The sequence below is a fragment of the Aotus nancymaae genome, unplaced genomic scaffold (genome assembly GCF_030222135.1).
Source record: "Aotus nancymaae isolate 86718 unplaced genomic scaffold, 86718_ANA_hifiasm-v0.15.2.pri h1tg000028l, whole genome shotgun sequence".
NCBI classification, from domain to species: Eukaryota; Metazoa; Chordata; class Mammalia; order Primates; family Aotidae; genus Aotus; species Aotus nancymaae.
Genome location: NW_026988441.1, coordinates 14,343,475 through 14,467,781, shown reverse-complemented (window position 1 = coordinate 14,467,781; position 124,307 = coordinate 14,343,475). Strand labels below are relative to the sequence as shown.

General features: G+C 51.8%; 1 protein-coding gene across 2 annotated transcripts; it reads left to right on the top strand.

Annotated features, from left to right (window-relative positions):
- Positions 1–16,231: 16,231 nt before the first annotated feature.
- Positions 16,232–123,418, top strand: LOC105723395 (Fc gamma binding protein). Of its 2 annotated transcripts, XM_064381329.1 has the most exons (45): positions 16,232–16,325; positions 16,473–16,754; positions 19,095–19,152; positions 20,253–20,495; positions 21,509–21,726; positions 22,673–22,895; positions 24,215–24,794; positions 24,997–25,081; positions 50,228–50,339; positions 50,696–50,752; positions 57,390–58,637; positions 61,196–61,545; positions 66,376–66,946; positions 69,217–69,824; positions 70,795–71,362; positions 76,628–77,223; positions 78,268–78,862; positions 78,981–79,180; positions 80,666–80,807; positions 81,699–82,036; positions 83,433–84,006; positions 84,399–85,015; positions 86,014–86,557; positions 88,399–88,994; positions 90,705–91,299; positions 91,418–91,617; positions 92,793–92,934; positions 93,826–94,163; positions 95,558–96,131; positions 96,525–97,141; positions 98,137–98,680; positions 100,513–101,108; positions 102,820–103,414; positions 103,533–103,732; positions 104,908–105,049; positions 105,941–106,278; positions 107,676–108,249; positions 108,640–109,256; positions 110,243–110,786; positions 112,610–113,181; positions 114,127–114,700; positions 116,454–116,653; positions 119,530–119,913; positions 122,850–123,121; positions 123,245–123,418. In XM_064381329.1, exons 1-45 carry the CDS (start codon positions 16,257–16,259, stop codon positions 123,252–123,254), a joined length of 18,102 nt encoding a protein of 6,033 aa, XP_064237399.1. In that variant the 5' UTR covers positions 16,232–16,256; the 3' UTR covers positions 123,255–123,418. The 2 variants fall into 2 exon arrangements, with proteins under 2 accessions (XP_064237399.1, XP_012291082.2); XM_012435659.2 differs by lacking the exons at positions 50,228–50,339; positions 50,696–50,752; positions 57,390–58,637; ... (32 more) ...; positions 122,850–123,121; positions 123,245–123,418 and adding an exon at positions 25,418–25,894.
- Positions 123,419–124,307: the final 889 nt, after the last annotated feature.

Sequence of the window (124,307 nt, the reverse complement as noted above, 5' to 3'; positions counted from 1 at the left end):
TGCTGGGATTACAGGCGTGAGCCACCAAGCCTGGCCAGAAGGTTTTGAGAACTGGCTTTTTAGGTCGCTTTCTAAGCCTCAGTTTCCATTTTTGACAATTGGGAGGTGAAGGCCGATGCTCTTACACGTGAGACAAGCGACCTGACTCATGACTTTTTTTTTGGACAAATCAGGCAGCCACTGATTCCCTTCACTATGGCCTCTGCTTTACCATTGAGCAGTGTGATCACTTCCCTTGCTGCATCCTTTGCCTGGGCGGTGGCGCTCCGCACAGCCCAAGTTGGGCGTGGTCCAGATTACTTTGGATCCCAGTTGGCGCCCCCAGGGGCAGCAAGCAGAATAGTTGGGGCAAACGTGCCTGCGGCAATCCGTCCGAAGCCTTTAGTCTCTCTCGGGCTTCCGTCTGCCCGCCCCTCTTCTGCGTTCCCATTGGCTGTAGCCCCGGCCCGGGGCGGGAGTAAAGGGAGCAAGTGGGCGGGGCTGTGTGGCGTCAGCGCAAGATGGCGGCCTCGGCAGCGCTGTTCTCGCGCTTGCGGAGCGGGCTGCGGCTAGGCTCGCGGGGACTGTGCACGAGGTTGGCGACGCCGCCCCCCCGGGCTCCAGATCAGGTGAGCGGAACGAGGGTGGCGCTCTGAATGTGGGGTCCCCTCCCTGGAGTTACGGACATATCGCCGCCGCTTGGAGGTTCTGGGACGCCGCACCTCAGGGTGCTGAATAAAACGTCGCTTGCGTTTTGGGCCCCTTCCCAGCCTCCTGGGTGAACAGCACTTGCTCCCCTGGCCTGGAGGCTGGGGGCCCAGGTATGTCCTCCAGATCCCACCTCTCACCCACGTGGGCGCCGGAGGAGGAGGGGGTTACCTGTTTCCCATCTCAGTGACCACTCAGGCGATTACTTGAGCAGGAGGGGAGGGACGCTGGAGTCCCAGCCTGGCCTTGGGAGTTATTTTTACTGTGGTGGTGGTGGTGGTGGTGAGGTAGACATTTGGATTTCCAGTTCGACCTGCCTCCATGTTGACAGAGACCCAGCCATTCTGACCTCCAAGTCTATCACTTCTGTGCCCTAGTTCCCCAAGCCCCAGACAAGTAATTGTCTCTCGCTGCCTCCACTCCCATCTCTTACCCTGTACTCTGCTACCTTTTAGCCCCAAGCAGCCAGATGTCATAACTCCCGGTTCTGTCTGCCCCTTCCCGCCCTCCCACCCCTCCCCCTTGTGCCCTCCCACCCCTCCCCCATGTGCCCTCCCACCCCTCCCCCTTGTGGCCTCTGTTCCTTCGCATCCCAGTGTTTAGGCCCTCCCATCCCTTATTCTCCCTGATCTGCTTTTCCGGGCTCCAGACCCTCCAGTCATGTTGTCTGCAGGATCCTGTGCACCTGGCCTGTTGGCTCTTAAAAGTCTTGGCATCCTGGCGCCGGACAGTCTGGTTTTGACCCTCTGAGCAGCCCCACTTCCTGACTGCCCCTCCAGGGACACAGAGGTCCAGGGCTCTGTGGGTGTCTGCCTCTTGGCTCCTGAACTTGATTCTTCTTGGACTGGAATGCTGGAACGATCACCTCTTCTCTCTTGGCTGACCTCCCCTTTCTCAACCGCAGGTCGCCGAGATCGGGAGCCGCGGGGGCACTCAGGCACAGGGGCCACAGCAGCAGCCGGGCTCGGAGGGTCCCAGCTATGCCAAAAAAGTTGCTCTCTGGCTTGCTGGGCTGCTTGGAGCTGGTGGGACCGTGAGCGTCGTCTATATCTTTGGTGAGGGACATATCCCTGCCCCCCAGTTTTATTCCTTGGCCTCCATAGTCCACTGTGGAACCTCTCACTCTTACCCGCTCCAAACGTCTCTCATCTTAATTCCCTGGCTCTTTCCTCAATAGGGCAGCCAAATAGGACACCTACCTTCGAAAACCAGGGAAGGCTTTCTTCTCTCTTCTACCTGTTAAGGTTCTAGTCTTTCTAGTTGGTTCCTGTACCAGGATACAGGAAAGAGGGGAAGATGGGGAACGATAGGCGTAGATCAGCTTCCTAAATTTTGTCTTTCCTCAGCACCCAAAAATCCAGCCTTCCCACTAGTTCCTTTATCCCTCAGACTCAAGAGACCCAGCCCCAGCCCCCTTTCTCTCAAAGACCCAGGAATCTTGGCTCCCAGCCCCCTCCTGGCTTGAATCCAGAAGGCTGTGCCTCTAACTCTCTTCCCTCAGATCCAGGAGTCCAGGCTCCCTATCCCATTCCTCCCTCAGGACCTAGGAGACTGGGCCCCAATTCCTCATATTCATCCTGGTCTCCTTTGCAGGAAACAACTCTGTGGACGAAAAAGGTGCCAAGGTGAGGGGGAAAGAGACTGAGGCCTTGCCAGGAGTCCTAGCCTGTGGGTGAGAGGGGTCCCCTTTGGTTTGTTCAGGCTCTTTACTGGTCTGGAGTGAGCCTTTCTTTCCTAAGGACCTTTGCTTATTCCTCTTGGGGTCCTGGAGATTCCTTTTCTGGGTGTGATGAGGTTCTGCCTCTGACATCCTAAACCTTCCATTTTTCTCTCTACTTCCTAGATTCCTGATGAATTCGACAATGGTGAGTAAACAAGCACAGATTCTGGAGTCCCTGACCCTCTCAGCTCTGTCATTTGTAAGGATGTCTCTTTCCCCATCTGGTGTCTCCGGCCCCTCCTCCTTCCACTGGGGAGGTTGGGGAGCCAGCAGCTGGATAGCTTTGTGGGGAGGGACATTACAAAGCCCAAGCCCACTTCCCTGGCCCCTCAGCCCTGAGCAGATGGTCAGGGACAGATGGGGGAGGGGAGCCTTGGGTGGGAGGGCTTGGGGACACAGGGTGGCCTATCTCCAGACACATGGGTTCCTGTGCCTTAGACTGAGCATCTGCAGCTCCCAACTCTAACCAAAGCCCCCAAGCCCCTACTCCATTAGTCTCATTTTCAAAACAATGCCTCCTTCCTCCCTCCCCATCTGGTTAACCAGCTTTTGGTGCTGAAATTTCTGACAAATTGGATAGTAGAGTAGTTGTCAGTCTTGTCACACCTGGCCCTTCCCAGGAGAAAAATGAAATTGGTGGATCCAAAAAGCCACCTGTTTATGTGGGGGACATTTGCAGTCATGTTAATACACTGTTTCAAACTGGGCAGGTGAGTGAGTGCTGTTTTAACTGGGCAGATGTAGAATCATGCTAGCTTCAGCAAATCAATATGCTGATTTAAATTGGGCAGGAAAACCTGCAGGTTTAAAGTGTATATGTTTACTAGTCTTAACTGCTTTCAATATTGTGGGGTTTTTTTGTTTTTGTTTTTTTTGACAGAGTCTTGCTCTGTCACCCAGGCCGGAGTGCAGTGGCGCAGTTTTGGCTCACTGCAACCTCCACCTCCCAGGTTCAAGTGTTTCTCGTGCCTTAGCCTCCTGAGTAGCAGGGACTACAGGTCCATACCACCACATCCAGCTAATTTTTTTTTTTTTGAGACGGAGTCTTGCTCTATCGCCAGGCTGGAGTGCAGTGGCATGATCTCGGCTCACTGCAACCTCTGCCTCCTGGTTTTAAGTGATTCTCCTGCCTCAGCCTCCCGAGTAGCTGGGACTACAGGCACCTGTCACCATGCCCAGCTAATTTTTTGTATTTTTAGTCGAGACAGCGTTCCACCGTGTTAGCCAGGATGGTCTTGATCTGACCTCATGATCTGCCCACCTCAGGCTCCCAAAGTGCTGAGATTACAGGTGTGACCCACCACTCCTGGCCCAATATATTGTGTTTTTTTTAGAGGTGGGCCCATGTATTGCATTAAAAATACTGTATTGAAGTAGGCAGCCATGTATGTTTACTGTTTTATACTGGATTCATTAGCTGGGAGTGGTGGCCTTCAGCCTGTGGTCCCAGCTACTCAGGAGGCTGAGGTGGGATCACTTGAGCCCAGGAGTTACAGGCTGCAGTGAGCTGTCATCTCACCACTGCACTCTAGCCTGGGCGACAGAATGAGTCTCCACCTCTAAAAAAATAAACTAAAGGCTGGGCGCGGTGGCTCACTCCTGTAATCCCAGCACTTTGGGAGGCCGAGGCGGGTGGATCACGAGGTCAAGAGATCGAGACCATCCTGGTCAACATGGTGAAACCTCGTCTCTACTAAAAATACAAAAAATTAGCTGGGCACGGTGGCGTGTGCCTGTAATCCCAGCTACTCAGGAGGCTGAGGCAGGAGAATTGCCTGAACCCAGGAGTTGGAGGTTGCGGTGAGCCGAGATCGCGCCATTGCACTCCAGCCTGGGTAATAAGAGCGAAACTCCGTCTCAAAAAAAAAAAAAAAAAAAAAAAACTAAAATGAGAAAGTAACTGGGCGCAGTGGCTCACGCCTGTAATCCCAGAACTTTGGGAGGCCGAGGTGGGTGGATCACAAGGTCAGGAGTTCAAGACCAGTCTGGTCAATATGGTGAAACCCCATCTTTAATAAAATAGAAAAAACTAGCCGGGCGTGGTGGCATTTGCCTGTAGTCTCACCTACTCGGGAGACTGAGGCAGGAGAATTGTTTGAACCCTGGAGGTGGAGGTTGCAGTGAGCTGAGATCATGCCACTGTACTCTGCTTGGGCAATAGAGGGAGACTTCATTTCAAAAAAAAAAAAAAGAGAGAGAAAGTAAACAAGTCAATATATTCACCTAAACCAGGGTTTTTTGCCCTTGACCCCATTGACACTTTGGACCAGATAATTCTTGTGGAGGACTGCCCTGTACATGGAAGGATTTTTGCAGCATCCTGGGCATCTGCCTACTAGATGCCAGCATTGTGACAATCAAATATATCTCTAGGCATTGCTAAATTTCCCAGGGGTAGGTAGAAAGACAAAATCGTTCGTAGTTCTGAACCACTGGTTTACGGTATACAGATATGTTTACGTATTCATTGTGGTTTAGATTTGGCGTATTGGCTTAACGTGGGCAGATCTGGAAGCCTAGTGATTCAAAGTGGGCAGAATACACTGGCATAAATCAGGTGTGGTGACTTATGCCTGTAATCCTAGCACTTTTGGAGGCTAAGGTGGGAGGATTGCTTGAACCCAGGAGTTCAAGCCCAGCCTGGTCAACAGAGCAAGACTGTGTCTCTATAAAAAATGTATGTAGGCCAGGCGCGGTGGCTCAAGCCTGTAATCCCAGCACTTTGGGAGGCCGAGGCGGGTGGATCACGAGGTCAAGAGATCGAGACCATCCTGGTCAACATGGTGAAACCCCGTCTCTACTAAAAATACAAAAAATCAGCTGGGCATAGTGGTGCATACCTGTAATACCAGCTACTCAGGAGGCTGAGGCAGGAGAATTGCCTGAACCCAGGAGGCGGAGGTTGCAGTGAGCCGAGATTGCGCCATTGCACTCCAGCCTGGGTAACAAGAGTGAAACTCCGTCTAAAAAAAAAAAATATGTCTACACTGGTGTAATGTCAGCAGATTTATATGTATGTGGGTTTTAAGTGGGCCAGTGTATAAGCATTCTGTTTCAGACCTGGGGTAGTGTGTGGATATAATTATCAGCTTAAAATGGGACAGGTAAATAAATCTGTTCCTATCTGGTGGTATGTCACTGCCTTCTACCTTTGGACCTAGAAATGCGTTGGTTCAAACCAGGCGGATGTGCAGAACTGTTTGTATCTGGGAGATAAGAAACTCCTGGTTTGTCTGGGAGGTTGAGCAGCGGTTTATTGTGGATTCTCTTTGTGCCTGGTGTTCTCCTAGATCCAATTCTGGTACAGCAGTTGCGCCGGACATACAAATATTTCAAGGATTACAGACAGGTGAGCAGAAGCCCTGGGCTCAGTCCCCGTGCGTCCAGCCCTAGCCTCCTTGTCTGAGTGCCCCCATCCTGTGTCCCTCTCCCACAGATGATCATCGAGCCCACCAGCCCTTGCCTTCTCCCAGACCCTCTGCAGGAGCCATACTACCAGCCGCCCTATACGCTCGTTTTGGAACTCACTGGCGTCCTCTTGCATCCTGAGTGGTCGGTGTGTCCCGGGGAAGGCAGCGGGTTGGGGATAGGCCCGGGCAGTGGGGTTGTGATGAGGTGGACTTTCGGCCCTGCCATGTTATATGATCTTGGGGAGGAGATGTCACCTCTCGTTGCCTCGCTTTCTTCAGCTGGGAGAAGGCAGTCATGCTAACACCCGCTCTGTAGGGTGGTATAGGTGTGCCCAGGCACACTGGAGTACCACAGAGGAGCCTGCTCTTGTTCTGGGACCCAGACCCTCAGTCACAGCCCATGTACTCCTTAACCTTCAAGAGCCACAGAGACAGAGGGAGAACTCCATTCTGGGAATCCCCCAGGCTGGGTCTTTGTCCTCTTGGGGACTCTGAGGGCCTCTGGGTCTTGGTGTTTCACTGTCCTCACTGTCTCCCCAGCTGGCCACTGGCTGGAGGTTTAAGAAGCGCCCAGGCATCGAGACCCTGTTCCAACAGCTCGCCCCTTTATATGAAATTGTCATCTTTACGTCGGAGACTGGCATGGTGAGGTCCTGGGGCAGGGGAGGGACGGTCGGTGTGGCAGGAGACGTGGAGATCTGGAGGGCCAGGGCTCAGCCTGACCTTTTCTCCTTCCTTCCCACCCCCAGACCGCATTTCCACTCATTGACAGCGTGGACCCCCACGGCTTCATCTCCTACCGCCTATTCCGGGACGCCACGAGATACATGGATGGGCACCACGTTAAGGTTCTGTGGGTTCACGGGTGGGCCTCTGGGATTTGGCGGGGTTGGCACTGCCTGAGGGAAGGAGGGCCCAGCTCTGACCCTAGATTCAATTCCTGCTGGCAGGATGTGTGACTGCCTCTAGCCTTGGCCAGGCATCTGCACCCTTCTTTGTTCCCTGGAATCTGGGTGCGGGAGTGGGGAGAGATGAGGTCTCTCTAAAGAAGATAGTTGGGGGTGAGTGGTAAGGACGTAGCATTTAGAAGCTGGTTTTGTCTCACTGTGTAACTTAGTGTTTCTGTGGTGGTTTGCTTATAATTGCACATGTGAGACTGGTTGCGGTTTGTTTGACCTGGGGTCTGTTACTGTGACCAGTGCTATATTCAGGGCTCTGGATCTATGAATGGGCCTCGTGGATCTGGCTCCAAGTGTCCATGTGTTTGTTGCATTTCTGTCTGTGTCTTGGGGGAGTCTGTGGTGTTCTTGGGAATTCAGAAATACATGGGCTGTGACCGAGGGTCTTGAATGGTCTGTGTCTGGGTGCCTGTCGTTGCGTGGTTCCCTGGGTGTGGCTGCGAGGACCTTCCTAATCACCTCTGTGTGTGCGAGGCCCTGGGTCTAGGAATCTATGTGATTAGCGCCCTAACTTCCTGGGGGTTGTTTTGTTTTTTGTTTTTGCGACAGGGTTTTGCTGTGTCACCCACGCCGGAGTGCAGTGGTGTGAACATGGCTCACTGCAGTCTCAACCTTCTGGGCTCAAGTGATCTTCCCACTTCCTGAGTGGCTGGGCCTATATGCCTGGCTAATTTTTTTTCTATTTTTGAGATGGATTTTCATTCTAGTTGCCCAGGCTGAAGTCCAATGGCACGATCTCAGCTCACTGCAACCTCCTGAGTAGCTGAGATTACAGGTGCCTGCCACCATGCCCAGCTAATTTTTTGTATTTTTAGTAGAGACGGGGTTTCACCGTGTTGGCCAGCTGGTCTTGAACCCCGACCTCAGGTGATTCGCCTGCCTTGGCCTCCCAAAGCATTGGGATTACAGCCGTGAGCCACCACACCTGGCCTGTGCCTGGCTAATTTTTAAATTTTTTGTAGAGACGAGGTCTCATTGTTGTGGCCCAGGCTGGGCTAGGACTGCTGGGTTCAAGTGATTCTCCCGCCTAGGCCTCCCAAAGTGCTGGGATTATAGGCATAAGCCACTGTGCCTGTCCCCTGTAGGGGTTGATGCCATCATCCAAGCCCGGTCTTTGAGAGGCCCTGCTGTGGTTATCCCAGTGTGTGTGATGCTGTGTGTGTATGTTTTGTGTGTTTTGTGTCGTCTCGATTTGGGGAGAGTGGGGCACAGATGTTGACCTGACCTGTCACTCGCTTGCAGGACATTTCATGTCTGAATCGGGACCCAGCTCGAGTAGTAGTTGTGGACTGTAAGAAGGAAGCCTTCCGCCTGCAGCCCTATAACGGCGTCGCCCTGCGGCCCTGGGATGGCAACTCTGATGACCGGGTCTTGTTGGACCTGTCAGCCTTTCTCAAGAGTAAGGCTGACCCCAGACCCCCTGACTCTGAAGAGGAAGGATAAATGCCTGATTCTTGGCTTGGGCGACTGAGGTGCAAGAGGTGCCTGAGCACCTTGGAGTCTTTAGGAGCTTCTTAGGATGCTCATGGAATGTTTAGGGGATACTTGGGAATGTTCAGGGGAGCCCTTTCAGGGCCTATAGAAGCATTCCAGGTAGCACTGACCTCCCCCCTGCCCCAGTGTGGGACCTTCGCCTCATGGGCCCTGCCTCCCTCTGACCTTCAGAAGCCTGGCTGACCACCTCCTGTTGTGCCCACAGCCATTGCACTGAACGGTGTGGAGGACGTGCGGACTGTGCTGGAGCACTACGCCCTGGAGGATGACCCGCTGGCGGCTTTCAAACAGCGGCAAAACCGGCTAGAGCAGGTTGGTGCTCAGATGCCCAGAGTGGAGGATTGGCTCTGAGGCTCCTGAAGGAGGAGCCTGGGGCAGCCCGTCCCCACACCCCTGGCTTGGCTGTGTGACCGTGAGCAGATACCTCCTTTCTGCTTCAGTCTCTGTAACCAAGGAGTATAACAGCCTGTCCTGTAGGGCTGCCGGAATGAGGGGATGCATTGATTCTGCTGGCTGCTCTGAGAACAGGAGACAGGAGAGCATTTGAGATTGGTCTGAGAGAGGGCTTGCCCTTGATTGTCTTGAGTAGGTCTGGGGGCACCTTGTGGAGGTGACTGTGGGTTTTGATCAGTTCTGGAAAGAGGATCCTGGGCACGTGGCCCAAGGCTATGGGGAGAGTTCTGATGGTCTTGGTGGGACCCTGGTAATTTGGAAGTTGGACTAAGAGTAAGAATTGCATATGGGTAAGATTTCCAGGGGTCTAGGCTGAGGTTCACCAGATTCTAGGTTAGGTTCCTAGAGTTGGGAGCCTCTGAGTGCCCAGAGAAGTCCCTAGAGATCTGGGCCTGGGGACACCCCCGCCAATCCAGACAGGGGTCATGGGGCTCAGGGGGTCCAGGGGCAGGACGATGCAGTCTGGTGAGGAGGGCCATGTGGTTTGGACCTGGGATCTCACCAGCATTCACCTTGGGTAACAGGGTCTGGGACAGGATCTCAGGTTCAGGGAGGGGACCCTGGGATCTGGGGAAGGGGATTATGATAGTCTGGGGCCTGAGAAGCTACTGAAGGTCAGGCCTGAATACCTCAAGGGCCTGGTTTTTGAGTCTGGCATCCTCGAAACGTTGAAGCCTGCACTGCTGCTGCAGCTCAGGGCTGAGTCTTCCCAGTGTCTGCTCTGGGGGCTGGGGGCTGGGGGCCCCAGGGTTTGGGGAAAGGGGTCTGGTCTTGGCAGAAGTCAAAAGGGAAGGTGGCCCCTGTGCTGGGGCCTGGGGACCTGGGTGTCTGGGAGGAGGCTCTGTCCACCCTGGGCTCACCCTCTCCTCCATCTCTCCAGGAGGAGCAGCAGCGCCTGGCTGAGCTCTCCAAGTCCAACAAGCAGAACCTCTTCTTCAGCTCCCTCACCAGCCGCTTGTGGCCTCGCTCCAAACAGCCCTGACCTCTGGGCCTCCTCAAACTCAGTGCCTGGGTCCAGGGCCCCAGAGCTTCCAGACCAAGACTTGGGCCACCACTTGTCCAATAAAGTACATCCCAGACGCCACACCTGCTGTGTCTGGAAAGTCTCCAGATGGGGGCATCGGGGTGAGGTCTGGGACTCGGGTCACCGTCCCACCATGGCTGATTGGCTGTCAAGCACAGAGAGGTGCTTTGTTGGATCAGAGCTGATTGTTAACCCTGGTCTGAGAATCTGAAAACCCTCAGCTGTGTCTTCCTGTGTGCTGTGTGATCTGTAAAAAATACATCTCCCTGTCTGACCACAGATTCCCCATGTGTGGAGAAGGGAAGAGAGGATGGCACTTGGCTTTAAAGACAGGTAACTGCCAGGCTGCTGTGGAGATAGATGTGAGTTACAGGCCCAGGGGCTCTGGTGGACCAGAGATCACCCCTCAACAGGGCAACTACTGCTTGGCTTCAGCCAGTGTGGCCCTGGGAAAAAGGGGGCCTGGAGTTGCTTGATGTACCAATTGTTCAAAAGAAGCAAGAAATTGGGATTCTGTCACCAGGCTGGAGTGCAGTGGCGTGATCTTGGCTCACTGCAACCTCTACCTCCCGGGTTCAAGTGATTCTCCTTCCTCAGCCTCCGGAGTAGCTGGGACTACAGGCGTGCGCCACTATGCCCAGCTAATTTTAAAAATATTTTTAGTAGAGACAGTTTCACCATGTTGGCCAGGATGGTCTTGATATCTTGACCTTGTGATCTGTCCGCCTCGGCCTCCCAAAGTGCTGGGATCACAAGTGTGAGCCACTGTGCCGGACCCTTTTTTTTTTTGAGACTAGAGTCTGTCTCACTGTTGCCCAGGCTGGAGTGCAGTGGTGTGATCATAGCTCACTACAGCCTTGACTTCCTGGGTTCAAGTGATCCTCCTGCCTCAGCCTCCTGAATACCTTCGGGGACCATGGGATTTAAACAGGTTTTTTTGTAGAGATGGGATTTTGGTGCCCAGGCTGGTCTCAAACTCCTGGTCTCAAGCAGTCTTCCTGCTTTGGCCTCCCAGAGCGCTAGGATTACAGGTGTGAGCCACTGTGCCCATCCAGAATTGGGGTTTTTATATTAAATCTCCCTATTTTAAAATGTTGGCTCCTAACTAAAACAGGTAGCTGTGTATCAGTGTTCACTGGAACTTTCTTTGATTCTGAGCACTTGAAATGTGGCTAGTGTGAATGAGGAACTGAATTTTTAATTTTGTTTTAGGCTGGGCGCAGTGGTATATGCCTGTAATCCCAACATTTTGGGAGGCTGAAGCAGGAATATTGCTGGAACCCAGGAGTACGAGATCAACTTGGGCAACATGGTGAAACCCTGTCTCTAAAAGTAATACAAAATAATTAGCCCAATGAGGTGGTGTGCACCTGTGTAGTCCGAGCTACTTGAGAGGCTGAGGTGGGAGGAATCCCTTGAGCCCAGGAGGTTGTGGCTGTGGTGAGCTGTGATCATGCCACTACATTCCAGCCTGGGTGCCAGAGCGAGACCCTATCTCCAAAAATATATATATATATTTATTTATTTATTTTTGAGTCAGGGTCTTGCTCTGTCTCCCAGGCTGGAGTGCGGTTGTGTAACTAGATCACTGCAGTGTGGAACTCCTGGGCTCAAGCAATCTTCCTGCCTTGGCCTCCCCAAATGCTGGGATTACAGGAGTGAGCCACTGGGCGCAGCTACTTTTGGTTAATTTAAATAGTCACAAGTGTCTCTTGTATTGGACAGCGTCACTGCGTATTACCTAAGGGTGCGAGTTCCAGATTATTTAAGTTCAAATCCAAGCTCGCCCACTTCCGGACTGGCTGTGATCCTGTGTAAGTTACTTCACCTCCCAGTGCCTCAGTTTCTACATTTATAAAATACAACAGGGCAGGTGTGGTGGCTCATGCCTGTCATCTCAACATTTCGGGAGGCCAAGGTGGGAGAATCGCTTGAGGCCAGGAGTTGGAGAGCAGCCTGGACAACATGGGAAGACCCTCTTTTGGGAAAAAAAAAAAAAAGGTTCCTGTTTCATAGGCTAGCTTTGGGAACCAAATGAGGCACTCCCATGTAGGCACTCAAATGGTAGCTGTGTGAGCCTTGGCAAGGCACCTCTGCCTCAGTTTCCTCATCTCTAAAATGGGGTGATGGTAGTATGTTAGCAGAGTGGTTGTGAGGAGTGAACGGGACAGTCTGTACGTGGGTTTTATGTATATATTCCCAGAGGCTTGCTGTTACCAGGCCATATGGGTTACTCACAGATTGAAATATCTTGACTGGGTGTGGTGGCTCACACCTATAATCCTAGCACTTTGGGAGGCCGAGGCAGGTGGATCACCTGAGGTCAGGAGTTGGAGACCAGCTTGGCCAGCATGGTGAAACCCCGTCTCTACTAAAAATATAAAAAATTAGCTGGGCATGGTGGCGCGTGCCTGTAATCCCAGCTACTCAGGAGGCTGAGGCAGGAGAATTGCCTGAACCCAGGAGGCGGAGGTTGCGGTGAGCCGAAATCGCGCCATTGCACTCCAGCCTGGGTAACGAGCGAAACTCCGTCTCAAACAAAACAAAACAAAACAAAAAACCCATCTCTACTAAAAAAATATGAAAAAATTAGCCGGGCATGGTGGCTCATGCCTGTAATCCCAGCTACTCAGGAGGCTGACGCAGGAGAATCACTTGAACCCGGGAGGCAGAGGTTGCAGTGAGCTGAGACTGCACCATTGCACTCCAGCCCGGGCAACAAGAACCGAACTCAGTCTCAAAAAAAAGAAGTATCTTAACCACTTTGACTTTATTTCCCTTGCTCTGCTCGCATTGCCCCCCACTGTGCCAGTTTCTACTCCAGCCTGCACCCAGCGCTAACACTGGTTAAATATTCTAAGACAACCCGACCTTTCCTGGTGTGTGTGATGATAATTAAAAGGCATTCAGAACTCTGTAAAAGGCATTCAGACTGAACCACTGCACTCCATGTTTTTTTTTTTTTTTTTTTTAAGCCTTTCAGACCTCCACAAAGAATTAAAATTTATACCATGACCCCTTGCCCTGGGGTGCACTGTCTGCAAGCCAGTGGAATGTTTCCTGAAATCCTCGGCCCTCCCCAGCTTGAGGAAGTCTGCAGGAATGATGGAAGGGGTCTGTACCTTTTTATTTTTTTGAGATGGAGTCTCACTCTGTCACCCAGGCTGGAGTACAGCGTGTGCAATCTTGGCTCACTGCAACCTCTGCCTTCCAAGTTTGAGTGATTCTCCTGCCTCAGCCTGCCAAATAGCTAGGACTACAGGCATGTGCCACCACACCTGGCTAATTTTTGTATTTTTAGTAGATACGGGGTTTCACCACGTTGGCCAGGCTGGTCTTGAACTCCTGACCTCTGCCCCAGAGGCGGAGGTTGCAGTGAGCCAAGATCAAGCCACTGCACTGCAGCCTGAGTGATAGAGCAAGACTCCATCTCAAAAAAGGAAAAAAAAAATGAGGTATCTGAGACCTGGAATGTGTTTCCCCCATGATCATCCAGGGCAGGAATTTGCTTCCCACAGCTGGCTGTCCAAATTCTGCTAAAATATCTTCTATGATGGGAAGCTTATTCTCTCACCAGACCCAACTGGAGACCTAATTTGCCTCCAGGTTACTTTGGTTTACAAGGTCTGGCTTTACTCCTTGGGGCCACATAACCTGTCTGAGCAGGGGTGATGGGGAAGGCGGGTCTCAAATGTCAGCCCTAGAAGCTTACATATTTAGAAGGCACTGGGGAGTTACAGAAGAGTCTAATGCAGGTGAAGGACACGGTCTGATTTGTGCTTAGATAAACCTCACAGGGCCAGGCATGGTGGCTCATGCCTATAATCTCAGCACTTTGGGAGGCCAAGGTGGGAGGATCAGTTTTGCCCAGGAGTTCAGCCTAGGCAACATAGGGACACCCCATCTCTACCAAAAACAATAAATTAGCCAGGCATGGTGGCTCATGCCTGTTATCCTAACTAGTTGGGAGGCTGAGGTGGGAGGATCATTTAGCCCAGGAAGTCGAGGTTGCAGTGAGCTAGGATAGTGCTACTGCACCCCAGTTGGGGCAACAGACAGACCCCATCTCAAAAAATTAAAGACCTCAAAGGCCAGAGTGGTCATGGCTGAGGGAGGCACAGGCAGAGAAATCGGGTGGAATAAAAGAATCACAGGGGGATGTGGGAGCTCAGAGGAGGCGCTTGATGCCCCTGGGGACTGTTAGGGAGTGCTGTCTAGAGGAGGTGAAGTCTGAATGGTGGAAAAGGAATTAAAGAAGGGAGTGGAGCTGGGTGCGGTGGCTCACACCTGTAATCCCAGCACTTTGGGAGGCCAAGGCGGGCGGATCATGAGGTCAGGAGTTTGAGACCAGCCTGGCCAACATGGTGAAACCCCATCTCTACTAAAAACAAAAATTAGCCAGGTGTGGTGGTGGGCATCTGTAATCCCAGTACACGGGAGGCTGAGGCAGGAGAATCGCTTGAAACTGGAAGGCGCAGGTTGCAGTGAGTAGAGATGGCGCCACTGCACTCCAGCCTGGGAGAAAGAGTGAAACTGTCAAAAAAAAAAAAAAAAGTGGAAAAGACAAAAACCGTGGAAAGGAGCCTGGGATATTCTGCCCAGTCTGACCCATGGCCCTGCCTTGCTCAAACACCAGTGTTGTCAGAATTAAGAGAAGACTCTTTAGGCTGGTGGTTGTTTTTTTTTTGGTAGAGAAGGGTGTCTTGCTGTGTTGCCCAGGGTGGTCTCAAGCTCCTAGCCTCAAGCAGTCCCCTGCCTCAGCCTCCGAAAGTGCTGGGATTATAGGCGTGAGTGCCCAGCCTGGTCTTTCATTCATTAAAAACTTAACTGGGCTGGGCGTGGTGGCTCACACCTGTAATCCCAGCACTTTGGGAGGCCGAGGTGGGTGGGTCCCCTGAAGGTCAGGAGTTCGAGACCAGCCTGGTCAACATGGTGAAACCCTGTCTCTATTTAAAAATATAAAAAATTAGCAGGGTGTGGTGGCACGTGCCTGTAATCCTACCCAGTTGGGAGGCTGAGGCAGGAGAATCGCTTGAATCCAGGAGGCGGAGGTTGCAGTGAGCCAAGATCTTGCCATTGCACTCCAGCCTGGGCAACAAGAGCAAAACTTCTAAAAAACAAAATAAAACCCCAAAACCCAAAACAAAACAAAACAAAAACTGAGCACCTACTGTATGCCTGGCTCTGCTGGGCTATGCCATACTTCTCTGGAAGAAAAACATAAATTGAAACTGCATTTTTCCCTATAATAGCCTCTAAACACTAAATTCTTTTACTTTGGGGGAAAAAAAAGCCCAGCTCAAGGGCTTTGCCCCATTCCTGGCGGGGAGCAATTATGACCAGAGGGACTGGGACATCTGCTCCTAATTAGCTTTTCCTGCTGAGGTCCTGGAATACTAAAGGATTTCTGAAGGGCCCTGGTGTCCCCCACCCCCATTCTTCTGGGGTAGGGGAGCGGGTTCCTGTATGTGAAGACCCAATTTCCTGCCCATTTGCTCCTCACACCTTCCGGAGACCAAACGGGCAGCCCAGCTGCGGCCCGAAGGGGGAGGGGCGCGGCCGCCCGGCAGATGGCGGCATTTACATACAGCTGGGAGCCCCCTCTGAGGCCGGGCTTCTCGCCCTGGCGTCTGGTGCGTCCGCGATGCGGGGTTTGGGAGGGTGGCTTTGTCTTGAGGAAGGGGAACACACACACGCCCGCACACAGGGGTCCACAAAGAGCCTCAGATTTTCATCATATCCACACACAGCTACACCGGTGGACCTCTCAAAGCCAGTCTCATTCACACAAACGAACGCACACAGGGGTTCACAAAGAACTCTGTATCTTCATCGTACCCACACGTGGCTACATCCGTGGACCTCCCAAACCCAGTCTCATCCACACACAGGCGTCCTCAGCCATTCCCCGCCGTGCACAGCCTCTACCATACCCGCACAGAGCACAAAGTCACAGGTTTGTACGCCTACATAGGACCTCCCGTAAACACGCACGGAGAAGCATCCACACGGCCACAGAATCTCGAAGCGCCACACAGTCACGAAGTCGTGTACGCATCTAGTTTCCCACTCGGGGGTGCGTGCAGAATCAGAAATGTTTACAATCTCATAATTGTGTCAGTCACAGACAACTCCAGGCATATGCTGAGCCGCGCAGTCCCACGTGGACACGCAGTCACAAAGTCGTGTGCACCCTCCAGCAGCGCTGGTCCATACCACACACACCGAGTCTTAAAATCATGTACAACCTCACACACAGGCTTAGCCCCGAAACTCCACCCCACGCCAGCCACACACAAAGTCGCGGGATCACCCACTCACGACCTGGCCCGTGCCCACGACCACAGACGAAATCTCTCTGTTGCTCCTGCACGCTCCCCTTCCCCGGTGACCGACCACCCTCCCTTGGTCCCCTGGGGCCGGGTAGCTGCCTGAGGGGCGGGGCCATTCCCTCAGATATAAGGCTCGGAAGCCAGCAGCTGCGACTCCCGAGACCCCCCCAGAAGGCCATGGTCTTCCCACGGATGTCCCGGCTCCTGTCCCAGACCGTGATCCTAGCGCTCTTTTTTCTCCCCCAGGTCAGAGCCAGGCGGGAGGTGGCGTGGAAAGGGATGAATGCGGGAGTGGGGTGAGGGTGCGACCTGAAGGTCCTGAGGAGGGGGCGCGGGGCAGACGGGACGTCTGGGTCCCCCGGCTGCCTCACCCTGCGCCCACCTCCATCCCAGGCACGGCCCGCTGGCATCTTCGAGCTGCAGATCCATTCTTTCGGGCCGGGTCCAGGCCCGGGTGCCCCGCGTTCCCCCTGCAGCGCCCGGGGCCCCTGCCGCCTCTTCTTCAGAGTCTGCCTGAAGCCTGGGCTCTCGGAGGAGGCCACCGAGTCCCCGTGCGCCCCGGGAACGGCGCTGAGTGCGCGCGGACCCGCCTACACCGAGGAGGCCGGAGCACCCGCGCCTCATCTGCCACTGCCCGACGGCCTCTTGCGGGTGCCCTTCCGGGACGCCTGGCCGGTGAGTGCTGCCCTCGGGGTACTCCCGCTGCTGGAGGCCTAATCCTGCCACTGAAACCCCCACCTCCTCTCCCCTCCAGCTTCCAAGACCCTAATCCTGCCTCCCTGCCTCCCAGGGGGTGGACCAAATTCCCAGACCAGTAACTCTACGATCGTCACATTCCCAGACCCCTAAACCCTGCACACTGGGGAATCTAAATGTTCTGATTCCCCAGCCCTGCATGCTGGGACCCCAAATTCCCAGAATCTCAAACCCAACCTCTAAAATCCTCAACTCAAAGAACTCTATCTCTGCTCCTTGGGGATCCCTAAAAACTGGGGTCCTCATCTTTATCCCCAAACCTCTCACCTTGTCTTGGGGACCACTAATATCTTCTCTCTCTCTTTTTTTTTTTCCTGTCCTCAGTTCTTTCAGTTGGGTCCTGTATTAATTACTCTTTCACCTCCAAAATCCTGTCTCCCATCCCCACAACCCTAAGGCACAAAGATTTTTTTATTGTTGTTTTGAGACAGAGTTTTGCTCTTGTTGCCCAGGCTGGAGTGCAATGGTGTGATCTTGGCTTACTGCAACCTCTGCCTCCTGGGTTCAAGCGATTCTCCTGCCTCAGCCTCCTGAGTAGCTGGGATTCCAGGTGTGCACCACCACGCCTGGCTAATTTTTTTGTATTTTTAGTAGAGACTGGTTTCTTCATGTTGGTCAGGCTGCTGTCAAACTCCCGACCTCAGATGATCCACCCACCTCAGCATCCCAAAGTGCAGGGATTACAGGCGTGAGCCACTGCGCCTGGCCCTAAAGGCACAAAGATGAACAGACCTGTATTAGAATTCTAGATCCTTGTCTTTTTGGACAAGTAACTGTCTGGTTTCCAGTCTCAGTTTTCTAAGCTATAAAATGGGATCATCCTGGTACCTCACAAGGGTCTCTTTTGAGCGATTCAACCACATCTCTTGAATAAAGTGCTTACCACGTAGTATGTGCTCAATAAAGCAAGCCATGTTCAGTGGCTCACCCTGTTAATTCCAGCACTTTGGGAGGCCTAGGCAGGAGGATAGCTTTAGCCCAGCAGTTTGAGACCAGTCTCAGTAATATAGTGAGACCTTGTCTCTCTCTCTCTCTTTTTTTTTTTTTGAGACGGAGTTTCGCTCTTGTTACCCAGGCTGGAGTGCAATGGCACGATCTCGGCTCACCGCAACCTCCGCCTCCTGGGTTCAGGCAATTCTGCCTCAGCCTCCTGAGTAGCTGGGATTACAGGCACGCGCCACCATGCCCAGCTAATTTTTTGTATTTTTAGTAGAGACGGGGTTTCACCATGTTGACCAGGATGGTCTCGATCTCTTGACCTCGTGATCCACCCGCCTCGGCCTCCCAAAGTGCTGAGATTACAGGCGTGAGCCACCGTGCCTGGCGGAGTTTCCCTCTTGTTGCCCAGGTTGGAATGCAATGGCAGAATCTTGGCTCATCGCAACCTCCGCCTCCGAGGTTCAAATGATTCTCCTGCCTCAGCCTCCTGAGTAGCTGGGATTACAGGCATGTGCCACCACGCCCAGCTAATTTTGTATTTTTAGTAGAGACAGGGTTTCTCCATGTTGGTCAGGCTGGTCTTGAACTCCCGACTTCAGGTGATCCACCTGTCTCGGCCTCCCAAAGTGCTGGCCTATGAGACCTTGTCTCGACTAAATAAATAAATAAAAGAAAGAAAATTAGTGGAGCATAGTGACATGTGCGTGTAGTCCCAGCTACTCAGGAGGCTGAGGTGGGAGAATTGCTCGAGCCCCAGAGGTTGTTGCAGTGAGCCAAAATCTCTCCACTGCACTCCAGCCTGGTTGACAGAGTGAGACCCTGTCTCAAAAAAAAAAAAAAAAAAAAAAAAAAAAAAAAAAAAAAAGGCCAGGTGCAGTAGTTCATGCCTGTAATCCCAGCACTTTGGGATGCCGAGGCGAATCACAAGGTCAGGAGTTCGAGACCAGCCTGGCCAACATTGTGAAACTCCATCTCTACTAAAAATATAAAAGTTAGCCAGGTGTGGTGGTGCGCGCCTGTACTCCCAGCTACTCAGGATGCTGAGACAGGAGAATCACTTGAACCTGGGAGGCAGAGGTTGCAGTGAGCTAAGATTGTGCCACTGTACTCCAGCCTGGGCAACAGAGCAAGACTCTGTCCTAAAAAAAAAAAAAAGCCACAGATGTCATTCCCTCCCTGGACTGGGCTGGCCCCTCTGGGGATTGTTCTTGCTTGCTTGGTTCCTAGCACTTGCCATCACCCTTCCCTCCTGAACTCTGGCCTTCACTGAATACTTACCCTAACCACTGTCTTTCATTCCCCCTTCCTTCACCCAACCAGGGTACCTTCTCTCTCATCATTGAAACCTGGAGACAGGAGTTAGGAGATCAGATTGGAGGTAAGTGTCTTCTGCCTTGGGACTGGTGGGGAGCTGGGGCCCACGTGAGACTCGGGGTTGATGGTGTTGTCTGTAGGTCTTATGATGTCATCACAGCTCCTGGGGTGGGGTGCTGGGTGTTGGCTGCTCCAGGGCTCTTGGCATCTCAGGCACAGACATGTCCTGGTACTGGATGTAGCAGTCTGTGGTCCTGGTACCAGATGAAGTTGGGGAAATGCTCTTACTACCGAAGCCACCAGAGCAGGGCATAGCATTTCACAGCCCTACTTCATCACCATCTGATGTTGAGAGCTCAGGGTGCAATATGAGTTACTTCTGGTTCTTCTATGTGAAGCTTTTTTTTCCCCCCGAAATGGAGTCTCACTCTGTCACCCAGGCTAGAGTACAGTGGCGTGATCTTGGCTCACTGAAACCTCTGCCTCCCAGGTTCAAGCAATTCTCCTACCTCAGCCTCCCGAGTAGCTGGGATTACAGGTGCCCACCACCATGCCCAGCTACTTTTGTTTGTATTTTTAGTAGAGACAGGTTTCACTATTTTGGCCAGTTCTCGCTCTCTATAAGAGAACTGTTTTTTTTTTTTTTGAGATGGAGTCTCGCTCTGTCACCCAGGCTGGAGTGCGATGGTGCCATCTCAGCTCGCTGCAACCTCCGCCTCTTAGATGAATGTGATTCTCCTGCCTCAGCCTCCTGAGTAGCTGGGATTACAGGCGTGCCATCATGCCTGGCTAATTTATTTTTTATTTTTAGTAAAAACAGTTTCACCATGTTGTTCAGGCAGGTCTTGAATTCCTGACCTCAGTTAATCCTCCTGTCTCGGCCTCCCAAACTGCTGGGATTACAGGTTTGAGTCACCGCGCCTGGCCGAGAGAACTGTTACCTAGGGTATAGAGGGGACCCCGACATTGCAGGTCCCAGGGTGCACTGGGGAGTTCGCAGCCTTGCTATGTAAGGAGGGTGACTGCCATTCTCGCGAGGTCCAAGGACCCCAGGGTTCCATGGGGGTGTTCTGGCTTCGCTAGGAGGGGCAGGGAGAGTGCGGCCGGGGCGCTCAGTGTGCACCCGCGTCCCACCCCAGCGCCCCTCCTTTGCCCGACCCGCAGGGCCCTCCTGGAGCCTGCTTGCACGCATGGCCGGCAGGCGGCGCCTGGCAGCTGGGGGCCCGTGGGCCCGGGACGTTCAGCGCGCAGGCGCCTGGGAGCTGCGCTTCTCGTACCGTGCGCGCTGCGAACCGCCAGCCGTCGGGGCCGCGTGCACGCGCCTCTGCCGCCCACGCAGCGCCCCCTCGCGGTGCGGCCCGGGACTGCGCCCTTGCGCGCAGCTGGAGGACGAGTGTGAGGCGCCAAGTGAGTCCTGAGTTCGACCCCACCCCCTCCCAGCCGGGGACCCCGGCCCCTCCTGAGCGTCACTCGCGGTCCCTAGTCCCTTCTCACAACCCAGTCACCCTCTTCAAGGTGCTCTAGAGCCCCCACCACGTACCACAGGCACCCCTCTCCAGGGAGCTGGGGAACGCGCTGACTGCTGCGGATGTACCCTAAACCCCGCTAACCATCCAGCTGCCACCTTCGGGGAAACTGAGGACCCTAGACTTCTCTTCAGCTCTGCCTTGCTACTCCAGCCCCCTTCCCTCTCCCAGCCCTCTCGTTATCTCAAATAGGAAGCCCACACCCATTTCCCATGCTGGCACCCTCCAGTTCTTTTCCTAACCCACACTCACACCATGTCCCGATGCTAGGACCCCAAAGCTCTTCTAATTCTGCGGCCCTCCTGACTCCCACCTGGAAGCTTTGGAAACTCCTCCCAGTCCATTCCCGCCAAGGAATCCTCCATCCTCTGTCCCTGAGGTTGCAGGCCAGAACCCATGGCTTCTTAAAGCTTGGGATTCTTCAGATCCCTCCCATAATTTCAGAGCCCTATCAAGACCCCTAGGATTCCCAGGCTAATCCAGATCTTCCCAGAGCCACCCTAATTCAAGACACTCCCATCTTCCCTGAAAGGCCAGGTGTCCCCCCCACCAATCCCAAATTCCCTCCCTTTCTCCTGTCCGCATGTTCTGACCAGGGTGCCCCCGGCCCATCTTCCTTCAAAGAGTACAGTCTCCAGCCCAATGGCCTGGGTTCCCATCCTCACTCCTTCATTTCCTAGGTGGACTGGTCACTTCGCCTCTGTGGGCCTCAGCTTCCCTGTCTGTAAACTGGGGGGAGGGTCACAATACCATCTAGTCCCGATGATTATCTGTCACAAGGATGAAGCAAGGTGGGGCAGGGAACGTGCTCAGAAACCTCCCTGCTTTCCGTCTTGCCCTTGGCCCTCCCCGACATTGGTGATTCCTTTCTCTCTGCCTCTCTGTCCCCCATAGCAGAGTGCCAAGCAGGCTGCAGCCCAGAGCACGGCTTCTGTGAGCAGCCTGGTGAATGCCGATGCCTGGAGGGCTGGACTGGACCCCTCTGCACGGTCCCTGTGTCCACGAGCAGCTGCCTCAGCCCCAGGGGCCCGTCCTCTGCCACCACCAGATGCCTTGTCCCTGGGCCTGGGCCCTGTGATGGGAACCCGTGTGCCAACGGGGGCAGCTGTAGTGTCAGTATCACCCCTTCCCACCTTGTCCTGCTTAGTACTTTACCCTGGAAGCCACGGCCCCCTCCCTGGGGCTCCATGAGACACTAGCCTGGGGAGGAGGTCTGGGAATAACTATCAGGGAGGGCTTCCTGGTGGCATCCAGCCTGTATCTGGGGCCTTGAAGTAGGATTAGGTGATGGGGATGGGACTGGGGAGAGCAGCCTCAGTGGGTGGCCCCGAAAGGTGTGGGAGTGGAAGTGATGAGGAGCCGTGTGGGGCCGCAGCTGCCCCCACTGTGGGACTGAGAATGATTCAGGGCCCAAGGTAGTGGGTGGTAGGAACAAATAGGTTGGAGATTTGGGATCTGGGGGACAGGGGGTGAAAACATCGGAGAAGGCTTCCTGGAGATGGCCCGGGGCGGGGGCTTCTGGGAGGTGATTAGAGAAGGGTGTCCAGGTTAGGGGCCTGCAGGGAGCAAGGGTGCAGAGGTGGCAGTGAGTGAGCCTGGCATGGAGTGCTGGGATAGAGTAGGGCCCAGTGTGGGCCACCTGGGACATGGACACACTCAGGGTTCAAATACTTAGGGGGAGGGCCTGGGAAGGAGAGATCCAGAGAAGGCTTCTTGGAGGAGGTGGGCTGAGATCTAGGACCTCCTAGTGGGACTTGTCAGTGTGGACAGAAGCGGGGAGGGATGACCAGGCAGGCAGGCTTTGGTAGGCAAAGGTGTAGTGGTGGGAATGGGGTCACTCTGGACCCCCAGAGCCTCCTCCCTGTGGGGTCACATGGGCAGACAGACACAGAAACATGGAGTGGATTGAGGGGATGTTGGGAGGACCTCCCAGAGTGGCCCCTGCACAGTGGGACTTGGGACTGGACAAGGAGCAACCCCCAATGGTTAGGACTGAGGAGGGGGATGGAATTTTTCTCCAAGGAAACTCCCTTCTGAAGTCCTCTTGTCCCTGCCCAGGAGACACCCGGGTCCTTTGAATGCACCTGCCCGCGTGGGTTCTATGGGCGGCTGTGTCAGGTGAGCGGGGTGACATGCGCGGATGGACCCTGCTTCAACGGCGGCTTGTGTGTCGGGGGTGCAGACCCTGACTCTGCTTACGTATGCCACTGCCCACCTGGTTTCCAAGGCTCCAACTGTGAGAAGAGGGTGGACCGATGCAGCCTGCAGCCATGCCGCAATGGTGAGGCCTGGAGGCCAGAACGGCCAGGGATGGGGGTGGGGGCCCTGCATGGCTCAGACAATCCAGGGCCGGGATCCTGGCTTTGCGTCTTCTAACCCTAGGGCCTGGGGACCTGACCTTCCACCCCCAACCCTGTTTGTTCTGTAAAATGGGCAAGGAGACATTCCCTATCTCACAACTATTTACTGAGAATTCACTGTGTGCTAGGCCTGATTCTAGGCACGGAGGATACAGTAGGGAATGAAACAGACAAAATCCTGCCCTGGTAGAGCTGAGGTGCTAGGAAGCTGCCCGCTGTGCTAGGGGTGAGCAGGAGAGCCAGTGTGGTCACACTGACGAGATGAGGTAGGGACTGAGACAAGACTGAGGCGAATCTCGTGGGACCCCCTGGGTCACAATAAGGGGGACTTCACTTTTCCTCTGCGTGAGATGGAGCCACAGGAAGGTTCTGAGCAGGGAAGAGACCTGGGATCGGTGCTAAAAGATTAAATGAGGCTGGGCGTGGTGGCGCAATCCTGTAGTCCCAGCTACTCGGGAGGCTGAGGCAGGAGAATCGCTTGAACCCGGGAGGCATAGGTTTCAGTGAGCTGCGATCGCACCACTGCACTCCAGCCTGGGTGACAGAGTGAGAGACTGAATTAAAAAAAAAAAAAAAAGATTAAATAAGATATGAATGTAAAGGGCTGGCTGTGTCTCTTCTTGGGAGTGAATGTAATAATTCTCCCAAACACCGAGTGTTCACTCTGGGGTGTGTGGTACTAGGGACACAGCAGGGACCAGGACATCTCTGGGCCACGCCCTCCTGGGGGTACCATCCCAGAGGGGAAGACAGACGCCCTCAGACAGGGTGGGTGGTCAGGGCTGTGATCTGGGAGCACAGGGAAGCGATCAGGGCGGGGATGGAGGAAGGAGCATCGGAGTGGAGACCAGAGGGGTGGGCTAGCGAAGAGAAAAGATGGGGAAAAATGGGAGAAAAGGAGGCAGGGAAGAGAGGAGGGGCATTCTAGGCAGAAGAAAGCCAGAGGGTTCAAACACATAGTTCTGGGAGATGTTTACTATTGAAGTATGATCGAAGCCGAGGGAGAAAGAGACAAGGGCACAGAGAGCCAAAGAGGTCGCGCTAAATTAATTATTCCAAAACTTCATCAGGTAGAAAGGAAGATAGCTGGCTTTCCTGGCACACTCCAAGGCGCTGGCCCTTGATTTAAGAGACAGAGAGAAAAAGGGGACCCCGTGCGGCGATGATAGAGCTGGAAACAGGGCGGGCAGGCTGGCCGCCGGCTCCCGGGCTGCGCCCTCTGATGTCCCCTTCCCCACAGGCGGACTCTGCCTGGACCTGGGCCACGCCCTGCGCTGCCGCTGCCGCGCCGGCTTCGCGGGTCCGCGCTGCGAGCACGACCTCGACGACTGCGCGGGCCGCGCCTGCGCTAACGGCGGCACGTGCGTGGAAGGCGGCGGCGCGCACCGCTGCTCCTGCGCTCTGGGCTTCGGCGGCCGCGACTGCCGCGAGCGCGCAGACCCGTGCGCTTCGCGCCCCTGCGCTCACGGCGGCCGCTGCTACGCTCACTTCTCCGGCCTCGTCTGCGCCTGCGCGCCGGGCTACATGGGCGCGCGGTGCGAGTTCCCCGTGCACCCCGACGGCGCAGGCGCCTTGCCCGCGGCCCCGCCGGGCCTGAGGCCCGGGGACCCGCAGCGCTTTCTTTTGCCTCCGGCTCTGGGACTGCTGGTGGCCGCGGGCGTGGCCGGCGCCGGGCTCTTGCTGGTCCACGTGCGCCGCCGTGGCCAAGCCCAGGATGCTGGGTCTCGCTTGCTGGCAGGGACCCCGGAGCCGTCAGTCCACGCACTCCCGGATGCACTCAACAACCTAAGGACGCAGGAGGGTCCCGGGGATGGCCCGAGGTGAGGGGCTGCGCCGCAGACGAACGCCTCGCGCTGCCCACTGCTTGCGCCAGTCTCCGTGGTGCAGTTGTCCCAGTTCACTGATGCATCTCCCTGGTCGGTCTCTCTTACCCCTAGCTGGCTTTGGGTTCCCCTTTGTGATGGGTAGGGGAAAACAAGATCTGAGAATTTAAAGGGTCTGGATTTTTCTTTTCTCCCACAGCTCGTCCATAGATTGGAATCGTCCTGAAGATGGAGACTCTCGAGGGATTTATGTCATATCTGCTCCTTCCATCTACGCTCGGGAGGTATCGATGCCCCTTGTTCCCCCGCTACACACACTGGGCGCGCCGGGCAGAGGCAGCGCCTGCTTTTCCCCTACGCTGCCTCGATTCTGTCTGTGAAATGAATTGGGTAGAGTCTCTGGAAGGTTTTAAGCCCGCTTTTCAGTTCTAACTTAGTTTCATTTTATTTTGCATCTCTCTTGTCTTGAGCTGCCTGCCATCTTCTCTCTGGAAAGCTATGGGCTTGAAGAGGTCACGATGGGGACTCTGCCAGAGCTTCTCCACTGATTCTACTCTGCTGGGAGGCAGGGGAGGCAGAGGGGCAGCCTCTCTAATGCTTCCTGCTCATTTTGTTTCTAGGCCTGACCCGTCTCCTCCATCCGCACCTGGAGTCAGAGCGTGGATGTTTTTGTATTTGCTTGGTGGTGCCCAGCGTCTGCCCCAGAGGTTTTGGAGTTCAATCTCGAAGGGGTGTCTGGGAGAACTTTACTGCTGCAAGTTGTAAATAATGGTTATTTATATCCTATTTTTTTCTCACCCCATCTCTCCAGAAACATCTATAAAGGCCGTTATTTTGATCAGTTTTGACTCACGAGGCTGAATGCTTTGTATGTGCTATTGGGGCTGAGGGGAAGAGAGTTTGTCTCCAGAGGAGAATAGTAGACAGGACTCTTTATGCAGGGGTCAGAAACACTCAAACTGCTTTAAATATAAAAGAATTCATGACTGGGTGCAGTGGCTCACGCCTGTAATCCCACTGAGCCACTGAATGAGATCAGTGGCTGAGGTGGGAGGATCAATTGAGGCTGGGAGTTGGAGACCAGCTGGACAACACAGTGAGACCCTATCTATACAAAAAATTAAACAAAAATTAGCCAGGCGTGGTGGTGCACCTGTAGTTCTACTTACTTGGAAGACTGAGGCCAGGAGGATTGCCTGACCAGGAGTTTGAGGCTGCAGTGAGCTATGATCATACCACTGCACTAAAGCCTGGGCTAAGAGCAAGATCTTGTCTCTTAAAAAAAAAAAGTATTCAGCTGGGCACGATGGCTCATGCCTGTAATCGAAGCACTTTGGGAGGCTGAGGTGGGCGGATCATGAGGTCAGGAGATGGAGACCATCCTGGCTAACATGGTGAAACCCCTATCTCTAGACTGGGCCTGGTGGCTCATGCCTGTAATTCCAGCACTTTGGGAGGCTGAGATGGGCAGATCACCTGAGGTCTGCCTTAGCCTTCCAAAATTCTGGGATTACAGGAGTGAGCCACCGGGCTTAGGCTCTTTTAAACAACTAGCTCTGGAGGGAACTTACAGAGCGAGAACTCATTCATTACTGTGGGGAGGGGACCAAACCATTCATGAGGGATTTTCTTCCAAACACCTCCTACGAGGCCCTCCTCCAATACTGGCAGTCATTTTAGCATGAGATTTGGAGGGGACAGAATATCCACACCAAATCAATACCTGTGCAAGAAGCCAGAGGTGGGTGCAGTGACTCATGCTTGTAATCTCAACACTTTGGGAGGCTGAGGTGGGTGGATCACTTGAGGCCAGGAGTTTGAGACCAGCCTGGCCAACATGGAGGAACCAACCCTGTCTCTACAAAAACATATGAAAGTTAGCCACATGTGGTGGCACTCACATGTAATCCCAGCTACTTGGGTGGCGGAGGTACAAAAATTGCTTGAACTCAGGAGGAAGAGGTTGACGTGAGCTGAGATCATGCTAGTATGCTCCAGCATGGGTGACCGAGCGAGACTGTGTCTCAAAATAAAAAATAAAAAAAGAAGAAGGCTGGGGATGGTGGCTCACGCCTATAATTCCAGCATTTTGGGATTCCGAGGAGGGCTGATCACCTGAGGTTAGGAGTTTAAGACCAACCCGGCCAACATGGTGAAACCTTATCTTTACAAAAATACAAAAATTAGCCAGGTATGATGATGGTGCCTGTAATCGCAGCTACTCAGGAGACCGAGGCAGGAAAATCACTTGAACCCAGGAAGCGGAGGTTGCAGTGAGCTGAGATTGTGCCATTGCACTCCAGCCTGGGTGACAGAGCAAGACTGTCTCAAAAATAAAAAAACAAAAAAAACCCAAAGAAGCAGAGAGCTACCTGGCTCCCTTCCTGCCATGTGGGTATGCAAGAAGTTGGCAGTCTGTAACTTCCAAGAGGTCCCTCCCCAGAACCTAACCTGCTGGCACTGTGATCGCAGACTTCCAGCTTCCAGAACTATGAGAAATAAATGTTTAAGCCAGTTTATGGTATTTTAAAAACGGCAGCCTGAGCCAACTAAGACAGTTGGGTTTTGCTGCAATAACAAATGTCCCTCAAATCTTACTGACTTACACAATCACAGATTTCTTTCTTGTTCATGGCACACATCCAGGTCACCAGGCTCTGCTTTTTGTTTTAAGAGACATAGTCTTGCTCTTGTTCTGTCACCCAGTCTAGAGTACAGTGGTGCGATTATAGCTCATGGCAGCCTCAGCCTCCTGGGCTCAAGCGATCCCTCTGCCTCAGCCTCCTGAGTAGCTGGGATTACAGGTACCTGCCACCATGTCCAGATAAATTTTGTATTTTTAGTAGAGACGGGGTTTCACCATGTTGGCCAGGCTGGTCTTGAACTCCTGACCTCAGGTGATCTGCCCACCTTGGCCTCCCAAAGTTCTGGGATTCCAGGCGTGAGCCACCATGCCCGGGCTTATTCTTCTTTTTCAAAGTTATTTTGACTATTCTAGGTACTTAACATCTCCATAAAAATTTTGGAATCAGCTTTACAATGTTTACAAAAAAAAAAAAAAAAAAAACCACTGCAGGATTACATTTAGGGATACATTAGATCTATAGATTAATTTGGGGAAATTGATACCTTAACAGCATTACATATTCTAATCCATCAACCTGAACTGTCTGTCAATTTACTTAGTCATTCCTTAACTTCTACCAGCAATGTTGTTTAGTTTTCAGTGTATAGGTCGTGTACATCTTTTGTCAGATTATCCCTATGTATTTCATATTTTTTTTTTTTTTGAGACAGTTTCACGCTTGTTACCCAGGCTGGAGTGCAATGGCGCGATCTCGGCTCACCGCAACCTCTGCCTCCTAGGTTCAGGCAATTCCCCTGCCTCAGCCTCCTGAGAAGCTGGGATTACAGGCACGGACCACCATGCCCAGCTAATTTTTTGTATTTTCAGTAGAGACGGGGTTTCACCATGTTGACCAGGATGGTCTCGATATCTTGACCTCGTGATCCACCCGCCTCGGCCTCCCAAAGTGCTGGAATTACAGGCTTGAGCCACTGTGCCCGGCTGTATTTTATGTTTTATGATATTATAAACGTTATTAAATTTTTACATTTCTAATTTTTGGTTCCTTATATTTAAAAATATGATTGACTTTTGCACATTATTCTGTGACCTCGTAAAAATCATTTATTAGTTTTAGGAGTTTTTGTAGATTTCTTGGGCTTTTCTTTTTGACGATCATGTCATCAGTGAATAAAGACAGTTTTCTTTTTCTTCCTTTTCAATCAACATGACTTTTGTTTTCTTTGCCTACCTATTAGATTGGCCGGAACTTTCAGAACAATATTGACTAGCAGTGGTGAATGCAAACATTCTTTTTTTGTTCTCAATCTTTGGTGGAAAGCATTTAGACTTCTAACATTAAATATGTTTTAAAATGCCTTTTAGCAGGTTAAAGAAGTTTCCTTCTATTCCTAGTTTGCTGAGTTGGTTTTTTTTTTTTTTTTTTACCCTGAATGGATGTTTATTTATTTATTTTTTTGAAATGTGGTCTTGTTCTGAGGCCTAGGATAGAGTGCAGTGGTGCAATCTCAGCTGACTGCAAACTCCACCTCCCAGGTTCAAGCTATTCTCCTGCCTCAGCCTCCTGAATAGCTGGGATTACAGGCGCCTGCCACCACGCCCAGCTAATTTTGTGTTTTTTAGTAGAGACAGGGTTTCACCATGTTAGTCAGGCTGGTCTTGAACTCCTGACCTCAGGTGATCTGCCTGCCTCAGGCTCCCAAAGTGCTGGGATTACAGGCGTGAGCCACAGCACCTGGCCAAATGTTTACTTTTGTCAAGAAAATTTTGAACAGACTTTGTATTCTCAGGATAAGCCCTACTTGGCCATGATGAATTGTCCTTTTTATATTGCTAGAATCCATTTTCTAACATGAGGGATACTGATTTATAGCGTTCTTTTCCAGTAATGTCTTGGCTTTTGGTATTAAGGTAATGCTGGCATCATAAAACAAATTGAAAAATATTTCTCCTCTTATGATTTCTGAAATAGAATTTTTTAGAATTCATGTTATTTCTTTCAAAAATATTTGATAACATTCTCCAATAAAACCATCTGGGCCTGGAGATTTTTGGGGGAAGATATTTAACTATAAATTTAATTTCTTTAGTAGTTGTAAGACCTCTTTATCTTGTTCATCTTTGGAGAGTTGTGGTAGTTTGGATGTTTCAAGGGACTGGTCCATTACATATAGTTGTAAAGTTTATATAGATTCTGTAGTGATAGCTCTTCTATCATTCCTAATATAGGTAATTTTTGTCTTTTCTCCTTTTTTCTTGGTTAGTCTGGTTAGAGGTTTATCAGTTGTATTGATCCTTCATAAAGACAATTTTTGGTTTCACTGATTTTTTTGTTTTTAATTGCATTGATTTCTGCCCTTTATTTTTTGTTTTCCTTCAGTGCTTTGGATTTCACTTACTTTTCTTTTTCTACAGTGTTAATGTGGAGGGTTAGAGTTCAGATAATCTTTCATGACATATGTGTTTGCTAATATAAATTTACCCCTAAAAATTGCCTTAATTGCTTGCATACATTTTGTTATATTTTACTTTCATTAAGTGAAAAATATTTTCTCTTTCCTCTTAAGACTTCTTCTTTGACTCATGGATTATTTAGAAGGGAGTGATTAATTTCCAAATACTTGGGGATCTCCTAGACATCTTTCTGTTATTGATTTCTTTAATTCTATTATGGTCAGAGAACAGTAGCATTGTTTTGCAGTTTTGCAAATCTCTTTAATGTTCAACTTGATGGAAAACAACTGAATCTTAATGTCTGCTTTTTTTTTCTTTTTCTTTTTTTTGAGATGGAGTCTCCCTCTGTGGCCCAGGCTGGAGTGCCATGGCGCGATCTTGGCTTACTTCAACCTCTGCCTCTTGGGTTCAAGTGATTCTCCTGCCTCAGCCCCAGTAGCTGGGATTACAGGCATGAGCCGCCATGCCTGGCTAGTGTTTTGTATTTTTAGTAGAGAGGGGAGTTTCACCGTCTTGGCCAGGCTGGTCTCAAACTCCTGACTTCAGGCAATCCTCCTGCCTTGGCCTCCCAAAGTGCTGGGATTACAGGTGTGAGCCTCTGTGCCTGGTCTGTATGGCATTCTTGAAAAGACAAGATTAAAGGAACAAAGAAGAGGTTAGTGGTTTCCAGGGGTTGGGGGAGAGGGATACTACAAAGGGATAGCATGGAGAAGTTTTGGGTGATAAAACTGTATCTTGATTGTGGAGGTGGTTACACAAATCTATACATATCAATTTTGTTGTATTTTTTTTTTTTTTTTTGAGACAGGATGTCACTCTGCTGCCCAGGATGGAGTGCAGTGGCACAATCTCAGCTCACTGCAACTGCTACCTCCCAGGCTGAAGTGATTATCCCACCTCAGCCTCCTGAGTAGCTGGAACTACAGGCACACACCATCATGCCTAGCTGATTTTTGTAGAGATGGGGTTTCACTATGTTGCCTAGGCTGGTCTTAAATTCCTGGACAAATAATTCTGCCTTGGCGGCCCAAAATGCTGGGATTACAGGCATGAGCCACCACACCCGGCCTATTTAGCTTTTTTTTTTTTTTTTAAAAGATAAACATGTGAATAGCATCTGCTTTTCTGCTATTCACAAAGGTAAACATGAACATATACATACATAGAAGGGCAATGGTTTTGGATAGAAGACTAATATAGTAAAAATATAAATTATCTCAAAAAGTTAATTTAAAAATGAAATGCAAGCTGGGCATGGAGGCTCAGGCCTGTATTCTCAGCACTTTGGGAGGCTGAGGCAGGTGGATCACCTGAGGTCAGGAGTTCAAGACCAGCCTGACCAACATGGTGAAACCCCCGTCTGTACTAAATACAAAAAATTAGCTGTGTGTGATGGCACCTGCCTGTAATCCCAGCTACTTGAGAGGCTGAGGCAGGAGAATTGCTTGAACCCAGGAGGCAGAGGTTGCAGTGAGCCGAGGTTGCACCATTGCACTCCAGCCTGAGCAACAAGAGCAAAGAAATTCCATCAAATAAATAAATAAATGAGAAAAGTAATGCAATCTCTCAAAAAATACCATCAGGTTTTCATCTAGAATTAGAGAAATTATTATAAAACTTATGTAGAAGAATTTAAAAGAAACAAACAAGAATAGCTAAGAAAATTCTGAAAAAGATCAGAGTAGGGAGGCACCACTGACCTGACTAGATTTTTTTTTGGGGGGAGGTGGAGTTTTGCTCTTGTCGCCCAGACTGGAACAACAAGAGGAAGTCCAGGCTCACCGCAACCTCTGCGTCCCAGGTTCATGCAGTTGTCCTGCCTCAGTCTCCCGAGTAGCTGGGATTACAGGCATGCGCCACCAAGCCTGGCTAATTTTGTATTTTTAGTAGAGACAGGGTTTCACCATGTTGCTCAGGCTGGTCTTAAACTCCCGACCTCAGGTGATCCACCCTCCTCAACCTCCCAAAGTGCTGGGATTACAGGCGTGAGCCACCGTGCCAGGCCTCACTTCTAAGATTTTATCACAAAGATATGCTGGCCAAAATACCAAACAATGTATGCGCGAGGCTATTTACAATAGCACTTTTTGTAACAGAAAAATACTAAAGCCCAGATATCCATCAGTAATAGACTGATTATGCAGCTCTCAAATAGAATGGAGCTCTCTATTGCAATGTTCTGAGTCCATGATAAAATGTCAACTCATGAGCCCAGGACTTCTGGGCTGTAGTGCACTGTGCCAATCGGGTGTCTGTACTAAGTTCGGCATCAATATGGTGACCTCCCGGGAGCGGGGGACCACCAGGTTGCCTAAGGAGGGGTGAACCGGCCCAGGTCTGAAACGGAGCAGGTCAAAACTCCCTTGCTGATCAGTAGTGGGATCCTGCCTGTGAATAGCCACTGCACTCCAGCCTGGGCAACATAGCAAGACCCCGTCTCTAAAAAAATTAAAATAAAAAAATGTCAAGTCGGTCCTGTGCCTGTAATTCCAGCACTTTGGGAGGCTAAGGTGGGCGGATCACCTGAGGTTGGGAGTTCGAGACCAGCCTGACCAACGTGGAGAAATCCTGTCTCTACAAAAAATACAAAATTAGCCGGGCGTGGTGGCAAATGCCTGTTATCCCAGCTACTCAGGAGGCTGAGGGAGGAGAATCGCTTGAACCCGGGAAGTGGAGGTTGTGGTGAGCTGAGATCATGCCATTGCACTCCAGCCTGGTCAACAACAGTGAAACTCAGTCTCAAAAAAAAAAAAAGTCAAGTCAAAATAGTAAAATAAAGGACAGTGGTGTGGGCCAGGAACAGTGGCCCACACCTGTAATCTCAGCACTTTGGGAGGCTGAGGTGGAAGGATCACCTGAGATCAGGAGTTTAAGACCAGCCTGGCCAACATGGTGAAACCTGTCTCTACTAAAAAATACAAAAATTAGCCAGGCATGGTGGCACAAACCTGTAATCTCAGATACTTGAGTGGCTGAGTCGGGAGAATCACTTGAACCTGGGAGGTGGAGGTTACAGTGAGCTGAGATCGTGCCACTGCACTCCAGCCTGGGCGACCGAGTGAGACTCCATCTCAAAACAAACAAACAAACACCCCCGCAGAAAACACAGTGTATAATATGCTATAATATGCCACCTTTTGCAAAAGAAGGAAAGGGAAATGCACATAGATATGCACTTATATATGTATGTTTTTGCATATATTTTCAAAAAGAAATAATGGAAAAATGAATGAAAACCCCGTAAAAATGGTTACTCACAGGAGAAGGAGGAAACTGGAGAGGACAGGGGTGGCAGCTAAAGCTCTGCAAAGATAACTTATTGTAAAGTTTGGGCTCTGGAACTGTGCCAATGTTTTACAAAATTAAAAATATTAAACAAAGGCAGTTCCTTCTCTAATGCTCAAATTATGGTCTCTAAATTCAATTGGGCCAGGCACATGGCTCACACCTATAATTCCAGCACTTTGAGAGGCCAGGGCTGGAGGATCACTTGAGTCCAGGAGTTTGAGAGCAGCCTGGGTAACATAGGGAGACCTTGTCTCTACAAAAAATTTAAAAATTAGCTGTGTGCAGTGAGGCATGTCTGTGGTCCCAGCTACTTGGGTGACTGAGGCAGGGGGATTGCTTGAGCCCAAGAGGTCAGGGCTGCAGTGAGCCATGCTCATGCCACTGCACTCCAGCCTGGACAACAGAGCAAGACTTTGTCTCAAAACAAATAAATAAATACAATTTGTTAATCATAGTGGCTTTTTTAGAAATGGCTGAATCTGGATCTAGGTAGGAAATTGTTAGAGACAAAATGCTTATTCTTAGGTGCTGCAAAAAAATTAGCATTCAGACAGAAAGTTTTCTTAGCAAGATAATTTTACTTTCTGCAGAAAGGGTGCTACGCATCAACAGTGTTGCCATGAGAGCACAGTGAACAAAGGAAAGTCAGAAATGTTTGTTCATTATGCATTGGGTCTTTACTGCTGTGTCTTATCTCTGTTGATTGGAGCTGGACTTCACAGTCTAAGCTAAACTTGATTGGCTAATAGCTTAAAACATTCTTATATAGGTAAAAGCAATGGAGAATAAAGAAAAAGAGGAAGTTGCTTGCTAAAGGACTTAGAAAAGTAGTAACATTCCTAAATAAGGAAGGGGCATAGGCTGCAAGCTGGGACGTGACTGAGCATTTCCAGAACAAATATCTTGGTTAAAGTACAAGGACATAAAATGTACTCATTATTTTATATCTAACAGTTACATAGGATAGGGCTTAACAAAGAGTCTTAGCAAAAAAAAAAAAAAAAAAAAAGGCTTTGAAGGAATTTAGTTTTTAAAAGAAACTATTTTTTCTAGCATTTATTGTTTATTTAACAAGAAGGGAAACTTTGAAGAAGAAGTTTTTACTTCCTACAAAATATACCGTAGATCAAGACGGCTCCCACTGGTCTAAGGTTTGACCACTTCAGATGTTAAAAATCCATGCATTCATAAGGATATTGCACACACACACACACACACACGCACATACACACACGCACACGCACATACACACACGTTTTGGTTACCTTTAGAGAGAACGTACTAAAACTGAAAACTAAAGCATTTAAGTTGCTTTTTCTGTATCAACTACAATTTAGAATAACCAGAGAATTAATGAGGGGATGCTTCTTTATATAATTGCACTGTAGTTAATAAATGAAGAGAAAATGATACATTAAAAATCCACATTTTGCAAGCCCCTAGGGAAATAATGGAACTAGGCAGGTTTCCAGATTTAGCGAATAAATGGCATGGGACATACTTATACTAAAAATTAATTGTTATCTGAAATTCAGATTAAACTGGAGGTCTTATATCTTATTTAGCAACTCTATATCAACATAGTGATCAACAATGGATATTAACATCATTGAGACAGATGCAGAAAAATCATTTGATAAAGCTAAACATCTATTTATGATTAAACAATTAAAAGTAGAAGGAAACTTCTTTAATACATATATGCTTTCAAAAATGCTACTGTAAATCATCATACTTAAAATACTGAAAACAGGCTGGGTGTGGTGGCTGATGCCTGTAATCCCAGCACTTTGGGAGGCCGAGGCAGGTGGATCACTTGGGGCCAGGAGTTTGAGACCAGCCTGGGTAAAATGGTGAAACCCCATCTTTACAACAAATAAAAAAATCAGCTGGGCATGGTGGTATGTGCCTGTAGTCCCTGCTACTCAGGAGGCGAAGGTGAAAGGATCACTTGAGCCCAGGAGACAAAGGCTACAGTGAGCTGAGATTGTGCCACTGAACCCCAGCCTGGGTAACAGAGCGAGACTCTCAATTGAAAGTATTTTCTTTGTGATCAGAAGCAAGACTAGGACGCCCCCATCGTATCTTTTATTCAATGGTCTATTGGAAAGCCTAAAGAAGAGTTATAAAGATGAGAATGGAAGGAATGAAACTCATTCATAAGCAACATGATTGTGTGTGTAGAGAACCCAAAAGAACCTACGAATACATTATTAAAATAATAAATAATCTTATTTATTGGCTCCTGGTTTTGTGACAGGCAAGCTGGCTGACTTCTTGTTTTGATGTGGTCCAGAGAAAAAGAACAAAAGCCCCTTACTCAGGCCGTGGCTTACCTCATCTCCAGCCAATCAGCATCAAAGGCCCAAGAAGCCATTAACCACAAGTTCTTGCATTAGGCGGGTAGGGACTTCCTCCAGGACCCACAGGTACAGCTAGGCTTGTTTCAATTTTTCCTTATTTTAATGCTCAAAATCATGGCCAGAGCTGGAGATTTAAAATGCTAATGTTACACGCAATGTGTGAAAAAGCATGTTGAACCAAAGAAATCCCTCCTAAACATTCGATGACAGGCAGGTCATAGCAGCTAGGCCCCTGTAAGACAAATCAGTCTGCTCCCTTTGGGGTGCATCTCACCCCCTTGTTTTTTTTAGTGCTGACCTCTCTTGGGCACAAGCTAACATAAACTTGTCCTATTTCTTTTTTTTTTAAGACGGAGTCTCATTCTGTCGCCCAGGCTGGAGTGCAATGGCGAGTTCTCAGCTCACTGCAACCTCCGCCTCCTGAGTTCAAGCAGTTCTCCTGCCTCAGCCTCCCAAGTAGCTGGGATTACACGTACCTACCACCACACCTAGCTGTTTGTTTTTTGTTTTGTTTTTTTAGAAAAATTTTTAGTAGAGACGGATTTTCACCACGTTGCCCTAGTTGGTCTTGAACTCCTAAGCAAAAGCAATCCACTTGCCTTGGCTTCTCAAAGTGCTAGGATTATAGGAGTGAGCCACCATGTCCAGCCATCTCACTTGATTTCTATCCTGGGAGATTACAAGAACCAAGAATGATTGTAACATCTTCTGGCACCCCAAATGGAACCCTCATTTTAGGTCCCCACAGGAGTGAGCAAGACTTCCTGGAGGACAGAGGCAACTGACCAGGTGGTAACAAAGGCGGCCACTCTGGACCATTGCTTTGGTGGGTCAAGTCTGGACTCTAGGCAAGTCTGCTCTTCTCTCTCTCTCTTACCAGATGCCTAGTAAATAATATGGCCAGGATTATATCTGGCCATCTCCCCTGCATATTTCTTAGCCTTTCCAAGATTCAAACCTTTTTACCAGGAGTACAACAGTGAGTTAGGACTACTAGAACAGCTTCTCAAGTCAAAGGAAATGTTAGACTAAACTTAATAAATTAATCGCTAAATCCATCTGGATTGTTCAAGAACCAGCCAAACCAATCCTTGCCTTGACTTATGTCTGACATTTATAAGGATCTCTTTCTTTCTTTTGTCTCTCCTCCTCTCATTTTTGGAAATGTGGGTGGGAAGTCTGGGTGATTCTAGTTAGCCCTTCTGGGAAACTTATGTGGGCAGTTGGAGTGATTCTGGCTGGCTCTTCTGATATGGACTAGGGAAGTGCCCCAGACATGTGTGGGCTAGGTACCAGTCAGCAATCTGGAATTCTCTTTTGTTTCAAATACTGAAACCACTCAGTGTTTTCCTTGACTGTGTTCTTCTTTGTGTAGCCTGGACGTTTATAACCTATTTTGTTCATTATCTGAATGGAAATGTGTTCTTGTTTCTGGTCCTTGTTGCATGTATGAAGCCACCCTCCAGGATTCTTGGAAGGAAGCCTTACTCATTAGGCCAGACAAAACTTTTCCTGTTTGTCTAGTACACCGTCTTGTTTCTTGTTACAGGTCATGTTAATAAATGTGGGTGTAGAGTAAGTTCTACTTGGAGCTGATGTAAAATCTGCTACTTGCTGGACTTTGTGGGTTGAAGCTGGAAAATCCAAGAGCTAAAGGCTCTCAAGCCCCCTCATTCTTCTCCCCTCCCTCTGTCCTCCTTGACTTGCTTAGTTCTTGCCAGGGGTCTGAGGGTCTGGGCTGAGTCAGACCAGGATGTGTGCTATAATTGTAAAGATTGTCAGAGCCAGAGGCTGCATCCCTCACCAGGCCTCTTGATTATAGGACACCAGCTCTACCAGGGGAAACACTGCAGATGTCCCTAAAGATTCCTCCCTTGGATGCATCCTCAGTAATTGGCATTAGTTAAAATGAGATCATCTAGGCTGGGCGCGGTGGCTCACGCCTGTAATCCCAGCACTTTGGGAGGCCAAGGCAGGCAGACCACAAGGTCAGGAGTTCAAGACAAGCCTGGCCAACATGGTGAAACCTCATCTCTACTAAAAATACAAAAATTAGCTGGGTACAGTGGCACGTTCCTGTAATCCCAGCTACTTGGGAGGCTGAGGCAGGAGAATTGCTTGAACCAGGACCCGGGAGGCTGAGGTTGCAGTGAGCTGAAATCACGCCACTGCACTCCAGCCTGGGCTACAGAGCGAGACTCTGTCTCAAAAAAAAAAAAAAAAAGAGATAATCTAAAGAAAAAGAAGCTTGTGTTCCTCTGTGATGTTGCTTGGCCTCAGTATCCCCTGGGGTACCAAGAGAAATGGCCTGAAAATTGGGTCTTTCAGTTACAACACCATTTTCCAATTGAATATATACCATAAAAGTCCCCAATGTGGCTCCAACTAGGCTCCAAGTTAGCACCCTCCTTCACTTCCCCATCATACCAGGGCTGCTTTCCCCCGGGAGGTAATGGATGGAACTAGAGAGGCAGCTCAGGTACATGGACACTTACCAGTGTCAGACATAAGGCAAGGATTGGTTTGGCCAGTTCTTGAACAATCCAGATAGGGTTTAGTGATGAATTCATTAAGTTTAGTCTAACCGTTCCTTAACAAGATGTTCTAGTAGTCCTAACTCATTGTTGTACTCCTGGTGAAAAGGCTCAAAGATATAATCCTGGCCATGTCATTTACTGGGCATCTGGTGAGGCAGTCCCAGAGCAGAACCTCCAGTGGCTTTATACGGGTGACAGGGACCGGTTAAGGATCAATCACTTCCTTAATTGCATATCAGAGGAAATAAGGAGGTGTTAGGCAAAACGAGTAAAGTATAATAAAGTGAAAGAATTGCTCAGGAAGTGGATGGAAATCCAGCTGTGTACCTTAATAGGCTCTCCGAGGCTTTCAGAAAGTATAGTAACATAGACCCAAAGACTGATGAAGGTCTAACACTTCTGGCCATGCATTTGGAAATGTACCCACACTGTGCCAGACATTTGGAAAAAGCTTCAAAAGCTGGAAACTGACCCTTAGACCCTCTCAAGCAACATTGGTAGCAGAGGTCTTCAGCATTTTTAACAATTGGGACCAGGCAGAGAAGGCAGAGAAAAATGAGAGAATAAAAAGGAAGGCACACATTTTGGCTGCCATAATCACAGGCCCACCTTGAGGGGACCCCAGGCAACAGAGAACCCTGGATGTGGGATCAATTAAACCTCACTCAGTGTCCGTGGAAATGGGGTGCAACCAGTGTGCTTACTATAAGAAGAATCACTGGAGAAAGGACTGTCCCTTCCTTTCTGGGAAGCCGGGATGGAGTGGACCTCCCCAGCCCACTCCTCTTGTTACTATCCTCTCAAATTAAAAGGCTGCCCCCTCTGACTGAGCGGTTCCCAAATGCCCATCTGCCTCCAGACCTGAAGAGTTCCATCACCATCACCACTGTGGAGCCTTGGGTCACCCTCAATGTGGCAGGTAGGAAAACTGAATTCCTTGTGGATACCAGAGCTCCCTACTCTGTCCTGACCCACCCTGTTGGATGTCTGTTCAGTACCAATTGTACAGTGACAGGAACAGATGGTCAACCCAAGGTAAGACAGTTTACCTTTCCTTTGACTTGTAAAATTGGATCTAAGGCTATCACTCGTTCCTTCTTATATGTCCCTGAATGTCCCCTTCCTTTAATGGTTCATGACTTATTGTCTAAGTTGGGAGCCTCAGGTTCCCTTCAGGGGAATGCCATACAAGTCTCAGTGACCCCTGAGAAAGGAACCCACTTACTGGTCCTTTTGGCTCCCTAAGATCAGAAGCTACCCCTAGTCCTAGAAAAGATATTGACTTGAGTGGAGAAGTCTGTATGGGATCCCAACATTCCAGGACAGGTAATCAATGATGAGACTATTAAAATAAAGCTTAAGCCAGGCATACCCTACCCATGCAAGCCAAAATACCATTTCAGGCCAGAAACCCTACAAGGGATATGGCCCCTCCTGGAAAAATTTGTACAGAACAGACTCATTCAGCCCTGCCAGTCTCCTTGTCATATGCCAGTCCTGCCTGTGAAGAAACCAAATGGAGAATACCACTTTGTTCCACACCTTAGAGTAGAGAATGACTCAGCTGTTTCCAGTCGTCCTTCAGTCCCTAACACACACTCCGTGCTCAAATCCCTGGGTGCACGCAGTTTTACGCTGTGCTGGATCTAAAGGATGTTTTCTTTTATATATGCTGCATCCTGACTCCACCTACATTTTTGCCTTTGATTGGGAGGATCCGGAGACCCAGGAAACTCCCCAATATACTTGGATAGTGCTACCACCCCAGGGGTTTCCAGATAGTCTACACCTCTTTGGGTAAGCCCTTGAAATCCTAATTCAAAGCTAGGGCCCGTCCGAAGGCCAGTGACTAACTTTTTAAAGCAACTGAACCCAGCAGCCCGTGGGTGGCCTGGCTGTCTTAGAGCAGTGGCAGCCACCACCAGCCTGCTTGCCGGTCAGGGAGATCTCCAGACTCACGCTAGTGAACCCCTTGGGGTTAATACATCTTACCAGGTCCAGAATGTGTTGGAAAATAGGGAACTACTGGCTAAGTGGAGTAAGTTTAACTCAAAATCAAGCCCCACTGTTAGACACCCCAGACTTGACCTTAAATATATATGAGTCGTTAAATCCTCCCACCCTGCTTCCCTTGCCCACCTTGGGGACACTGGAACATATCTGTGTGGAAACTTTAGAACAGACCTATTCTAGTTGGATAGAGTTACAGGACACCTCTTGAGAGAATCCGGATGAAGAATGGTTTACAGATGGGAGTTGTTTTGTAGAAAATGGGAACTACAGGCCTGGCATGGTGGCTCATGCCTGTAATCCTAGCAATTTGGGAGGCTGAGGCAGGTGGATTGCCTGAGCTCAGGAGTTTGAGACCAGCCTGGGCAACATGGTAAAACCTGTCTCTGCTAAAATACAAAAAATTAGCTGGGCTTGGTGGCAAGTGCCTGTAATCCCAGCTACTTGGGAGGTTGAGGTAGGAGAATCACTTGAACCCGGGAAGTGGAGGTTGCACTGAGCCGAGATCATGCCACTGCACTCCAGCCTGGGCGACAAGAGTGAGACTCTGTCTCAAAAAAAAAAAAAAACGAAACCAAATCAAAACAAACAAAAAGTAAATGGATGCTTAAAGAAGGAATTTCTAGGTTTGGGCTTCCAGCCTTCCTACAAAGAGACAACAGGCTGTCTTGTATCACCCAGGCCACCCAAGGACTGTCTAGCAGTCTTAGCATCCAGTACAAACTTCACTCTGCCTGGCATCCTCAATCTTCCGGGAAAGTTGAGAGAATGAATCGAACCCTTAAAAAGAACTTTGACTAAACCTCGCCAAGAAGCCCAGAAATCACGGATTAAGTGCCGCCCTGTTGCCTTGCCAAGAATAAGATCCACTCCAAAGGGGAACTTAAAGCTCGGTCCTTTTAAAATGACCTATTGAGCAGTCTTTTCTCAAGACAAACTTTCTAACAGATGAAGACTTAAATCAGACTTTAAAATATATGATCAACTTGGGAAAAGCTTAGCAGGCAATATAATAATAAAATATTACCCTAGCTGGGTAAGATGGTTTTAGATCATTTCCCTATTAACCCAGGTGCACAGATCTTACTCAAGGCATGGTGAGGGCCGGGCATGAATCATGCTCCCGCTGTACCCTCTTCTATCTTACTGTAAGCCCTTTCTTTTAGTCTGGGTGCAGGGCGCCTGGAGTCACAATGGTCATAGGCATGAAGTGGACCAGGTGAGGCAGGCCCTGGAAAAGCTAAAAACCTCCCTCAATTCTCTTGCTAATATGGTGTTGGACTACTGCTTGGCCTTACCCTCTGTAACTTGGTTCCTTCCTTTTTTTTTTTTTTTTTTTTTGAAACAGTCTAACTCTGTCACCCAGGCTGGAGAGCAGTGGCACAGTCTCGGCTCACTGCAACCTCTGCCTCCCAGGTTCAAGTGATTCTCCTGCCTCAGCCAACCGAGTAGCTGAGACTACAGGCATGTGCCATCAGGCCCAGCTAATTTTTGTATTTTTAGTCGAGACGAGGTTTCACCATGTTTGCCAGGCTGGTCTCGAACTCCTGACCTCGTGATCCACCCGCCTTGGCCTCCCAAAGAGCTGGGGTTGCAGGCGTGAGCCACCGTGCCTGGCGGTTCCTTTCTTTCTTAAGCCCTTATTAGCTACCTTTCTTCTTTTAATCTTTAAACCATGCTTGTTTAACCTGCTGGTAAAATTCGTGTCTTCCAGACTACAATAGTTTCATGTCCAGTTAATGGTCATGCCAGGCTTGCAGATGACTTACTGGCTGAACAGGGAGGTGCTTGTACAGGCACCAAACCTCCTGCTGCACTTGGATAAATACTACTGGGCAAGTAGAGGTTAACATCCAGGCAATTTACAGTCGGGAAAGTGGTTACACTCTTTTGGTAAAGGAGAGTCAACTTAGTGTAGAATGCTGTCAGAGCAGCCTTACCCTCTGTAACTTGGTTTCTCCCTTCTTAAGCCCTTAGGACTATCTTCTTTTTATCTTTAAATTTTTAATCCTTAAACCATGCTTATTTAACTTGCTGGTAAAATTCATGTCTTCAGGCTACAACACTCTCATGCCAAGTTAATGGTCATGCCAGGCTTCCAGCCTATTTCAGAGACTACCAGCCCAGAGCCGTCTCAGCCCCTTCACCAAGCCACAAGAAATTTCTACTCCTCCTGGAAATAGATGTAGGGAATATGTCCACGCTTAGCAGGAAGTAGCTCCAGAAGAGACCTTTGCCCAAAGCCCCCTTAAGAATAAGGAGAATGAAATCTCTTAGCTGGAAATGAGACAGCTGACTGGCTTCCTATTTTGATGTGGTTTAGTGAAAAAGAACAAAAGCTCCTTACTCAAGCTGTAGCTTACTAATCTCCAGCCAATCCGAATCGGCAGCCCAAGAAGCCATTAACCACCAGTTCTTGCTTTACAGGGTTAGGGACTTCCCCAGGGACCCACAGGTACAGCTTAAGTTTCAACTTACAGTAATCTTTTCCTTATTTCAACGCTAAAAATCATGCCCAGAGGTGGAGATTTGAAATGTGAATATTACCTGCGATGTATGAAAAAGCATGTTGAACCATTGTGCAGGTGCCCAAGAAATCCCTACTTAACACATGATGACAGGCACATCATGGCATCTGGATCCCTACAAGACAGATCGAACTGCTCCCTGTGAGGAGCAGCCCACTCATTTCCTTTCACAGTGCTGACCTCCTTTGTGCACAATTAAAATAAACTCTCCTTTTTTCTCTTTAATACTGTGTCTGGTAATGTCACTTGATTTCTATCCTGGGAGACTACAAGAAGCCAGGGTGATGGTAACATCTCTGTCATGGTGACATAGATTTATTTTTCCTGGTTCTTCTCTGCTAAAAACCCTGGAATAATATAACAGACATTCTTAAGAGGACTCTGAAAGATAGAAAGAAGGCAAACTGACAAGGGGCCTTAGAACTCGAGAAACATCTCGTGGCCCAGCATCTCTAAATTTCTCACCCAATGACAGGAGGCAGTTTAGATCCAGAGTCTCCACAGCCCCTTATCCGGCGGCAGAAAGCACCCAGGTAGGTGCTTTCCCCCTCTGTGGATAATAGAAATTAAGGAAGAGCCTGTTGGCACCACACAGCCCAGGGAAGCACTCTCTACCCTTTTGTGCCAGTGTCTCCTACTCCTAACCTAGCAGTACCAAGCAGGCCTCAAGAAAATGCTTTCAACCTCCATTGGTGGTACTAACAGATATTGAGTGTGAGCTCAGCCAGCGCGAGGCAGATGAAATAGAGCAGAATAATAATGCAAGGGCCCTGAAAACTAAATTGTTATTGGAATCACAACACACAAAAGTAGGCCAGGACCTCCATGCTAACCTAAATAAAGTGACCACTAAAATAGAAAGAGTTAAATAGAATCCAGAATCTCCTCTCATAATATCAGAAATGTCTGGGATATAATTAAAAAGTCATGCATAATATGAACAACCAGAAAAATCATGACTTGGATGAGAAAAGCCAATCAACAATCGTCTAACACTGAGATGAATTAGATTTTGGAATTATCTGACAAAGATCTAACGTAGCCATCATAAAAATGTTTCACCAAACAATTACAAAATTCCTTGAAAAAATGAAAAAAAAATCTCACCAAAGAAATGGAAAATATGTTTTTAAATAACCAAATGGAAAAGAGAAAACTGAAAAATGTAATAACTAAAATAAAAGCTAACTGGAAAGGCTCAAGAGCAGAATGACTATGACGAAGGAAATAAGTGAACTCAAAGATAGAACAGTAAAAATTACCCAATCCAAAAAACAGAGAGACAATCAACTTTAAAAAAGAGAAACAAAAAATGACTAACAGGGGCTCAGAGAGCCTGCAGGACAATTACAAAACAGCTAACATTTGTATTATCAGATTAACAGAAGGAGAGAAGAAAGTGGGACTGAAAACTACTTGAAGAAATAATGACCAAACCTCAAATGCGGCAAAAGACATGAACCTACAGATGCAAGAAGCTAAACAGAATAAATCTGAGAGATTTCATGCCAAAACACAGTAAAACTAACTTATAAAAACGAAGGCAAACAAACAATGAAACTGTCTTGGAAGCAGCTCTATGGAGAACACTGATCAAATGATAACAAATTTCTTATTTAAAAAAACATGGAGAAGAAAGTCTAAAACAATACTTTTCAAGTGCTGAAAGAAAATAACTATCTACTGAGAATCTTATATCCAGCAAAACTACCTATGGTGAATGAAGAAGAAATAAACAGTTTTTAGATGAAGGAAAACTACGAGATTTTGTCATCAGCAAAATTATTCTTAAAAGAATGATTAAAGGAAGTTCTCCAAATCATAACAGAAAAAGGCTCAGAGCTTTAGAAAGGAAGGAAGAATAGTAGAATGGACAAAAATAGTAATAAATATAACAGATTACCCTTCTCATGAGTTTTAAAAAATCATAGTTGGTTGACAAAAAAATTAGTATCATATGATGTCTATAGGTAGAGACAATACTTAAAATAGTTATTATATATGTATATATGTATACACATATGTATAAGTGGGAGGGTAAAAGGATCTACATGGAAGTAAAGTTTCAACACTTCAAAGTGGTAAAATATTGATAAGTTGGATTATAATCAGTTATGTATACTGTAGTGCTAGACTAAGTGCTAAGAAAATTCTACAAATTATGCACTCAAAAATAATACAAATCAAAATGGAATGCTAAAAAGTGCTCCTGTAACTCACAGGAATGCAAGAAAAAAATAAGAATGAGAAATGGAACAAATGGAAAATGAATAATAAAGTGGTAAACTTAAGCCCAAACATATCAATAACTACTTTAAATGTAAACAGTCTATCTACTTACATGAAATAAAAGACCAGAGATTGATAGAGTGAATTTCAAAAATGACCCAACTAGATACTGTCTCCAAAAAACTTTACTCCAAATGTAACAAAATAGGTAGGTTGAAAACAAAATAATGGAAAATATATTAATTTTATCAATTGATATTATTATAAATACAAATTTTAGGCTGGGCAAGGTGGCTCACCTCTGTAATCCCAGCACTTTGTGAGGCTGAGACGGGTGGACCACTTGAGGTGAGGAGTTCGAGACCAGCCTGGCCAACATGGTGAAACCCTGTCTTTACTAAAAATACAAAAATTAGCCAGGCATAGTCGTGGGCACCTGTAATCCCAGCTACTTGGGAGACTGAGGCAGGAGAATTGCTTCAACCCGGGAGGCAGAGGTTGCAGTGAGCTGAGACCATGCCATTGTACTCCAGCCTAGGCAACAGAGCAAGACTCCGTCTCAAAAATATATATATATATGAATTTTAAATATAAGCTTTTAAAAGGAAAGAAGTACTATATTAATATGAAACTACTTTCCTTCAGAGCAAAAAACATTGCTAAAAACCAAGGATCATACTGCCAAGACATTGCTGTCCTACTGTGTATGTACCAAACAACAGAGATTCAGGTACATGAAGCAAAAACTTACAGAGATGAAAGGTGAAATAGACAAGTCCACAAATACAGTTGGGGAATTGGAAACCTCACTCTCACTGGTTGCTAGAACTACCAGGGATAAAATATGTGAGGACATCAAAGAGCTGAGTAACACGTCAATCAACAGGATCTAACTGATATTTATAAAATGCTCTATTCAACAACAGATAAATCCACAAATACAGTTGGGAAATTCAAAGCCTCACTCTGTTAACAACAACAGCAAAGTAGTTTTTTGGCTCATTGATTTCCTCACGTTCAGTTTTATTGATTTCTGCTCTTTATTATTTCCTTCCTTCTGCTTCGTGTTTGTTTTGGTCTCTTAGTACTTTCTTGTGTAAGAGCTTAGATTATCAGTGTGAGAATTTTCCTCTTTCCTGATGTAAATATTTAATGCGACACATTTCCCTTTAGCCGTATCCCACATATTTTGAAACGCGTTCTTTTCATTTTCATTTGATTCTATGTATTTTTGAGACTTTATCTTTGGCCCATGGATTATTTAGAAGGGAGTTGCTTAATATCCTTGTATAACCAGATTTGCTGTCGTAGGGTTTACAGATGGCTTTGAGGAGGGCCTGTTCTGTGCCCGGCTTGGGCTTTGGGCTTAGGTTTTTGGCTCTCCTTGCTCGAACAATTGAGCAGAGAGCCTTACCACCGCCCCCCCGCCCCACCAGTGAGTGTCCCAGCTTTAAACAAGCGTTTGCGGACTGAGAAAGAGGGAGCAGCAACGCAGTTTATTGAGCAAGCAAAAGTAAAAGCTTCCACAGCATGGAAGGGTGGAAGGGGACCCGAGAGGGCTGCCACTGTTGGTTAGGGCTCCCTGGGCTTATATCCCCAAGTAATTTTGAGTTGCTGGGTGTTTGCCCCTAGTCCTGTGTGGGGAGAGGGCTTGGGACCACGAGTCACTTGATTTTTCCTTTTGAGTTGCCAAGGAGTTTTCCCCTAGTCCTGTGGCGATGAGTCACTGAATTTTCTCTGGTGGTTGTTTCCTAGTTTCTGCTGATCTTGCCAGCAGTATTGGAATGTGGTTGAACAGGCAATGGATACTTTGAACACAGCCTCCTGATATGGTTGAAGTACCTGTGTCGACCTTTTTCCATGCTAGGGTTTCCAAAAAGTTCCAGACTGACCCAAAAGGTTTTATTCTCTCACTTGGGAGTTGAGATTTTCCTGTTTTTTAGTTACTGATTTCAAGCTTATTCCATTATGATCAGAGAACATCTCCTATAGAATTTCAATTATTTTGATTTTATTCTGGCTTGTGTTATTATTTTATTTTGAGATGGAGTTTTGCTCTTGTTGCCCAGGCTGGAGTGCAATGGCACGATCTTGGCTCACCGCAACCTCCGCCTCCCAGGTTCGAGTGATTCTCCTGCCTCAGCCTCCCGAGTAGCTGGGATTACAGGCATGTGCCACCATGCCCAGCTAATTTTGTACTTTTAGTAGAGACGGGATTTCTCCATGTTGATCAGGCTGGTCTCGAACTTCCGACCTCAGGTGATCCGCCCGCCTTGGTCTCTCAAAGTGCTAAGATTGCAGGTGTGAGTCACTGTGCCTGGCCTCTGGTTTGCTTTATTATCCAAAATATGGTCTATCTTGTTGAATAGGTGTCATAGGTGTTGGAGATCGGCATTAGACAACTTCAGAGAGGAAGTGTGAATGTCAAATGTTACAGGGAAGGAACTAGAGTCAAGTGGCAAATAATAGGCAATTGGAGAGTTTAGCAAAACTTTCAGTGCGTATAGAAGTCAGACTGTGGGATCCAGAGCGTAAAGGAATCAAGTTAAAAATTGCTCGCAAGCCTGAATTCAGGTGGAGAGAGTAAGTTCTCTCCCATCGTGCTCCAGTCTATAAAGCCTATACAAGTCAGAGGGGCTCTGGGCTCTGGGATGGCATGGCGGGCGCAAATACTGTAGGGAGGTAGAGGCAGATAAGTGGGGAGAGGCCGAAAGGCTCAGACACACAAATGGGTTCAGAGCAAGACTGCCAGGAGAGGGATGGATGCAGTTTCTCAGACCATAAGGAAGTGTCTGCAGAGTTTATTTCCTGGGTCACCAGCAGGGTTCCTGAAAATTGGTAAAATACAGGGTAAGACATAGGGGTGTCCAGCAGGGTTCCTGAGAACTGATTACAATACAGGGTAAGGCACAGGGGTGTCCAGCAGGGTTCCTGAGAATTGATATAATACAGGATAAGGCACAGGGGTGTGTCCTAACACAAACACACACACACACACACACACACACACACACACACACACACCCCTTGGGCCCTAAAAGGAGTGAGAAAGAAGATCTCAGGGGATTGTCAAATATAGAGTATTAATTTGTGAGATCTCCCACCACAACCACCCCATTTCTGGGGACTCTGGCTGTGGAGAGTGATAGTGAATTTTGAAGGCAGGAAGCTTCTCTCTGTGGTCAACCAGGGGAAACCCCAAGGCTTGCAGAGAATTGAGGGCCAGAAATACCCATGCAGCTCACCTTCCCCTTCTTCCCCTTCACTTCTCATTTGTCTCTGAGTGTCTCAAATTACAAGAGGGACGGCTGGGTGTGGTGGCTGATGCCTATAATCCCAACATTTTGGGAGACTGAGGTTGGCAGATCATGAAGTCAGGATTTTGAGACCATCCTGGCCAAGAGGGTTAAACCCCATCTCTACTAAAAATACAAAAAAAGAATAGCTGGGCATGGTGGCACAATCCTGTAATCCCAGCTACTCGGAAGGCTGAGGCAGGAGAATCACTTGAGCCCAGGAGGCGGAGGTTGCAGTGAGCCGAGATCATGCCACTGCACTGTAGCCTGGTGACAGAGCAAGCAATCCTCCCACCTTAGCCTCCTGAATGGCTGAGACTACAGGTGCACACCCCCACACTCAGTTTATTTTTGTATTTTTTGTAGAGAAAAGATCTCACTATATTTCCCAGGCTGGTCTTGACCTTGCGGCCTCAAGTGATCCTTCTGCCTCAGCCTCCCAAGCAGCTGGGACTACAAGTGTGCACCACCGTGCCTGGCTAATTTTTGTATTTTTTGTAGAGATAGGGTCTCGATATGTTGGTCTTGAACCAGTCTGGTCTCAAACTGCTGGCCTTGAGTAATCCTCCTGCCTCAGCCTCCCAAAGTGCTGGAATTATAAACTGAGCCACTGTGCCTGGCCTCGCACAGAGAATTTTCACAGCTTGGTTTGCAATTGCTGTTTCCTCCTGGGAATCCTGATATCTCCTCTTCCCGGTCCTTATCTCTCTCAGGGACCCAGCAGCCCCTTCCATCAACCTTTAGATCCCCCCAGGGACCCACGCACCTTTTCCCAAAGCTTCCACTTCCTGTGGTTTCCCCGGCGCCTGCTTGTTGTTTGTTATCTCTGGCTTTTAGCCAGCCTCCTATTTTTACTCACTTCATTTTCCTGGTTGACTTTATGTCCCAGTCAACTCTGAGCCTTTATCTTGTGCCTTGGGTGGGCGTGGGGATGGGTCAGAGCCCCAGGGAGAGAGATGCCTCCACCCACCCACCCACTCTGGCCACCCAGAGGCGCAGGCTCCTGTGATAAGAGAGGAGGAGCCCCAGGGGCAGCAGCTGCTAGGGTGTTGGTCCAACACCCAGGCTTTGCAGCTGCTGGCCCCAGGGGTGACTCCCCAGCAAACAATGAAATCCCACGTCAGGGAGAAGGCAAGCTGGGCATGGGCCAGGCCAGCCCCTCAGAGGAACCAACTCCATCTGAGAAAGCCCAGCTTTCGGCTCATTCTACTCTGTGTGCAACCTAGACCTCCACCTCCCATCTCAGACAAATTTTGGGGTGGTGGAGAGGCACAGAGTCCCCTAACGCTGTTCAGCTAGCCCCTGCTAAGAGCAAACCCTGCCTACACACAAAAAAGCAAACAAAAAAACCCAAAACAAGAAACCCCAATTTCTCCAAAACCGACAGGTCCTGGCTCTTTGTCAGTCCCCCCAGGCTGGGGAGTCCTTGGACACCCATATCCTGTTTCCAGCACCACTGAGGGGCAGGTGTCTGTGTGGAGCTGGGAAGCAGAGGCCATTGTCCCTTCAGCCCCGATGCCCTCCTGCATCCCTGCCTGGGTCCGCACCAGAAGAGGCTGCCTCCCAGCTCTACAGTCCTCGAGAACTTCTTTATGTCTCTGGGATGTAAAGATGCCCAGAGAGGCTGGTTTTGGAGTTCCCGTTTTGCAGATGAGAAACCCCAGAGGCCCCGCTGGGCTGCGGTGGAGGTCTTGTGTCCCGCTCCATAGCCTCAGACTCTGCCCACCCCAGACACCTGCCTCCAGTGGTGTCTGGAAGCAGGATGTGGGTGGCCAGGGACTCCCCAGGCTGTGGGGACTGAGGAGGAACCAGGACCCGGATATAGGTCTCTCACTGTTATTCCTGGCGGGAGCCAAAGGAAGGAGTATAGCTTCTAAGCCAGCAAATACGGCCATATGCCACTTCCCGCACTTGCTGCCCGCACCCCCAACCCACCCCACCTCCGCCCAGGGACTCAGGCACTCAGCTCCCTGCTCTCCAGCTGTCTTCCTCAGGGACCCCACCCTTCCAGGATCAAACTTCCCAGAAGGCTTCCAGGGAGTGGCCACCAGCCGTCCTCACTCCCTTGGAGCCCAGGCATCCAGACTCACCCTCTTCTCAGGCCTTCACAGTTTCCCGTTTCATCTGGCCTCCTCCAGGAAGTTGGCATCATCTGCCTGGCACGTGGCCCAAGGTGTGGCCTGAGGGGCCCAGAAACGCCACTATATAGCCCTGCCCCACAGCTGGCCCTGCAGCTCCAGGGACCTGCAGGTGAGAAGGGCTGGGGACCTCTTTGGAAGTGGGACGGCAGGTCCCCTACTCTTGCCCCTGGCTGTAGGCCTCCTTGTCCTACCTCTAGACCCACTAGACAGCCAACTCCCCACCCCTGTCCCTGGCTCCTGCCCTCCCCATCCCACCTCCAGACCCACTGGACAGCCAGCCTCCCCTACACACACACTGGTCCTTGGATCCAGCCCACCTGGCCCCATTTGCCGACTTCTTTCCCCACCTCAGTTTTCCTGCTCCCAGGTGGCCCTTGTCCTGAGGGTGGGCTCTTCTGCCCAGGACAGTCTCCAGCAGAGGCGGCAGATCAGCCTTCTATGATCCCTTCTCTTTTCCTACTGCAGCCATGGGTCCCCTGTGGAGCTGGTGGACGCTCTGGGCTGGAGCAACCCTCCTGTGGGGTAAGTCTGACCGAGACCCTCGCCTGGGTCCACACCTTCCATGTGTGCCTCCTCCACATGTCACCCCAGGCCAGCTGAGAGGGGAGAGAGGACCTTAGACTCTGTAGAGGAATGTGGTAGAATTCACCCCATTCTTACCCTTTTCTGGATGGGAGCTGTTCAAAACCTTAGTCCCCAAACCCAAGTGTCCAAGAACTTTCTTGGTTTTCTGCAACTAAACTAAGGTTTGGACTCTGAGCCTCATTCCGCTGAGTTGATGGAAAATTTCACGAAAGTCATTCTTGGAGGGTGTTGTCCCCAATGCTCCCGGGGATGTATCCAGAACTAAAATTTTACATAAAGCCAAAGTACTGGGGGAAAGATGGGCTACGAGGGTCCTCTGGTCACCAGTCAGCATCCATCTAGGTGACTTCTGAAATGCCCATTGTCCCTGATCCCCTGGCCCCCTGGGATATGGAGGCCCCCTTTATATGGAAGGTGGTCATTCCATTCCCCCAGACTTTCTTCAAGATTCCTTAGACCTCTTTCTCTCTCTTCTGAGCTTCAGGGGCTCTCTTCCTAGTTGGGGGTGGTCAGAAGCTCCCACTGCTGTCTATTTCTAGCAGACAATTCATCCACACTTCCCAAATCCCCTTCTTCCCTTTATCCCCTTTTCACAAACCCCTAAGTCCTATTATTGTTGTTATTATTATTATTATTATTGAGACAGAGTTTTGCTCTTGTAGCCCAGGCTGGAGTGCAATGCCATAGTCTCAGCTCATTGCAACCTCCACTTCCTAGGTTCAAGCGATTCTCCTGCCTCAGCCTCCCTAGTAGCTAGAATTACAGGCACCCCGCGACACCACGTTCAGCTAATTTTGTATTTTTAGTAGAGATGGGGTTTCACCACGTTGCTCCGGCTGGTGATCCACCCGCCTTGGCTTCCCAAAGTGCTGAGATTGCAGGCAAGAGCCACTGTGCCTGGCCCCCGCAAGTCCTATTAAGACAAAAATCAGCTGGCTGCAGTGGGTCATGCCTGTAATCTTAGCACTTTGGGAGGCTGAGGCAGGTGGTTCACTTGAGCCCAGGAGTTCAAGACCAGCTTGGGCAACAAAGTGAGACCCTGCCTCTACAAAAAATCAAAAAAATGAGCCAGGCACATAATGCGTGCCTTTGGTCCCAGCCATATGGGAAGCTGAGATAGGAGGATCCCTTGAGCCCAGGAAACTGAGGCTGCATGCAGTGTATTGTGTTTGAGCCACTGCACTCCAGCTTGTAAAAAGATGGAAATCACACACTGGCAGCAGAGTACATCCACCTTGAGCCCCACAGTGTTTAAAAGAATTGTGGGTTGGAGATTTCACATGAAAATTCAGATAGGCAGTTTCTCTTGAAAAACAGGAAGATCAGCTGGGCGTGGTGGCTCATGCCTGTAATCTCAGCACTTTGGAAGGCTGTGGCAGGTGAATCACCTAAGGTCAGGAGTTCAAGACCAGCCTGGTCAACATGGTGAAACCCTGTCTCTACTAAAAATATAAAATTAGCGGGTGTAGTGGCATATGCCTGTAATCCCAGCTACCCAGGAGGCTGAGGCAGGAGAATCACTTGAATCTAGGAGGCAGGGGTCATAGTGAGCTGAGATCACGCCATTGTACTCTGCCTCAAAAGAAAAAAAAAAAAGAAAAACAGAGGTCTTAAATTTTTAAAAAGCTCACATTCTTTCATTGTAACAGGTGAAAGCTAGTACCAACAACCCACTGTATTTTTTTAGTAATTTATATATTTAATTTTTTTTTTCCTGAGACGGAGTTTCGCTCTTGTTACCCAGGCTGGAGTGCAATGGCGTGATCTCGGCTCACCACAACCTCCACCTCCTGGGTTCAGGCAATTCTCCTGCCTCAGCCTCCCAAGTAGCTGGGATTACAGGCACGCGCCACCATGCCCAGCTAATTTTTTGTATTTTTAGTAGAGACGGGGTTTCACCATGTTGACCAGGATGGTCTCGATCTCTTGACCTCATGATCCACCCGCCTCGGCCTCCCAAAGTGCTGGGATTACAGGCGTGAGCCACCGCGCCTGGCCTATTTAAAAATTTTTCATTTTTATGGGTACATAATAGTTGTATGCATTTATGGGGTACCTGTGATATTTTGATACAGGCGTATGGTGTGTAATGATAGAATCAGGGTAACTAGGGCTTCCTTCACCTCAACCATTTGTCATTTCTTTGTATTAGGAACATTTCAGTTCCACACTCAGTTATTTTAAAATATGCCATGAGTCACTGTTAACGATAGCCATCCTGTTCTGCTACTAAATACTAGATTTTATTCATTTTCTTTAACTGTTTAACTGTAATTTTGTACCCATTAACCATCTCTACTTATCCCCGACTCCCCCCACTATCCTTTCCAACCTCTGGTAACCATCATTTTACTCTCTTATATCCATGAGTTCATCAGTTAAAATTTTAAACCCCCATGAGATTTGTCTTCCTGTGCTGGCTTATTTCACTTAACATAATGTCCTCCAGTTCCATCCATGTTGTTGCAAATAACAAGATCTCATTCTTTTTTTTTTTTTTTTGAGACTGAGTCTCACTCTGTTGCCCAGCTGGAGTGCAGCGGTGCGATCTCAGCTCATTGCAACCTCTGCCTCCCAGGTTCAAGCGATTCTCGTGCCTCAGCCCCCTGAGTGGCTGGGATTACAGGTGCATGCCACCATGCATGGCTAAGTTTTGTATTTTTAGTAGAGACGGGTTTTCACCATGTTGGTCAGGCTGGCCTCAAACTCCTGACCTCAAGTGATCCACCTGCCTTGGCCTCCCAAAATGCTGGGATTATAGGTGTGAGCCGCCGCACCGGCTAATCTCATTCTTTTCTGTGGTGGAATAATTTTCCACTGTCTGTATGTACCACATTTCCTTTATAATAATTTTCCACTGTCTGTATGTACCACATTTCCTTTATCCATTCATCTGTTGATGGACACTTAGGTTGATTCCATATCTTGGCTGTTCTGAATAGTGATGCAGCAAACATGGGAAAGCAGATGTCTCTTGGATATACGGACTTCCTTTTTTAAATATATATATCCAGCCCTGGGACTGCTGGATCCACGGTAATTCCAGTTTTGGTTTTCTCAAAAACCTTCATATTATTGTTGATAGTGATTGTACTGATTTACAATCCCACCAGCGGTGTAGGGGGGTTCCCTTTTCTCCATACGCTCACCAGCATTCATTATTGCCTTTCTTTAGGATAAAAGCCATTTTAACTTAGGTGAGACAATACTTTCTTGTAGTTTTAATTTGCATTTCTCTGCTGCTTAGTGATGTTGAGCATTTTTTTGATATACTTGCTGGCCATGTGCATGTCTTCTTTGAGAAATGTCTATTAAGATCTTTTGCCCAGTTTTTTTTTTTTTTTTTTGAGATGGAGTCTCACTCTGTTGCCCAGGCTGGAGTGCAATGACGTGATCTCAGCTCACCACAACCTCCACCTCCCAGATTCAAGCAATTCTCCTGCCTTAGCCTCTCGAGTAGCTAGGATTACAGGCATATGCCACCATGCCTGTCTAATTTTTGTATTTTTAGTAGAGACAGGGTTTTCTCCATGTTGGTCAGGCTGGTCTTGAACTCCTGACCTCATGATCCACCCACCTCAGCCTCCCAAAGTGCTGGGATTATAGGTGTGAGTCACTGTGCCTGGCCTCTTTTGCCTATTTTTAAATCAGATTAAGCTGGGTGTGGTGGCTCATGCCTGTAATCCCAGCACTTTGGGAGGTCGAGGCAGGCAGATCACTTGAGGTCAGGAGTTCAAGACCAACCTGTCCAACGTGGTGAAACCCTGTCTCTACTAAAAGCACAAAAATTAGCTGGGTGTGGTGGTGCATGCCTGTCATCCCAGCTACTTGGGAGGCTGAGACAAGATAATTGCTTGAACCCAGGAGGTGGAGGTTGCAGTACGCCAAGATCGTGCCACTGCATTCCAGCCTGAGTGACAGAGCGAGACCCCATCTCAAACACACACACACACACACACACACACACACACACACACGCACACACACAATCAGATTATTTGATTTTTTTTCCTATTGAGTTGTTTGAGATCCTTTTACATTCTGGTTGTTAATCCCTTGTCAGTGGCATATGGAAATGCTACTGATTTTTGTATGTTGATTTTGTATCCTGCAAATTTAGTGAATTTATCAGTTCTAATAGCTTTTTGATGGAGTCTTTAGGTTTTTCTAAATATAAGATTGTATCATCTGCGAACAAGGATAATTTGACTTCTTTTTTTCCAATTTGGATGCCTTTATTTCTTCTCTTATCTAATTGCTTTAGCTAGATGGGTCGTAAATACTTTCTCCTGTTCTGTCACTTGTGTCTTCATTTTGTGAATTGTTTCCTCTTTTAAGCACAAGCTTTTTAGGTTGATGTAATCTCATTTGTCCATATTTCTTTGGTTGCCTGTGCTTTTGATGTATTACTCGAGAAATTTTTGCCCAGACCAATGAACTGGAGAGTTTTCCCAATGTCTTCTTGTAGCAGTTTCATAGTCGGAGGTCTTAGATTTAAGTGTCTAATCCATTTTGATTTTATTTTTGCATATGGTGAGAGATAGAGGTCTAGTTTCACTCTTCAGCATATGGATATCCAGATTTCCCAGCACCATTTATTGAATAGACTGTCTTTCCCTGCAGTGTATGTTCTTGGCACCTTTTTCAAAAATGAATTCACTGTAGATTAGTGGATTTGTTTCTGGGTTCTATATTCTGTTCCACTGGTCCGTGTGTGTGTTTTTATGCCAGTACCACACTGTTTTGGTTACTATAGTTTTGTAGTATAATGTGAAGTCAGGTAATGTGATTCCTCCAGTTTTGCTCTTTATGCTCAGGATGGTGTTGGCTTTCTGTGTATTTTGTGTTTCCATATAAATGTTGAGATTAGTCTTCTATTTCTGTGAAGAATGTCATTGGTATTTTCACAGGGATTGCATTGAATCTGTAGGTTGTTTTGGGTAGTATGGACATTTTAACAATATTGTGTCTTCCAATCCATGAACATGGAATATATTTCTATTTTTTTTGGTGTGTGTCCTTTTCCATCTCTTTCATTATGGTTTTATAGTTTTTATTGCAGAGATCTTTCATTTCTTTGGTTTATTCCTAGGTATTTTATTTTATTTGTGGCTACTATACATGGGATTACTTTCCTTTTTTTTTTATATAGATTGTTTGCTGTTAGCATATAGAAATGCTACTGAATTTTATATGTTGATTTTGTATCCTGCAAGTTTAGTGGATTTATCAGTTCTAATAGCTTTTTGATGAAGTCTTTAGGTTTTCTCTTTTTTTCGAGATGGAGTTTCACTCTAGTTGCCCAGGCTGAATGGTGCTATCTCGGCTCACTACAACCTCTGCCTCCCAGCTTCAAGCAATTCTCCTGCCTCAGCCTCCCAAGTAGCTGTGATTACAGGCGCCCACCACCATGCCTGGCTAATTTTTTGTATTTTTAATAGAGATGGAGTTTCACCATGTTGGCCAGGCTAGTCTTGAACTCATGACCTGAGGTGATCTGCCTGCTTTGGCCTCCCAAAATGCTGGGAATACAGGCTTTAGCCAAGTTGTTTTTTTTTTTTTTTAAAGACAGAGTCTCCCTCTGTCACCCAGGCTGGAGTGCAGTGGTGCAGTCTTGACTCACTGCAACCTCCACCTTTTTGGTTCAAGCGATTCTCCTGCCTCACCCTCACAAGTCGCTAGGATTACAGGCATGTGCAACCACACCCAGCTAATTTTTGTATTTTTTTTTTTTTTAGTAGAGATGGAGTTTTGCCGTGTTAGCTAGGCTGGTCTTGAACTCCTGACCTCATTTGCTTGCCTCAGTCTCCTAAAGTACTGGGATTATAGGCATGAGCCACCAAGCCCAGCTGTCTTTAGGTTTTTCTAAATACAAGATTATAACATCTGCACACAAAGATCTTGACCTCTCTTTTTCCAGTTCGGATGCCCTTTATTTCTTTCTCTTGTCCAAGTGCTTTAGCTAGGACTGCCAATAATATGTTGAAGAATAGTGGTCAAAGTGGACATCCTCGTTGTGCTCCAGATCTTAGAGCAAAGGCTTTCAGTTCTTCCCTATTCAGCATGATACCAGCTGTGGGTCTGTTGTACATGACTTTGATCATGTTGAGGTGTGTTCCTTCTATTTCCAGTTTCTTGAGAGTTTTTTATCATGAAAGGATGTTAAATTTTATCAAATGCTTTTTTTGGCATCAATTGAAGTGATCATAGAGTTTTTGTCCTTTATTCTGTTGATAAGATGTATCACACTGATTGATTTGCATCAGCAACAACCCACTTTAGATGGTGTAGAAGTGCCAGTTCCATAGTCACCCCTCTGGGACTGTTTCACACATTTATATTCCTTGGCTGGCCCCATCAGCATTTGAGTTCGAGGGCCCTGTCTAATGTGTTCAGACTTTTGAAAAACAAAAGCCAGAAAGGTTTATAGATGAATGCTGAGTGAATCAGAAGAAAGCAAAGAGAAGAGGAAAGAAAAGAAAGCCCAAGTTAATATTTCAACATGTTTCTGGTTGTAGAGGAAGAGGTGGGGAGGATTGGATAAATGGACTCACAACTGTGTTTTCTCAACCAGGATTAACCGAGGAGGCCTCAGTGGACTCCGAGAACACTGGCAGGGAGGAATTCCTCACCGCCTTCCTGCAGAACTATCAGCTCGGCTACAGCAGAGCCTACCCCAGCCTCCTTATCTCCAGTCTGTCAGAGAGCCCTGCCTCAGTCGTCATCCTCAGCCATGCAGACAATACCTCACAGCAGGTCACAGTGAGGCCCAGGGAGTCAGTCACGGTCAACATCAGTGCCGAGGCTGAGATGATTGGCAGCAAGACCTTCCAGCATGCGGTGGTGGTGCACTCTGACCATGCCATCTCTGTGCAGGCACTAAACACCAAGCCCAACACGGCGGAGCTGACACTGCTGCGGCCCACCCCGGCCCTGGGCACTGAGTACTTTGTGATCACGCCCCCTGGCACCTCAGCCAGGAATGTCAAGGAGTTTGCGGTGGTGGCCGGTGCTGCAGGTGCCTCGGTCAGTGTCAAGCTGAAGGGGTCAGTGACATTCAGCGGCAAGTTCTACCCAGCAGGCGGTGTCCTAAGTGTGACTCTGCAGCCCTACGGTGTGGCCCAGCTCCAGAGCACAGTGAATCTCTCGGGGTCAAAGGTCACAGCCAGTAACCCTGTGGCCGTCCTCTCTGGCCACAGCTGTGCCCAGAAACACACGACCTGCAACCATGTGGTGGAGCAGCTGCTACCCACATCTGCCTGGGGCACCCACTATGTAGTACCCTCTCTGGCCTCCCAATCCCGCTACGATTTGGCCTATGTTGTGGCTAGCCAGGCCACAAAGCTGACCTATAACCACGGGGGTACCGCTGGCTCCCGTGGGCTCCAGGAGGGCGATGTGGTAGAGTTTGAGGTCCGGCCATCCCGGCCACTCTACCTGTCTGCAGATGTGGGCATTCAGGTCCTGCTGTTTGGCACAGGTGCCATAAGGAATGAAGTGACCTATGATCCCTTCCTAGTCCTGATCCCCAGTGTGGCAGCCTACTGCCCTGCCTATGTGGTCAAGAGTGTGCCAGGCGTTGAGGGCGTGGCCCTGGTGGTGGCACAGACGAAGGCTGCCAGCGAGCTGACCATAGATGGGCAGGCAATGGGGGCCAACCTCACCTGGGCGGCTGTGCCAGGCAGCGAGTTCTCGTACGCTGAAGTGGAGCTTGGCACGGCTGACACGGTCCATGTGGCCCAGGCCACCACCAACTTCGGGCTGCTCACCTTCGGGCTGACCAAGGCTGTGGGCTATGCGACAGCAGCTGATTGCAGCCAGAGTGAGTGATGGAAAATGACCCCTGGCTCTGTCTAACTGGTGACCGCTTTCCCACCCAACTGCTCCTCTGTGGCTTTCAGGATCAGCTGGGCTGTCCTCACCTCATCTCCCTTCTCTGAGACATCCTTCCTCAAGTCTTCTCAGCCCCTCCCCTCCTCCCAGAAACAATATTCTAAATATTTAGCAACCAGGGCGAGCTGGAGCACTACCAGTCAGAAGAGTCAGCAGCAGGAGCACTGCAACAGGGTCCTGAAGCCCCCACCAAACCGGCATCAGCCCTTGTCTCTTGGTTTGTCTGGGGAAGGGTCCTAGGGGAGAGCCAGGGTGCTGAGAAGGAGGGATCTTTGGGGTTGTTGGGGGACAGTCAGGTCAGCAGCTTCTTACCAACCACTTTGGAAATATTTTGATATTTTAGCAACTGACATAGCCACACCAGTTGCTAAGCTGCTCCCCACACCTCAGATAGGAATGTTGCTACCCAAACTCAGGAGGTCTAAATGTACAATAATCAGATGACTACGGGTTGGGGAGGGGGAGTATCTTGCAGTCTTTCGAGATGTTTCACGTGTTTTTGACACAGTTAGTGTCTACGACCTGGCAGTTTGTGCGACCTCAGGCTCAGCCCATGAGAAGCTGCCGGTGTAGTGCAGTATGGGATCTGAGGACACAGATGCCACAGCCAGGCTCCCAGGGTTCAAATCCCAGCTCTGCTGTGTGATCTTGGACAAGTGACTTCATCTCTCTGGGCTTTAGTTTCCACATCTGTAAAATGGGGATAACTGCTTCTCCCTCAAAACTTTTTTGTTTTAGAGATAGGGTGTCACTCTGTCACTTGGGCTGGAGTGCAGTGGTGTGATCATAGCTCACTGCAGGCTTGAACTCTTGGGCTAAAGCAATCCTCCCTCAGCTTCCCAAGTAGCTGGGACTACAGGCATGCACCACCACACTCAGCTAATTTTTAATTTATTTTTTTGTAGACACAGGGTCTTGCCATGTTGCCCAAGCTGGTCTCAAATTCCTGGGCTCAAGCAATCCTCCTGCCTCAGCCTCCCAAAGGGCTGGAATTACAGGCCTGAGCCACCATACCCAGCTGCAAAAACTTTTGAGGACTGGGAGACACAGAGAGGAAAGGCTATTTCTTCTCGTGTAGTCCCTGTCATGCTAGGACTCTGGTGTTCCTGGACCTGGCAAAAATGCCCCTCCCCTGCCATCCAAGGCATGGAAGCCACCAACTTCAAAGAGCCACTTTGGGCTTGAGAAATAAAACGAGGGAGTAGTGGGTGATTAATTATAATGTGTAACACTCCATTTAACACCTAGGTTCAGTTCTAAAGCCTTCTTGGGTTTGTTTCGAGACAGTCTGGCTCTGTTGCCCAAGCTGGAGTGCAGTGGCGTGATCTTGGCTCACTGCAACCTCCACCTCCCAGGTTCAAGCGATTCTCCTGCCTCAGCCTCCCGAGTAGCTGGGATTACAGGCACACACCACCACACCCGGCTAATTTTTGTATTCTTAGTAGAGATGGGTTTTCACCATGTTGGCCAGATTGGTCTTGAACTCTTTTTTTTTTTTTTCAAAGCTCCTGCAAATCAAGGTCTCGAACTCTTGACCTCATGATCCACCTACCTCAGCCTCCCAAAGTGCTGGGATCACAGGCATGAGCCACCGTGCCCTGCCAGCTTTCTTCAGTTTTACCTTATTTAAACCTAACTCCTCCCACCAAGATCCCTATGAAGGAGGTATTATTATCACCCTCACCCCATTACAAATGAGGAAACTGAGCCAGAGGGAGTTTAAAACAACTTGCCTACTGTCCCAGAGTCAATTGGTTGAGCCAGAATTCCTGCCTAGGCAGTCTGACTCCACAAGTCCTTTTCATTCTGCTAAAGTCTCTGTCTTCTATTTTCTGTCCTTAAAAAAAAAAATCCCTTACCTCTTTTTGATCCTGGAGGGAAGGAAGGGAAGAGGGGAAAAGAGGGAGAGAAAACCACAAATTAACGTTTTAATGACGGTTTCTGCCTTTCCTTATTAGGCTGTCCTGTGTTAAACTGGAGACTCAGAAAACCTGGGGTTTTCAGAGAGGCCTGAGCAACTCTCTTCCTGTGGTGTTTCAGACCTCAGTTTTCCCCACCTTTAAAATGGGCAGCTGCGAGCAAACTGCTCAGGCTTCCCAGGCGAGGTGAGCTGCAGGATCTCCAGGACGCCTCCCCACTGAGGCCTGAGGACTCTCTTCTTCCTTCCTCCTCCTCCTCCTCCTCCTCCTTGCTCTGTGCCCAGGCTGGAGTGGAGTGGTGAGATCTCAACTCACTGCAACCTCCCCCTCCTGGGTTCAAGCGATTCTCCTGCCTCAGCCTCCCAAGTAGCTGGGATTACAGGCTTGTGCCACCACGCTCCACTAATTTTTGTATTATTAGTGTAGACAGGGTTTCACCATGTTGGCCAGGCTGGTCTCGAACTCCTGATCTCATGTGATCCACCCGCCTCAGCCTCCCAAAGTGCTTAGATTACAACCCTGCAGACACTTCTGACTCTCTCTTTTCACCGTTCCCTTCCCTCCCCAGCTGTGTTGTCCCCAGCGGAGCCCTCCTGCGAAGGCGTGAAGTGCGCAGCTGGGCAGCACTGCAAGGTGGTGGACGGGAAGGCCAAGTGCGTGGCGGAGTCCCTCGCTGTCTGCCGCGCCCAGGGCGACCCCCATTACACCACCTTCGATGGCCGTCGCTACGACATGATGGGCACCTGTTCGTACACGATGGCGGAGTTGTGCAGCGAGGACGACACCCTGCCCGCCTTCAGCGTGGAGGCCAAGAACGAGCACCGGGGCAGCCGCCGCGTCTCCTACGTGGGCCTGGTCACCGTGCGCGCCTACAGCCACTCCGTGTCGCTGACCCGCGGGGAAGTTGGCTTCGTCCTGGTGAGTGCCTGGCGGCTTCGTGGGCTTAACATCCATGAGCTGCGGGTCCGAAGGCGGAGGCAGAGCCCAGTGGCCGACCTCAAACGAGGATGTGGAGAAATGGGCCACGGGGATGGAGGGTGGGGAGGAGGGGTTTGGAAATCAGTAGCGGCCGGGCACGGTGGCTCATGCCTGTAATCCCAGCACTTTGGGAGGCCGAGGTGGGCGGATCAAGAGGTCAGGAGTTCAAAACCAGCCTGACCAACATGGTGAACCCCCATCTCCACAAAAATACAAAAATTAGCCAGGCATGGTGGCACACGCCTGTAATCCCAGGTACTCAGGAGGCTGAGGGAGGAGAATTGCTTAAACCCAGGAGGTGGAGGTTGCAGCGAGCTGAGATCGCACCATTGCACTCCAGCCTGGGCGACAGGGTGAGACTCCCATCTCAAAAAACAAAACAAAGAAACAAATCAATCAATCGGTAGCAGGACCTTAGAACCCGGCCCTCCAGCAATCCCACATCTAGAAATTTTAAGGCTATTCAGAGACAGGGTTCACCCAGTCGGGTGGGGTGGGGGGAATGCCAACATGGATTATAATAGCAAAAAAACAAAAACAAACAAAAAATACTGTCCTAGTTAGAAAGGAAATTAAATATCCAACAATGGGGGAGTTACCTTGACCAAATAATGAAATATAATGAGCCCCTGCTACGCACCAGATATGTTTCTTAGCACTCTTCTCATCTTAATGCGTTTAATGCTCACGAACTGTCCAGCAGGCATTATTACTGTGAACGTGTTCAGATTGGGAAACTGAGGTTGAGATAAGCTAGTAAGTTCCCCAGGGCTCAGATCTAGTAAGAGGTGGACGCAAGGGCACAGGCGTACTGGCTCTGGAGTCCCTGTGCTTAATCCCTCAGCTGTCTTGACTCTGCTAAATGCATTACTACTCAGTTCATATGAATAACAGCAGCGTAGAGCAACTACTTCCTTTTTTACCCGCCATGTTATTATGAAAATATTAAAATGTCCAAAGTTGAAATTCTTGTACAGAGTCAAAGTTGAATGCTCAGATGCCAATCATCGAGACTTCTCTTTCTTCCTTCCCTTCCTCCCTCCCGCTTCCTTCCTTCCTTCCTTCTTTTTCTTTTCTTTTTTCCTTTCTTTCTTTCTTTTCTTTCTCTTTCTTTTTCTCTCTTGTCTTTTCTTTCTTCTTTCCTTCCTTTCTTTCTCTCTCTCTCTCACTCTCTTTCTCAGAGTCTCGCTCTGTCACCCAGGATAAAGTGCAGTGGCATGATCAGGTTCAAGCGATTCTCCTGCCTCAGGCTCCCGAGTAGCTGGGATGACAGGCATGAGCCACTGCGCCCGGCCTTACTTTTTATTTTTTTGTCAGATCCTCACAGAGGTCAGTGACTTGACACAGGTGTAGAGCTACTAGCAGAATCACGGTAGGATACTCACAAGACATTGTTAGGAGAGGAGTTAATGAAATGGCGACTTCAGCATGGTCTTTTTTTAAAGTGTAAATATATCTAAAGGTAGAAAAAAACTCAACAGGATCTATACATTTGTATGTGTGTGCCTACAGGGTGATTTTCCTTTTCTCATTTTTGCTCATGTGCATTTTCTGTTTTCTGTAATGAACGAATATTATTTGTGTCATTTAAAAATGGAGATTGGCCAGGCATGGTAGCTCATGCCTGTGATCCTAGCACTTTGGGAGGCTGAGGCAGGAGGATTATTTGAGCCCTGAGCAACATAGGGAGACCCCATCTCTACAAAAAAAAAAAAAAAAAAAAAAAAAAGCTGGGTGTGGTGGTGCATGCCTATGGTCCCTGCTACTTGGGAGGCTGAGGCAGGAAGATGGCTTGAGCCTAGGAGGTCAAGGCTGCAGTCAGCTCTGATGCTGCTACCACACTCCAGGTTGGGCGACAGAGGAAAACTGTCTTGAAAAAAAAATACATACGTAAAAAAATAAAAAAATAAAAATGGAGATCATGGACTTAGGGGAGAGGCAGATTTGAGCAGCCCTCCTGGGCTGAGAGCCCTGAGCATGGGGCCATGGCCTGTCTCCATCACTGCAGTGTCTAAAGCACCAGCTGGCACAGAGCAGGCCACACCATGGGACTCACAGAGGCTTTGCTGGGAGCCGGAATGAGTGACTGCTCTGTCTTCCCTCTGGGCCATTGCTCATGCTGTCCCCTCTCCTATTACTCCTTTTTTCATATTCCATCCTTTTGACTAAGACTTTCTCCACTTCAAGTCTCAGCTTTGGCACAGCTCAGAGAATGTGTAAGGAAAAAGTAACAAAGAGATGCCCAGGCTGGGTGCGGTGGCTCACGCCTGTAATCCCAGCACTTTGGGAGGCCAAGGTGGGACGATTTGTTGAGCCAGGAGTTCCAGACCAGCCTGGACAACATAGTGACACCCCATCTCTAATTAAATTTTTTTAATTAATTAAAAAAAAGAGGCTGGGCACGGTGACTCACCCCTGTAATCTCAGCACTTTGGGAGGCTGAGTCGGGCAGATCACTTGAGGTCAGGAGTTAGAGACCAGCCTGGCCAACATGGTGAAACCCCGTCTCTACTAAAAATACAAAAATTAGCTGGGCATGGTGACGTGCACCTGTAATCCCAGGTGGGAGAATCGCTTGAACCCATGAGGCAGAGGTTGCAGTGAGCTGAGATCATGCCACTGCACTCCAGCCTTGGTGACAGAGCAAGATTCCATCTCAAAAAAAAAAAAAGAGATGCCCTGGAGCACAAAGAGACACAGTTCTTTTCTCCTAGTTCTTAGACTTCAGGCTGCTCTAATACCAGAGCCTGGGAGGCTTACAAACAACACAACCTTGTCTCTCACAGTTCTGGAGGCTGGAAGTCCAAGATGAGGGCACCAGCACGCCAGGTTCAGGTGAGGGCCCTCTTCCAGGTTGCGGATGGCTTACTTCTTGTATCCTCACACAGTGGAAAGATAACTCGAGAGCTCTCTGAGGCCTGTGTCATAAGGGCGCTAATCCCATTCATGAGGGTGCCATCCTCATGACCTAATCACCTCCCAAAGGCCTCCCTCCACTCTTAATACAATCATGTTGAGGGTTAAGATTTCAACACGTGGGTTTTGCAGGAGACACCAAGCCAGATGGACTGGCCAGGATCTCTGTCCACTCAGGACATTTGCACCGGAATATCCTACTACCTCCCGGTTTTCCTGGCTCTCTCTCTCTCTTACTGGTCCTTTAAGGCTCAGCACAACTGTTCTTTCGTTTGGGAAGCCTTCCCTGACCAGCAACGTTAGATCTGGCCGTTTTTCTAGGTTTTCACAGCCTCCTATCTCCCCACTACCCCAGCTCTGAAACCTCAGCCTGTGCCTCCCCTATCCCATTCTTCACCCCTCTGGCCTTTCTGATCCTGGCCTTGACTCTTCTACCTGTGCATTTCTCATCTTAGCCCTGACCCCTCTGAACTCTCACTGTCTGGTGATGGGTCTGTTCATCTGAATGGACCGGGAGCCCTGTGAGGGTAGGACCTGGGGCTGCCTTGGTCACCTTCGTATTCTCAGGATCTCCCAGCCCACGGCCAGGCACAGAGTGCATGCTCAGTGAATGTTATTAGATGCAGCAGTGACTTAATTCAGCTAGTGAGTGCCTGTGATTCTACCAGGCCCTGTTCTATACACTGGGAATAAAGCGGCAATCAAAGCAGACCCAAACCCCTGTCTCTGTGGAGCTGCCGTTCTGATGGAGTAGGACAGATGATAAACATGGTCAATTGGTGAATTATGTTTTAGAAGGGCAGACACTATAGGAAACAAGGAAGGCAGGGAAGGAGGATAAGGAGTAGGGATTTTTTTTTTTTTTTGAGATAGAGTCTCACTCTCTTTGGCGCGATCCTGGCTCACTGCAGCCTCCACCTCCTGGGTTCAAGCAATTCTTCAGCCTCAGCCACCTGAATAGCTGTGATTACAGGTGTGTGCCACCGCACCCAGCTAATTTTTGTATTTTTAGTAGAGAGAGTGTTTCACCATTGGTCTCAGACTCCTGACATCGAGTGATCCTCCCACCTCAGCCTTCCAAAGTGCTGGAATTACAGGCGTGAGCCATAGCGCCCGGCCCAAGGCTGCCATTTAAAGTTGGTTGTTGGCTAGGTCCCATGGGTCATGCCTGTAATCCCAGCACTTTGGGAGGCTGAGGCAGGAGGATTGCTTGAGGCCAGCAGTTGAGACCATCCTGGGCAATATAGCAAGACCTTGTCTCTATAAAAATAAAAATAAAATAAGACTGGGTGCAGTGCCTCACGCCTGTAATCCCAGCACTTTGGGAGGCTGAGACGGGTGGATCACGAGGTCAAGAGTTCAAGACCAGCCTGGCCAAGATTGTGAAACCCCATCTCTACTGAAAATACAAAAATTTGCCAGGTATGGTGGCAGGCGCTTGTAATCCCAGCTACTCGGGAGGCTGAGGCAGAGAATTGCTTAAATCCAGGAGGCGGAAGTTGCAGTGAGCAGAGATCACACCACTGCACTCCAGCTGGATGACAGATCGACACTCCATCTCAAAATAAATAATAATAAAAAATTAAAAAATTAAAATGGGGTGGTCAGGGAAAGCTTGAATCAGTGATATTTGAGCAAATATTTTATAGGAGGTACGGGACTGAGTCATGTGTACATCTCCAGAAAGAACATCTCAGGCCACAGATACTGCAAGAGGCAAGCTCTCTGATGGTGGCAGTAACAGAATGAGTCCCAATGCCACCAGAGCAGGGGAGCCGGTGGGAGGCCCAGAGATGAGGGCTGGAGGCCACATGGCACAGGGGCCTGACCACCCCCTCCTCACCTGCTCTGCAGATCGACAGCCAGCGCTCGCGCCTGCCAGTCTCCCTGAGCGAGGGTCGCCTGCGTGTGTACCAGAGTGGGCCACGGGCCGTAGTGGAGCTGGTCTTCGGGCTGGTGGTCACTTATGACTGGGACTGCCAGCTGGCACTCAGCCTGCCCGCGCGCTTCCAAGACCAGGTGTGCGGGCTGTGTGGCAACTATAATGGTGACCCAGCGGACGACTTCCTCATGCCTGACGGGGATCAGGCTCCTGACCCCGTGGAGTTTGCAAGTAGCTGGAAGCTGGATGATGGGGACTACCTGTGTGAGGATGGCTGCCAGAACAACTGTCCCACCTGCACCCCAGGCCAGGCCCAGCACTATGAGGGCGACCAACTCTGTGGCATGCTGACCAAACTTGACGGCCCCTTCGCTGTCTGCCATGACACCCTGGACCCCAGGCTCTTCCTGGAGCAGTGTGTATACGACCTGTGCGTGGTTGGTGGGGATCGACCCAGCCTGTGCCGTGGCCTCAGCGCCTATGCCCAGGCCTGTCTGGAGCTTGGCATCTCGGTTGGGGACTGGAGGTCACCAGCCAACTGCCGTGAGTGATGCCCTAGGTGGGGGTTGGGAGCATACAGTGAGGGGCAGGGGACCCTTGGCATCTGCTCATATCTGAGAAGTTATTGTGGTTCAGCCTGGTGCTGGGCAATGCCAGGGGCCCAGTGATGGCCAAGACGGCCAGCTCTGTCTACAATGAGCCTAAGGTTGGAGCAGATGTTTCACCAGACACTAACAGTCTGGAGGGTTCCAGGCAGGATGGGGACACTCATGCGGAGGGGTTGGGGCCAGGATGGGGGAGGGATAGGCAGATGAGTTAGGGCTGGGATTGTGGGGGGCACAGGCATAGGAGTATGGGCCAGGATGGAGGAAGTCATTGGGGCTATGGGAAACCAGAGAAGGCTTCTGGGGAGCAGAGGTGAGCAGGGAGAGTTTTCTAGAGAAAGGGATGTCTAATTTGAAACCCATAGGAGGGACTGGAAGTTGCCAAGAGAAAGAGGAAGAAGTGAGATGCAGGCCCAGAGAACAGCACGCTCAGAGGCTTGGCATGACAGGAATTCCTGTCTGCAGAATCCCAACACAGACAAGCGGACGTCTCTTCCTTTGCCTATAACCCTCCCATGACTCCCATTGCCCTCTAGATAAAGTCCAGGCTCTGTAGCCAGATGTCCATCTGCTTAATCATTCACTCATTCATTCCCCAAGTATTCCTTGAACCCCTGCCTGCCACCCGGTGCATGCTGATGATATTGAAGACACAGTGAGGATCAGCATAGATCTGTTCCTGCCCTTGTCAGTGAGGCTTCTAGAGACATGTCCCAGAGGCAGAAAGGACAGGCAGGAGGGAGGAGGCATTCAGGCCCAGCCTCGGGCCCAAGGGAGGGGGAGTAAGTATGAGGGAGACATAGAGGCCACTGGGCGTTTGTCTTGGCCAGTGCTGTGTCCCTACTGCCCAGTAAATCCCCCGCCTCAACCCCACGGCTGGCACAAAATGGGAACCAGAGAGTTCATTCTTCCTCCCATTCATTTCTGCAGTATTTCCTGAGCACCTGCTGTGCGCCAGGCCCTGTCCTTGGTGCTGAGGACTCAGCAGTGATTGAGGCAGACCAGGTCCCCACTCCTGTAGAACTTATCTCCTAGTGGGAGGGGAGGGACACGGACAGTGAGCAGATAAACTAGAAAGTATCTTCAGAGAGCCAAAGAAACAAGTTCATGCAGTGACAGTGACTGGGAGGCTCGTGAAGAGGGTGATCAGGGAATGCCTTTCTGGGCAGGTGACATTGGAGCTAAGACCAGGGTCAGGCAACAGAGTCAGCTAAGTACTAACAGTAATGTCCACAGAATGTTTCTCCAGAGATCAACTCACTTAATCCCCACAACTATCTTGTGCGGTCTGGACTACATTAGCCCATCTTACTGATGGGGAAACTGAGGCATGGGGAGATTGGAGTCAGTGGTTGAAAAGGAGAGATCTGGGATTTGAACCCAAGCCACCTGGGCCCCAGTGGCTTTCTGAGGAAAGGGAAGGCAGAGGGAACAGCCAATACAAAGGCCCTGAGGTTGGAGTGGGATGATCAGGGAGGAGGAGGCAGCTGGGGCTGGGGCAGAGTGAGTACGAGGGAGAGGGAGGGGGGTGAGGGCCGAGAGGTGAGAGGAGCAGATGGCACAGGGCCTCCTGGAGCATGGGGAGGACTGTGGTGTTTACCCTGAGTGAGAGGAAGCCACAGGAGGGCTCTCAGATGGGGAAAGACCTGATCTGACCCAGATGTTCCCAGATCCCTCTGGCTGGTGTGAGGAACAGGCTGTAGGGGCAGGAGGGAGCCCAGGCAGGAGGCTGCTGGGGTGTATAGGACCAGAGGCAGATTCTGTAACTGGGTGGATTTTTTTTTCTTTCTTTTTTTTTGAGACAGAGCCTTGCTCTGTCGCCCAGGCTGGGACGATATAGGCTCACTGCAACCTTTGCCTTCCGGGTTCAAGTAATTCTCCTGCCTCAGCCTCCCAGGTAGCCGGGATTACAGGCATGCTCCACCACGCCTGGTCAGTCTGGGTAGATTTTGAATATGGAGCTCACAGGACTTGCTGACAGATGGGTTGTCCAGTGAGCTTTAGGGGGCTGGCAGGGTGGAGATTAAGTGCATCTCCCGGATGGGGCACAGGAGCACCCAGAGGGATGGAAGTGCCATTATCTGAGACGGCGAGCTCTGAGAGAAGAGCACGGTTGGGGGGTGGATTCCTGGGCGCTGTCGCGGACAGGGGGCCCCTCGACGGCCCCGGCTGCGCCTGCCTGACCCACCATCTCCAATCTCTCCGCAGCCTTGACCTGCCCTGCCAACAGCCGCTACGAGCTCTGCGGCCCCGCCTGCCCGGCCTCCTGCAACGGGGCTGCGGCGCCGTCCAACTGCTCCGGGCGCCCGTGCGTGGAGGGCTGCGTGTGTCTCCCGGGCTTCGTGGCCAGCGGCGGCGCCTGCGTGCCGGCCTCGTCGTGCGGCTGCACCTTCCAGGGCCTCCTGCTCGCTCCGGGCCAGGAGGTGTGGGCGGACGAGCTGTGCCAAAGGCGCTGCACCTGCAACGGCACCACCACCCAGCAGGTGACCTGCCGCGACACGAAGGGCTGCCCGGCGGGCGAGCGCTGCAGCGTCCAGAACGGCCTCCTGGGCTGCTACCCCGACCGCTTCGGGACCTGCCAGGGGTCCGGGGACCCACACTACGTGAGCTTCGACGGCCGGCGCTTCGACTTTATGGGCACCTGCACGTACCTGCTGGTCGGCTCGTGCGGCCAGAACGCGGCGCTGCCCGCCTTCCGGGTGCTGGTGGAAAACGAGCATCGGGGCAGCCAGACTGTGAGCTACACGCGCGCTGTGCGGGTGGAGGCCCGCGGGGTGAAGGTGGCGGTGCGCCGGGAGTACCCGGGGCAAGTGCTGGTGAGCGACGCGGGTGCCCAGGGCTGGGTGTTGGGGCAGGAAACACCCTCTGAAGACTTGGAGCTCTGAGTGGGGCTGGGGATGGGAAGGTCTGTTAGAAGATTTAAAATTTTTTCTTTTTCATTTTCCTTCTTGTGGAGAACAGGATCTCACTACGTTGCCCAGGCTGGTCTCCAACTCTTGGGTGCACGCCACCCTCCCGCCTCAGCTCTCCAAAGTGCTAGGAAGTGAGCTATGATCGCATCACTGCACTCTGGCCTGGGTGACAGAATGAGACCCCGTCTCTATTTTGAAAAGGAAGCCGGAGGCAGGGCACGGTGGCTCACGCCTGTAATCCCAGCACTTTGGGAGGCCGAAGTGGGTGGATCACCTGAGGTTAGGAGTTCGAGACCAGCCTAGCCAACATGGTGAAACTCCCTCTCTACTAAAAATACAAAAAAAAAAAAAAAAAAAAATTACCCAGGTGCAGTGGCTCATGCCTGTAATAATCTCAGCTACTCGGGAGGCTGAGGCAGGAGAATAGCTTGAACCCCAGAGGCAGAGGTTGCAGTGAGCCGATATTGTGCCACTGCACTCCATCCTGAGAGACAGAATGAGACCCTGTCAAAAATAATAAAAAGTAAATAAGTAAATAAATAAATAAAAGGAAGCTAGCACGATAGCAGCAGCCTGAGAGGGACAGTGAGAAGAGGTGAGGCAAGGGAGGTAATGGGAAGATAGACAGATCACGTATGTTTTGAAGGCCATGGGTGAGGGACTTGGATTTAAGCTGGTGCTTTAGGAATGAAGAGGGTTGAATGGTGAGCTGGGCAGAGGGAACAGGAAGTGCAAAGGCCTTGAGGTGGAACTGAGCATAACATGTCCAAGAGAATAGCAAGGAGGTCAGGGTAGCTGGAGGTGAGTGAATTGGAGGATGGGCCAGCGAGCTGTGAATACCCTGACCACATGGCCCTCTCGCATCTCCACCCAGGTGGACGGCATCCTTCAGTACCTGCCCTTCCAAGCAGCAGATGGGCAGGTGCAGGTGTTCCGCCAGGGTAGTGACGCCGTTGTGCGCACCGACTTTGGCCTGACCGTCACCTACAACTGGGATGCACGAGTGACTGCCAAGGTGCCCAGCAGCTATGCTGAGGCCCTGTGTGGACTCTGCGGGAACTTCAACGGGGACCCAGCTGATGACCTGGCTCTGCGGGGTGGGGGCCAAGCTGCCAATGCACTGGCCTTTGGGAACAGCTGGCAAGAAGAAACGAGGCCCGGCTGTGGAGCAACTGAACCAGGAGACTGTCCCAAGCTGGACTCCCTGGTGACCCAGCAGCTGCAGAGCAAGAAAGAGTGTGGAATCCTTGCTGACCCCGAGGGGCCCTTCCGGGAGTGCCACAGCAAGCTGGACCCCCAGGGTGCTGTGCGCGACTGTGTCTATGACCGCTGCCTGCTGCCAGGCCAGTCTGGGCCACTGTGTGACGCGTTGGCCACCTACGCTGCTGCATGCCAGGCTGCTGGAGCCACAGTGCACCCCTGGAGGAGTGAGGAGCTTTGCCGTGAGTATCGCAAGTGGCAACTGGGGGACTCAACCTTATATATATATATTCATTAATGTATAAATATCATTAATTCATTTAATCCTTTTTTTTTTGAGACAGAGTTTCACTCTTTTCACTCTTGTTGCCCAGGTTGGCGTGCAATGATGCGATCTCCGCTCACTGTAACCTCCGCCTCCCGGGTTCAAGCGATTCTCCTGCCTCAGCCTCCCAAGTAGCTGGGATTATAGGCTCACACCACCATGCCCAGCTAATTTTGTATTTTTTTAGTAGAGATGGAGTTTGAGATTGGTCAGGCTGGTCTCGAACTCTTGACCTCAGGTGATCCACCCACCTCGGCCTCCCAAAGTGCTGGGATTACAGGCGTGAGCCACCTTGCCCAGCCCATTTAATCCTTACAACAGCTCTATGAGTTAAGGATTCTTGCCTAGTCTGGTCTCCAACTCCTGGGCTCAATCCATCCTCTCGCCTCAGCTTCCCAAAGTGCTAGGAAGTGAGCTATGGTCATAGCTTTTGACGTAGGTTTTGTGTTATGCCTAACTTAACAGATGAAGAAACTGAGGTTCAGAAAGGTTCAGTTACACGCCTGGGATCACGATAGCTAGAAAGTCACAGATGGCAGGCATGCAGTTGGTATTTGAAAAATGGCAGTATACCTGGTGGCCCAGTATCTGATTCCCATGTAACAGCTGTCATTGAGATATGAGCAGCAGTATCGTCATTAGGGGTCTCATCCCCTCTCTGGTTCTTTTTGGTCTCTATCTGTCCTACTTCACTTATTTACACCTGCCTGACCCCTTGGGCAGTCCATTTGAGAGCCTTGTCTCAGTGGAGGCTGCACGAATGGTCTTCCAATGATTTTGCTTGCCTAGAAAAGAAGTTTGAAAAGCCATGCATCCTCTCACCTGATTTTTTTTTTTTTTTTTTGAGATGGAGTTTTGCTCTTGTTACCCAGGCTGGAGTGCAGTGGCACAATCTCAGCTCGCTGCAACCTCTGCCTCCTGGGTTCAAGCAGTTCTCCTGCCTCAGCCTCCTGAGTGGCTGAGATTACAGGCATGCGCCGCCATGCCTGGCTAATTTTGTATTTTTAGTAGAGATAGGGTTTCTCCATGTTGGTCAGGCTGGTCTCGAACTCCTGATGTCATGATCTGCCCACCTCAGCCTCCCAAAGTGCTCCATCTGATTTTCTTTTAAGATGAGATCTTGCTCTGTTGCCTAGGCTGGAATGCAGTGGTGCAATCATAGCTTACTGCAGCCTGGAACTTCTGGGCTCAAGTGATCCTCCTGCCTCAGCCTCCTGAGTGGCACCAACCCCAGATAATTTTTAAAATATTTTTTACAGAGACAGGGTTTTGATTTTTTGCCTAGGCTGGGCTCGAACTCTTGGGCTCAAGCAATCCTCCTGCCTCAGCCTCTCAAAATACTGGGATTATAGGCGCGAGCCACTGTACCAAGTTCCTTTCACCTGATTTTTAATTTTTAAAATTTATTATTGAAATATACGGATATTAAAAAATATGTACATATCATAAGCTAACAGCTTGATCAGTTTTTTTCTTTTCTTTTTTTTTTTTGAGACCGAGTTTTGCTCTTGTTACCCAGGCTGGAGTGCAATGGCGCGATCTCGGCTCACCACAACCTCCGTCTCCTGGGTTCAGGCAATTCTCCTGCCTCAGCCTCCCGAGTAGCTGGGACTACAGGTGTGTGCCACCGTGCCCAGCTAATTTTTGTATTTTTAGTAGAGATGGGGTTTCACCACGTTGACCAGGATTGTCTCGATCTCTTGACCTCGTGATCCACCCACCTCGGCCTCCCAGTCCCAAATTCAAAAAAAGAATATCCAGGCCCCCAACCCCAAGAAGTAACCACTATTCTGGCTTCTGAAGTTTTTAAATTTTGGAATTAATGGAAGCATACACATCTAGTTTTTTACCTGAATTACAAAACTTATAATTTCTAACAAATGGTAACTTTTGACTTTAAGAACTTTTCTTTTTGGGATGAAGTCTTGCTCTGTCATTCGGGCTGGAGTGCAGTGGCGCAATCTCGGCTTACTGCAACCTCCACCTCCACCTCCCGGGCTCAAGCAATTCTCCTGACTCAGCCTCCAAAGTAGCTGGGATTACAGGCACCCTACCTGGCTAATTTTTTTTGTATTTTGAGTAGAGAAGGGGTTTCACCATGTTGGCCAGGCTGGTTTCGAATTCCTGACCACAAGTGATCCGCCCACCTCAGCCTCCCAAAGTGCTGGGATTACAGGCATGAACCACCACGCCTGGCCAAGTATTTATTCCTGCTCATGATGCCAGGGGCTGCTGAGGTGTTCTCCCCAGCCTGGGCCAGCTTGGTTGATGTCTGCAGTCTGTTGGAGGCTCAGCTGAGGCTGAGTAAATCTAGGGGGTTTTACACATCTGGCAGTTGTCCAGCTGGTTGGTTTAGGGGGCCCTCGGCTGGGACTTGTTGTCTCTGCTCCACTTGGTCTCATCTTCCAGCGGGTGAGCCCAGGCTTCTTCCCAAGGTGCTCTCAAGATTCCTAAGAGCAGCAAAAGCACACAAGCCCCAGTGTGCAAGCACTTTCCAAGGCTCTGCTCTGCATCATGGTTGCCAGTGTTCCGTTGGCCAAAGCAAGTACCATGGTTGTGCCCAGAGTCAAGACGTGGCCATTGGCAGCCTGCGTCAGAATCCCCATCACACTTCTCTGCTGCAAACATAAACATATATGACTAAGATTTCAGAATGTTTATAATCCTAGCTACTCAGGAGGCTGAGGTGGGAGGATCCCTAGAGGCTGGGAGTTAGATACCAGCCTAGGCAACATAGCAAGAGCCTATTTCTGATAAACAGGGCAGGCTGAGTGTGGTGGCTCACGCCTGTAATCCCAGCGCTTTGGGAGGGTGAGGTAGGGGTATCATCAGAGGCCAGTAGTTTGAGACCAGCCTGGCCAACATGGCAAAACTTTGTCTATACTGAAAATTAGCCGGGTGTGGTGGCGGGTACCTGTATTCCCAGCTACTTGGGAGGGTGAAGCAGAAGAATCGCTTGAACCTGGGAGGTGGAGGTTGCAGCCAGCTGAGATCATGCCACTGCACTTCAGCCTGGGCGACAGAGTGAGATTGTCTCAAAAAATTAAATAAATAAATAAATAAATAAATAAATAAATAAAAAACAGTGCAATCCCCACCCATCCTGAATCCTAACACAGGGTGTGTTGCCCTGGGCTGTGAAACCTCCTGGGACAAAACAGACTTCCTATAAAAGATATAAGAAGTTTTAGAAATTCCTGACACTATAAGACCCTAAGTGGCTCTAGAAGCCAACCGAATACACATACTGCATTGGACTGATCTACCTTTGTGGTTTTACTCTGAACTAATGAATTTCTTTCTTTAGTTCCTCCCAACATAGTATTACGAAAATTGTGAAATACACAAAAAAGTTGAAAGAATTTTACAGGGAAGACCCACAAACCCACCTCCTGGACTCTACACTCTAATTCTTTTTTTTTTTTTTTTTGAGACAGAGTCTCACTCTGTTGCCCAAGCTGGAGTGCAGTGGCGTGATCTCAACGCACTGCAAACTACGCCTCCTGGGTTCAAGTGATTCTCCCACCTCAGCCTCTCGTGTAGTTGGGATTAAAGGCATGTGCCACTATGCCTGGCTATCTTTAGTAGAAACGGGTTTCACCATGTTGCCCAGGCTGGTCTCGAACTCCTGACCTCAAGTGATCCTCCCGCCTCATCTTCGCAAAGTGTTGGGATTACGGATATAAGCCACCGAGCCGGGCCCCTACACTCTAATTCTAATTCACTTACTTGCTTTATCACATATCTATCCCTCCATCCATCTTTTTCTTTTCTTTACGTCATTTATTTATTTATTGGAAAAGACAGGTCATTTATCCTGCAGAATTTCCTACTTTTGTGATCGGGCTAGTTGCTTCTCTGGAGTGTTACTGAACTTGTCTCTATGTCCCCATGATTCTCCTGTAAGCTGGATGTTAGCTTCAGAACGGCACCACCCAGCAGAACTTCAGTGATGACAGCTCCATATCTGAGCTGTTCAAACACGTAGCAGGTCGCCACAGGTCACACGTGGCTGCTGAGCACTTGAAATGAGGCTGTTTTGACTGAGGAGCTGTCTTCCATTTTGCTTCATTTTAATTAACTTACATCTAAATGGTCACCAGTGGCTAGTGGCTAGTGTATTAGACAGCATAGATACAGGTTTCATGTGGTTCAGTTTTAGTCACTTAGATGTGCTTTTTTGTTGAGACAGAGTCTCGCTTTGTCGTCAAGCTGGAGTGCAGTGGCACGATCTCAGCTCACTGCAACCTCCGCCTCCTAGGTTCAAGCGATTCTCCTACCTCAGCCTCGCTAGTAGCTGGGATTACAGGCACCTGCCACCATACCTGGCTAATTTTTATATTTTCAGTAGGGACAGGGTTTCACTATGTTGGCCAGGCTGGTCTGGAGCCGCTGTACCTGGCTAGATTTGCTTTTTATAGACTGGAGTGACTGGAGTTTGGGAAGGGGAACAGGGAGTTTTTTTTTTTTTTTTCAACACTTGCTAAATATTTTAATTTAATTACTGCTATAGAAGGAAGAAGCTAAAAGTACTGTATTCACAAATATACTGCACAAATTATACACATACACACAAATATATGCATATACATGTTTAAAAAATATGCCACATATCAACAACCTGTATTCAACTTGAGCAAGGTCATTAAAGATGTAATAGAAGTCCGGGCGTGGTGGCTCATTCCTGTAATCCCAGCACGTTGAGAGGCTGAGGCAGGGGGACTGCTTGAGCCCAGGAGTTTGAGGCCAGCCTGGGCAACACAGCGAGACCCCATCTCTAAAAAAACTTTAAAAAATTAGCCGGGTGTGGTGGTGCGCACCTGTAGTCCCAGCTGCTCAGGAGGCTGAGGTGGGAGGATCGCTCGAGGCCAGGAGGTCAAAGCTGCAGTGAGTCATGACAGCAAGCACCGCCGCGCTGCTCCAGCCTGAGTAACAGAGCAAAGCCTATTGCAAAAAAAATAAACAAGCACAATATATAACTTCAAATCACAGTTAAATTGGGATGATCGTAATTATGAGGATCAGATTAACTGTGATGTAATATGTTCCCAAGCTCCCTGCAGTGGGACCGCTTGTGTGTGTGTTTGAGCATGTGTGTGTATGCATACGTATGTGTTGGGGGGGGTCACCGGTGTCCCCTGGGAGCAGGAATTCTTGATCTTGATGTCCCTTCTCTCTGCAGCACTGAGCTGCCCACCCCACAGCCACTACGAGGTGTGTTCCCACGGCTGCCCGCTGTCCTGTGGAGACCTCCCAGTGCCCGGGGGCTGTGGCTCCGAGTGCCGTGAGGGCTGCGTGTGCGATGAGGGCTTTGCCCTCAGTGGTGAGTCCTGCGTGCCCCTGGCCTCCTGTGGCTGCGTCCACCAGGGCACCTACTACCCGCCAGGCCAGACCTTCTACCCGGGCCCCGGCTGTGATTCCCTTTGCCACTGCCAGGAGGATGGCCTGGTGTCCTGTGAGCCCTCTACCTGTGGCCCACACGAGGCCTGCCAGCCGTCCGGTGGCAGCTTGGGCTGCGTGGCCGTGGGCTCTGCCACCTGCCAGGCATCGGGAGACCCCCACTACACCACCTTCGACGGCCACCGCTTCGACTTCATGGGCACCTGTGTGTATGTGCTGGCTCAGACCTGCGGCACCACCCGGCCTGGGCTGCACTCGTTTGCCGTCCTGCAGGAGAACGTGGCCTGGGGTAATGGGCAAGTCAGTGTGACCAGGGTGATCACGGTCCAGGTGGCAAACTTCACCCTGCGGCTGGAGCAGAGACAGTGGAAGGTCACGGTGAGAGCAGATGGGGAGCAGGGGTGAGGGGTCCGTGGCTGGGTGGGTGGGGCATAGGGAGCGCTCAGCCCAGGAGTTGGGGGCACAGAGATGAGAGTGCATGTGGGAGGCCTGGGGTCCCTGAGGACAGAAGACGCCAATCAGAGCCCAGAGTGGGAAGCCAAGGAGCGAAGTGTCATCAGGGACTTGGGACCTGCTCCCCCATCTCTCTGTCCCTCAGTCGCCACCCTCTCTTTAAGGTGTCAGCAGGGCTGCACCCCCTCCAACGGCACCAGTGGGGGGATCTCCCTTTCCCTTTCCAGCTCTGGAGGCTCCAGGTTCTCTGGGCTTGTGACAACATCATTCTTTTGTTTTTGAGACGGAGTCTCGCTCTGTCACCAGGCTGGAGTGCAGTGGCATGATCTCGGCTCACTGCAACCTCTGCCTCCTGGGTTCAAGCGATTCTCCTGCCCTAGCCTCCCCAGTAGCTGGGATTACAGGCGCCTGCCACCATGCCCGGCTAATTTTGGTATTTTTAGTAGAGACGGGATTTCACCATGTTGGCCAGGATGATCTCAATCTTTTGACCTTGTAATCTGCCCTCCTTGGCCTCCCAAAGTGCTAGGATTGTAGGCATGAACCACCGTGCCCAGTCTGTGACACCATTCTAATCTCTGCCTTCAGTTTCACATGGCCCTTCCTGTGTGTCTGTGTGTCTTTTTCTTTCTGGCTCTTACAAGGACACTTGTCATTGGATTTAGGATCCACCTTAATCGGGGATAATCTCATATTGAGATGATTACCCTGATTACAGGTGCAAAGAACTTTATTCCAAGTAAGCCCACATTATAGGATTCTGGGTGAATATGAATTTTGGGGACCACCATTCAATCCACTATAAGACCTTATTATTACACCCATTTAAGAAATACGGAAACTGAGGGCCCTAATGGGCCTCACCTCTTTAGGTGAGGTCACACAGATCTTCTGCCTCAGGCATGGGCTTGAACTAGAGTCCGACCCCACTCAAAGTTTCCTTTCTGAAGCACGGCCTGCCTCTCGCAGGTGAACGGCGTGGACATGAAGCTGCCCGTGGTGCTGGCCGATGGCCAGATCCGTGTCTACCAGCATGGTTCCGACGTTGTGATTGAGACCCACTTCGGCCTGCGTGTGGTCTACGACCTTGTGTACTATGTGCGGGTCACCGTCCCCGGAAACTACTACCAGCAGATGTGTGGCCTGTGCGGGGACTACAACGGCGACCCCAAGGATGACTTGAGGAAGCCCGATGGCTCACAGGCAGGCAACGCCAAGGAGTTCGGCAACTCCTGGGAGGAGGCCGTGCCTGGTTCTCCCTGCCTGCCGCCGCCCACCTGCCAGCCGGGGAGCGAGGGCTGCAACCCTGACGGCCAGTGTCCTCCCGAGCTGGAGGACAAGTATCAGAAGAAGGAGTTCTGTGGGCTCCTCACCAGCCCCACAGGGCCGCTGGCCTCGTGCCACAAGCTGGTGGATCCCCAGGGTCCCTTGCAAGACTGTGTCTTTGATCTGTGCCTGGGTGGTGGGAACCTGAGCATTCTCTGCAGCAACATCCATGCCTATGTGAGTGCTTGCCAGGCGGCTGGAGGCCACGTGGAGCCCTGGAGGACCGAAACTTTCTGTCGTGAGTGAGGGAGAGACGGAGGGGCAAGGAGGGGAGAGGTTGAGGCACAGAAGGGGTAGACCCTGGGCCTCGCAGCCCCTCCCTCCCCAGCGCTCTGATCGGCACCCGCTCCTTACAGCCATGAAGTGCCCTTCGAACAGTCACTACGAGCTCTGTGCGGACACCTGCTCCCTGGGCTGCTCCGCTCTCAGTGCCCCTCCGCAGTGCCCGGATGGATGTGCCGAGGGCTGCCAGTGCGACTCCGGCTTCCTCTACAACGGCCAAGCCTGTGTGCCCATCGGGCAATGCGGCTGCTACCACAACGGTGTCTACTACGAGGTAGGAACCTAGTCATCGGGGAAGAACATGGGGCCTCACCCCTCCCACTGCCCATCGGCCCCACAGCCTGTCTACTCGGGCGCTTATTTATCTCTTTTAGAGGCAGGTTCTCTGTCACCCAGGCTGGAGTGCAGTGGTACCATCATAGCTCACTGCGACGCCAAATGCCTTGGCTCAAGCAATCCTTCCACTTCACTTGCCAAGTATCTGGGACTAACCACCATGCCCAGCAAATTTTTAATGTTTTTGTTGAGGCAGAGATGGGGGCATCTCACTATGTTGCTCAGGCTGGTCTTGAACTCCAGGCCTCAAGCCATCCTCCCGTCTTGGCCTCCCGAAGCGCTGGGATTACTGGCATGAGCCACCCTGCCTGGCCCACTCAGCCTCTTTTACTTATTTATTTATTTATTTATTTATTTTTTTTGAACGGAGTTTCGCTCTTGTTACCCAGGCTGGAGTGCAATGGCGCGATCTCGGCTCACCGCAACCTCCGCCTCCTGGGTTCAGGCAATTCTTCTGCCTCAGCCTCCCGAGTAGCTGGGATTACAGGCACGCGCCACCATGCCCAGCTAATTTTTGTATTTTTTTTAGTAGAGACAGGGTTTCACCTTGTTGACCAGGATGGTCTCGATCTCTTGACCTCGTGATCCACCCGCCTCAGCCTCCCAAAGTGCTGGGATTACAGGCTTGAGCCACCGCGCCCGGCCATTTATTTATTTTTTAAGACATAGTCTCGCTCTGTCGCCCAGGCTGGACTGCAACCTCCGCCTCCCGGGTTCACACAATTCTCCTGCTTCAGCCTTTCGAGTAGCTGAGACTACTGCTGTGTGTCACTACTCCTGACTAAATATTTGTATTATTGGTAGAGACGGGCTTTTGCCACGTTGGTCTGGCTGGTCTCGAACTCCTGACTTCAAGAGATCCTCCTGCCTTGGCCTCACAAAGTGCTGGGGTTACAGGCATGAGCCACCACGGCTGGTCTACTTGGCCTCTTCAGTGTCTCTTCCATCTACCCCTTTCCCCCTCCCCATGGCCCTACCTTGGTCCAACCTGTCCTCTTCCACCTGGGTCCCTCCCAGCTCCTACCTTTGCTCCCTCTGGTCCACCCTCCACGTGGCAGTGCTAAAGTAAACCCTGTTTCCAAACCCAGAGTCACACGGTTTGGAAACAGCAGAAATAGGCTTCAAGCCCAGGCGATCTGCTCTGAGTTACTATGTCACACCATTTCTCCTACAGCAGACATTCAGTGGATATTTTGGAATGAATGACTGAATAAAAGTGAATGAACAAATGAATGAATGAATGATGGCCCCATCACAGTTGTCTGTGAAACTGTGCTTCAGTTTCACAGACGAGGAGCCATCCTGCTGAGAGCTGCTCCTTGTCTGTGATGTCTGCCAACCCCTCTGCGCCCAGAACACCAGAGCTGTGAGAGTCAGCTCCCACCCGTGGTGTCCCTGATGGCCGTGCCCTCTCTCCCCACAGCCGGAGCAGACAGTCCTCATTGACAACTGTCAGCAGCAGTGCACCTGCCACGCGGGTAAAGGCATGGTGTGCCAGGAACACAGCTGCAAGCCGGGCCAGGTGTGCCAGCCCTCCGGAGGCATCCTGAGCTGTGTCACCAAAGGTGCCGGGCTGGGGCTGGGATTGGGGCCGCTGGGACTAGGGATGAAGTACGGAGACTCTGGGGCTGAGAGGGCGTGATTGGGATGCTCATGGCGGGAGGTGTTCAAGACTGAGGATTGAGGTCACAGACCTGGGGACCCCTGGGCCAGGTTTCACAGGGCCAGGGCCACCTACTCTGGGAGGCAGAGACCTATGGGGGAATCCAGGCTGTGGGGACCCTGAGAGGTAGGTTTCTCAGGGTGGATGTCAGAGACCCTTGGTATAAGGCCGGGACAGGTGCGTCTTGGCTCTAAAGGGCTCCATAGTAAATGTGTAAGCTTGCAGACTGTACAGTCTTGGTCCCAGCTACTCACCCTGCCATTGTGGCACGAAAGCAGCCGTAGACTATGAAGTGAAGAGGCGAGGCTCCTAAAAGACTTCAGAATACCAGACCAGGGCTGGGCACGGTGGCTCATGCCTATAATCCCAGCACTTTGGGAGGACCGGATGGGCGAATCACCTGAGGTTGGGAGTTCGAGACCAGCCTGACCAACATGGAGAAACCCCGTCTCTACTAAAAATAAAAAATTAGCCAGGCGTGGTGGCGCATGCCTGTAATCCCCGCTACTTGGGAGGCTGAGTTGGGAGAATCACTAGAGCCTGGGAGGCGGAAGTTGCAGTGAGCCGAGAATGCGCCACTGCACTCCAGCCTGGGCAACAAGAGTGAGACTGCAGCTAAAACAAAACGAAAAACAAAACAGCCAACTACAGTCCTGTATAGATATGAGGACTCCGGAATCTGGTGTTGCCTGCGGTAACCCTCAGATCCCTGGCACAGTGCGGGGTAGATGTGGAGGGAGCAGCTGTCCTTTACAGTGGACAGCCTTTCACGGTCGCCCTCTTCTGTCCCCAGACCCGTGCCACGGTGTGACATGCCGGCCACAGGAGACATGCAAGGAGCAGGGCGGCCAGGGCGTGTGCGTGCCCAACTACGAGGCCACGTGCTGGCTGTGGGGCGACCCACACTACCACTCCTTCGACGGCCGCAAGTTCGACTTCCAGGGCACCTGTAACTATGTGCTGGCAGCAACTGGCTGCCCGGGGGTCAGCACCCAGGACCTGACACCCTTCACTGTCACCACCAAGAATGAGAACCGGGGCAACCCTGCTGTGTCCTACGTGAGACTGGTCACTGTGGCTGCGCTCGGCACCAACGTCTCTATCCACAAGGACGAGATCGGCAAAGTCCGGGTATGTGTGGCAGGACGGTCCCCTGAGGTCCCCGGGAGGGCAGGAGGGATCCCGACCACCACAGTTAGGAGCTCAAGGCTCTTTGTTGTCAAAGGGCCTGGGCCTGAAACAAAATGTCAATAAGAACAACAATCATTACAGCCAAAATATCCCCCTGTGACTGGGAATTCAACAAGCCTGGCCCCTTGCTAAGGGCTTTCACTCAGGACCTCAGCATCTGGCTTTTTAATAGACTTGGGTTTGAATCCAGCCTCTCCTTCTTCAGAGCTGTGTGATGTTGGGCAATTCACTTGGGAGGCCTCAGTTTCCTCATCTGTGAAGTGGGCATCGTAGGAGGGCCTGCCTCACAGTAAGGTGGTGCACATCACATGCTGAGCTCAGGGTCTAGCTCAGGAGAACACTCCTTTGAGTGTCTGCAAGGGAACAAGGGAGAGGCCCAGAGACTAGGACATGAAGAGAAACACAGGGAGATCCTCAGGGATCTAGCCCAGGAGAACACTTGTTTGAGTGTCAGTGAGGGAACAATTGAGGCCCAGAGACCAGGACTCAGAGAGAATTACACAGAAATAGGGCTGGGCACGGTGGCTCACACCTGTAATCCCAGCAATCTGGGAGGCTGAGGTGGGTGTATCACCTGAGGTCAAAAGTTCCAGACCAGCCTGCACAACAGGGTGAAACCCTGTCTCTACCAAAAATACAAAAATGAGCCGGGTGTGGTGGTGCTCTGTAATCCCAGCTACTCGGGAAGCTGAGGCAGGAGAATCACTTGAACCCAGGAGACAGAGGTTGCAAGAGCCGAGACTGCCACACTGCAGTCCAGCCTGGGTGACAAAGTGAGACTCCGTCTCAAAAAAAAAAAAATAATAATAATAATAAAAGAGAAATACAAGGAGATCGGGGCAGAAAGACGGCCTATCCTTTCTGCCCAGGGAACTGGTGATTTGCCCAATGGCAGCTCAGGGAGACAGTGAGGGCCAAACCGAGTCAGCACTGAGTAAATGATGGTGAGTGAATAAGACACACAGAGAGTGACGGAGGCAGGGAAGAGAAGGGAGAGACAGACGGAGACAGAGAAACAGACAGAGAGAGAGAGAGGGACAGAAGACCCAGAGATACAGGCTTAGGTGAAGAGAGAGGGCGAGAGACACAGAGAGACAGAGACAGGGGAGGAAGACGGACATCAAGGGAGAAGATCTAGAAAAAGTAAAGGGAGGTTTCATTCCCCAAGACCTGGGCTAGAACCGATGTCCACACTGTGTCAGATGACAATCCACCTGTCGGAGGAAGGCTGGCCTCTCCCAGCCCCTGGTAGGATGAGAGAGAGGGAGGCAGGGGGCCAGAGCTGGGGCCTCCCCACCTGGAGTGACCCGTTTGCCTCCCTCCCTGCTCCCCGCAGGTGAATGGTGTGCTGACAGCGTTGCCTGTCTCCGTGGCTGACGGGCGCATTTCAGTGACCCACGGTGCATCCAAGGCATTGCTGGTGGCCGACTTTGGGCTGCAAGTCAGCTATGACTGGAACTGGCGGGTAGATGTGACGCTGCCCAGCAGCTACCATGGCGCGGTGTGTGGGCTCTGCGGTAACATGGACCGCAACCCCAACAACGACCAGGTCTTCCCCAATGGCACCCTGGCTCCCTCCATACCCGTCTGGGGCGGCAGCTGGCGAGCCCCAGGCTGGGACCCACTGTGTTGGGACGAATGTCAGGGGTCCTGCCCAACGTGCCCCCAGGACAAGCTGGAGCAGTACGAGGGCCCCGGCTTCTGCGGACCCCTGGCCCCTGGCACAGGGGGCCCCTTCACCACCTGCCACGCTCATGTGCCACCTGAGAGTTACTTCAAGGGCTGTGTTCTGGACGTCTGCATGGGCGGCGGGGCCCACGACATTCTCTGCCAGGCGCTGGCTTCCTATGCGGCCGCCTGCCAGGCCGCTGGGATCGTCATTGAAGACTGGCGGGCACAGGTTGGCTGTGGTGAGTGTTGGGGAGCAGAGGCGGGGATGGGGGCGGGGTCGTGTCTCTGGGGGGCTGGTTTGCTTTCACTCTGGTCCTTCTGAGTCTCTGTTTGCGTCTCTCCCTGTTTGTCTCTGTCTCTCGGAGCTTGTCTCTGTGCCTCTCTTTGCTTGTTTCTGTCTGTTTCTCATTCTCTCTCTCTGTGTCTCCCTCAGTTTCTGCTTGGGTCTCCTGGTCTCTCTCTTTCTCTCATTTCTTTCTGTGTCCTTCTCTGTCTCTCTGTGTCTCCTGCTCTGTCTCCCCTTTCTCTGTCTGCTCCCTTGTGTCTGTCTCTGTCTCCTCCCACCGTGTCCTGGGACCCCTAACACCCTTCTCTCTGTTTCTCTTCTTCCTGCTTCTTGATCTGCCCACAGCGATCACCTGCCCAGAAAACAGCCACTACGAGTTCTGTGGCCCACCCTGCCCGGCCAGCTGCCCGTCCCCTGCGCCCCCTACCACTCCAGCCGTATGCCAGGGCCCCTGTGTGGAGGGCTGCCAGTGCAACTCAGGGTTCGTGCTAAGTGCTGACCGCTGTGTTCCCCTAAGCAACGGCTGTGGCTGCTGGGCCAACGGCACCTACCACGAGGCGGGCACTGAGTTTTGGGCTGATGGCACCTGCTCCCAGAGGTGCTGCTGTGGGCCTGGGGGCGGCTCACTGGTCTGCACGCCTGCCAGCTGCGGGCTGGGTGAAGCGTGTGCCCTCCTGCCTTCCGGCCAGCACGGCTGCCAGCCCGTCAGCACAGCTGAGTGCCAGGCCTGGGGTGACCCCCATTACGTCACTCTGGATGGGCACCGATTCGATTTCCAAGGCACGTGCGAGTACCTGCTGAGTACACCCTGCCACGCACTACCCACGGGGGCTGAGAACTTCACTGTCACTGTAGCCAACGAGCACCGGGGCAGCCAGGCTGTCAGCTACACCCGCAGCGTCACCCTGCACATCTACAACCACAGCCTGACACTGAGTGCCCGCTGGCCCCGGCAGCTACAGGTGAGGAGGGCTGTGGGCCAGGCAGGAGCAGGTGCTAGCTCTGTGGCTGCCTGAGATGGTAATGGGTTCCCCATTCCCCCGAGCACCTTTCACAGCTTGGCGGGGGCGTGATGGAAGGGTTCAGAGTATAGGCCAAGGAGCCCGATGGCCTGGCACAGCGGCTTCTTCCACTCTGAGCCTAGTATATTCCTCTGTAAAATGGTCTAAGAAAAGTGCCTGTTTTAGAGAAGCATGAGGAGTCAGTTACGTGTGCCTATAGAGGCTTTTTTTTTTGTTTTAAGTTTTTGAGATTGAGTCTTACCCTGTCGTCCAGGCTGGTGTGCAGTGGCGCAATCTCCCTGGCTCACTGCAACCTCTGCCTCCCAGGTTCAAGCAATTGTCCTGCCTCACCTCCGAAGTAGCTGGGATTCCAAACGTGTGCCACCAAGCCCGGCTAATTTTTTGTATTTTAGTAGAGACGGGGTTTCACCGTTTTGGCCAGAGTGGTCTCGAACTCTTGACCTCGTGATCCACCTGCCTCGGATTCCCAACGTGCTGGGATTACACCGTGAACCATCGCGCAGGCGCTTTTCTTCCTTTCTGTTTTTCTTAGCCTTACTCTGTGTCCAGGCTGGAGTGCAGTGACAGGATCAGGGCTCACTGCAGCCTGGAACTCCTGGGCTCGAGTGATCCTCACTTTGGCCTTGGCCTCCCGCGTGGCTGGGCAGGACTAATGGCAAACGCCACTACGCTGGCTAATTGTTAATTTTTTTTGTAGAGTTGGGGGTCTCACTATGTTGCCCAGGCCGGTCCGAACTTCTGACCTCAAGCGATCCTCCCACATCGGCCTCCCAAAGTGCTGGGATTGGAGGCTGTGCCACCAGGCCCGGCCTAAAGATGCTTCTTCTTATTTTAAGAGGGGAGGTGACGTGCTCAGGGTCCCACAGCTAGTACGTGGTGGGGCCAGGATCCGAACCTGTGCTCGCTCCGCTCATCGCACCCCCAATCCCCGCCCGCAGGTGGACGGCGAGTTCGTGGCGCTGCCCTTCCAGCTGGACTCGCTGCTGCAGGCACACCTGAGCGGCGCCGACGTGGTGGTGACCGCGACCTCAGGGCTCTCGCTGGCTTTCGACGGGAACAGCTTCGTGCGCCTGCGCGTGCCGGCGGCGTACGCGGGCTCCCTCTGTGGCCTATGCGGGAACTACAACCAGAACCCCGCGGACGACCTGAAGGCGGTGGGCGGGAACCCGGCCGAGTGGCAGGTGGGCGGCGCCCCGGGCTGCGAGGAATGTGTGTCAGGGCCTTGCCCGCAGCCTTGCACCCCAGAGCAGCAGGAGGCCTTCGGCGGCCAGGACGCCTGCGGCGTGATCTCGGCCACCGACGGCCCGCTAGCGCCCTGCCACGACCTCGTGCCGCCCGCGCAATACTTCCAGGGCTGCTTGCTGGACGCCTGCCAAGCTCAGGGCCATCCTGGAGGCCTCTGTCCTGCAGTGGCCGCCTACGTGGCAGCCTGTCAGGCCGCTGGGGCCCAGCTCGGCGAGTGGAGGCAGCCGGACTTCTGTCGTGAGTACTGATCCATGCATGGTCCACATAGCAGGGTCTCTCTCCCTGCCCTTCCCGAGACTCTAAGACAGCAGCCCCTTCCTCCTCCATGGGCTCAGGGGCCACCGTCCTTCCTCTGAGCTAGGTATGTCCTGTCAGGAAACACCTTGGCACCCATACTGAAATGCACCAGGTCAGGAACTGCAGGGAGAGGAAATCAGTTAGAAACACCTAGTCAGAGTCCGGGGACCGTGGCTCATGCCTGTTATCCCAGCACTTTGGGAGGCCGAGGCAGGCAGATCACCTGAGGTCAAGAGTTCGAGACCAGCCTGGCCAACATGGTGAAACCCTGTCTCTACTAAAAATACAAAAATTAGCCAGGTGTGGTAGTGCTCCTGTAATCCCAGCTACTCGGGAGGCTGAATCAAGAGAATTGCTTGAACCCGGGAGATGGAGATTGCAGTGAGCCAAGATCGCGCCACTGTACTCCAGCCTGAGCGACAGAGTGGGACTCTGTCTCAAAAAAAAAGAAAGAAAAAAGAAAGAGGTGGGGAGGGAAGGAAAGAGAGAGAGAGAGAGAAAATGAAAGAAAGGAAGGAAGGAAGAAAAAGAAAGGAAGAAAGAAAGAGAAAGGTCTAGTCAGAATCCCTGGGTCCACGACACTCTTGGGCATTAGTGATTCACGTTCTTGCGTAGGGAGGGAAAGGAAGGAAAAAAGGAAGGAAGGAAGGAACAAAGGAAGGAAGGGAGGGAGGAAGGAAGGAAGGAACAAAGGAAGGAAGGAAGGGAGGAAGGAAAAGAGGGAGGGAAAGAGGAAGACCTAGTCAGAAACCCCAGGTCCAGGACACTCTTGGGATTCGTGATCCATGCTCTCAGATATCCGAGGCATGTAGATTGGAGTGGCTGACACTGGTGACGTCACACAGCAGAGTGCCCCCGGTTAGGAAGACCTAGTAAGTTACAGCTGGTCAGAGGCCCCTGGTCTGTTTCACACACCAAAATGCACCTAGTCACATAGAATTAGTCAAATACCTTCAGTGGTATCTGCTTAGATTTTACACTGAGGCTAACTGATCACATACACTCAGAATCAGGACCCTGCCATAGCCCCGGGCAGATCCACACAGATGCATAGTTAGATAGTCCTAGGTGGTTCCCTTCAGGCAGGTCTCCTGGTCACATGTATCCTGCCAACTTCACTCAGGCACACCCTGAGACAGAGCATGTCAGAGGGACTCTGGGAGATGCTCCAGGTCAGATACCCACAGCTGGGTGCCCTCAGGCAGAGTTTACCCTGAGATACACATGGCCCCACGCCCTAGTCACTTTCACACCCTGAGACCTCTGTTCTGATCTTGAATATCCTGATGAGTATAAGTGATCCATTTCACCCTGGGTTACAACCTAGGTTATATAGTAAGACCCCATCTCTACAAAAAATAATAATAAATTAGCTTGACGTGGAGGCCGGCATCTGTAGTCTCAGCTACTCAGGAGGCTGAGACAAGAGGATCACTTGAGCCCAGGAGGTGGAGGCTGCAGTGAGCCGTGACTGCGCCTCTGCACTCCAGCCTGGGTGAGATAGAGTGAGACCTTATCTCAAAAAAAAAAAAAAAAAAAAGCCAAACAGAGTCATTTGATCTTTAGAAATATTTGGTCAGGTTAACATATAAGCTGGTCAGAGAGACCTGGGCATGTCCCCTCCCATTCCAGGTCCCACGCTGAGTCCCCCAGTGACATGTCCTGGATCAGATGTGGACGCCCAGAGACACCCAAGCTGACCCGAGCAGTTTTCCCACTCAGGGCCTCCCCAGACCCCAACTCGAACACCTACCTGGCTCATGCCCACCTTGTCCCCGCAGCCTTCCAGTGCCCTGCGCACAGCCACTACGAGCTCTGCGGTGACTCCTGCCCCGTGAGCTGTCCGAGCCTCTCGGCACCTGAGGGCTGCGAGTCGGCCTGCCGTGAAGGCTGTGTCTGCGATGCCGGCTTCGTGCTCAGCAGTGACAGCTGCGTACCCGTGGGCCAGTGTGGCTGCCTCCACGATGGCCGCTACTACCCTCTGGACCAGACCTTCTACCCAGGCCCCAGCTGTGATTCCCTTTGCCACTGCCAGAAGGGCGGCCTGGTGTCCTGTCAGCCCTCCACCTGCGGGCCGCACGAGGTCTGCCAGCTGTCCAGTGGCAGCTTGGGCTGTGTGGCCGTGGGCTCTGCCACCTGCCAGGCGTCGGGAGACCCCCACTACACCACCTTCGACGGCCGCCGCTTCGACTTCATGGGCACCTGTGTGTATGTGCTGGCTCAGACCTGCGGCACCACCCGGCCTGGGCTGCACTCGTTTGCCGTCCTGCAGGAGAACGTGGCCTGGGGTAATGGGCAAGTCAGTGTGACCAGGGTGATCACGGTCCAGGTGGCAAACTTCACCCTGCGGCTGGAGCAGAGACAGTGGAAGGTCACGGTGAGAGCAGATGGGGAGCAGGGGTGAGGGGTCCGTGGCTGGGTGGGTGGGGCATAGGGAGCGCTCAGCCCAGGAGTTGGGGGCACAGAGATGAGAGTGCATGTGGGAGGCCTGGGGTCCCTGAGGGCAGAAGATGCCAATCAGAGCCCAGAGTGGGAAGCCAAGGAGGGAAGGGTCATCAGGGACTTGGGACCTGCTCCCCCATCTCTCTGTCCCTCAGTCTCCACCCTCTCTTCACCTCCATGCATTGACTTTTCTCTCCAAATCTCCCCCACCCTCCCACTCCATCCTCTCCCCATCTCAATGCTGGATTCTGCCCTACCCACCTCCCTAGTCTGCCACTTATTGGCAGGACATGGTGCCATCAGAGGTTGGGAAATTTCAAGGCTGGGGAAGCTTCATGGACAGAGGACAACCTCTGGGTGACACCATCGCCCCCGTAACAGTAGCAGCTGGCTGGGCGTGGTGGCTCACACCTGTAATCCCAGCACTTTGGGAGTCCGAGGTGGGCGGATCATGAGGTCACGAGATCGAGACCATCCCGATCAGCATGGTGAAACCCCGTATTTACTAAAATACAAAAAAATTAGCCGGGCATGTTGGTGCATGCCTGTAGTCCCAGCTACTCAGGAAGCTGAGGCAGGAGAATTGCTTGAAACTGGAAAACGGAAGTTGCAGTGAGCTGGGATGAGGCCACTGCACGCCAGCCTGGCAATAGAGCGAGACTCTGTCGCAAAACAAAAACAGTAACAGCAGCAGCTATAGTTTCTACACAGTTGACTGCAGACCTTGTTGGCCCCCAGGCACTTCATGTCCATGGTGTCTATGTCTTTGCAACAGTATATGCGGGCACTATGACTTGATTTATTTTTCAGAGTGAGATGGTCCATCACTGGCCCATAGTCACCCAGCAAAGGTAGAGCTTGAACCCCATGCTGCTCTGCAGTGCTTTTTTTACCGAGAAGATCTGGTCTCATATGGAGACTGGCATCTCAGTTACAATGGAGGGGTTTCCCCTGAGATTCCGCTGAAGCACAGATACGCAGCTGTTGTTCTAGCAGCAGTATTCGGGACGGTGCTGATAAATTGCTGACTTAATCTGGTGCACTAGACAGGTGTGACTTTTATTTTTATTTTTTTTTGAGGCAGAGTTTCGCTCTTGTTACCCAGGCTTGAGTGCTATGGCGCAATCTCTGCTCACCGCAACGCCCGCCTCCTGGGTTCAGGCAATTCTCCTGCCTCAGCCTCCTGAGTAGCTGAGATTACAGGCACGCGCCACCATGCCCAGCTAATTTTTTGTATTTTTAGTAGAGATGGGGTTTCACCATGTTGACCAGGACGGTCTCGATCTCTTGACTTCGTGATCCACCCGCCTTGGCCTCCCAAAGTGCTGGGATTACAGGCGTGAGCCACCGCGCCCGGCCATGTCACGCTTTGTCACCCAGGCTAGAGTGGGTTCAAGTGATTCTCCTGCCTCTGCCTCCAGAATAGCTGGGATTACAAGTGTGCAACACTACGCCCAGCAAATGTTTGCATTTTTAGTAGGAGGGATTTTGCCTTGTTGGCCAGGCTGGTCTCAAACTCCTTACGTCAAGTGATCTGCCAGCCTCAGCCTCCCAAAGTGCTGATCTTCTGCCTCAGGCATGGGCTTGAACTAGAGTCCGACCCCACTCAAAGTTTCCTTTCTGAAGCACGGCCTGCCTCTCGCAGGTGAACGGCGTGGACATGAAGCTGCCCGTGGTGCTGGCCGATGGCCAGATCCGTGTCTACCAGCATGGTTCCGACGTTGTGATTGAGACCCACTTCGGCCTGCGTGTGGTCTACGACCTTGTGTACTATGTGCGGGTCACCGTCCCCGGAAACTACTACCAGCAGATGTGTGGCCTGTGCGGGGACTACAACGGCGACCCCAAGGATGACTTGAGGAAGCCCGATGGCTCGCAGGCAGGCAACGCCAAGGAGTTCGGCAACTCCTGGGAGGAGGCCGTGCCTGGTTCTCCCTGCCTGCCGCCGCCCACCTGCCAGCCGGGGAGCGAGGGCTGCAACCCTGACGGCCAGTGTCCTCCCGAGCTGGAGGACAAGTATCAGAAGAAGGAGTTCTGTGGGCTCCTCACCAGTCCCACAGGGCCGCTGGCCTCGTGCCACAAGCTGGTGGATCCCCAGGGTCCCTTGCAAGACTGTGTCTTTGATCTGTGCCTGGGTGGTGGGAACCTGAGCATTCTCTGCAGCAACATCCATGCCTATGTGAGTGCTTGCCAGGCGGCTGGAGGCCACGTGGAGCCCTGGAGGACCGAAACTTTCTGTCGTGAGTGAGGGAGAGACGGAGGGGCAAGGAGGGGAGAGGTTGAGGCACAGAAGGGGTAGACCCTGGGCCTCGCAGCCCCTCCCTCCCCAGCGCTCTGATCGGCACCCGCTCCTTACAGCCATGAAGTGCCCTTCGAACAGTCACTACGAGCTCTGTGCGGACACCTGCTCCCTGGGCTGCTCCGCTCTCAGTGCCCCTCCGCAGTGCCCGGATGGATGTGCCGAGGGCTGCCAGTGCGACTCCGGCTTCCTCTACAACGGCCAAGCCTGTGTGCCCATCGGGCAATGCGGCTGCTACCACAACGGTGTCTACTACGAGGTAGGAACCTAGTCATCGGGGCAGAACATGGGGCCTCACCCCTCCCACTGCCCATCGGCCCCACAGCCTGTCTACTCGGGCGCTTATTTATCTCTTTTAGAGGCAGGTTCTCTGTCACCCAGGCTGGAGTGCAGTGGTACCATCATAGCTCACTGCGACGCCAAATGCCTTGGCTCAAGCAATCCTTCCACTTCACTTGCCAAGTATCTGGGACTAACCACCATGCCCAGCAAATTTTTAATGTTTTTGTTGAGGCAGAGATGGGGGCATCTCACTATGTTGCTCAGGCTGGTCTTGAACTCCAGGCCTCAAGCCATCCTCCCGTCTTGGCCTCCCGAAGCGCTGGGATTACTGGCATGAGCCACCCTGCCTGGCCCACTCAGCCTCTTTTACTTATTTATTTATTTTTTAAGACATAGTCTCGCTCTGTCGCCCAGGCTGGACTGCAACCTCCGCCTCCCGGGTTCACACAATTCTCCTGCTTCAGCCTTTCGAGTAGCTGAGACTACTGCTGTGTGTCACTACTCCTGACTAAATATTTGTATTATTGGTAGAGACGGGCTTTTGCCACGTTGGTCTGGCTGGTCTCGAACTCCTGACTTCAAGAGATCTCCTGCCTTGGCCTCACAAAGTGCTGGGATTACAGGCATGAGCCACCACGGCTGGTCTACTTGGCCTCTTCAGTGTCTCTTCCATCTACCCCTTTCCCCCTCCCCATGGCCCTACCTTGGTCCAACCTGTCCTCTTCCACCTGGGTCCCTCCCAGCTCCTACCTTTGCTCCCTCTGGTCCACCCTCCACGTGGCAGTGCTAAAGTAAACCCTGTTTCCAAACCCAGAGTCACACGGTTTGGAAACAGCAGAAATAGGCTTCAAGCCCAGGCGATCTGCTCTGAGTTACTATGTCACACCATTTCTCCTACAGCAGACATTCAGTGGATATTTTGGAATGAATGACTAAATGAATAAAAGTGAATGAACAAATGAATGAACGAATGATGGCCCCATCACAGTTGTCTGTGAAACTGTGCTTCAGTTTCACAGACGAGGAGCCATCCTGCTGAGAGCTGCTCCTTGTCTGTGATGTCTGCCAACCCCTCTGGCCCAGAACACCAGAGCTGTGAGAGTCAGCTCCCACCCGTGGTGTCCCTGATGGCCGTGCCCTCTCTCCCCACAGCCGGAGCAGACAGTCCTCATTGACAACTGTCAGCAGCAGTGCACCTGCCACGCGGGTAAAGGCATGGTGTGCCAGGAACACAGCTGCAAGCCGGGCCAGGTGTGCCAGCCCTCCGGAGGCATCCTGAGCTGTGTCACCAAAGGTGCCGGGCTGGGGCTGGGATTGGGGCCGCTGGGACTAGGGATGAAGTATGGAGACTCTGGGGCTGAGAGGGCGTGATTGGGATGCTCATGGCGGGAGGTGTTCAAGACTGAGGATTGAGGTAACAGACCTGGGGACCCCTGGGCCAGGTTTCACAGGGCCAGGGCCACCTACTCTGGGAGGCAGAGACTTATGGGGGAATCCAGGCTGTGGGGACCCTGAGAGGTAGGTTTCTCAGGGTGGATGTCAGAGACCCTTGGTATAAGGCCGGGACAGGTGCGTCTTGGCTCTAAAGGGCTCCATAGTAAATGTGTAAGCTTGCAGACTGTACAGTCTTGGTCCCAGCTACTCACCCTGCCATTGTGGCACGAAAGCAGCCGTAGACTATGAAGTGAAGAGGCGAGGCTCCTAAAAGACTTCAGAATACCAGAACAGGGCTGGGCACGGTGGCTCACGCCTATAATCCCAGCACTTTGGGAGGACCGGACGGGCGAATCACCTGAGGTTGGGAGTTCGAGACCAGCCTGACCAACATGGAGAAACCCCGTCTCTACTAAAAATAAAAAATTAGCCAGGCGTGGTGGTGCATGCCTGTAATCCCCACTACTTGGGAGGCTGAGTTAGGAGAATCACTAGAGCCTGGGAGGCGGAAGTTGCAGTCAGCCGAGAATGGGCCACTGCACTCCAGCCTGGGCAACAAGAGTGAGACTGCATCTAAAACAAAATGAAAAACAAAACAGCCAGCTACAGTCCTGTATAGATATGAGGACTCCGGAATCTGGTGTTGCCTGCGGTAACCCTCAGATCCCTGGCACAGTGCGGGGTAGATGTGGAGGGAGCAGCTGTCCTTTACAGTGGACAGCCTTTCACGGTCGCCCTCTTCTGTCCCCAGACCCGTGCCACGGTGTGACATGCCGGCCACAGGAGACATGCAAGGAGCAGGGCGGCCAGGGCGTGTGCGTGCCCAACTACGAGGCCACGTGCTGGCTGTGGGGCGACCCACACTACCACTCCTTCGACGGCCGCAAGTTCGACTTCCAGGGCACCTGTAACTATGTGCTGGCAGCAACTGGCTGCCCGGGGGTCAGCACCCAGGACCTGACACCCTTCACTGTCACCACCAAGAACGAGAACCGGGGCAACCCTGCTGTGTCCTACGTGAGACTGGTCACTGTGGCTGCGCTCGGCACCAACGTCTCTATCCACAAGGACGAGATCGGCAAAGTCCGGGTATGTGTGGCAGGAAAGTCCCCTGAGGTCCCCGGGAGGGCAGGAGGGATCCCGACCACCACAGTTAGGAGCTCAAGGCTCTTTGTTGTCAAAGGGCCTGGGCCTGAAACAAAATGTCAATAAGAACAACAATCATTACGGCCAAAATATCCCCCTGTGACTGGGAATTCAACAAGCCTGGCCCCTTGCTAAGGGCTTTCACTCAGGACCTCAGCATCTGGCTTTTTAATAGACTTGGGTTTGAATCCAGCCTCTCCTTCTTCAGAGCTGTGTGATGTTGGGCAATTCACTTGGGAGGCCTCAGTTTCCTCATCTGTGAAGTGGGCATCGTAGCAGGGCCTGCCTCACAGTAAGGTGGTGCACGTCACATGCTGAGCTCAGGGTCTAGCTTAGGAGAACACTCCTTTGAGTGTGTGCAAGGGAACAAGGGAGAGGCCCAGAGACCAGGACATGAAGAGAAACACAGGGAGATCCTCAGGGATCTAGCCCAGGAGAACACTTGTTTGAGTGTCAGTGAGGGAACAATTGAGGCCCAGAGACCAGGACTCAGAGAGAAATACACAGAAATAGGGCTGGGTACGGTGGCTCACACCTGTAATCCCAGCAATCTGGGAGGCTGAGGTGGGTGTATCACCTGAGGTCAGAAGTTCCAGACCAGCCTGCACAACAGGGTGAAAACCTGTCTCTACCAAAAATACAAAAATGAGCCGGTGTGGTGGTGCTCTGTAATCCCAGCTACTCGGGAAGCTGAGGTGGGAGAATCACTTGAACCCAGGAGACAGAGGTTGCAAGAGCCGAGACTGCCACACTGCAGTCCAGCCTGGGTGACAAAGTGAGACTCCGTCTCAAAAAAAAGAAAATAATAATAATAAAAGAGAAATATAAGGAGATTGGGGCAGAAAGACGGCCTATCCTTTCTGCCCAGGGAACTGGTGATTTGCCCAATGGCAGTTCAGGGAGAGAGTGAGGGCCAAACAGAGTCAGCACTGAGTAAATGATGGTGAGTGAATAAGACACACAGAGAGTGACGGAGGCAGGGAAGAGAAGGGAGAGACAGACAGAGACAGAGAAACAGACAGAGAGAGAGAGAGAGGGACAGAAGACCCAGAGATACAGGCTTAGGTGAAGAGAGAGGGCGAGAGACACAGACAGACAGAGACAGGGGAGGAAGACGGACATCAAGGGAGAAGATCTAGAAAAAGTAAAGGGAGGTTTCATTCCCCAAGACCTGGGCTAGAACCGATGTCCACACTGTGTCAGATGACAATCCACCTGTCGGAGGAAGGCTGGCCTCTCCCAGCCCCTGGTAGGATGAGAGAGAGGGAGGCAGGGGGCCAGAGCTGGGGCCTCCCCACCTGGAGTGACCCGTTTGCCTCCCTCCCTGCTCCCCGCAGGTGAATGGTGTGCTGACAGCGTTGCCTGTCTCCGTGGCTGATGGGCGCATTTCAGTGACCCACGGTGCATCCAAGGCATTGCTGGTGGCCGACTTTGGGCTGCAAGTCAGCTATGACTGGAACTGGCGGGTAGATGTGACGCTGCCCAGCAGCTATCATGGCGCGGTGTGTGGGCTCTGCGGTAACATGGACCGCAACCCCAACAACGACCAGGTCTTCCCCAATGGCACCCTGGCTCCCTCCATACCCGTCTGGGGCGGCAGCTGGCGAGCCCCAGGCTGGGACCCACTGTGTTGGGACGAATGTCAGGGGTCCTGCCCAACGTGCCCCCAGGACAAGCTGGAGCAGTACGAGGGCCCCGGCTTCTGCGGACCCCTGGCCCCTGGCACAGGGGGCCCCTTCACCACCTGCCACGCTCATGTGCCACCTGAGAGTTACTTCAAGGGCTGTGTTCTGGACGTCTGCATGGGCGGCGGGGCCCACGACATTCTCTGCCAGGCGCTGGCTTCCTATGCGGCCACCTGCCAGGCCGCTGGGATCGTCATTGAAGACTGGCGGGCACAGGTTGGCTGTGGTGAGTGTTGGGGAGCAGAGGCGGGGATGGGGGCGGGGTCCTGTCTCTGGCGGGCTGGTTTGCTTTCACTCTGGTCCTTCTGAGTCTCTGTGTTTGCGTCTCTCCCTGTTTGTCTCTGTCTCTCGGAGCTTGTCTCTGTGCCTCTCTTTGCTTGTTTCTGTCTGTTTCTCATTCTCTCTCTCTGTGTCTCCCTCAGTTTCTGCTTGGGTCTCCTGGTCTCTCTCTTTCTCTCATTTCTTTCTGTGTCCTTCTCTGTCTCTCTGTGTCTCCTGCTCTGTCTCCCCTTTCTCTGTCTGCTCCCTGTGTCTGTCTCTGTCTCCTCCCACTGTGTCCTGGGACCCCTAACACCCTTCTCTCTGTTTCTCTTCTTCCTGCTTCTTGATCTGCCCACAGCGATCACCTGCCCAGAAAACAGCCACTACGAGTTCTGTGGCCCACCCTGCCCGGCCAGCTGCCCGTCCCCTGCGCCCCCTACCACTCCAGCCGTATGCCAGGGCCCCTGTGTGGAGGGCTGCCAGTGCAACTCAGGGTTCGTGCTAAGTGCTGACCGCTGTGTTCCCCTAAGCAACGGCTGTGGCTGCTGGGCCAACGGCACCTACCACGAGGCGGGCACTGAGTTTTGGGCTGATGGCACCTGCTCCCAGAGGTGCCGCTGTGGGCCTGGGGGCGGCTCACTGGTCTGCACGCCTGCCAGCTGCGGGCTGGGTGAAGTGTGTGCCCTCCTGCCTTCCGGCCAGCACGGCTGCCAGCCCGTCAGCACAGCTGAGTGCCAGGCCTGGGGTGACCCCCATTACGTCACTCTGGATGGGCACCGATTCGATTTCCAAGGCACGTGCGAGTACCTGCTGAGTACACCCTGCCACGCACTACCCACGGGGGCTGAGAACTTCACTGTCACTGTAGCCAACGAGCACCGGGGCAGCCAGGCTGTCAGCTACACCCGCAGCGTCACCCTGCACATCTACAACCACAGCCTGACACTGAGTGCCCGCTGGCCCCGGCAGCTACAGGTGAGGAGGGCTGTGGGCCAGGCAGGAGCAGGTGCTAGCTCTGTGGCTGCCTGAGATGGTGATGGGTTCCCCATTCCCCCGAGCACCTTTCACAGCTTGGCGGGGGCGTGATGGAAGGGTTCAGAGTATAGGCCAAGGAGCCCGATGGCCTGGCACAGCGGCTTCTTCCACTCTGAGCCTAGTATATTCCTCTGTAAAATGGTCTAAGAAAAGTGCCTGTTTTAGAGAAGCATGAGGAGTCAGTTACGTGTGCCTATAGAGGCTTTTTTTTTTGTTTTAAGTTTTTGAGATTGAGTCTTACCCTGTCGTCCAGGCTGGTGTGCAGTGGCGCAATCTCCCTGGCTCACTGCAACCTCTGCCTCCCAGGTTCAAGCAATTGTCCTGCCTCACCTCCGAAGTAGCTGGGATTCCAAACGTGTGCCACCAAGCCCGGCTAATTTTTTGTATTTTAGTACAGACGGGGTTTCACCGTTTTGGCCAGAGTGGTCTCGAACTCTTGACCTCGTGATCCACCTGCCTCGGATTCCCAACGTGCTGGGATTACACCGTGAACCATCGCGCAGGCGCTTTTCTTCCTTTCTGTTTTTCTTAGCCTTACTCTGTGTCCAGGCTGGAGTGCAGTGACAGGATCAGGGCTCACTGCAGCCTGGAACTCCTGGGCTCGAGTGATCCTCACTTTGGCCTTGGCCTCCCGCGTGGCTGGGCAGGACTAATGGCAAACGCCACTACGCTGGCTAATTGTTAATTTTTTTTGTAGAGTTGGGGGTCTCACTATGTTGCCCAGGCCGGTCCGAACTTCTGACCTCAAGCGATCCTCCCACGTCGGCCTCCCAAAGTGCTGGGATTGGAGGCTGTGCCACCAGGCCCGGCCTAAAGATGCTTCTTATTTTAAGAGGGGAGGTGACGTGCTCAGGGTCCCACAGCTAGTACGTGGTGGGGCCAGGATCCGAACCTGTGCTCGCTCCGCTCATCGCACCCCCAATCCCCGCCCGCAGGTGGACGGCGAGTTCGTGGCGCTGCCCTTCCAGCTGGACTCGCTGCTGCAGGCACACCTGAGCGGCGCCGACGTGGTGGTGACCGCCACCTCAGGGCTCTCGCTGGCTTTCGACGGGAACAGCTTCGTGCGCCTGCGCGTGCCGGCGGCGTACGCGGGCTCCCTCTGTGGCCTATGCGGGAACTACAACCAGAACCCCGCCGACGACCTGAAGGCGGTGGGCGGGAACCCGGCCGAGTGGCAGGTGGGCGGCGCCCCGGGCTGCGAGGAATGTGTGTCAGGGCCTTGCCCGCAGCCTTGCACCCCAGAGCAGCAGGAGGCCTTCGGCGGCCAGGACGCCTGCGGCGTGATCTCGGCCACCGACGGCCCGCTAGCGCCCTGCCACGACCTCGTGCCGCCCGCGCAATACTTCCAGGGCTGCTTGCTGGACGCCTGCCAAGCTCAGGGCCATCCTGGAGGCCTCTGTCCTGCAGTGGCCGCCTACGTGGCAGCCTGTCAGGCCGCTGGGGCCCAGCTCGGCGAGTGGAGGCAGCCGGACTTCTGTTGTGAGTACTGATCCATGCATGGTCCACATAGCAGGGTCTCTCCCTGCCCTTCCCGAGACTCTAAGACAGCAGCCCCTTCCTCCTCCATGGGCTCAGGGGCCACCGTCCTTCCTCTGAGCTAGGTATGTCCTGTCAGGAAACACCTTGGCACCCACACTGAAATGCACCAGGTCAGGAACTGCAGGGAGAGGAAATCAGTTAGAAACACCTAGTCAGAGTCCGGGGACCGTGGCTCATGCCTGTTACCCAGCGCTTTGGGAGGCCGAGGCAGGCAGATCACCTGAGGTCAAGAGTTCGAGACCAGCCTGGCCAACATGGTGAAACCCTGTCTCTACTAAAAATACAAAAATTAGCCAGGTGTGGTAGTGCTCCTGTAATCCCAGCTACTCGGGAGGCTGAATCAAGAGAATTGCTTGAACCCGGGAGATGGAGATTGCAGTGAGCCAAGATCGCGCCACTGTACTCCAGCCTGAGTGACAGAGTGGGACTCTGTCTCAAAAAAAAAAGAAAGAAAAAAGAAAGAGGTGGGGAGGGAAGGAGAGAGAGAGAGAGAGAAAATGAAAGAAAGGAAGGAAGGAAGAAAAAGAAAGGAAGAAAGAAAGAGAAAGGTCTAGTCAGAATCCCTGAGTCCACGACACTCTTGGGCATTAGTGATTCACGTTCTTGCGTAGGGAGGGAAAGGAAGGAAAAAAGGAAGGAAGGAAGGAACAAAGGAAGGAAGGGAGGGAGGAAGGAAGGAAGGAACAAAGGAAGGAAGGGAGGAAGGAAAAGAGGGAGGGAAAGAGGAAGACCTAGTCAGAAACCCCAGGTCCAGGACACTCTTGGGATTCGTGATCCATGCTCTCAGATATCCGAGGCATGTAGATTGGAGTGGCTGACACTGGTGACGTCACACAGCAAAGTGCCCCTGGTTAGGAAGACCTAGTAAGTTACAGCTGGTCAGAGGCCCCTGGTCTGTTTCACACACCAAAATGCACCTAGTCACATAGAATTAGTCAAATACCTTCAGTGGTATCTGCTTAGATTTTACACTGAGGCTAACTGATCACATACACTCAGAATCAGGACCCTGCCATAGCCCCGGGCAGATCCACACAGATGCATAGTTAGATAGTTCTAGCTGGTTCCCTTCAGGCAGGTCTCCTGGTCACATGTATCCTGCCAACTTCACTCAGGCACACCCTGAGACAGAGCATGTCAGAGGGACTCTGGGAGATGCTCCAGGTCAGATACCCACAGCTGGGTGCCCTCAGGCAGAGTTTACCCTGAGATACACATGGCCCCACGCCCTAGTCACTTTCACACCCTGAGACCTCTGTTCTGATCTTGAATATCCTGATGAGTATAAGTGATCCATTTCACCCTGGGTTACAACCTAGGTTATATAGTGAGACCCTATCTCTACAAAAAATAATAATAAATTAGCTTGACGTGGAGGCCGGCATCTGTAGTCTCAGCTACTCAGGAGGCTGAGACAAGAGGATCACTTGAGCCCAGGAGGTGGAGGCTGCAGTGAGCCGTGACTGCGCCTCCGCACTCCAGCCTGGGTGAGATAGAGTGAGACCTTATCTCAAAAAAAAAAAAAAAAAAAGCCAAACAGAGTCATTTGATCTTTAGAAATATTTGGTCAGGTTAACATATAAGCTGGTCAGAGAGACCTGGGCATGTCCCCTCCCATTCCAGGTCCCACGCTGAGTCCCCCAGTGACATGTCCTGGATCAGATGTGGACGCCCAGAGACACCCAAGCTGACCCGAGCAGTTTTCCCACTCAGGGCCTCCCCAGACCCCAACTCGAACACCTACCTGGCTCATGCCCACCTTGTCCCCGCAGCCTTCCAGTGCCCTGAGCACAGCCACTACGAGCTCTGCGGTGACTCCTGCCCCGTGAGCTGTCCGAGCCTCTCGGCACCCGAGGGCTGCGAGTCGGCCTGCCGTGAAGGCTGTGTCTGCGATGCCGGCTTCGTGCTCAGCGGTGACAGCTGCGTACCCGTGGGCCAGTGTGGCTGCCTCCACGATGGCCGCTACTACCCTCTGGGCCAGACCTTCTACCCGGGCCCCAGCTGTGATTCCCTTTGCCACTGCCAGAAGGGCGGCCTGGTGTCCTGTCAGCCCTCCACCTGCGGGCCGCACGAGGTCTGCCAGCTGTCCAGTGGCAGCTTGGGCTGTGTGGCCGTGGGCTCTGCCACCTGCCAGGCGTCGGGAGACCCCCACTACACCACCTTCGACGGCCGCCGCTTCGACTTCATGGGCACCTGCGTGTATGTGCTGGCTCAGACCTGCGGCACCACCCGGCCTGGGCTGCACTCGTTTGCCGTCCTGCAGGAGAACGTGGCCTGGGGTAACGGGCAAGTCAGTGTGACCAGGGTGATCACGGTCCAGGTGGCAAACTTCACCCTGCGGCTGGAGCAGAGACAGTGGAAGGTCACGGTGAGAGCAGATGGGGAGCAGGGGTGAGGGGTCCGTGGCTGGGTGGGTGGGGCGTAGGGAGCGCTCAGCCCAGGAGTTGGAGGCACAGAGATGAGAGTGCATGTGGGAGGCCTGGGGTCCCTGAGGGCAGAAGATGCCAATCAGAGCCCAGAATGGGAAGCCAAGGAGGGAAGAGTCATCAGGGACTTGGGACCTGCTCCCCCATCTCTCTGTCCCTCAGTCTCCACCTTCTCTTCACCTCCATGCATTGACTTTTCTCTCCAAATCTCCCCCACCCTCCCACTCCATCCTCTCCCCACCTCAATGCTGGATTCTGCCCTACCCACCTCCCTAGTCTGCCACTTATTGGCAGGACATGGTGCCATCAGAGGTTGGGAAATTTCAAGGCTGGGGAAGCTTCATGGACAGAGGACAACCTCTGGGTGATACCATCGCCCCCGTAACAGTAGCAGCTGGCTGGGCGTGGTGGCTCACACCTGTAATCCCAGCACTTTGGGAGTCCGAGGTGGGCGGATCATGAGGTCAAGAGATCGAGACCATCCCGATCAGCATGGTGAAACCCCGTCTTTACTAAAATACAAAAAAATTAGCCGGGCATGTTGGTGCATGCCTGTAGTCCCAGCTACTCAGGAAACTGAGGCAGGAGAATTGCTTGAAACTGGAAAACGGAAGTTGCAGTGAGCTGGGATGAGGCCACTGCACGCCAGCCTGGCAATAGAGCGAGACTCTGTCGCAAAACAAAAACAGTAACAGCAGCAGCTATAGTTTCTACACAGTTGACTGCAGACCTTGTTGGCCCCCAGGCACTTCATGCCCATGGTGTCTATGTCTTTGCAACAGTATATGCGGGCACTATGACTTGATTTATTTTTCAGAGTGAGATGGTCCATCACTGGCCCATATTCACCCAGCAAAGGTAGAGCTTGAACCCCATGCTGCTCTGCAGTGCTTTTTTTACCGAAGAAGATCTGGTCTCATATGGAGACTGGCATCTCAGTTACAATGGAGGGGTTTCCCCTGAGATTCCGCTGAAGCACAGATACGTAGCTGTTGTTCTAGCAGCAGTATTCGGGACGGTGCTGATAAATTGCTGACTTAATCTGGTGCACTAGACAGGTGTGACTTTTATTTTTATTTTTTTTTGAGGCAGAGTTTCGCTCTTGTTACCCAGGCTTGAGTGCAATGGCGCAATCTCTGCTCACCGCAACGCCCGCCTCCTGGGTTCAGGCAATTCTCCTGCCTCAGCCTCCTGAGTAGCTGAGATTACAGGCACGCGCCACCGTGCCCAGCTAATTTTTTGTATTTTTAGTAGAGATGGGGTTTCACCATGCTGACCAGGACGGTCTCGATCTCTTGACTTCGTGATCCACCCGCCTTGGCCTCCCAAAGTGCTGGGATTACAGGCGTGAGCCACCGCGCCCGGCTATGTCACGCTTTGTCACCCAGGCTAGAGTGGGTTCGAGTGATTCTCCTGCCTCTGCCTCCAGAATAGCTGGGATTACAAGTGTCCAACACTACGCCCAGCAAATGTTTGCATTTTTAGTAGGAGAGATTTTGCCTTGTTGGCCAGGCTGGTCTCAAACTCCTTACGTCAAGTGATCTGCCAGCCTCAGCCTCCCAAAGTGCTGATCTTTTGCCTCAGGCATGGGCTTGAACTAGAGTCCGACCCCACTCAAAGTTTCCTTTCTGAAGCACGGCCTGCCTCTCGCAGGTGAACGGCGTGGACATGAAGCTGCCCGTGGTGCTGGCCGATGGCCAGATCCGTGTCTTCCAGCATGGTTCCGACGTTGTGATTGAGACCCACTTCGGCCTGCGTGTGGTCTACGACCTTGTGTACTATGTGCGGGTCACCGTCCCCGGAAACTACTACCAGCAGATGTGTGGCCTGTGCGGGGACTACAACGGCGACCCCAAGGATGACTTGAGGAAGCCCGATGGCTTGCAGGCAGGCAACGCCAAGGAGTTCGGCAACTCCTGGGAGGAGGCCGTGCCTGGTTCTCCCTGCCTGCCGCCGCCCACCTGCCAGCCGGGGAGCGAGGGCTGCAACCCTGACGGCCAGTGTCCTCCCGAGCTGGAGGACAAGTATCAGAAGAAGGAGTTCTGTGGGCTCCTCACCAGCCCCACAGGGCCGCTGGCCTCGTGCCACAAGCTGGTGGATCCCCAGGGTCCCTTGCAAGACTGTGTGTTTGATCTGTGCCTGGGTGGTGGGAACCTGAGCATTCTCTGCAGCAACATCCATGCCTACGTGAGTGCTTGCCAGGCGGCTGGAGGCCACGTGGAGCCCTGGAGGACCGAAACTTTCTGTCGTGAGTGAGGGAGAGACGGAGGGGCAAGGAGGGGAGAGGTTGAGGCACAGAAGGGGTAGACCCTGGGCCTCGCAGCCCCTCCCTCCCCAGCGCTCTGATCGGCACCCGCTCCTTACAGCCATGAAGTGCCCTTCGAACAGTCACTACGAGCTCTGTGCGGACACCTGCTCCCTGGGCTGCTCCGCTCTCAGTGCCCCTCCGCAGTGTCCGGATGGATGTGCCGAGGGCTGCCAGTGCGACTCCGGCTTCCTCTACAACGGCCAAGCCTGTGTGCCCATCGGGCAATGCGGCTGCTACCACAATGGTGTCTACTACGAGGTAGGAACCTAGTCATCGGGGCAGAACATGGGGCCTCACCCCTCCCACTGCCCGTCGGCCCCACAGCCTGTCTACTCGGGCGCTTATTTATCTCTTTTAGAGGCAGGTTCTCTGTCACCCAGGCTGGAGTGCAGTGGTACCATCATAGCTCACTGCGACGCCAAATGCCTTGGCTCAAGCAATCCTTCCACTTCACTTGCCAAGTATCTGGGACTAACCACCATGCCCAGCGAATTTTTAATGTTTTTGTTGAGGCAGAGATGGGGGCATCTCACTATGTTGCTCAGGCTGGTCTTGAACTCCAGGCCTCAAGCCATCCTCCCGTCTTGGCCTCCCGAAGCTCTGGGATTACTGGCATGAGCCACCCTGCCTGGCCCACTCAGCCTCTTTTACTTATTTATTTATTTTTTAAGACATAGTCTCGCTCTGTCGCCCAGGCTGGACTGCAACCTCCGCCTCCCGGGTTCACACAATTCTCCTGCTTCAGTCTTTCGAGTAGCTGAGACTACTGCTGTGTGTCACTACTCCTGACTAAATATTTGTATTATTGGTAGAGACGGGCTTTTGCCACGTTGGTCTGGCTGGTCTCGAACTCCTGACTTCAAGAGATCCTCCTGCCTTGGCCTCACAAAGTGCTGGGATTACAGGCATGAGCCACCACGGCTGGTCTACTTGGCCTCTTCAGTGTCTCTTCCATCTACCCCTTTCCCCCTCCCCATGGCCCTACCTTGGTCCAACCTGTCCTCTTCCACCTGGGTCCCTCCCAGCTCCTACCTTTGCTCCCTCTGGTCCACCCTCCACGTGGCAGTGCTAAAGTGATGAAGTCACTTGCCCAGAGTCACACGGTTTGGAAACAGCAGAAATAGGCTTCAAGCCCAGGCGATCTGCTCTGAGTTAGTATGTCACACCATTTCTCCTACAGCAGACATTCAGTGGATATTTTGGAATGAATGACTAAATGAATAAAAGTGAATGAACAAATGAATGAACGAATGATGGCCCCATCACAGTTGTCTGTGAAACTGTGCTTCAGTTTCACAGACGAGGAGCCATCCTGCTGAGAGCTGCTCCTTGTCTGTGATGTCTGCCAACCCCTCTGCGCCCAGAACACCAGAGCTGTGAGAGTCAGCTCCCACCCGTGGTGTCCCTGATGGCCGTGCCCTCTCTCCCCACAGCCGGAGCAGACAGTCCTCATTGACAACTGTCAGCAGCAGTGCACCTGCCACGCGGGTAAAGGCATGGTGTGCCAGGAACACAGCTGCAAGCCAGGCCAGGTGTGCCAGCCCTCCGGAGGCATCCTGAGCTGTGTCACCAAAGGTGCCGGGCTGGGGCTGGGATTGGGGCCGCTGGGACTAGGGATGAAGTACGGAGACTCTGGGGCTGAGAGGGCGTGATTGGGATGCTCATGGCGGGAGGTGTTCAAGACTGAGGATTGAGGTCACAGACCTGGGGACCCCTGGGCCAGGTTTCACAGGGCCAGGGCCACCTACTCTGGGAGGCAGAGACCTATGGGGGAATCCAGGCTGTGGGGACCCTGAGAGGTAGGTTTCTCAGGGTGGATGTCAGAGACCCTTGGTATAAGGCCGGGACAGGTGCGTCTTGGCTCTAAAGGGCTCCATAGTAAATGTGTAAGCTTGCAGACTGTACAGTCTTGGTCCCAGCTACTCACCCTGCCATTGTGGCACGAAAGCAGCCGTAGACTATGAAGTGAAGAGGCGAGGCTCCTAAAAGACTTCAGAATACCAGAACAGGGCTGGGCACGGTGGCTCCTGCCTATAATCCCAGCACTTTGGGAGGACCGGACGGGCAAATCACCTGAGGTTGGGAGTTCGAGACCAGCCTGACCAACATGGAGAAACCCCGTCTCTACTAAAAATAAAAAATTAGCCAGGCGTGGTGGCGCATGCCTGTAATCTCCGCTACTTGGGAGGCTGAGTTGGGAGAATCACTAGAGCCTGGGAGGCGGAAGTTGCAGTCAGCCGAGAATGGGCCACTGCACTCCAGCCTGGGCAACAAGAGTGAGACTGCAGCTAAAACAAAACGAAAAACAAAACAGCCAACTACAGTCCTGTATAGATATGAGGACTCCGGAATCTGGTGTTGCCTGCGGTAACCCTCAGATCCCTGGCACAGTGCGGGGTAGATGTGGAGGGAGCAGCTGTCCTTTACAGTGGACAGCCTTTCACGGTCGCCCTCTTCTGTCCCCAGACCCGTGCCACGGTGTGACATGCCGGCCACAGGAGACATGCAAGGAGCAGGGCGGCCAGGGCGTGTGCGTGCCCAACTACGAGGCCACGTGCTGGCTGTGGGGCGACCCACACTACCACTCCTTCGACGGCCGCAAGTTCGACTTCCAGGGCACCTGTAACTATGTGCTGGCAGCAACTGGCTGCCCGGGGGTCAGCACCCAGGACCTGACACCCTTCACTGTCACCACCAAGAACGAGAACCGGGGCAACCCTGCTGTGTCCTACGTGAGACTGGTCACTGTGGCTGCGCTCGGCACCAACGTCTCTATCCACAAGGACGAGATCGGCAAAGTCCGGGTATGTGTGGCAGGAAAGTCCCCTGAGGTCCCCGGGAGGGCAGGAGGGATCCCGACCACCACAGTTAGGAGCTCAAGGCTCTTTGTTGTCAAAGGGCCTGGGCCTGAAACAAAATGTCAATAAGAACAACAATCATTACGGCCAAAATATCCCCCTGTGACTGGGAATTCAACAAGCCTGGCCCCTTGCTAAGGGCTTTCACTCAGGACCTCAGCATCTGGCTTTTTAATAGACTTGGGTTTGAATCCAGCCTCTCCTTCTTCAGAGCTGTGTGATGTTGGGCAATTCACTTGGGAGGCCTCAGTTTCCTCATCTGTGAAGTGGGCATCGTAGCAGGGCCTGCCTCACAGTAAGGTGGTGCACGTCACATGCTGAGCTCAGGGTCTAGCTCAGCAGAACACTCCTTTGAGTGTCTGCAAGGGAACAAGGGAGAGGCCCAGAGACCAGGACATGAAGAGAAACACAGGGAGATCCTCAGGGATCTAGCCCAGGAGAACACTTGTTTGAGTGTCAGTGAGGGAACAATTGAGGCCCAGAGACCAGGACTCAGAGAGAAATACACAGAAATAGGGCTGGGCACGGTGGCTCACACCTGTAATCCCAGCAAACTGGGAGGCTGAGGTGGGTGTATCACCTGAGATCAGGAGTTCTAGAGCAGCCTGAACAACAGGGTGAAACCCTGTCTCTACTAAAAATACAAAAATTAGCGGGGTGTGGTGATGCTCTGTAATCCCAGCTACTCGGGAAGCTGAGGCAGGAGAATCACTTGAACCCAGGAGACAGAGGTTGCAAGAGCCGAGACTGCCACACTGCAGTCCAGCCTGGGTGACAAAGTGAGACTCCGTCTCAAAATAATAATAATAATAATAATAAAAGAGAAATATAAGGAGATCGGGGCAGAAAGACGGCCTATCCTTTCTGCCCAGGGAACTGGTGATTTGCCCAATGGCAGCTCAGGGAGAGAGTGAGGGCCAAACAGAGTCAGCACTGAGTAAATGATGGTGAGTGAATAAGACACACAGAGAGTGACGGAGGCAGGGAAGAGAAGGGAGAGACAGACGGAGACAGAGAAACAGACAGAGAGAGAGAGAGAGAGGGACAGAAGACCCAGAGATACAGGCTTAGGTGAAGAGAGAGGGCGAGAGACACAGACAGACAGAGACAGGGGAGGAAGACGGACATCAAGGGAGAAGATCTAGAAAAAGTAAAGGGAGGTTTCATTCCCCAAGACCTGGGCTAGAACCGATGTCCACACTGTGTCAGATGACAATCCACCTGTCGGAGGAAGGCTGGCCTCTCCCAGCCCCTGGTAGGATGAGAGAGAGGGAGGCAGGGGGCCAGAGCTGGGGCCTCCCCACCTGGAGTGACCCGTTTGCCTCCCTCCCTGCTCCCGGCAGGTGAATGGTGTGCTGACAGCGTTGCCTGTCTCCGTGGCTGACGGGCGCATTTCAGTGACCCACGGTGCATCCAAGGCATTGCTGGTGGCCGACTTTGGGCTGCAAGTCAGCTATGACTGGAACTGGCGGGTAGATGTGACGCTGCCCAGCAGCTATCATGGCGCGGTGTGTGGGCTCTGCGGTAACATGGACCGCAACCCCAACAACGACCAGGTCTTCCCCAATGGCACCCTGGCTCCCTCCATACCCGTCTGGGGCGGCAGCTGGCGAGCCCCAGGCTGGGACCCACTGTGTTGGGACGAATGTCAGGGGTCCTGCCCAACGTGCCCCCAGGACAAGCTGGAGCAGTACGAGGGCCCCGGCTTCTGCGGACCCCTGGCCCCTGGCACAGGGGGCCCCTTCACCACCTGCCACGCTCATGTGCCACCTGAGAGTTACTTCAAGGGCTGCGTTCTGGACGTCTGCATGGGCGGCGGGGCCCACGACATTCTCTGCCAGGCGCTGGCTTCCTATGCGGCCGCCTGCCAGGCCGCTGGGATCGTCATTGAAGACTGGCGGGCACAGGTTGGCTGTGGTGAGTGTTGGGGAGCAGAGGTGGGGATGGGGGCGGGGTCCTGTCTCTGGGGGGCTGGTTTGCTTTCACTCTGGTCCTTCTGAGGCTCTGTGTTTGCGTCTCTCCCTGTTTGTCTCTGTCTCTCGGTGCTTGTCTCTGTGCCTCTCTTTGCTTGTTTCTGTCTGTTTCTCATTCTCTCTGTGTCTCCCTCAGTTTCTGCTTGGGTCTCCTGGTCTCTCTCTTTCTCTCATTTCTTTCTGTGTCCTTCTCTGTCTCTCTGTGTCTCCTGCTCTGTCTCCCCTTTCTCTGTGTGCTCCCTTGTGTCTGTCTCTGTCTCCTCCCACCGTGTCCTGGGACCCCTAACACCCTTCTCTCTGTTTCTCTTCTTCCTGCTTCTTGATCTGCCCACAGCGATCACCTGCCCAGAAAACAGCCACTACGAGTTCTGTGGCCCACCCTGCCCGGCCAGCTGCCCGTCCCCTGCGCCCCCTACCACCCCAGCCGTATGCCAGGGCCCCTGTGTGGAGGGCTGCCAGTGCAACTCAGGGTTCGTGCTAAGTGCTGACCGCTGTGTTCCCCTAAGCAACGGCTGCGGCTGCTGGGCCAACGGCACCTACCACGAGGCGGGCACTGAGTTTTGGGCTGATGGCACCTGCTCCCAGAGGTGCCGCTGTGGGCCTGGGGGCGGCTCACTGGTCTGCACGCCTGCCAGCTGCGGGCTGGGTGAAGCGTGTGCCCTCCTGCCTTCCGGCCAGCACGGCTGCCAGCCCGTCAGCACAGCTGAGTGCCAGGCCTGGGGTGACCCCCATTACGTCACTCTGGATGGGCACCGATTCGATTTCCAAGGCACGTGCGAGTACCTGCTGAGTACACCCTGCCACGCACTACCCACGGGGGCTGAGAACTTCACTGTCACTGTAGCCAACGAGCACCGGGGCAGCCAGGCTGTCAGCTACACCCGCAGCGTCACCCTGCACATCTACAACCACAGCCTGACACTGAGTGCCCGCTGGCCCCGGCAGCTACAGGTGAGGAGGGCTGTGGGCCAGGCAGGAGCAGGTGCTAGCTCTGCGGCTGCCTGAGATGGTGATGGGTTCCCCATTGCCCCGAGCACCTTTCACAGCTTGGCGGGGGCGTGATGGAAGGGTTCAGAGTATAGGCCAAGGAGCCCGATGGCCTGGCACAGCGGCTTCTTCCACTCTGAGCCTAGTATATTCCTCTGTAAAATGGTCTAAGAAAAGTGCCTGTTTTAGAGAAGCATGAGGAGTCAGTTAGGTGTGCCTATAGAGGCTTTTTTTTTTTGAGATTGAGTCTTACCCTGTCGTCCAGGCTGGTGTGCAGTGGCGCAATCTCCCTGGCTCACTGCAACCTCTGCCTCCCAGGTTCAAGCAATTGTCCTGCCTCACCTCCGGAGTAGCTGGGATTCCAAACGTGTGCCACCAAGCCCGGCTAATTTTTTGTATTTTAGTAGAGACGGGGTTTCACCGTTTTGGCCAGAGTGGTCTCGAACTCTTGACCTCGTGATCCACCTGCCTCGGACTCCCAGCGTGCTGGGATTACACCGTGAACCATCGCGCTGGCGCTTTTCTTCCTTTCTGTTTTTCTTAGCCTTACTCTGTGTCCAGGCTGGAGTGCAGTGACAGGATCAGGGCTCACTGCAGCCTGGAACTCCTGGGCTCGAGTGATCCTCACTTTGGCCTTGGCCTCCCGCGTGGCTGGGCAGGACTAATGGCAAACGCCACTACGCTGGCTAATTGTTAATTTTTTTTGTAGAGTTGGGGGTCTCACTATGTTGCCCAGGCCGGTCCGAACTTCTGACCTCAAGCGATCCTCCCACGTCGGCCTCCCAAAGTGCTGGGATTGGAGGCTGTGCCACCAGGCCCGGCCTAAAGATGCTTCTTCTTATTTTAAGAGGGGAGGTGACGTGCTCAGGGTCCCACAGCTAGTACGTGGTGGGGCCAGGATCCGAACCTGTGCTCGCTCCGCTCATCGCACCCCCAATCCCCGCCCACAGGTGGACGGCGAGTTCGTGGCGCTGCCCTTCCAGCTGGACTCGCTGCTGCAGGCACACCTGAGCGGCGCCGACGTGGTGGTGACCGCCACCTCAGGGCTCTCGCTGGCTTTCGACGGGAACAGCTTCGTGCGCCTGCGCGTGCCGGCGGCGTACGCGGGCTCCCTCTGTGGCCTATGCGGGAACTACAACCAGAACCCCGACGACGACCTGAAGGCGGTGGGCGGGAACCCGGCCGAGTGGCAGGTGGGCGGCGCCCCGGGCTGCGAGGAATGTGTGTCAGGGCCTTGCCCGCAGCCTTGCACCCCAGAGCAGCAGGAGGCCTTCGGCGGCCAGGACGCCTGCGGCGTGATCTCGGCCACCGACGGCCCGCTAGCGCCCTGCCACGACCTCGTGCCGCCCGCGCAATACTTCCAGGGCTGCTTGCTGGACGCCTGCCAAGCTCAGGGCCATCCTGGAGGCCTCTGTCCTGCAGTGGCCGCCTACGTGGCAGCCTGTCAGGCCGCTGGGGCCCAGCTCGGCGAGTGGAGGCAGCCGGACTTCTGTCGTGAGTACTGATCCATGCATGGTCCACATAGCAGGGTCTCTCCCTGCCCTTCCCGAGACTCTAAGACAGCAGCCCCTTCCTCCTCCATGGGCTCAGGGGCCACCGTCCTTCCTCTGAGCTAGGTATGTCCTGTCAGGAAACACCTTGGCACCCATACTGAAATGCACCAGGTCAGGAACTGCAGGGAGAGGAAATCAGTTAGAAACACCTAGTCAGAGTCCGGGGACCGTGGCTCACACCTGTTATCCCAGCACTTTGGGAGGCCGAGGCAGGCAGATCACCTGAGGTCAAGAGTTCGAGACCAGCCTGGCCAACATGGTGAAACCCTGTCTCTACTAAAAATACAAAAATTAGCCAGGTGTGGTAGTGCTCCTGTAATCCCAGCTACTCGGGAGGCTGAATCAAGAGAATTGCTTGAACCCGGGAGATGGAGATTGCAGTGAGCCAAGATCGCGCCACTGTACTCCAGCCTGAGCGACAGAGTGGGACTCTGTCTCAAAAAAAAAGAAAGAAAAAAGAAAGAGGTGGGGAGGGAAGGAGAGAGAGAGAGAGAAAATGAAAGGAAGGAAGGAAGAAAAAGACAGGAAGAAAGAAAGAGAAAGGTCTAGTCAGAATCCCTGGGTCCACGACACTCTTGGGCATTAGTGATTCACGTTCTTGCGTAGGGAGGGAAAGGAAGGAAAAAAGGAAGGAAGGAAGGAACAAAGGAAGGAAGGGAGGGAGGAGGGAAGGAAGGAACAAAGAAAGGAAGGAAGGGAGGAAGGAAAAGAGGGAGGGAAAGAGGAAGACCTAGTCAGAAACCCCAGGTCCAGGACACTCTTGGGATTCGTGATCCATGCTCTCAGATATCCGAGGCATGTAGATTGGAGTGGCTGACACTGGTGACGTCACACAGCAAAGTGCCCCCGGTTAGGAAGACCTAGGAATTTACAGCTGGTCAGAGGCCCCTGGTCTGTTTCACACACCAAACTGTACCTAGTCACATAGAATTAGTCAAATACCTTCAGTGGTATCTGCTTAGATTTTACACTGAGGCTAACTGATCACATACACTCAGAATCAGGACCCTGCCATAGCCCCGGGCAGATCCACACAGATGCATAGTTAGATAGTCCTAGCTGGTTCCCTTCAGGCAGGTCTCCTGGTCACATGTATCCTGCCAACTTCACTCAGGCACACCCTGAGACAGAGCATGTCAGAGGGACTCTGGGAGATGCTCCAGGTCAGATACCCACAGCTGGGTGCCCTCAGGCAGAGTTTACCCTGAGATACACATGGCCCCACGCCCCAGTCACTTTCACACCCTGAGACCTCTGTTCTGATCTTGAATATCCTGATGAGTATAAGTGATCCATTTCACCCTGGATTACAGCCTAGGTTATATAGTGAGACCCCATCTCTACAAAAAATAATAATAAATTAGCTTGACGTGGAGGCCGGCACCTGTAGTCTCAGCTACTGAGACAAGAGGATCACTTGAGCCCAGGAGGTGGAGGCTGCAGTGAGCCGTGACTGCGCCTCCGCACTCCAGCCTGGGTGAGATACAGTGAGACCCTGTCTCAAAAAAAAAAAAAAAAGAAAAGCCAAACAGCGTCATTTGATCTTTAGAAATATTTGGTCAGGTTAATACACAAGCTGGTTAGAGAGACCTGGGCATGTCCCCTCCCATTCCAGGTCCCACGCTGAGTCCCCCAGTGACATGTCCTGGATCAGATGTGGACGCCCAGAGACACCCAAGCTGACCCGAGCAGTTTTCCCACTCAGGGCCTCCCCAGACCCCGACTCGAACACCTACCTGGCTCATGCCCACCTTGTCCCCGCAGCCTTCCAGTGCCCTGAGCACAGCCACTACGAGCTCTGCGGTGACTCCTGCCCCGTGAGCTGTCCGAGCCTCTCGGCACCCGAGGGCTGCGAGTCGGCCTGCCGTGAAGGCTGTGTCTGCGATGCCGGCTTCGTGCTCAGCGGTGACAGCTGCGTACCCGTGGGCCAGTGTGGCTGCCTCCACGATGGCCGCTACTACCCTCTGGGCCAGGCCTTCTACCCGGGCCCTGAGTGTGAGCGGCGCTGCGAGTGTGGGCCATGCGGCCATGTCACCTGCCAGGAGGGCACGGCCTGCGGGCCCTATGAGGAGTGCCGGTTAGAGGATGGTGTCCAGGCCTGTCATGCCACGGGCTGTGGCCGCTGCCTGGCCAGCGGGGGCATCCACTACATCACCCTCGATGGCCGTGTCTATGACCTGCATGGCTCCTGCTCCTATATCTTGGCCCAAGTCTGCCACCCGAAGACTGGGGATGAGGACTTTTCCATCGTGCTTGAGAATAATGCAGCTGGAGACCCCCAACGCCTGCTGGTTACTGTGGCCGGCCAGGTTGTGAGCCTAGCTCGGGGGCCGCAGGTGAGTGACTGTCGGCCTGCCCTCGGAGTCTGAAGGCAATGCATGGCCCCCTAAGGGGTTCTGAGGGAGACGTGACCCCACCCTGTAGGTATGAGAGGGATATTCCTCCAATCTGGAAGCTCTGAGCCCTACCCTGGAAGGTCTGGTGAATAGTCTCACCCAGGGAGATTTTTCTTTTTCTTTTGTGAGATGGAGTCTTGCTCTGTTGCCCAGGCTGGAGTGCTGTTGCGTGGTCTTGGCTCACTGCAACCTCTGCCTCCCAGGTTCAAGCGATTCTCCTGCCTCAGCCTCCCAAGTAGCTGGAATTAACAGGCACCTGCCACCATGCCCGGCTAATTTTTTGTATTATTAGTAGAGACAGGGTTTCACCATGTTGGCCAGGCTGGTCTTGAACTCCTGACTTCGTGACCCACCTGCCTCGGCCTCCCAAAGCCCTAGGATTACAGGCGTGAGCCACCATGTCCAGCCCACCCAGGGAGATTTTTTTTTGCTTTGTGATAGGGTGTTGTTCTGTTATCCAGGCTGGAGTGTAGTGGCACGATCACGTCTCACTGCAGGCTCGACCTGCTGGGCACAAGCGATCCTCCCACGTCAGTCCCCCATGCCTAGCTAATTTTTTTTTCTACTTTTTCTTTTTTCCAGTCTTTCTAAGGTTCAATTCAGGTAGCCTAGCTAATTTTTTATTGTTGGTAGAGATGAAGTCTCGCTGTGTTGGCCAGGCTGGTCTTGAACTCCTGGGCTCAAGTAATCCTCCTGCCTGGGCCTCCCAACATGCTGGGATTGCAGGTGTGAGTCACCACACGAGGCCTGGTCCCCAAGATCTTTAAGAGAACATGACCTGACCTTAATGGGATTCAGGGAGACGCAGCTCTGCCCTGGGAATGTGACAGGACAGCGTTGCCTATGGTACTGTGGGTTCCTGACCTACCTGACCCTTCCACACAGGTCACCATGGACGGCGAGGCTGTGGCCCTGCCTGTGGCTGTGGGCCGCGTGCGGGTGACCGCCGAGGGCCGAAACATGGTTCTGCAGACGACCAAGGGGCTGCGGCTTCTCTTTGATGGCGATGCCCATATCCTCATGTCCATCCCCAGCCCCTTCCGTGGACGGCTCTGTGGCCTCTGTGGGAACTTCAATGGCAACTGGAGTGACGACTTTGTCCTGCCCAGTGGTGCAGCAGCGTCCAGCGTGGAGACCTTCGGGGCTGCATGGCGGGCGCCTGGCTCCTCCCAGGGTTGTGGCGAGGGCTGCGGGCCCCAAGGCTGCCCCGTGTGCTTGGCGGAGGAGACTGCACCCTATGAGAGCAACGAGGCCTGTGGGCAGCTGCGGAACCCCCAGGGCCCCTTTGCCACCTGCCAGGCCGTGCTGAGTCCCTCCGAGTACTTCCGCCAATGCGTGTATGACCTGTGCGCCCAAAAGGGTGACAAAGCCTTCCTGTGCCGCAGCCTGGCAGCCTATACGGCGGCCTGTCAGGCAGCCGGCGTGGCTGTGAAGCCCTGGAGGACTGACAGCTTCTGCCGTGAGTGTCCGTGGGTCCCTCAGAGGACTCTAGACCAGGTGTAGGGGTCCCTCCTGGCCCATTCCTTCTGTCTGCATGTTAGGAGTGGTTTCTCCCTATGAAAGCACTCCCTCCCCACCCACTCCCACCCCACGCCCACACACCTCCTTCTCCCACGGCATAGTTCACTAGCTTCCCTGCTGCCCTCTGGCTGTTCCTTCTCAGCCTCCTTTCCGGCCCACTCTCCTCAAACCTCAAATTCACTTTGTCCCTAGGGCTCTACCCTGGGCTCTCTGCAATGACCTGAAAGGGAGAGCTGAGTGGGTTGGGAGGTCTGTGGCTCACCCAGATCCTCCTCTACCCCCTGACAAGACCATATCCCCTCAGATCCCCCCAAGACAAGGCTGCAGCCTCTTAGACCACCGCTCCGCCCCCCAACAAACTAGGGCTGTACCTCTCATTCAAATTCCCAGGGCAGGGACATTCCCTGAGACTCTCAGGACAAGTCAATGGCCCCTCTGGCCCCAGGTCAGAGCCATGTCTCCCCTGGGCAGGACCTGTACCCAGGGCCATTGTACATGCCTGTGGCCTCAGATTTGTTCTCAGTGTTGACTGTGGACCTGGTCTGTCTCAAGCCCTGAACTCTCTCCTGACTGTCAGCCCAGTTATTCTGATTTCTGACTTCTGGCTTTCAGAACTGTGGGAGAATGAATTTCTCCTGTTTAAGCTACCAAGTCTGTGGTCATTGTTAGGGTATCCAGGACACCTTCTCCTGGGTGTCCTTAGAGTCCCTCTTACCTGCTGTGTTCCTAAATTAAATCAGCATTTCACCCCCAGCCCAACCCTGGTGGGCATCGAAGAACAGCCACACCATCCACCAATTACTTAGCCAGAAACCAGGGACTTACCGTGGCTATTTCCTTTGGGTCCGTACAGCCCCTGTCCCAACCCTGACCCCTCCGCCTGTGCCCCTCATACCAGCCCTGGTCCCTCTGCCTGTGCCTCCCACCCCGGCCCTGACCCCTCTGCTTGTGCCCCCCACATCCTGGCCCTGACCCTTCTGCCTGTGTCCCCTGACCTTGGCCCTGACCCCTCTGCCTGTCCCCTCCCATCCTGGTCCTGGCCCCTCTGCCTGTCCCCCCCCCATCCTGGTCCTGACTCCTCTGCCTGTTCCCCCCCCATCCTGGTCCTGGCCTCTCTGCCTGTCCCCCCCATCCTGGTCCTGACCCCTCTGCCTGTCCCCCCCATCCTGGTCCTGACCCCTCTGCCTGTCCCCCCCATCCTGGTCCTGACCCCTCTGCCTGTCCCCCCCATCCTGGTCCTGACCCCTCTGCCTGTCCCCCCCATCCTGGTCCTGACCCCTCTGCCTGTCCCCCCCATCCTGGTCCTGACCCCTCTGCCTGTCCCCCCCCATCCTGGTCCTGGCCCCTCTGCCTGTCCCCCCCATCCTGGTACTGGCCCCTCTGCCTATTCCCCCCCCCATCCTGGTCCTGGCCCCTCTGCCTGTCCCCCCCCATCCTGGTCCTGAACCCTCTGCCTGTCCCTCCCCATCCTGGTCCTGGCCCCTCCGTCTACACTCCCTGATGCAGCATGTTCAATTTGGGCTGTTCCTGTCTGTCCCATTGGACATGAGATCTGTAGGACTGGGGTTGAGGCTGTTCTCAATACTCGTGTCCTCAGCGCCACCTAAAACAGTGCTGGGTATGCAGTGGGCCCCATTGGTTATCCAGGACCCTTTGGAGGTATGATTATGCCCTGCCACCTCTCTCTGCAGCGCTCCAGTGCCCCGCCCACAGCCACTACTCCATCTGCACACACACCTGCCAGGGCTCCTGTGCTGCTCTCTCCGGCCTCACGGGCTGCACCACCCGCTGCTTTGAGGGCTGTGAGTGTGATGACCGCTACCTGCTTTCCCAGGGTGTCTGCATCCCTGTCCAAGATTGTGGCTGTACCCATAATGGCCGATACTTGCCGGTGAGTAGGGGATTGGGCAGAGCAGAGAGGGTAGAAGAGCTTGAGAGAGACCCAGAGCTTCTTCAAGGCTGAAGACAGAGGAGGCACCGCCATCTCCCAGTGGTGTGACTTGATGCAGGCAACCTCTCCCTATTAGTTTCCTGCAGCCTCTGTAACCAATGACTGCAGACTTGGCAGCTGAAGCAGGAGAAATTCATTCTCCCACAGTTCTCAAATCCAGAAGTCAGAACCTTGATCGCTGGCTGACATCAAGGTGTTGGCAAGGTGGCACTCCCTCCAGAGAAATCTAGAGGATGCCATGCCCAGTGGCTCGCACTTGCAGTCCCAGCCCTTTGGGAGGCCAAGGCGGGAGGATCACTTGAGCCCAGGAATTCGAAACCAGCTTGGGCAACATACTGAGATCCCATCTCTACATTAAAAAAAAAAAATTAGCTGGGCATGCTGGTGCACACTTATAGTCCCAGCTACTCAAGAGGCTGAGTTGGGACCATTGCATGAGCCCAGGAGTTGGAGGCTGCAGTGAGCTATAATCACGATGCTGCACTCCAGCCTGGGTGACAGAGCAAGACCTTCTCTCTTTTCTTTTTGCCCTACCTGCAACTGTCTTGATCGAGTTATAGAGCAAGACCTTCTCTCTAAAGAAAAAAGGGAAAAAGAAATCTAGGGGAAAATCTGTTCGTTGCCTCTTCCAGTTGCTGGTTGCGCAGGTTTTCCTTGGTTCTGGCCACATCACTCCAACCTCTGCTCCTCTTCCGCGTGTGTCGTAACATCTCCCTCTGCTTCCCTCTTATAAAGATACACATGATTGCATTTAAGGGCCACTCAGATAATCCAGGAGAAATTTTCCATCTTAAGATCCTTAATTCTGCCAGGTGAGGTGGCATGTGCCTGTAGTCCCAACTACTCGGGAAGCTGAGGCTGGAGGATCTCTTGAGCCCAGGAGTTCTGGGCTGTAGTGCGCTATGCCGATCGGGTGTCCTCAGTAAGTTCGGCATCAATATGGTGACCTCCCGGGAGCGGGGGACCACCAGGTTGCCTAAGGAGGGGTGAACCGGCTCAGGTCGGAAACGGAGCAGGTCAAAACTCCCGTGCTGATCAGTAGTGGGATCGCGCCTGTGAATAGCCACTGCACTCCAGTCTGGGCAACATAGCAAGACCCCGTCTCTTAAAAAAAAAAAAGGTTCTTAATTCCATCTCATCTGCAAACACCCTTTTCCCATATAAGGTAACGTTTACTCATTACAGGGATTAGGACTCGATATCTTGGAGCGGGGGCATCATCTGGGCCCTCCTTGAACGTCATTTTCTTCACCTGTAAAATGGGGCTAATCACCCATCTTAGTGGCATAGGTGGCTGAGGATCATGCTCAATTATGCAGGAAAGATACCCACTGAGCACTAGGCCTTGCCATGCATGTTCATCACACTTGGTAAAAAGAAACAGCAGTTTACAACAGTGCAAATAGGTGGCCCAGCTAATACTTGTTTAATAATGTGAATTGAATTGCAGAATTGATTTATTCTTGTTAATGATTTTTGAGCTCTTACCGTGCACCATGTTTGTTATGCGTGTTATTTTATTTTTATGTATTTGTTGATTGAGATAGGATTGCATGCTGTCTCCCAGGTGGGAGTGCAGTGGTGTGATCATGGCTCACTGCAGCCTCGAATTCCTGGACTCATGTGATCTCCCTGCCTCAGCTTCCTGGGTAGCTGGGACCACAGGCTCACACTGCCATGCCTGGCTGATTATTTAATTTTTTTTGTAGATATGTGGTCTCGCTATGTTACCCAGGCTGGTTTCAAACACCTGGGCTCAAGTGATCCTCCTGGCTTGGCCTCCTAAACTGCTGGGATTACAGGGATGAGCCGCCCTCTCCCAGCCATGTTATGGATGTTAATTCATTTAATAATCACAGCAATCCTATGCAATAGATACTATGGCTGTTTTCCCCATTTTACAGATGAAGAAATTGTGACATAGAGAAGTCAGCCCAAGGCTACCCATTAGCACACTATGCTAACTTGCATTGCTTGCACATGAAGCCAAATTTTGCTCTTTTCTTCAGGTCTCACTGCCTACTGGAAGCCATCCATGATCCCCTAGGCTGGGTTAGGTGCCTCCTCTAAACCCCTACAGCTCCCTATGCTTCCCCATCCCTGCCCTGACCCCTCTGCCTATGCCAGAAATCGTCCTGGATTTGTGAGTCTGGCGTTCAAGGGACAGGTCTGGCCTAGAGATGTGGGAATCATCAGTGTAGAGATGGCATTTATGTTGTTAGTTACATTTCTTCATTTCTTACCTGTATCAGTTAGCTTTTGCTAGGTTACAGATCACTCCAAACTGTGGTGGGTTAAAACAACAATTATTCATTCAGTTTGCAATTTTGTGACTGCAGTTTAGGCTGGGCTTGGCTGGGCTTGGCTGGGCAGTTCTTCTGCTATCCCCTGGGCTTACTCATGTATAATATCTGTGGTCACCTGGTGGGTCAGCCGAAGCCTGCCTGCTGTAGGGTGGCCTGAGCTGGAAGAGTTATCTGTGTTCCGTGGGGTCACTCATCTTCTAGGGAGCTAGCCCAGGCTTGTTGTCATGGTGGCTGGGTGAGGTTCTATGTATCTCTGTGAGAGAGAGAGAAAGAGAAGCTGTAAGGTGTCTTGAGGTCTAAGCTTAAAGCTGGCACAACATTGCTTCTTCTGTGTGTCATTGAACTAAATATAGTCTTATGGCCAATCCAGATTCATAGGGAGGGAGAAATAAATTCTATTTCTTAATGGGAGTCTGTAAAATCACTCTGCATAAAAACAGAGAGTTCAAGGAGTGTGGCCATTTTTGCAATCCATCACACCGCCATAACCTGGCCCCTTTCTGTGCACAGGTGAACTCCTCCCTGCTGACCTCAGACTGCAGCGAGCGCTGTTCCTGTTCCCCAAGCTCTGGCCTGACATGCCAGGCAGCTGGCTGCCCACCAGGCCGTATATGTGAGATCCAGGCTGAAGCCCGGGACTGCTGGGCTCCTCGTGGTCTCTGTTTCCTGTCTGTGGGTGCCAACCTCACCACCTTTGATGGTGCCCGTGGTGCCATCACCTCTTCTGGTGTCTATGAGCTCTCTTCCCGCTGCCCAGGACTACAGAAGACCATCCCCTGGTACCGTGTGGTTGCTGATGTCCAGACCTGCCATGGCAAAGCTGAGGCTGTGGGCCAGGTCCACATCTTCTTCCAGGATGGGATGGTGACAGTGACCCCAAACAACGGTGTGTGGGTAAGTTTGTGAGTAGGGGCTGGGGAATGTCTCCCCTGGGCTTTTGCTCTTCTGATTATAGTGTCCCCACATTCCTGGCTTCCTTTCTGTTTTGCAATCTGTTGTCTTTATCCATGTCTCTGCAGTTTGGTCTCTGGATTGGTTTTTATCTCAGTATTTCAAACTTAGTCCCTTTGTTCTGGCTGAGTTCTTGAGGAGCAAAAACATACTCAAGTAACTTAATAGTTTTCACATTAGTATGAATTGAGACTCTATTGGTCGCAAGTGACTTAAAACCAAATTCAAGCTGCCTTAAGCAAAATTGAATTTATCGGTCCGTGTAACTAGAAAATCCAAGGATGGAGCCTCAGGAATGGCTGGATCTAGGTGCCCTGGCAATATTATCATAAATTTGTACTTCTATCTTTGAGACTTGCTATTTGCCAAATCAGCTTATTATCAAACAGGCTTTCCACTTGTAAAGACAACCCCCCAGCTGCCCAGGCCTACACCCCACCAGCTTAGCTACCTTAGCAGAAAATGGTTCAAGAAAAGACCCAGGATTATATCTCATTGGATTCGTTTGGGTCACATGCCCACCCCTGGAGCCAGTCACTGTGACTTCAGGGAGGAAGTTCTGTGATTGATCAAGGCTGGGGGTGGGGGTCACATAATGTGTCAGGGTTTCCCATAACCACCCGCAGGTTCAGTGATTCACTAGGACTCACAGGACTCAGCATATAGTTGTACTTAAGGCTAAGATGTGTCATGGGGAAAAGATACGAAGTAAAATCAACAAACAAAAAAGGTGCATCATGCAAAGTTCAGGGGAAATCAGGTGCAAGCTTCCGAGAGTCCTTTCTCGGTAGAGTCACACAGGATGTGCTTAATTCCTCCAGCAATAAGTTGTGATGAAACATGAAATGTTGTCTACCAGGGAAGTTCATTAGAGTCTCAGTGCCTGGGGTTTTGGAACCTACCAAAGTTCCAGACTCCTAGAAGGAAACTCCCAGAAGATGTTCAGTATCTTTGTTCATCACTGGACTATAAGCCTCAGGTAGGCAGGGATCCTGTCTGTCTTGGTCACCAGTACCCAGATCAGGGCATGGCACCTAGAGGGTTTGTGAATAAACTTAGACTTGCTCCTTTGGTGCCAGGCCATGTGCTGGATAACAGAGATGGCTCAGACTCAGTTATACATTACCCTTTCCATCCACTAGTCTTCATCTATCCTTCACTATGCCCATCCTCCCTTTTCTCCTCCCTTCTTCCAGCATCTATTCTACCCCCTTTCTCTTTTTCCTATTTCCTTACTTCTTGTCTTCTTTTTTTTTCTTTCTTCCATCCATCCATCCATCCATCCATCCATCCTTCCATCCATTCACCCACCCATCCACCCATCTGTCTTTTCAGATCTATCTACTGATCTCTCCAATCATCTGGCAGAGGAAAACTCAGATACAAAAGCATTTAGAGGGCTGGGCACGGTGGCTCATGCCTGTAATCCCAGTACTTTAGAAGGCCAAAGCAGGCAGATCACTTGAAGTCAGGAGTTAGAGACCAGCCTGGCCAACATGGCGAAACCCTGTCTCTACTAAAAATACAAAAATTAGCCAAGCATGATGGCACATGCCTGTAGTCCCAGCTACTCAGAAGGCTGAGGCAGGAGAATTGCTTGAACCCAGGAGGTGGAGGTTGCAGTGAGCTGAGATCACACTATTGCACTCCAGCCTGGGTGACAGAGCAAGACTCTGTCTCAAAACAAACAAACAAAGCACTTACAAAAAAAAAAAAAAAGAACTCTTTCAAGGAAGTTTCTCTAGGGAGTCTAACTTTAGAAGGGTTAATTCACCAACTAACATAGACAACAGCTATTTAAAGGAAAAAAACTCACAAAGTTACTGGGTCTGCAGCCCATGATAAAGAAAAAGTGATTTTCTCAGATGATTATTATATTTGCTGAAGTCATTACTTATCTTCAGACATCAGCATTGCAAAAATAAAGGATAACGTTGCTTTGGTTAGGGAACCAGCAACTTACAGGATGTGCTAAAAGTTTGTTTTATTTTGCAAACTAGAACCAGGCTGAGGTAGGCAGATCACCTGAGTCCAGAAGTTCAAGACCAGCCTAGCAACATAGTGAGAGACCCCATCTTTGAGAAAAAATACAAAAGTTAGCTGGGTGGGGTGGTGCACACCTGTAGTCCTGTAGTCTCAGCTCTTCAGAAGGCTGAGGTGGGAGGATTGATTGAGCCTAGGAGGTCAGGGCTGCAGTGAGCTGTGATTGCGCCACTGCACTCCAGCCAGGATGACACAGCAAAACCCTATCTTAAAAAAAAAAAGAAAAGAAAGGCCAGGCATGGCGGCTCCGGCCTGTAATCCCAGAACTTTGGGAGGCTGAGACGGACAGATCATGTGGTCAGGAGTTCAAGACCAGCCTGGCCAAGACGGTGAAACCCCATCTCTACTAAAAATACAAAAATTAGCTGGATGTGGTGGTGGATGCCTATAATCTCAGCTACTCAGGAGGCTGAGGCAGAGAATTGCTTGAACCTGGGAGGGGGAGGTTGCAGTGAGCCAAGATTGCGCCACTGTACTCCAGCCTGGGCGACAGAGTGAGACCCCCCCCCACAAAAAAAAAAAAAAAGAAAAGAAAAAGAAAACTAGAACCATACAGGATGACCCTGGGGCTTGATTGTTTGACAGACTTTGGGGTGTTGTGTAGGTCCATGGGTCCATCTGTCCATCCCTCCACTCTCCATCCTTCTATCCATCTATTCAGTTGTCCAGCTATCTTCTCATGTATCCATTGCTCCAAATAGTGCAAACATCCAGGTCTTCATCTCATTGATTTAGCTCCATGAACTTATCTTGTTTGGGGTCTCTCCATCCTCGTAACACCCAGCTTTTCTATGGCTGTGACCTCACCTCTGTGTTTGCTGCCCGCCCCCCACCAGGTGAATGGTCTACGAGTGGATCTCCCAGCCAAGAAGTTAGCGTCCGTGTCCGTGAGTCGTACACCTGATGGCTCCCTGCTAGTTCGCCAGAAGGCAGGGGTCCAGGTGTGGCTAGGAGCCGATGGGAAGCTGGCTGTGATGGTCAGCGATGACCATGCTGGGAAACTGTGTGGGGCCTGTGGAAACTTTGACGGGGACCAGACCAATGATGGGCATAACTCCCAGCAGAAGCCAGCGGCGGAGAAATGGAGAGCGCAGGACTTCTCCCCATGGTGAGGGATGTAGTATGGAGACCAGGCTTCTTGGGGCAGAGGCACCTGGATCCTCATGGGATGAGGGCAGTCAGGTGGGTGGTTAGTCTGCAAGCGGAGGTGCTAAGTATCTGTCTCTTGCAGTTATGACTGATCGGTCATCCACGGGAAATGAAGACTTCCTGAAGATGACCTGATCCTCCTGGAGGTTCCAGTGTCTGAAGGATGCATCATGTGCTTCTACCCTGCTCTACGCCTTTTCTGGGTTGCAGAGGCCAAATGTGAGAGCATTGAATAAATATCTTAAGCTAAGCTGCATGCCAGTGTGTCTGTCTCATGCCTTCTCATCCCTGACTTTGCTCCTGCACAGCAGGTATCAGGTGCCTGAGGAAGCTGGCGAGTGAATATTTATTGGGGGCTGGAGGACGGATGGATGATTGCATGAGTGGGTGAAGAGATGGATGGGTGAATTGAGAAAATGGTGTGTTGGGAACCAAGAAGATGAGGCGATGGGTGATTAGAAGAATGAATGGATGGATGAGGATTTAAACGGCCAGGCGCAGTGGCTCACGCTTGTAACCCCAGCACTTTTGGAGGCTGGGGCAGGAGGATTGCTTGAGCCCAGGGTTTTGAAGCCAGCCTGGGCAACATAGTGAGACCCTATCTCTACAAAAAATACAGAAATTGGCAGGGTGTGGTGGTCCGTGCCTGTAGTCCCAGCTACTTGGGAGATTGATGTGAGAGGATCACTTGAGCCTGAGAGGTCAAGGCTGCAGTGAGCCATGATCGTGCCACTGCACTCCAGCCTGGGCGACAGAGTGAGAGTCTGTCTCAATAAAAAGAGATGATAAATGATTGGATGGAGGGAAGGAGTGGAAAATGGAGAGAGAGATCAATAGATTCTGGCTTTATGATTTATAACCCTAGCAAGCTACTTAATTTCTCTCTGGATCAGTTTTCTCATCTTTAAAGCAGAGTTAATGTTAGTACTTATAGAGTTGGAGTGAAGATTTAATGTGTTAATGCAATCAACAAGTAAAAAACTGAAGTCTTGGTTCTTTTTCAAATCTGTCCCGTTCCCATGATGGTCTTCCCTACCTCCTTAAAAAGCATGACCAGCACCCAGTAAGTTCAGCAGCAAGAAAATGGAGAATGAGAATTATTCTTGATTTCTTCCTCTCCCTTGCCATCCACTCAGTTCCTTAAC

Excerpts from the sequence above, each read along its gene's own strand:
- LOC105723395 (XM_064381329.1), top strand. The coding sequence starts at position 16,257 with ATGGTCTTCCCACGGATGTCCCGGCTCCTGTCCCAGACCGTGATCCTA. Across the intron at positions 98,681-100,512 it reads GAGGCAGCCGGACTTCTGTT|CCTTCCAGTGCCCTGAGCAC; the intron begins GTGAGTACTGAT and ends TTGTCCCCGCAG. Across the intron at positions 109,257-110,242 it reads GCTGGCCCCGGCAGCTACAG|GTGGACGGCGAGTTCGTGGC; the intron begins GTGAGGAGGGCT and ends CCCCGCCCACAG.